We start from the raw sequence: 144,179 nt of genomic DNA on the forward strand, positions 1-144,179 counted from the left end.
TGCACTACATTAGGGGTAAGGTGTCCATTGGCCATATTTTGCCAGACTCCCACCAACCGCTCCCATGGTTTACAGAATTCTCATATGAAAGGACATATATGTAATATAAGGAACGTGCAGATGAAATGAAGATATAACGAGTTATATATCATGCAGCTTTCTCAATTGAATCGATTCACCGCGTTTAGGATAAGTTGCACTAGTCGAATGTCGAATTTCTTATTTGAAAATATTTAATATACAATAAGTTTGAAAAAAACATCCACTATTACAGATAAGGCATTTTCAAAGTGATCATACTAAATTAATTTTGATCAACGATGAATAGACACAATTAATGCTCTTTTCATTCTTTCATTTTCAGGACTATCTTGACTGCGTAATTAGAGAAAACTCCCTAGTGAGTATAAAATATTACAACTTAACTTGAGTTGATATATGTTTAAGGGTTACATAATTGATTGTATCTTTATCTTGGAATTGTCTTAAGAGTGAATTATTTTTTTTTCTAAAGCGTGAAATTCTTCCTACATTATACTTTAAAGTCTATTATGATCAGAAATACAATGCTTGCCTTTCTCCTATTATTTTCATTTCATCAGAATTTAATCCATAATACTATAAGCAGAATTTAATCCATAATACTATAAGCAATTACTATTTTTGAGAGATGTGTGAAGAATCTGAGTGAATAGTAAAGAAGATTTGAACCGTTTACTGCAGAAAGAAAACATGTTCAACATTTACACATTTCCATTTTTTGTGACGATATTGGTTTCTAATAGTTCAATCTGTCGTTTAGCACCGAAATGACACATCTACGCTTAATAACAATGGCCGTCGCGACGCCTTCAATTTTCCGTTTACTGCAGAAAAGAAACTCATCCCGGACGACTTCCATATCGGCAGTAAATGAGACTTTGTAGTTTTCGTGTTAGAGGTCAATCCTTCATGCCCAATGATAGGGATTTCGGGATAATACGGAAGAAGCTGAGTAACTAGGAAAGATAGTAGACAGTGGATGTCCTCGACCATCTTCAACAAGTTTTCGATTGTTCAAAGAAAAGTTAATGATTTCTTTCACTGCAGTTCACGATGGCCTGGATTTTACAAACAAAAAGCGTGTCTGAGCAGTGACTCTTATGGCAAAAATGTTCCTAAACACTTCAAAACGAATCTCAGCATTTCACAATATTATGATATGAACTCTTCATCTCTAACTTCTCATAGTGTTCATTGTAACAGAAACGTTACTGGCTTGATAGTGTATACATTTTATGCTGTGGAACTCTTCTAAATACTTTGGCCTGCCTTCCAGACAAGTGTACGACTCTGTCCTGCCCATAAAGAAGAAGAAAATTGACATAAAAAGCATTAGTCTACATACCTCAATAAAAGATGCTATTTTGGCGTTCAACAGCATCGTAGCCCATCACAACGGAAGCACATTCTGATGACAAAGATGACTGATTTTTTTGTAGTTCCACAACTGACTTATTATTCAGAAGTTTTAACAGTCAAGTTTTCTTCCAAAGAAGATTGTTTATCAATTTCATGGTCGTTTTGTTCAATCAATTCAATGCACAATTCGTTCAAGCAATGCAGTTACCGCAGAAAGGAAACATGTCGAAAACAGAAAACCATGTCCGCTTTATCCGTTTTCGTCATGCACAAATTTTGCATACGAATTTTAATTAAGTATATTTCTATCATTAAAGGGAAAATACATGTTATGGTGAAAATATCGTAAAGATAGCTTTATAGAGTGTTTTGATTCTCCTGCATAATTACGAAATGTGGATATGTTTGTTTATTGCAGTAAGTGGTTCACTTGAGGAGAAAGACGGGCAACGATTAAAAATTATCTTAAGATTTGAATGAGTGAAGAAAGGAAAAGTGAATAAAGTAGTGTCTGTAGGAAACGTAATAATAAAGATAAAAAAAAGAAAAATACATAAGTTTAGAACATAAGTTCAAGAAACACAGAAGCAAGAAAATTAGTGTATTCGGTAGAACAAGCTATTATGGACATAAAAGAAGAAGAAAAAAGACATAAGATAAGAAGAGAATCAATGGGAAAATATATACAATAAAGTGAAAAATTTTATAAAATAAGATAAAAACATATGATAAAAGATAAAAACTCATATGAGATGGTAAGGTTGAGAAAGATGAAAGAAAGTGAAAGATAATATAACAGAAAATGAGAATGAAAAATATTAAAGACATTATTGATCGATAAAGACAGACACGAATATGAAAGAATACCAAAATATACATTAAATGGAAGTGAAGGTGAGTCAGATAATGGGATTTACAAAACCATTTGAAGCTGCGGAAGAATAAATAAATCATAAATAAAAGAAGAGGAAGATAAAATACAGAAGAAATAAGAACTATTATAGAGAAAGCAGGTATAAAATCCTAGAAAGTTAATGACATTAAAGGTATGACTAAATATAGGAGTTTAAGGTTAGTACTATTAGAAGTTTCAGTGAACATATGAGAACAGAAAGGGAAAATGATTACAGATATGTGAAACATTCTTTAAGAATTTGGAAAGGAATGAAAAGCTAATTAAGAAGATAAAAAGAGAATAAGACAAGAGATATAATTCTAAAAAAAAATAAGAAATAAACGTATTAGACATGGCAATAAGAAAGGAAAAAGAGAAATGTAAAACTTTATTAGTAGATAAACTTATGCCCCACACGTGCATAGCATCAGAGCTGGAGGAATGCAAGTCAAGGGATTTAAAAGATTTTTATAAGAAATTGAAATGATAGAAAGTGATATCGAAAGATTGATAGAAATGAAAAAATGTGAAGATGATAGAAAGAAAACATAGAGACGTTCACTACTTCGTTATTGCGCAATGGATACATTAAAGTAAATTGAAGAAGGAAGAGAGAATAATTGGATAGAAAGTGAGAGAACAAGGATAAACAGTTTGGAACGGAATAAGTTTGGAAGAAAACATTATCCTTAAAGACGCTATGTATTTATAGAATAGTAAGAGCTTTCTTAAATGGAAAGAAAATGAAATCCTTGACTTTTACGTCTCACGGTTATGCCGGTTAGGCTAAAGGAGACGGTGATGATGAGTAATGAATGAAATGGTGGAATGAAGTAAGTGGTAGGAAACGGGAACCCCGAGAAAACCCACGCACACGGTGTTTGTCCACTACAAAGTTCACTTGGCGGGGACTGGGATCAAACCAGGGACTCTAAGCACCAGAGGTGAACGATCTACCACTGAGCCACCGCGGCCCGTTACATGAAATGGAGTAGGGGAGTATTATATTTAGTAAAAAGGAAGAAAAGAAGAGAAACAGAGATCCGACGAAATTGAGGGAGGTGTTGTATAGAATTAGTTGTAAATAATACAAAATGAATTACATAGGAGGAACAAAAAATAAGATAGAAGAAAGAATTAAAGAGCACAAGGACGACATTATATTTGAGAGAAATAACAAGGCAATATATAAATACTAAAGAGAAACAAAGCACGAAACAGGCTGAGAAGGTATGAATGGATCGGAATGAAAAAGAAGAAACTTTATAAGATAGTGGAAAAAGGTTTTCTTAATTCGGATAAACCGAAAGAAGAAGCTTGGCGCTTTCGTGCCACATGGTCTGACTGTCTCGAGCCATTTATTTACTATTGATGAAAAATGGATAAACCACAACAACAATATCAGAACAGAACGTAATCGAAGCAAAGCGGCACTTAACAATCTGTTTCAAAGCTCCAGGAAGATTATGACATGCGTATGCTGGGATTAGGACTTGGAGTGTTAGAACCTATTGGCAGAATGAAAGACTCACATCCATACTGCTCGAGTGCACACCAAGCAATCTAAGAGAAACGGACAGAACTGGTCAAGAGGAAGGTAGTCGTACATGACGCTGATAACGCCAAACACATACATCTTCAATGACCGGCCAGAACTGAACTCTAACTCTTCTTTATTGTGATCTGCATACCAACCACTTCTGAGTCAGTGTCTGGAGATTGTCCAAAATGATTTTAAGTGATTTTAAAAATAGACATATGAAAACAACGTGCCATAATTTTTGGACGAAACCAAAGGAGTTCTATGGCGACTGAGTTATGATGTTGGGAGAAAAATGGCATCACATCATAGGATGAAATAGTATGTATATGGTTTCAAATAGTAATTTTCAAATCACATTTAATGTATTCTGAATGTTGACATCCAAAAGGGCAATTCTTTCTGGACAACCGCGTATGTAAAATAATGTGTGTGGATTTCGTGTGTCGATGACATTTAAGCACTATTTTAGGAAATAAAGAACATGTCAAATGGCTCGGAAATTGCCAGGATGCAATGCCAATTACATTTCTAGTTGTCATTTATTTCACTAATGTCATTTATTTAACTTATTTCCGATAGGGAAGGTCGCGACTAAGATCTTCAAGAAATTAACAAAATCAATTCGAGGGGCATTGCTGTTAGTCACTTTCACTCGCTTCTTCGTTTTTCAACAAGCAATGCTTCTTAATTATGCTCTCACTTGGTATTGCTCGAGAGTTAACAGGGTCAATTTAAGAACAGAAAACGATTATTAAGGTAATAAAACACTTCAGGTATTTTTTAAAAATAAATTATTCTTTTATGATACAATTTGTCACACATCATATACTAATAACTCTCAATTACTCTCATTGCTTCTAATAGAATCATTGAATAATAAGGAAAACAAAAAAATGATAAACACCACCTTCGAATTCGGTATATATACAAGCATAATACAAAATTAACTGTGCCTCATAACTAATGAAGTAATACTAACCATTTCCTTGAGAATTTTCTTAACCAAAATTAATCTGTATTACAGCGAACGAGAAATAAAATTTCACTGTTTAGAATAACATTTTCCAGTAGTTTTAAACTTAAGAATTAACCTTTAGAAAATAATGTTTTCAAAAACGTACTCCACTGTAGTCATATCATACAGAAAGACACCATCTCTTTATAGTCGTGTTATTTACATGTAGATATTAAGGACAAACACTACATCTACTGCATTAAATTTGAATCATTCAAAATAGAATTAAATGACAAAGCATTGTTTCTTTGCATTTTAATATTCTAAAATTCGTAATCCAGTATGATAATTTACTCATAATATTATATGTTCATACTTAATATTCTTGGCAAACTCATCTAAATTAAAATTGCAGTTTACAGAAGCATAATCTTACACTCGTATGTTGATCGAAATTTGTCTTCCATAATTACAAAAGTAATTTATACTTTACATTAAGTACTCTAAAATATAAATATCTTTACGTTTTAAATTATATTTTAAGGCACCGCTCGGATATATTCAAAGGGAAAAAATACTTGAATGTAATGCTACTGAGGATCTACTATTGAGAACTGGTCAAAGTAGGACGCAAATCTTTCTTGTGACAAGGCCATGCACAAATATTTCAGGTAAGTGAAAATATTAAAATTTATGGTTTTGAAACCGCTCTGAAAAAAACTGAAGTAGATTGAAGAGAATACAGAAACTCTACATTCCTAATCGTATTGTTGTTTCTGTTAGCGAAACGTCTTTTGAAAAGTATCTCAAATTCATAATATGCTTTTATGCTAAGGAGGTTTTGATGGTCTTATGTAGAAATTCCTTGAATTTGAATTTAAGAAATGTAAAGTAGTGTTAAAAATATTAAAGAGAGACCTTAAGCTATTCGAAGCAATGCATTCCTTAAAAAAAACGACCTTCCACGTTTATGTTCATTTTAAAATAAGAGTTATTTTGATTGTTATAACGTTTATTCAAGACAATATTCAAATTTAAATGTTTATACTGTATTTTCATGCCATCTTTGATTCTACAAAATCTAGTATCAGAGTTTATACATTACATATATGTTGTGAATAGATTATCTTGATACGATAGACATTTGGTTATACCTTCGTGTCTTCATGAAGAGAAGCTACACTCTATATCGCTTGAATTTCGCCTATGGTACAGAAAAAGCACCTGTTATACATGTGGTTGGAACACTGGGGTAGCTACAGAAAAATAAATACAGAATTTTTCATCGTTTAGTTATACGAACGCAATTAGGGTAAAAACTTTAGTTGATGTATATTCCTAATTAGCTTGGTTCTAAACAAGGAAGTAAATTATTATATTAAATGAAAAAATACTTACAAAATGTTATTTAAAATGTAACAAAAAATAAGTTTAAATGATATATCCTCTAACGCACTGAAAACGTCATCGTATCTTAAATTTAGAATATATATATATATTATGAAGTTATTCTATTGGGCAGTCTTTAATGTGTGTGAAGTTTTATTTTATGTGTGTGTGTGTGACATGTAACTCGAAGCTTTCTTTGCAAGGGGAGTATTCTACAAGTACTTTGGAACATTTTCACCAATGCAAATCAATAGTTTCTCAGTAATTTGCTCATATGTGATTACTTTCAAATTGTCCGGCTAACGAGAGATGCACGAGAGAGTTTTACCCTTACCCACTTCCACATCATATAAAGTGAGGACGTTTTACATGTGTAATCCTTCATGCCTATTTCGGTCACATGGTAATGTACACCTTGTAAATCTGCATCGTTGATGCGTTATAGATCTGAGGGTGAGGTAAGGTGTACTTCTTCAAAAGACATTACTGCATCTCAGAAAGCAGCATCGCAACATCGTAAAATTACTTGTCTTTAGGACATGACTCCATGGTGTAACAAAATTCATCACCAGAGGAATTCTGATCTGGGCCAAATGAGCAAAGGATAACAAACATCCAAATGAACATTACACAATTGTTAATTCATACTCTCAGACGTAGTTTAACTAATTCCAAGAAAAGTAAAATGAGAAGGTGGGAGGAATCCTAGTACAATATTTTACTTCACATACGTTGTTTAAATTTTATATTAAATCAAAGAGTTCCATATAAGTAAGGAATATGAATTATTTCCTACAGTTAATATTTCTTAAACTATATAAGTAACCTGGGGTTATATACGGCAGGCATAAATAAAAATTTATGAATTTAAAAGGAATCCTCTTTATAATGAAGAATATCAGAAATGAATACAAATGATATACAATAATTCCCAATAATAACATTGAAAACAACATAAATAGGGAATTTATGGAAAACCAAACTGAATTTCGGCTATTCTTTTTGCGTTAAGTCTATTGATTTCAAAGTGAACTCACAGCGTACAATGATTTGCTTCCTATGTAGCATATGCTATATTTTGACAAAATAATAATTTAGAATTTATCTTATTGAGAAATTGATGTACAGTATTACAAAGGAAATCAAGAACTTACCTAATATAGGGTATAGATTAATTTATGAACAGCAACTCCTCGTTTATATATGACTTCACAATTCAGGCTAGGTGCTTATTAACCCTGGAACTCCAGACATATTTTTATACCTTTGTGTACCAGTCGGGTCCAATGGACCCACAGTAATATATTGAGACCTTCTAGCCATATAATTAAATTTTTGGGAGAAAATGAACAACGAAATACTAAACAATGTCATTTTTGCACTGTATTTATGAAGAAATAATAAAATACACTTCGTAGGTATCGTAGTTATACCGTATACTAGAAATATGGTAACTTGGCAGTATTACTATTTCTTTATATGAGTTCAAATAGAAGTTCTAATTTTTAGGCATAATGAAATAGTCGACCTTTTAAATGCACGTAATAACAACATTAGATTACAAGTAGCAAATATTTGCTTCCAGAAAACTGAAAATTATGATCCCTTTGGAAATTTTATCCTACCTTTGTTGTTAGTCCACTTGCAAATTGTTTCCAGAATGTTCCTACGAAAAAATGGACAAAAAGCAGATTTCTCATCATCAAGTTCCCCTTTAGTATACTGTGTAAGACCACGGCCCTTTCTAGTTACATTGGCAGCACCAGCACACCCGCAACTGGTAGTGAATGGTACTAAATTCCAATGTTTGCTTCATCTTGCACGTCGCTGTCACTAACATCAGAAAAATCACTCTCACTTGCAGATAACTCTAATAATTCACATTCCACTTCTCCATCACCAGAAAAATCCTCCTCTTCTCCCAACAGACATTGGCGTATGTCGTTTTCGGAAAGTCCACCACTTGCCATTATCCTCACACACTAAATCATTTGACTAAAGTGAAACATTCCCTGGCTAGTTTAGAATATATTATAAGTAGAAATTTATAATATGCCCCTGAGAAGAGGTTTCAGGGAGAACACCATAAACCAATAGACATTACATAAAAAAGGAATAATTAGTTAGGAAAACTTACTAAAACTGCATTAAACTCCTTTATAAGTAAAACATTTTAAAACGTAATACTGATAACAAAGAATAAAGAACACGCTGACGTTAATTCTGCCATCTGTGATGCACAATGTAAATCAAAACGAAAGTTGAACCAGGATTCCTATTTAAAATATACAATGGGTCCACTGGACCCACCTGGTACACAATGCTATAATTTTTATATGTACCACCTGACTTAAAGGAACAAAGTATTTCTCACATAACATGGGAGAGGAGGATCATAAAGAAAAAGTCACGGAATATTAGCGACCACTCACGAAAATTTTCTCTGTAATTAATAAACGAAAAGTCGTATGGGTCCAATGGACCCGCTTGGGACTCCCAGGGTTAAAATAGTATAGCAGTGGGAGATAACTTAGCTTGTAGATTGTTGAATATAGTCATGTTGAAGAAACAATTCCGAAAAATTTACTTAATTTATAAATTTCCACTCGATCACCCATACGAACAGTCAACTCGTGGAAAATTTCACGCTACCAACAGAAAGTCAAAATGGTCAAAGGGAAATCTTTATATTCATATGAGATTTTATAGCAACAACCGAGTTTGTTTGATGCACTATTTACTAATGTGAGGATTGAATTGGCAACACAGGATTGCTGAGAACAGCTATTTCTTGGTTGGAGTTTATTAGGATCCTGGTCCATTACAATTGCCGTTAAAGGTTTTAAACCTGAATGTTTAGCACCAGATGATGTATCATCAATGTTTTTGACAAAGTTGGCAACACTGGATAATCGTGAGCTTGAACTTAGTTGGACATGTTTGTCTGGAAAAATGAAGTTCGGGTTCAAGTTCAAAGATTGAAGGGAAACACCATTATTTTACTTAAAATTATTTTTTGAAAAAAAACACGAGGATTGGCAACACTGCTCCTACCCGTTGTGCAATACTTATTTTCTAGAGACTTAGGTCTGGTGTTGTTTGATAATGAATTGAAACCCTGGCTATATTCTTTTACTTTCCATTTATGAGATGCTTTTAATTTCTTAGGTGAAGTGGCAACACTCTTCTTCTCGGAGTTTGAATATACACCAAGTCCACACGAACTTTCATAAAGCATCGGAATGTTCGAAAAATCCGCGAAGTAACATATATATTTGCGATAAAGTCGTTTTTTCCATTACTTGAAACTTCATCAAAAGTGGCAACACTGTCATTAGGGGGTAGTACACTAGCACTCATCCGTAAAGGATGATTCACAGGATTACCTAAGTTTGCAGATTCCATTTGATTTCTATAATCGCTAAGTTCATTATCATCACTAGTATGTTTTATAGAAGCAGATATAGTGCCGACACTGTTCTATTCATGGAGTGTCTTACCCCTATCATCTGAAATGTAGGCAGAGTTAGTCTGTTCGGTAAAATTCTCTGAAATACCAAAATTTTTGTTCCTCCTCAGGTTGACCAGTATTCAAAATTCTTGGAGAGGTGGCAGCACTGGAAGCCTGATCACATGTCTGAGCAACAGCCTCTGATGTAAGCACCACCTCATCTCGACTATTATGGTATCTTCTTTGCCTTCTATATCTATGTTGTTTTCTTCCACTAACTTTATCGAAAGACCTGGCAACACTGGAAAACCCGCCATGTTGGATACCATATGATGTCATACCTAACTGCTTACTCTCGCCAATCCATATTTTAAAAGAAAATTCCAATTCTGTCAGTTTATTGGAAGATGAAATAAGAATGTCTGACTGAGGTCCATGAATCATCTTTCTGAGACGGGATGCTGGCTGTACCATTTCTTCAGTATGGTCATCTCAATGAATCGTAAAAACTGATGTTCTGTGATCAGATGAATTTTACATCTTCCATTCCCTCCGTCGATCCAACCTTTTGGGAAATTTCATCGAGCCATTGACAATATTCATGTTGACATTCCAGAGCATCCATCTCCTATGAGATACTCAGGATCAGCTGTTTCCTTGGACGTGGATTCATGAAAACCAATGATCAGGGAGGAGGGTGTAATACCGTGAATATTCTCCCCGTGAGAACAGACCAATTCAACATCAGCAACTGGTTGAAGAATTATCTCTTCATCGGAAATAACTCCATCACTCAAAAAGAGATTTGATATGGCAACAGAATCCTGAGAATAACCCGGTCTGATTGATGACCCTCTCCCCTTCTGCGACTTTGAATCCCGACAGGAATCTGTGGACGTGGGATTATTATAATACCACGGCACCCTTACCTTTTCCAGACCAAGACACAGTAAATTGTTCGTAATATCGATCTGAAAATGCAAATAATTTAAAATTATTTACACCAATAATGAAAATTGGTTTTAAATCAGGTACTAAAAAAATAAATGGTAAACTTGCTGTTTGAACCGTAACGGATTGACTGACTGAGAACACTGTATTTTAATATTTGCAGCTCCAACTACAGAAAAATTATTAGTTTTAACTGCTACTGGTTTCTTGAATGAATTGTTCCACAAATTAAAACACTTCAAATTAATTAATGAACAACTCGCACAGGAGTCAATAGCACTAATAATATATTGTCCCAAAATATACACTTTAACGAAAACTGCAAGTAAACATTTAAGTTCTTCAGATCCTGAAGATTGAGTCTTGTCACATTTAGAAGGCAACTGACTAACGTTATTTCGCATAATCGGAGATTAAACCCGAGACCCACTAAACTGGGACCCGATCCCCGTCCACCGACGATAAATGTATTATTTCCATATATTTCAAGTTTCTTTTTTGTAGACTTGGACCACTTTGACTCCGTGTGCCTTGTTGCAGGAAGTATTTGCAAAATGTTTAGATGCAGACACACGACCGAAATCAAACCATGGATCTTCCCCTGAAGATGGTCGAGAAACACTTGACACAAATTGAGTCTTTTGACGAGTATTTTTCGCAGTGTACATATCAACATTTATGCGGTGTGATGCATATACTTTGAGTTCACTCACTAATGTTGACTAATTATCCGGCACTGAGTGTCTAAAAATTTCAAAACGTACTTGTGGATTCAATCCTCTCAGGATAATGTCCTTCACTCTATGATCCTCTAATCTCCCATGTGTTAAACAATAACTGTTCACTTTATTTACTAAGACTATCAAAGATTCATTAGGTTCTTGAATACAATATACGTAATGATCAAATATTTTTTTTCCGCAGAGGGGATGACATTTTTAAACACCCAATATGATATATGTACCCAATCATGCAAGGCTGGGAACTTTTCCCAATTGAGACCATTAAGAAGGATTCACGGGGATAAACATTAGATTTAAAGATCCTATACACACATAACAAAAATGTAAACGTCACCAGATCATCACTTCCATCCGCAAATGGAATGATTATATTTAAAACAGTCAAGTTATTCGTAGCAATCCCTACTGTGAGTTTACTTAAGCCTACATTAAAGGGCATAGCAACGATTAATAACCTGTTCTCTCGTAAAATATATTGTAAAATCGGGTTATTCAAAGAGATGTTTGGCTGCTTGATAAGAGTCTCCGCATCTAAACAGGGCATAGAAGATTTAACATTTATTTTTAACATTTATCAAATTATCACTTAGTTCTGCTTGAATACCCATATCATGACAAAATGGATTTTTCGCACGCATGACATGGGGTTTTGGTTGTGCCGATTCGCGAGTTGGTGTAACATTGTCTCTTACTCCCATTTGTACAAATATATCATTAAGAAAAGGATTTGTATTATTTCTGCCTGGTGTACAGACTGGGCTTGTTCAAAGTGAAATCTTGATTATTATTCAACTTGTTCTCACTGAAGTCGACAGGCGGGCCTGAACCCAGCACCTCATTACCATGGTCTACTTACGAATGTAATGGATGAGCTAATTTAAAATTCACGTCCAGTTCATTATTGAAACCCAAGCTTGTCGAACCCGACGGGGATTTGAACCTGGGACCTCATCTCGACCGGAAATGCACAATTGGCTACCTACACCCAGGTTCGACAAGGACAATTCAGACAAGGAAAGCCTCGAAAAATCACTAATCTGTGTTTCACTAGGAGACCTTATAAATATACCATGGTCTCCGTTTCAAAAATCCCCTAAGCAAAGCTGACCAGGATGTACAAGTGATGTGGAAGAGTTGCTGTTTATGGTGATTATTACTAAACTATCAAGGAAATACCCTAAAAACACAACTAATATCGTTAGTTTTCATTTTTCCCTTATGTTAACATATAAACAAAAGAGAAAACTGTTCCTCATTATGTTCGTTCAACCACTTGATCAATGATAAGCAACTATATGAAAGGACGTAATAAACATTGATTATTGAGAAAATTACTGCTCTTAATATCTTTCGTACCATCCACCTTGCAAGATAATTCGATATAAGCGACCATATCTAAATTATATATATATATATATATATATATATATCAGAATACGTCCAAAAACATCAAAGCAAATAGAATGAGATATCGCAAGGCAGCTAATACATATTCCGAATAACTTAAAACTCATATAGCTAATAAACAGGCCTTCAACATTTCATGAACACAACAACACCACTCCTGTCTGCCTTCTGTTTATACGTATGAATTAACTCCATTCGAAACTACATGCACATCAGAAAGAAAACTGTATTTTCTAAAGTGTGTAATCTACAGTTTCCTATACATAATATGCCCAAAGACTATCTTATTTCTGCAAACAAAAGGTACATATTCATATGAATCTATTCCTTTTTCCATAAACAATATAATTAGTGAATAAAGGCTTTGACTTAGCAGAGAGGATAATAAATGTGAAATTCTGTGTAACAAAATTCATCACCAGACGAATTCTGATCCGCTCCAAATAAGCAAAGGATAACAAACACCCAAATGAACATTGCACAATTGTTAACTAATACTCTCAGACGTAGTTTAACTAATTCCAATATAAGTTAAATAAGAAGGTGGGAGGAATCTTAGCACAATATTTTACTTCACATACGTTGTTTAAATTTTGTGTTAAATAAAGACTTCCATATAAATAAGGAATACGAATTATTTCCTATACCTAATATTTCTCAAACTATATAAGTAACCGTGGGTTATATATGACAGGCATAAATGAAAATTTATGAATTTGAAAGGAATCCTCTTTATAATGAAGAGTCTTCTCAAATGAATACAAACAATATACAATAATTCCCAATAAAAATATCGAGAAAACAATATAAATAGGGGGTTTATGGAAAACCAAACTGTATTTCATCTATTCTTCTTGCGTTAGGTCTATTGATTTCAAAGTCAACTCAGAGCATACAAGGATTTGCTTCCTATGTGACATACGATATATTTTGACAAAATAATAATTTAGAATTTATCTTATTGAGAAAATGATATACAATATTACAACGGAAATCAAGAACTTACCTAATATAGGATATAGATTAATATATGAACAGCAACTTCTCGTTTATATATGACTTCACAATTTATCCTAGGTGCTTATTAAAATAGTATAGCAGGTACATAAAGTGAGAGATAACTATCTCTACTTAGCTTGTAGATTGTTGAATATAATCATGTTGAAGAAACAATTGAGAATAATTTACTTAATTTGTGAGTTTTCACTCGAACAGTCCATTCATGGAAAATTCCATACTACCAACAAAAATCAAAATGGTAATATGTATGATCGCTTAATTAAAGAAATAATTTCCACAGAATGGCTACCATAATGTAATTTTATACACACTCTTATGCATTGGATTGCACTGTTAAGCCTAGAATCACTGCCACTACTATACTCCTTTGATATTTAACAAAACTTTTTGGTACGCTGATGTATATATATAAATCGTATCAGGCCTCTTCTGAAAGGTGTTCCCACTTACCACTTACCTATTATGCCAGCGCCTACTCCAGCGCGCTTTCTCTTTACAGCCATACTTCAGTATTCCACCAACCAGAACAAGTGTCACTCTAACAAGCAACGTACAGAACAAGGCAGGATAAGATCCGACTGAAATTTCGCCCAGAGGACACATAATAGATAAGAAGAAAAATGTCAAATTTTAGCTGCCCCCGTGCAGAAACACCGGAGATGTGCTCCGCAACATAACGCACCACGCGACAATATGATATGAAATAAACTTCGCAAGGTACCTGTTTATGTCGAAAACGAAAAGGATGGACAGCACCAAAATGATATCAAGATATTTGATATGCTATAACACTGACTTGGCAGCCCTCTTGAAAACCGCGATCTTGGATATAGCGTAAGGTATTGAAATGAGAAGCGGGATGTGTGATATATCAATATAAGGTAAATGCAAAAGGAAAACCAATGATGTAACCGCGAAAAACATATGTGTAATGGTGTGGACGGGACGAAGTGTGGAAGACTCGGGCAAAACAAACATGTATTCGAAGGACAGAATAATAGGGCCAGACCCCACGACTTTGGTACGCGACAAGTAACTGCAACAGTGTCTGTGCATGGAAGTGCATCCACCTTGACAGATTATGCCTTTCGAGGATATTGGGATTCCGTTTGGAACAATGGACACCACAGTTGCAACCCGCAATACGAACGCTCCTTTGAAGACTACATTAACTACAAAGGATTATCTCTTATGGAACAGTAATTCGCCAGCTCGCTCCGGAGTGTAGGAGGTATCATCTTGGATTGGTTATCAAAACACGACCTACCTAGGATTGAAGCCCACTCCTGGACAAAGTTTTGTATGTCTCTTGTTCAGTTTTCTTGCTGTTTCTTGTAAACAAAAGACATTTCGTCCCACGTTTGTTTAAACAGCACTATCTTCAACAAAGTGTGTATGGATGAGAAAGCCTAGCCATGTTTTAGCTTACCTTTCTTTACGAATATTTTTTCCTTTGCGGGCTTTTTGCACTATTTCGCGACGGTCCAAAACAGTCACAATATCAGGGAAAGGCAGCGTTCTGCATTGACTCGTTTAGTTCCATGAGTTGTTGCAGTATCCCACTAGAAGCCTAGTTTACCACAAAATGAAACGACTTGAATTGTGTCCACTGATTTCGAGAGTCTCATAGACATTCACTTTTGTTAAATCGTGGTTGTTCAAAATCTCCAGCATGTGTTCAGTTCCTTGTAGTTCATCCACTGTCGGTTCTATAGATTGGACGTACACTTGTTTTGGAAGTACACTTTGCATCAGTAACACCAGATTGAGGGGGTTTGCCATTGCAGCTCTACACTGGTGTGTGATACTGTGGACACACTAACTACATAGAATATTGCGCGTTTTGGCTTGCGTATCCAACAAACACACTATCACTTCTCACTGGCCGGCCCCTAATATCACGTTCACTTGGTTCCATATGTGCAAGTGGAACCAGTAGACACAATTCGAGTTGTCTCATTGTGTGGTAAACTAGCCTTCTATTGAGAAACTGCAATAACACATGGAATTCATCGAGTCAATGCAGAACGCTGATTTCCCTAATATTGTAACTGTTTGGGACCGTCGAGAAACAGTGTAACAAATCGCGCAAAGGAAGAGAATTATCCGTAAAGAAATGTAAGCTAGAACATGGCTGGGCTTTCTCAGTCGTTTACACTTTGTTTCAGATAATGTTGTTTACACAAACGTGGGCCGAAATGTCCTTTGTTTACACGAAACAGCAACAAAATTGAACAAGTAACGTAAAAAACGTTGTCCAGGAGTGCGCTTCAACCTCAGGTAGGCCGTGTTTGATCACCAAGATGATATCTTCTACACTCTGGAGATAGCTGCCGAATTACTCCTCCATAAGATATAATCCTTTGTAATTTATGTAGTCTCCAAACGAGTGCTCGTACCACGGATTGTAACTGTGGTTTTCACTGTTCCAAACAGAATCCCAATATCCTCGAAAGACATAATCTGTCAAGGCGGGTGTACTTTCATGCACAGAAACTGTTGCAGTTACTTGGCGTAGGAGGCTTGGGTTCGATTCCCGGCGGGAGCTCATGTGATTCGGATTCCACGTTAATCAGTAGGTCCACGTCTCATATAGCCTCGTTGCTGTTAAACTCAAAATGTACTCAACTGTTGCAGTTACTTGTCGCGTATCATTATCGTGGGGTCTGGCCCTATTATTCTGTCCTTCGAATACACGTTTGTTTTGCCCGAGTCTTCCACACTTCGTCCCGTCCACACCATTACACATATGTTTTTCGCGGTTACATCATTGGTTTTCCTTTTGCATTTTACCTTATATTGATATATCACCCATCGCGCTTCTCATTTCAATACCTCACGCTATATCCAAGATCTCGGTTTTCAAGATGACGGCCAAGTCAATTTTTTGCATATCAAATATCTTGATATCATTTTGGTGCTGCCCATCCTTTCCGTTTTCGACATAAACGGATATCTACCGATGTTTACCTTATATCATATTGTCACGTGGTGCGTTATGTTGCGGAGCATATCTCCGTTGTTTCTGCACGGGGGCAGCTAAAATTTGGCATTTTCTTCTTTCCTATTATGTGTCCTCTAGGCGAAGTTTGAGTCGGATCTGATTCTGCCTTGTTCTGTACGTTGCTTGTAAGTAATATTATCACGTATAACGGGCTGCTCTTCCGATAAAAAGAAATACGTAAATACATATATTTATATGAAGAGGTCAGATATATCCCACTCTACATTAATGGTCTTTTTTTATAATATTTATTAAATTGCCATATACTCAATTAACGAGAAATCGTTACCGTGGTAAGAAAGAAGTAGAATAAAGATGGTGTGCGGTAAAGAAAAGAACGCGAACTATAACGGATTTCATATCCAGGGCAGTGTACTTTTCTGGCCAAAATTTCAATAGTGGACAAGTGTGTTGTTTTCCAGGAGGCGGGCACCTTTTGTCAGGATGCCATTCTCTGGGATTTCGCAGAATCCCGCAACGCACCTAACAGTGAAGCACAGTATATAATGGTAATTATGGTACCCTTTGCCTCAAAGGCAAGTCGTAATACCCCATGTTGATCCCAAATAAACGTAATCATCCTTTTTATCGCTCAGCTGAACACTTACTTCCTTTGGTGGTGGTAAGTCGGCACGCTCTATTGGTTTGACTAGTTTTTATTTATTTGTTTGTTTGTTTGCATGTATTTATCCAAGAGAATGACTCATGGAAGACTTCGGTCCTCCAACTTCGAAATCATCCCGGTCTTTTAGGTGGGTCTGAGCGTCGGAAAGGAAATGGCCCTGGTCTCTTAGAAGGTACCATTTTGGTCTTGGTCTATTCGGAGTGAAGACAGCCATGTGAAAGCTAGTCAAACCAATGACAGCGTCCCGACATACCACCACAAAAGGAAGACCTTGTTCAATTCTGAGGGACGAAAGAGATGTTCATTTTCTTTGGGATCAGAATGTGGTACTACAGGGTGCGGCACGTAAAACCGGCCCGTCGTAATATTCTGGTATATTGTGTTTTTGGCAACACTTAAATAATCTACTTTCCTACCAAGAGATGGCGTGTCGAGGTCGGGTCGACTTACGTGACCTGCAGCAGTCACGTGCAGCCGCAGCCAGTGAAACTTGTCGAAACCAGTTGAGAAAAAGGTCTCGTTGTGTTAAGCCGGGTGAGTGCCAGTGTGTGATAATGCCGTATTTGATACCCGAGCGTGTTGCCAGTGTTGAAGGGTTCATTCTCACTGATCTTTTGTGAAAACAAAGAATTTGTTTCGGGAGAAATTTCCAGGACGTTCTGTGCCAGCAAAAAGCACCATTCAGGAATTGATTGAAAAATGGCGGCGTACAGGATCGGTTCAAAATGCTCCCAGGAACAGACGACCATCTGTCTGCACACCTGAATTAAAGATGCAGGTAGAGGAGATAATGACAAGAAGTCCTCGAAAGTCAACCAGGAGATTGAGTCAACAGGTTCATGCGAGTGAGAGAAGTTGCAGACGTGTTTTAAGGGGACTGAAGTTAAAACCGTACCGGATAAGTGTTGTGCAAGAACTGAAGGAGCCTGACCTGCAGAAGAGGGTGCATTTCTGTTTATGGCTGTTAAGCAATGTTGCCAGTGGTTTCTTGGATCCACTAATGCTCATCATGAGTGACGAGGCGTGGTTCCACCTGTCTGGGTACGTAAATTCCCAAAACAACCGGTATTGGTCGACAGAAAATCCACACGCAATCCACCAGGTACCCTTGCATGATGAGAAGATTGGTGTTTGGTGTGCCATTTCCGCCACACGCGTTATTGGGCCCATATTCTTTGAGACGACAGTGAACAGTGACGTGTATATGGGAATCCTGGAGGAGTTTTATACACACTTGACCGAAGAGGAGCGTCAGTTATGTTACTTTCAGCAGGACGGTGCAACATGCCACACATCAGCTGCATCATTGTCCCTTGTGCATGAGATGCTTACACCAGAGAGGACAATCAGCAAAGGCTTGTGGCCTCCTCGATCACCAGACTTGTCCACGTGTGACTTTTACTTATGGGGACTGTTAAAGGGAAGAGTATACGAAACAAATCCACACACAATTGAAGAACTCAAGACCAGGATCCAGGATGTCACCAATAGCATTACAACACAAGAACTGACAAGGGTATATATGAATCTCCTCAATCGTGCTCACATGTGTGTTGAAGTGGGCGGAGGACACTTTCAGCACCTGCTGTGAAGGTGACTAGTCATATTCAATACATTACATTTCATTTATGTGTTGTAGTTAATCATATTCAATACATTACATTTCATTTTATGTGTTCACTTTACGGACCGGTTTTACGTGCCGCACCCTGTACTACTTGGCTTCTAGGAAAAGGGTATTACAATTACCAGGAAATACTATGTGTCACTGCTGTGTGCATCGAGGGTTTCTACGAAATCCTAGAAAGTGGCATGCTGACAGAAGGTGTCCACCTTCCGGAAAACAATGCACCCGTTCACTGACCGAATCTTGACCAAACAGATGCACTACCCTGAGTATGAAATCTGTTATCGTTCGCGTTTTCTCTTGACCGCACACAATTTTCATTCCACCTCTTCTCAACCATGCAGTCATTTCCTAAGGTCAAGTGCTTTTGTGGTGTTGCCACGCTGCTTTCTGAGAAACTTTTACTAATACGAGTTTCCTTACTGCTTACAAGAAGAATGAGACGTAATAGATATATAACCAGAAATTAGAATATTGTAAAAATTGTATCGTTTTTTGTAGCATTTTCTGAATAAAGTAAGGACATTTGGATGCTATGCGCATGATCTACTTTCTACCATCAAGGAAGGATTTCTTATAAACATTGAAACGCATATTTTCTTTTTGTAGTTAAGAGTTTATTTGACAATTCCAAATCTCCATCTTAAACAAATCCTTACACTTCTTACATTGAAAATAAAGAACAGAAAGTGTAACCTCATACCTTTAGAAAAGGACTTTTTTTTGAAACTGTTGAATATACTTCCTTAATTTTAATTAGGAGTGTATACGCTACATATCCAAATCCCACACCTTCAACGTAAGTGAATCTGTATATTCGATATTTTCGAATATACAAATAAACAAAGTTTCGAAAGCGGTAATCAATCCATGATTTTAATGAAAAGACTTTTTATATCGAATTTTAACTTTCAAACTCAGGGACTCGAAAGATTTTCAATTCTTTGTAGTAAATCTACTCCGTCTTTAAGGCACAATAGTATAATTATTTCAGTAATAATTATATGATAACTCTCAATTTTATGATAACTCTTAATTTTCTGACAAAAAAAAGATTAATATTTCTAAATTTCAGCTCACGCAGCACGAAATTTAATTTCAGTCAGCCGGAAAATGATTTCATATCGTACGTTGTCTCCCGTCGGAGGTATTGAATAGCAACATCACATAATTTTTTACCCTGCGATTTTTTCCGATGTGCCTCTTAAATACTGAGATCTACGCCGACCTCACCCTATGTGTGTGTTTTGTGAATATTTTAATCATTGGCAACAATTTCCCGTAAAATTTACTCCGCAGGTTCAAATCACAAAAAAGTTCTAGTTGCTCTATTTTAATTGGAAAAGGACGGAACTTTAAATCATCTTATAAGTTTCGTGAAACAGTATTAACGGTTATACAGTATGTAAAGTTGTAGAATGGTTACTTGCATCATATTAGGAGTATCCTGGAAACCTTCTGCTACTCTACATATAGGACGAACTGAAATTTTTATTATGCTATTTTAATTAGACTGTTTAAATTAAGGGGGAAGGAGAGGTTAAAGATGAATATCAAATTATAATATCTCAGGAACTCTCATGTTAGAGGTTCACACTTGAAACATTAACATCTTATTGAAAGTAAATGTACGTTCTATAATGAGCATTCATTTAATACGTAGTCAACACGGAAAATATATGGAAGCTGTGCGAAACATGTAATGACGCTTATACCGGCTAGTAGCGGGTTCTTTAAAGGTTTGATAGATGGCGGCACGCTGGTTATCGCGTGAAGGGGAAAAGGAAGGTGGAGCTGCAAAAAGGGACAGTTGTGAGTCAGCGTCGTCCAAATACATGGTAGTGTGTTCTCAGTCGAAAAACAAACAAGCTGGTTCGCGGAAAATGGAGGCTGATAAATTGGAGCAGCGTGCCGTTACACGGTTTCTTACCGCGGAAGGTGTCGGCGCGCGGGCAATGCACAAACGAATGGTTTGTGTTTACGGACAGTACGCATTGTCACTGCAAACAGTCATCAAATGGCGCGAGCAAGATCGTCCAAAGACATCGATCGTCTGGCGCAGCTCGTAGAGACGACGCCACAGATTACTGCGCAAGTGGACGAGATCATCCGGGAGAACCGGAGAACTACGGTGAAGGAGGTGACGACGGAAGTGGGCATCACGTCGGATTGACCTACTCCATAATAATCAGGACGCTTCATTTTTGCAAGGTTTGTGCCCAATGAGTGCCCCACAGCCTTACTGACGGTCTAGAAAGGAAAGAATGAAGGAAGGCGTGCCAGTTACATCTGTACAGATTCAAAGCTGAGGGTTAGACATTCCTGGAGAAAATGATCACAGGAGACGAAGCATCGTGTCATCACTACGGACCGGAGCGAAAACGCGAAAGTTCGCAGTGGCGTCAATCCACCTGTCTCCCTCCAAAGGGGTCCAAATCGATTCGAACCTCAGCGGAGGAGTTCATGGCCTCTGTGTTCTTCGACATTCGAGGACTGTCCCACGAAGTGGTGAGGTGCAGAAAACAGGCATCCTAGTAAATAAATTTATAAAATGAAACACTCAGAGACCTGCCGTCGTAGAAAGTGGTAACAATAAAGGATCTCTCTAAGATTAGGTGTCTCAGAGAATGAAGGGAATGATCAATCGATGACGATTCATGTCTCCTGCAGTGTTCCGGGCCCTATTATCGAGAAATGTTGACTTGATTAATCATCCATACTTCATGCTCGTTAACGATGGTTGATAACGCTTTCTTCGTGGTTGTTGCTTGAAGTGTTTGCAGCTAATATGGTTTTGGAGTATGTGTATAGCCTTGCAATATTTATTATGTCTAAAACAGTAGCTTCCAACTTCTAAAATGATGTTTTAAATTCAATGTTTTTCTTCTTCTTCTTTTAAAAATCAATATCAACATGTATACAATGTTTTCGTAATATCTAATTTAAAGCGCACTAATATAAGTCATTCTACCTTCATGAAGTTTGCAAGTTGTGGGAAACATTTGAAACTCATATACAAGTTTCATATACAAGTTCTTCCATACTTAGCAAGGTTAATAATTTCTGATCTAAAATGTGATAATAAAATAAATAAACACCAAAATATTACTTTTAATATTTATGTTCTTTTAAAACTTTTAACATGTTTAGCACCGATTTTTGATCTTTCCATTTGTTATGAAGAGCTTCATCTAGGTCGTTATATATCTCTTTCGGAATAACTTTTTTGTAAATCTTCTGGATGATAGAATTGTAATTTTACACTTTTTCTACTAACACACGATGGTTTTCTTGTCCCATGAGTTCTTACTGGATAACAATTCCGACAACAACTTTCTCAACTTCTTGAATTAAAAAGATTTCGTTTCTGATATTCAATCGGGTATCTTAAAGCCATTTGTCTCTTAAATCAACCACTTTATATTGAATGTTTTATCCTTTAAATCTATATGTGAACATTAATACGATACGTATCATAGCTACGCAAACTTTTCTGAATCATTTTCATGTTCCTCGAAATATTTAACGATTTTATTGTGTATTTCTTACATGTTTGAAAGCAGAAATGTTTATAAATAATTATCATACAAGTTCTTATTCCTACAAGTATATTTTATTATCTAAATTTATACATCAAACATATAATTAATTTTCTCGTTGTTCTGTTGTGCTTGTTATGAAAGTTCAATCATTCATTACTTTCAGAAAAGTATATTTCCCTGATTTTCTAATTGAGCAAAGAACTTCATAAACTCAATTTCTGAATTGGGTTTTTTAGATTTTAGAAGGAATTAAGGTATATCAGGTTCATTTATAAATTACATATGAATATGCATGTTTGTAGAGAGAAACAAATGGTTATTCATGTATCTCTAGATTAAATTTGTTTTTTCTATATAGCTGAACTAATAATATATATTTTCTTATTTATACTCAAATATCTCTGCGTATCTTCTCCTTTAAACTGAATATTTGAATGACTATCAGCAATTACAAGAAAATATTGCTCTTGTAATTTAAATCAATTCATCTTTCTATTTCTTGCATTCTTTAAAAAGGAACTATCATATATAAAAATTATCATGAAGTTAAACCTGAATTACTTTCAATTTTTATTCTTTCATAACATCGCAAAAAGAATAACCACTACTCAATAATTTGAAATTTTAACACAAAGATATCCACATATGATTGAACTTAAGCCTTGTAAGAGACTATCATTTCAAAACAGGTTTCTGATTAAAATATGTTATTTTACCCTTTTCCACTCTTGAACTCACGAAAGGAATAATTAATACTCCTGACCAGAGTATATACACTTATAATAAAAGTATAATACCGTGTAATGGTTTCAACTACTTAACTTTATCTTCAGCAGACACTAACGCATCAGACATTAACCCTGTTCCGATTTTAATACAATTCTAATCTAATTTTGGTTCTCACCTCTAAAATAGCTTTTAAATCAGGTAATTGCTCAGTAATTAATGACCTCAGCAAAACTTTTCTCCCCTGTTTTATTTTCTAATTCTTTGTCAGGAATATTTCTTGAGATAGTATCTGTATTATATGTCATATGCTTTATTAGCCTCATCTAATGCAGTAACATTTTTATCTCCTGTTTCTTATCATTCTTGTAGTTTAGTAGTTAGTTTTTAGTTTAAAAAACCTGGAATATCTAATTCAAACGGAAGTTCGTTAATGAAATATTTACTAAGTTTTTCGTATTTTTTGTTGTTTCTAAATCTTGGCAACAATTAGTTCAATATCTCTATCAGATAATCTGTACCTTAAGAATCATTCGGAATAAATTGTGAGTGTTTAGAATTCATCATGTCTATTGTGCCTACTTTTCTTTTTTGAAAACATTTTTTACCCGATTTTCCTCTCGGAACGGATGGGGATGTAACAGTTATATTTTAAAGGTAAAACCTTAAACAATCTTGAAAATTTTCGGTGAAAATACTAGGATTGTTACTATGGAACATCAAAAGAAATGTATTCGTAGAGATAGTTTCATCGTTATTTTTAATGATGTTGAAGATTCACACAATTGGTACTTGAAATTAAAACAATATTTATTCGCGGTAAACTACAATCAATGAATTGAGTATTAAAAATCGTTATTTCCAATTGAGAACAAATTTAATAGAAGATTAAACTATCAATATACTCATATCTGATTTTCATGTAATTTGTTATGTAAACTTTAGTTATTTTATAGTTATAAAAAATTTAAAAACTGAAAAATGTATCTTGCATTTATCCTTAGATTTATGCACCTATCAACAGAATCAAAAAGTTTCCATTTTAATTTTCTCTTGGTTCTAATTTGAATTTCTTTAAAATATTTATAAGTAACAGTGATATAAAGATATTTCTAATATGAGATGTTATCCTTATTTGTTGGAAAGAGGAAATTATCAATAAAGTAGCAAATGTATTATTTTATGACCTATTAATTGTCGCTTATTTCGTATTTTTTTAAATGACGCAGAAATAAACGTTTTTTTCCTAATTTGATATTTGAATTTTCAGATTTTTAGATTTTATACCTGATTATTTTTAAGCTTTCAAAAAATGTTACACTTTTAAAAGTATCACTATTTTTCTTTTTTTTTTTAGCATTAGGGAGTCCTTTTTGTTGTTTTCAAAGTTTCCTTACATATATCGAAAATACTTTTTTTTTTGGATTTTCCCATTGTCTTGAGCATCTATTAACGCTCAGAAAATCACAAATTTAATAGGTTTCCAAATTAGTTCGCTTTCTTGAAATTGGTCCATAAAATAACGATAGCAACGTATAGTTGGGCTAGTTGAAAGCAATTGGATGTTATATAATGTCATGTAAGCTATGATAATTTCTACCCGAAAAGATACTACGTCACTTTTAGATTCTGTGTACAATGAAGCATAATGAAATCAACTGGATGAGGCTTCTTGACGCAAACCTTCGTATTTAAAAAAAAAGTCACACGTTTTCTCCAGAGATGGCACTATCCATCATTTAGTTGATGATTTTCCAGATAGATGAAATTAATGGCAGAAATACTTTTGCGTATATAATAACCGGTTTTCACCATATTAATTGATTTTGCTACTTATCTCAGTCGGCTTTAAAGGAGCATTAAAAACCCTGGGATCTATCTAGAAAGTAAAATAAGAACAAACACCAGCACTAGCCTCTTAGATAAATCTCAGAAATTTACAAGATGTTGGACTAAGAATAACAGTAGTGGAACTTTTATATCTGTACCGATATGTAGATAGTTTTTACATAATTACATGTGCTATGTGTAGTTGTATAAATACTTTTAAAATATCATTATATGTTATAATATCCATTATGGTATTTTGTATTTCTCTTAAGATATTTATCCAAATGTTATATATAAATTAACTTAAAAATGGGTATTTTGCTGAAACCAGATTCATTAATATATTGATATAAGCAACAGAAAAGGACGTATGCAATATCACATGCTTTGCACTTGTCTTTTCAAAGGGCATGTTTTTCCTTATTCTTAATATTCTAGTAACTTTGATATTCTTAAGTGGGTAAAGTTTGAAAATTCGGTTGATATAACGACATTTCTTTGGAATGAAAATAACTCTCTTTACTTTATAATGAATGGTCCACAATATGTTATAGCGATATAACGGAAGCCTAAACTTTCAGGATACCAACAAAGTAATGAGATATGCAAATCTGTATTCAGAAATGGAAGCTATGTGATTGTATGTGACATTATCCAAAAATTTGAGGGGATTTCAAATTTATCTACTTCTACGAAGGACGGCTTACTTAAACACTAGAGAAGAGCAAATCCTGAGGCTTTCTCATTTATATTTTTTTTGTAACCAATCATTTATTTATGTTAATCATTAATCACCAATGTTTCGTTGTTATTTCATCGAGCCTTAAAGTAGCTCGCCTTCCTGCTCAAGCTGGTACAATTGTGCTGTGCGCTTCGCTCAGGAAAACCATAAACTTATACAGAAATATAGCTACAAACCGAATATATTAATATTTCAAGTATTACTCTATAATAAGCTAAGGCATAGCTAGCGCATAAGCTGTGATTACCGAAACCACACCTTATGACAATGTTAAGGGATTATAAAAGGTACGTAGTAAATACACATTACAAGAGTTACGTAGAACATTAAAAGTAAAGTTCAGCTTTGGCTTCAATTACATCCTTCAAATATTAGCATATATTCCAATTCCAGAATGAACACAATATAGGGAAGTTGCAAATATGTAAAATATATAATATTGATACCAAAAACATATTTTGGTAAATCCCTAGAGACCTGCATTTGAGAATAATCTCAAACAAATTACTTTTTTTCTTTAATTTCAGTGACCCTATACCCTTCCCGTGCTTATGATTGCTTTTGGAAGAAGACATTTGTAAGTAAAAAAAAATAGTATTAAATAAATAAATGTTGTATGACTAAAGCAAAAAATAAAATCTGATCATAGTAATAATTTATAATTATTAATTTTGTTACAGTTTCGGCAATATATTATTGCTTTCATCAAACAAATTATCTTAATACATTATCAGAAAACTAATATAATATAAATTCTATTAACTTTCACAGTATTTAAAGAGAAATACAAAATGTGACTATATATTCAAAGTGTTCCAATAAATTTTTGTAACATTTCGCGTACAATAAATTTCTTTGATAGGAACTGGTTCCATTCGTTTGTTAAATTACTGAAAAACGTTTCTGTTAAAAAACATGTTATTGTAATCAAGATAAAAACGTTCTTCAGCAATCAAAATAAAGATGCTAGTAAATATGGTTATTGTAAATTAAGAATGTATATTTGAAAACTGCAGTGTTTCTCGAAGAAAATAAAAATTTAGACATTTCTTATAATGATTATTTTAAATGTGTGTAAATGATTTCCATTTAGGAGGATAATATGTAGATAAACGGAAATGAATTGCGAAGCAGAAAACGTCTATAAAACTAGAACAATTTTTGATATTAATTTTATTGAAAGAAATAATTACTCATCAGATTACTCATTTATTCAGAATATTTCTAGCATTTCCACATCTACAGGTGGAGTAACCTAATTTTTTTTATTGATTGACTAATTTTCATGATTCAATCGACATTGAAAAGACATAAGCATATTCTTGGTCTTTAACCACATTGTAAAAGCATAATTACCTACGCGATTTGCAGTATAATCATAAATAATTTTATTGTGTATATTACGTAAATTATATGCTCAAAATAACTAAATTAATAGTTTTCTTTCAGAATACATTTAAAGAATTTTACAAATAGTAAATATTTTATGAAATAATCTTATAATCATTCACTACATAATCAATCACATTTAATGACAGAAGATTTGGAAAGTATTTTGTTAAGTTTTTTGTGTGTTTTAAATATAAAGATTAAAAGTGGGGGTTGCATAGAAGTAAGGTACATATGGTAGTTACGTTCTAAAAGGTATCAATGAATCTTTTAATAACAGTTCATATCTTTTGTTTCTAGGGTCGGCATGAGTCAGAGTAAGTATTTTAATGTAGATGAATATCTAATTTCAGTGTTTTCATATATATATATATATATATATATATATATATATATATATATATATATATATATATATATATATATATATATATATATATATATATATATATATATACCGTATTTACGAGACTCTAAGAGGGTCTCAAATGTAAAACGCACCCTTGGCGATAACTGAAAAGAAAGCCTACACTGCGTTGATTTTATAGAATGAAAAATAAAAGATTAATAAACACGAAAATGGAAAAATTAAGCAATATTGAACTTACTGCTGGAATTTACGGTATATTTATGTGCATCTGCAGGTACTTCGTTTTAATAATATAATTACGTTACAACACTTGCTTGCGTCAGTCTCATAGCAATGCATTATCAGTATCATATTATCATATTATACCAGTATGTATTTGGGTGGTCCTTAAATAAATGAAAAAATGTTGTTTTCCCAATATTCTTTCTGGCACACTGCCGTTTTGATGTACCATATAAAAAATGTTACTGTATTTTTGGGGGAATTTGAAACTAATTTTTAGGTGTCGATACCATCTTGTAAAGTTTTCATTAAAAACTAGGAATGAATTAATAATAAAATTTAGTTACAAGAGAAGTCATATTAATAACCATGTAAATACATTGCTCCTACATCAAAGTAAATATAAAGAAAACTCTTAATATAATACACTACCAATTTTTACTTCATCTTAAGACATCGAAATTGATTTCTTCGAATCAGGATACTTCCTTCTAAATTGCTTAACTAACAAGAGTAAATACTGTTTTTGTTCGTCATCTTCTGTATAAAGTTTGCTGTACTCTTCAATCAACATCATTAACAACATTAAGTGAACTAGCTATTGCCTTTCTATTCTTGTAGGATTCATTGTCTTTCCAGGCAGTTACATCTGTTTAGAAGAATTCTGATGGTAGATCCAGGATTTTGAAAACCCTCATGGTGTTACTAGATACAAAATCCTTCAAGTCCTTTGTAACAATAACATCAGGATCAATTTGGGCACGTTTCAATGGGCACATTTGGGTAGCCTACCCAAAATGTCAGAGAAACTTTTTCATTACACTCTTTGAAGTTTCCTCATTGGCACCTTAAAATTCTTTTAAATTTGTCAAAAGTTGTAAGTTATTTGTATGGACAGTACAAGCAGATGGTGTTTAAAGCCAGCTATTAACGTAAACTTTCAAAAGAAATGAGCAAATTATACGAATTCCTGTTTCTTCTTGTTTGGAAAGTTTGAATTGGAAAGTTTCTTGTTTGGAACTGATCTCTAAATAAGTATATCTTTAGCGAGTAAATTGCCTTTGCTGTCCATCGGGCTCTATGCATTCCCAATGGGCCTTTAATATGTTTACCTATTTCTGAAACTTCTCCAAACAACATCATTGTGAGGTCTAAAAGTCTATTGGAAATCTTTTCGTGGTTGAAACTACTGATTTTTTTTTTCAAACTCAATGATATTTGATGTACTGTTAGTAACATTTTTATGAAATAAACTGTCAGATGTGGCGAGTTTGAAATTACTGTGGTCAGTCGAGTTCTACAATCCCTTAAATTTCTTAAACAGCAAGGTGTCAGGCCATGTTGAAGCTCCAATTGACTTACTAACAACTTCGCCAAGCATAATTTCGAAGATGTGATGTCGGCAAACCAAATATAGCTCTTCTTTTTTTTCATATTTAGCTCTAGAAGAACACATGCATCAAAACTCATACATTTCACTTTTTCTGTAACTCTCCAGGATTCCATCGTTTCGTTAACAACACAAGCTATTGCTTCCCCTGTTCCTGATTGAAGTTTTGGAACAGGTAGTAACTGTTCAATTCTGTTTTCAGAAACAATAATTGCTAATCTATGAACTGTTTCACTACCTTAAATATCTTCTAAGAGTTTTCCGTCCAAGTGAACTGCGAAACGCACACTGACTGAAAATTCACTCTTTAAGCTTTGAGCTCTTTTTTCTGCTTTTGATTCTAAGACTGTAAATAGAAGATTTGTTCATATTGTACTCCAAAGGGTCGCATCCCACACTTTTTAGTATGTAGTCAAAACAACAGCTGCTTTCTGTCACTTAACTTTGCTCCATCAAGTTTTGCAGCTACGTTACTGTCCAAAATATTCTTTGTACCTCTTTCCTTTGGAGGTGGATAACAAGATAAAACCACTCCTTCATGTATAGAACTACTTTCAATTGTTTACTTGCAGTTGAACTGTTTTGTTCACACGCATCTGGAGGAATTGATGTTCGTTCAAAAAATATTTTATTTTCTTGCTCACGCACTCTTAATTTTTCCAAACGTGCTTTTCTGTCTCCCTTGAATTTGCTTCTTTCCTTACAAATTTCATATCAACATTTCCCATTTTATCTGTCGTTCTTTTTGTACCTGAGCGATCAGAAAATCTTTATCTTCTTCTATTTTCATCATATTAATAGCATTAGCGTGGACAAAATCAAAAAGATTTTCCAGATCCATCTTTCAATCATCTTGTTTCTTCTTCGAACTTTCTGAGCGCTTGGCTTTGATTTCTTTGTTTTTCTTTAGCTTTTGCCACTCCTTGAAACGATTTTCAATTTTATCAACAACATGTTTTTTTTTTTTTTTTATCTTGTAGGAATATTAGCCTTTTGCCAAATTTGAATCACATCACTAGCAGCACAGTGAGCTGAGACCCTTATATTTAAGTTTAATTCCTTTTTGTAATGAAAGAAAACACTAAGAACTTCTTTTGTAGATCGTAACTCAGTATCATTCACTGATGGAGATTTGACCAAGAAGCCAAATCTTTGTAGATGTTGTCGTTACAATGGTCTTCTTACTACTTATCATTCTTAAATATCTCAAAGTCCAAACACCAAACAGCATAAAATAATTCCAAACTCACTTATTTAACAAAACAATCAATAAACTTTTGTTCTAAACCATACAACTTTCTTGGGCTGATAACTTATCTTTTGATAAATTTAAGTGCACTAAACTAGGCTTAAGTAATGAGATAAAGTAAACTTTAACACGTTACTGTAAACTGGAATAATACACTTTTGCAAACAATTTAACATATTGTCTATAGAAATAACGTAGAAGAGAACATTTTTCTGAAATAAAGCACACACAACTGCACAAACACTGTTCAAAGTTCAGTGGGTAATAGAGAACTGAGCTCTCAAGTCTGGCCTATATAGCATTGCGAAGAGGGGCAAGTCTGGACATGAAACACTTCTGTCTTAACATGAACGTTGGTGTGACTATCCAATCATTCTTGACGTTAATAACTACTTGTTTGTAAGTCGGTGTGTTTATTGTTATTAACCTTTTTTGACAATATTGAAAATTTCCTATTGTATAAAACAAGAATGCCATTGTTCAACTTCTGAAGGAGAATTTACATGAGTCACAAGAAGCACAATACTGCGGATACGTCTTCATTGGTCTATGCCTCCCTGTCTCAGTGTTCTTGTTTGGCTTTAATTTAAGCAGAATTACAGAGCAAAAGTATACTGAAACAACAGAATTAAAGGTCACGTTCGAATTATTGCAGGCTCTAAAGTATTACAAAAAACTTAACTGATCCACATATATTCTGCACCCGTTTACGTTTCTGCGCCCTGGACTTATTTCAATCCCACCCCTGTAGGCACGCGACATGTGTGTTTCATGGGTGACTCCTGATTGGTCAAGATGAAAGTAGAGGGCAATGTACTGTCCTATTTCAGTAATTTCATTGATAGTCATTTTCGTGTTTACCAGTGTGATTAATTTTAATAGAAATTTCAACTTTTGAAACTTCGATGTTGTTGAAATTACAAAGTTGATAGCGATCCATAAAACTTCTTTTAAAAAATAAAAAAAAATAGGAGATCAAACCAATAGGGTGGCCCAAGTAAATTTTAAACGTTAGTTTCCAACGACCACAGTAGTATGTATATTATGGTGGTATATTATACGAGTATGTACACACACACACAAAGAAATAATTATTCAGCAATTATTTAAACTTGTTTCTTCTCTTCTGTTTTGCACTCACACTCGCGAAAACAAACACTGACAGGTTAGTGCTCATCATCTGTTTCCTAATCGGTATCACTATCTTTTCCAATTTTTCCACTTTTGAAGGCCGAACAAACACAAAATAAATATTATTTTATAGAATGGTGACTAACGGGATTAGCACTTTTTTTCAAATTTCCATCTAATCTGGCCTAAATTTTCATAACTCAAATCTAAAACGCATTTTGAGTTTGGCAGCAAAACATCGACAAAAAGTGCGTCTTAGAATAACGTAAACACGGTATATATATATATATATATATATATATATATATATATATATATATATATATATATATATATATATATATATATATATATATATATATATGTGTGTGTGTGTGTGTGTAAGTGTTTGTGTTTGTAATGTGCTTGAGGAGGAGTGCACTTTGTCACTTAATTGGCATTATTACAATTTTATAAAGCTGTGAGTCTTGGTAAATAACAAGATATATTGTATTTATTGATCCAGGTTACTTAATATATGTAACTAAAGAGAGGGAAAACAACAGAATTTCCCATGGCAACAATTCCACAATAAATGTGTAAAAATTACTGCTATACTGAAACTTTGTGGCATGGGTGCATTACAACGAAATTTGGACTAATGGTGATTGTCCTCACTTCCTAATCCATCCTTATGGGTTCGAGTCTTCACTAAGGTTATATAATATTTTTCAGAAGGAATAACCATAAGAAAGTTGTATCACTGCTTTATATTATAGTGTAAGCTATTAAGATAGGGAAAGAAGTATAATACATTCAAAAGAAAACTTATTCAAAATATATAAGAAGTGTCCTTATAACAGAAAGTATATACGGTTCAACGAGCTTCTTCTATTTGACTCAAACAGACATTTGTGTATCTCTGATGGTTTGTCTGCCTATTTTAATGAAAATATTATATTTATTTCAATCTTTTTCATATCTTCTTCCAATCTTTCAAAGTAACTCTACTGTTTGAGGTTGCATGACATTCATCTAGAATAAACTGAGCAATCGGACATAAAATCCACTCCATGTTGTAGGTTCTCACATTTACATTCAAAACAAGTTTGCATCGGAAACTATATAAATTTATTTTTTTCTTCCAAGAAAATATATATAGGGTGTTTAATAAGTAATGGTCATAAATTAAACCGTCGATAGTACACGCCAAAACTAACAAAAAAGTCATAGTAAACATGTGTCCGCAAACGCTTCGTAACGGAGATAGGGGCTGTCGAATGTGTGGGAAAATGAAGTTTAGAGACGAATATCTCAAAAAGTATGAATCGGACAGAGAGCGGTCCAATGAGTGACTATCGAAGTCAGACCTGCTCTATACAGAAATGCATGGTTGATAACTCTGCAATGCACGCGCAAGGGATTCCCCAAAGAAACGGAGGAATTCCCGGAAAATTGTCCAAGGAAAGGGGGATCGAGATGAACATCGAGGGCGAGTCTATCCACCAGTAATTCATAAGTCGTGGTACCAGGTCGAAAGCTTGAAAAGATACAAAATGGCGGACAATGTTTACGTGTCGTGTGTGGTTGCATAACCAGCAGGAAATGAGAGAGGCAATCGAAGTGTGGTTGCTGATCTGGTTGGTGTCTTGTAGGGAAAGTCTCGCGATATAACATAGTGGCCTCTACCGCATTCCCGCATGGTTTCCCGTACATATAGTGCATGCCAGCATACTCACTATTACTGTACATTGTATCAGTGGCAAGGTAAGCAATAATTTAGCAACACACAATAGCACTAATTAACACTGCACAATAGTATCCCCGTGGCTTTGCAACACTACTTAAACTATTGAACTGTTCCCCGCAATACGGTGAAGTAAGTAAAGGCACGCGCATCCACAACACTGTAAAGGCACGCGCATTTGACACCTCTTAAACATACAGAACTACTACATTGACTGTAGGCGAGACAGACAAGTGAGGACAACGAACCTCTACCCTCTGAATCATTCTCCCAAGCGACTACTCCGGTACGACGAAAGCATATAGACCTGTAGCAGAACCCTTCAGGCAACATAATAAACAAACGTCGAAAGGCAAGCGTGTTTCCAATTCACGTCTGTAATCGAACCAATGTAGTGTTCTTCTTCCATTCCATATTTTCTGGCTTACCAAGAACTGCGTGCACAGTTTTTTTTTCTTTACGTATGCGTACAGGGGATGAACCAAATAATGAGCAACCTACAGGCGCTCGATTGATTGAGTTATTGTTGTTTTAAACGAGGTTACGAGCTTTGAAGGACGGGACCTACGATTTGGAAAACCTGGGATCAGAACCACTGCATTCAATGGGCACCTCAACGGATTTGAACCCGCAACACCATGCACCCAAGGTGAGCTCAATGTCTGTTGCAACCCTGATTCAGTATTTCCAGCTGGCTTCCATGTTCTACCAGTGTTCCTTTCGGCCATTCCATTCATTTTCGCGCATCGTTTGTTTTACCTTGGTATTGGTACAGTAAAGGACTACTCTGTACATGTGCATTCGTCTTAGGAATGTGCTCTGAAGTAGTTCACAGCATGTACGACCACCTTCTGCCTCTCTCGTTTCCTGCTGGCTATGCAACCACACACGACACGTAAACATTGTCCGCCATTTTGTATCTTTTCAAGCTTTCGACCTGGTACCACGACTTATGAATTACTGGTGGATAGACTCGCCCTCGATGTTCATCTCGATCCCCCTTTCCTTGGACAATTTTCCGGGAATCCCTCCGTTTCTTTGGGGAATCCCTTGAGCGTGCATTGCAGAGTTATCAACCATGCATTTCTGTATAGCGCAGGTCTGACTTCGATAGTCATTCATTGGACCGCTCTCTGTCCGATTCATACTTTTTGAGATATTTGTCTCTAAACTTCATTTTCCCACACTTTCGACAGCCCCTATCTCCGTTACGAACCGTTTGCGGACACATATTTACTAAGACTTTTTTGTTAGTTTTGGCTTGTACTATCTACGATTGAATTTATGACCATTACTTATTAAACACCCTGTATTGTTTGAGGTTCCGAGGTAGGGTATTTAGGCTAAAACGAGGTGGATAATCAATGAAAGACAAAGATTGTGGATTTTTTTTATTTTCTTACCAAAAGGAACGCGCTAGTCATTAGACTTGCCTGAAGAGCTGATTTCAATTAATAATAATGTAACTATACAGTTTTTAGCATATCCCAATCCTCCCTTAATTATGGTTCAAATTGGTCAGAAATAAACTTTTAAAAGGAAGTAAGTTCACCTAAATTTCGAATTGTCCTTAATGAATTATATTAAATAATTTTTTGGTTAACGCTCTTAAAATACGATTCGAATTTGACGCAATGACATACTTTCGATCTCAGTGAACCCTCTGACGATGGAAGAATGTGGTATTTGCACCAAATTGCACCCAATTTGGAGTAGGAGTAGCTAATGGGAATAGAAAATAGCGTGTGGAAGCATTCGTTTCGCAGGAATTCGGAATCAGAAATAATGGGCTCCACACTTCTGGAGAAATGTGGCATGTCAACCAGATATTACTTAGACGGAGCCTTTGCTCCCTGTTACGGTCAATACAGAAATTAAATGATGTAGAATGAAAACAGAAAAGATGAGTTGAACAGAAAATGTACCAATGTCCGCCCTCAGTCCCACCAGTGGAATGCCGGGATAGTAAATCTATTAACGATCTAACATAACCACGAAATTGTAGTGCTCCTAATTGACGATGTCAGTTCCTGTTGATGTCGATCAGTGAATTGGATTTGCAATATATTTCCCTCTATATTAAAAAGTGTGTAATAACGAGCCACTCTACCTAAAATAGTAAAACCCGATACGGCCATGGTAAAAGATATTAGTATCATTATAATGTAGCAAGGCAAAAGGGAATAATAATAAAATGTGAAAGGAAAGATGAAACTAAATTTAGTATTGTTGATTTTTTGACAAAGGCAAAAAGGTACATTCCCAAGTTATTAAGATGTATTATTATTTTACTTCAGTTATAAATACTTATTATTAGTAACTTGAAGAAAAAAATAAAATTTTCTCACTTTCAAATTTTAACCTACACCAATAAAATTATTATAAACAGACTATTAAATGTACTCAATATCATGTCAATATTTATTTCTGATATTTACAAAGTTTAAGGTAGGTCAATAAACGTACAAATGTAAAATTTTAAAGAGGTTCATTCATGTCCAAAATTATTGTCGCATGCCTATAAATAGGTTTTTGTATGAATATAATTTGATAACGAATTCGCCCGGTATTTCTTATAATGTTAGATGTGTATAATCGGCAAAGACATGTACGTGGAAAATTTCATGTCAAAAGGGAAGTAAATAAGAACAATAAAACGAAACTAAAACTTACTTGTCCATTTAGCAACATCTTGTTTTACTCATTCTAATTTTCTTATTTATGATTTTATTCCTATGAAATTTACCACAAACATACATTTCCCGATTATACACATAGTATACGTATTAAAAGTATCCTGCAAAATCATCATCAAATTATATTCTTACAAGAAGACAGTTATAGATATGCGACAATACTTTTGGACATGAGTGTACATAAAAGTATTTACTTTTAAAACAAAAAAGAGTTATAACTTGGAATTATCTTATTTTTAACAAGAGCGTATCAATCTAGCATGAGCCATTTATCTGGCCCTAATAAATTAAAAGCATAAGTATAAAACTACTCATGTTATATGGAGTAGAATTTGCCCGCAATATGTACCTAAAGTTTATTTTGAGCATTCCTGAATTTGGGGTGTTTCACGTAAGTACCTCTGTTAAATTTAAGATAGAAACATCACGGTACCGGTGTTCTGTGAAAGAAAGTGCGACCCAGAATTTATCTTTCGCTATTTTTGACAATTCCCAAATTTAGTTGTCGATCATGTATGCACCCCAGTCTAATTAAAAAGTAAGCACCATGTTAATGAAATCTTGTGAAACAATGAATCCTTAAAAATGTACTACTTATTACAATTCCCAAATTTAAACGACCATGCACACGCCCAAGCAAAATTTTAGAAAGGTACATCAATGTACCATGTGCTGTGAAAGTAAATGTGTTTGAACCAATTAATAAGATATAGGGCAGATACACAGAAAGATCGGGAGAGGAAGATATCTCGAGAAATACACGTCCGAGCATGAAAAACCAAATTCCTGTCAAATATTTGTTCGATTTCTATTTAACTGTGTGTCAATCAATGCTGTTTTGTGCCCTCTAAGGGGAGCAAAGGGGGCAACTTGAAAAATTTAAATGGGACCCCCGTTGTCAGTGCAGATTCAAATGCTACATACAGAAATACGCAACTTTTAATAGAAACATTTTTGTGTATTCTTGACAGATGGTACTGTAATCGCGAAAAATCTGTTTTACTGACGAGGAAGGTCCATAAACCGTGAGAGTTGAATTTTGATGAAAATTTGTGGCAAGATTCAGTTCAAGTTGCTAAGTAACGTAGTAATAGTCACTCGATGCGCAAATGCTTCGTTGAGCTGCTACACCGACGCCATCTTGAAATCCAGTGGGCAATGTCCAAAAATACCCTTTTGGCGCAAAAATGTAAAAGCTTTTGATAGATCTGACTTCAGTATTGTAATCCAAGGTAGACTATCTATATGTGGGAGTACTTCCAGTGCATGATCGCCATCTTGAAAGGCGCCATATTGAATCGCCGTCAAATATGATAAATAGCAAGGGGTCATAAGGGGTATCAATTAGCACTGGAATTTACTCCTGAATCCATTTCCGTAACCAAAGTTTACATATATGTTTTCACTTCAGAGTTAAGAGGTCTTTTACCCACAGAAATATATAAAAACTGTGCGAGTTAACTTGTGTTATGAAACACATTCGTGCGAGCACTTGCAGGATTTTAACTAATGCAGTAGTTAATGCAGTACAATAGCTACTATAGGAATCAAATCTTTAGACAAGTAAGATAAATCGTTAATTAAATTGAAATGTATGTAGTGAAGAATGGAATAGCATGCTACAAGTTATACCTATTTCAAAGTGCGATGAAATAGACTGCTGGTCGATGAAACACATGCCTAATAGTGCTGACGAGCAGAGAATACCAAAGGGATTGTTCGGAAATATATTAGAAAAATGATATGAACTGGTGTATATTATTTGAACGACCAAAATGGTTCGGATTCCACTATAATCAGTAGGTTCACGTCTCCTTTAGCGTAGCAGGCATACGTGTGGGACGTTGAACTTTATCAAACCAAAAATCTATTTTAGGCAATTTTACCTGGTCCATTATAGTGTGTTAAGTTTTCTTCTCTAATCTTGACATCTTACGCAAAGACCATAATTGTTGCAGAATATTGCATTCTTTTCCAATACTCATACTTGACAACCTATAATTTACCGTGTAATTACGAAGGTAAAAAACTTTAATGTATTAATTGCCAGTTTGTCTGAATACAATCGATTTATTGCTGCCGCATTGAACAATGAAGTGGATTTAAATTATCAGTTCACAGCCAATTTTTAGAAGATTCATCTGGAAACTCAGAATTCACTTTTCTTGTATCTGTTCTGCTATTAGTGATAAGAGAATACATAGATACCTCTTAAAAATAGATGGCAATAAATATTACAAGATTCAATACCAAGTTGCAATCCATAAAACAAGCCTCTTTCTTGCTTTTCCTAGAATATTAAATAATTAAATATCTGCATGTTCCCACCTTTAACGATAAAATACTTGCTTATCATAAGGGTAGGACTAGATTTCATATCAAAACTGTGATAAATAACTAATTGTAGCAGGTGTTCACTTGTTCGGTGTACAAGGTATATGTAAGTATCTCCATAAAGAAAATGCATTCTGTAGTGTATAGTCAATTTTGTGCGCCAGTCCTAAAGGACATGCTTGCATATGCATGGCAGAAATGTGGGTACGTAACAGGAGCAATAGTTCATTCATTTACAAATGTTCTGGAGACTAGTAAAAAATAGTGTCTGTGGTCATGAAGATTGTGACGAAAGTGCATTTGTTGAGTGTTTGCACTGCTCCATGATGCTGTGTGCTAATCACTTCGTTTTGGATATCCATCATCACAACTGAAGAGCAAAAGGTTAGTAGGTTAATATTTGCTTATGTGCACCAGTTTATATTATTTTTCTAATAATTTTTCTATTATTTTTCTATTAATTTTCTAATGACTTCAAGACATATTCTTGTAAAGTCATATGTGCCGTCGCAACTAACTTATATTACAGCATTTAAATGCTATGCATAATCGCAACACACACATACTCATATATATATAGCGCACTTTGAAATAGGTATAACTTGTAGCATGCCGCTATTCCATTCTTCACTACAGACATTAAAATTTAATTAACGATTTATCTTACTAGTCTCAAGATTTGATTGCTATAGTAGCTATTATACTGCATTAAATACTGCATTAGTTAAAATCCTGCAAGTGCTCGCACGAACGTGTTTCATAACACAAGTTAACTCGCACAGTTTTTATATATTCCAGTGGGTAAGAGACCTCTTAACTCTGAAGTGAAAACATATATGTAAACTTTGGTTACGGAAATGGATTCAGGAGTAAATTCCAGTGCTAATTGATACCCCTCATGACCCCCTTGCTATTTATCATATTTGATGCCGATTCAATATGGCGCCTTTCAAGATGGCGATCATGCACTGGAAGTACTCCCACATATAGATTGTCTATCTTGGATTACAATACTGAAGTCAGGTCTATCAAAAGCTTTTTCGTTTTTGTGCCAAAAGGGTATTTTTGGACATTGCCCACTGGATTTCAAGATGGCGTCGGTGTAGCAGCGCAACAAAGCACTTGCGTATCGAGTGACTATTACTACGTTACTTAGCAACTTAAACTGAATCTTGTTACAAATTTTCATCAAAATTCAACTCTCACGGTTTATGGACCTTCCTCGTGAGTAACGCAGCAGAATAATCTGGACAGGAAAATATCTCGAGGAATACACTTCCGAGCATGAAAAACAAAATACGTGTCAAATATTTGTTCGATTTCTATTTAATTGTGTGCAAATCAATTCTCCTTGGATCCTCCTAGGGGGGGCAACTCTAAAAGTTTAAATGGGACCTCCCAGGTTTTACCGCAGATTCAAATGCTACACTCAAAAATACGTAACTTTTATCTGCAACATATTTCTTTGTTTGCTCGATAGATGGCACTGTAATCGCAAAATCTGTTTTATTTAGCAACGGAGCAGAAATGTCGGTACAGTGGAATATCTCGAGAAATACGCATCTGGACATGAAATAAAACACAAATATATTGGTCTAATATTTTTGATCCCTAAAATGTGTGTGTACAAATGAATGAACTTAGTCAACCCCTAGAAGGGTGGATGGAGGGTGAACTTTGGATATGTGACATGGAAACCTCGAATTATTACTGTAGATTTAGATGCTGTACACAAAATCGACGTAACTTTTATCAGAAAAGTTGTTTTGTGTTCTTGACAGATGACAATGTAATATCAAAAAGCTGTTTTATCGAGTAACGCATGAAATGTGCTTTCGAGCAAGAAATACAAATACTGTATACCTGCCGAACGTTTATTTGAATTGTTTTAAAGCAGTTACCGTTACTGCAAGCTGTAATCATGTAATCATGAGCGTTGACAAATAGGGAATTATGGGGCATTTGCTCCCTCTGGAATTTAAATTGACATTGAATTTGTTAAATTATCAGTACATGTGATGACTCATTGTGCACAATTACCTTTTTAATGCTAGTTTGGCGAGCCTGCCCCCGTCTTCTGAAACATCGTGTTTCCCTATCCTCAGAAAAAGCCTGCGGGCGCGCATGACTGTAGTCGCAACAACTAAATATTTCTTTCAAACTGCACAGAAATGTTAGAGTTTAAAACGCACGCAATAATTCAAATTGAACTTTGTGCCCCCACGAATGAGGACAACAATACACTAAAATAATTCTTCGGGAAACTGAGTCATTAAACTCAAATAAAAAAGGATGAAACTACCCTAATTGAAAAAAGAGTTGTTTTTATATCGAAGCAACGTTGGTCATCGACGTGTATGTCAAATAAGTCATCGAAATAGAGCTGGTATTTGTGTTTGTAGTTGCTGTATAGTTCCTTGCGGAGTAGCCTCAGCATGCCTGCTTCGAGTTAGTTTTGCATGCAAGACACTGCGCAACAGTTTTCATCAGTGCAAAATTAGTGATTTACTCCGTAGTGGCCTGTTACGGCTGAGAGACAGTAGCGAGTAGAGTGGAATGAGTGAGAATCAAAATCCTGCCAGAGACTTGCTTATCACGAAGTCTTGTTGTGAATCTAATTCGAGGTGTTCATTGTGAGTGAATATCTTGTAAATTAAGTGCACTCTAGTGGCGAAGGTAAAGTCAAATTGTGGTGATCTCGAAGTGCTGGACAGATATTAACTACTTGATGACATGGCCACTCTTTCTGAGCACGACAGAATAATTAATTTGGTGATTAGCGGATGGGGTGATCACCAAAGATCGTATACTGAAGTTAGAGCGCTATTTAACCAAACATTTCGCGGTGCAAACGATCTCATCTCAAAGTTGACTGTCGAGCTCACTGTGCGGCGCTTCGAGAAAATTGGAAGTGTAAAGAATCGTCGAATTTCTGGGCGACCAAAGTCATCTACTACGGCCGAAAAATTGCTTGACGTTCCGTTGTCCTTCGTTAAAAATAATCACCTGAGCACCCGTAAAGGTGCTCTACAACATGATACCAGTCGCTTGGCTGACCACAGAACTTTGAAGGCAATCAAGTTAAACCCATACAAAATTCATCTGATACATGAGTCAAATGAAGATGACTTCGACCGTCGTATTATTTAAGTGAACAGATGATGAGGTGCATTGATGACGATCCTAATATTCCCACTAGAATTGATTTTTTCAGACGAAGTCACTTTCGAATTAACCCGTCACTTTAACAGCCATAACTGTAGATTTTGGGCTGAGAGCGATCCTCATTGGTCGGTTGAAGCAATACCCAATGTCCTCAAAACTTCAACGTCTGCTCGGCAGTGATGAACAAATCCATAGTTGAACCATTTTTCCTTGACGGGAATTAGAATGCTGGGAAGTATGAAGATATGCTACGGAACGACGTACTTCCAGCAATTAGAGACATTGTAGCCGAAACGTGGTTCCAGCAAGATGGTGTTGTCCCGCACTATGGTGTAAATGTTAGGCAATTTCTGAATGAGCAATTGCCTCAAAGGTGGATTGGCAGAAGAATTGAAATTGTGTGGCCACCGCGTTCTCCTGACATGTCGCCATTGGACTATTTTCTCCGGGGACATTTCAAGAATCGTGTGTATGAAACGAAGCCTGCCAACTTAGATGAGATTCGGCAAAGTATTATTGACGAAATTGCACTCATTGAACCCAATATCATTAGGGCAAATGTAGATGGATTCTATCATCGAATAGGGACTTGTCATATTGAAGAAGGTACGCAATTCGAGCACTTGCTGTAACACACTGGTTACTGGCGAATATCGTATGCACCAACAAGCACCCCGACGGCTAGAGGCGAGGTGATGCACCGACAGAATAGACCCAGGAGGGAATATACAACTACTTAGGTACGTTCACGTAGCTGTACCTGGGTAGCACTACAAGTAGTTAATTTATCGCCTGTTACTATACCTGATGTAGACATTAGGCTTTTCCACTTCAATATGAATGATTAATTTTAAACTTTACTTATTTCTCTGATTATTTCCTGCTAAGGTGACTAGAATAAAATATTTCCGATAACAATTCGGCATGTCTTTTTCTATCTTTTGATCGGAAGCGCATTTCGTGCATTACAGCGATAAAACATAGTTTTGCCACTACAGTGTCATCTCTCAAGAACACAAAAGAACTTTTCAGATAAAAGTTGTATATTTATGTGCTTTCCATCTTAATCTGCAATCACAACAGCGGGGTTCTATATCAAATTACCAAATTGCCCTCTCTGTCTCACTAAGGTGTATCCAGGTGTTTTAAATTGCACACACAGACTTTAGAGATCAAAATGTTAGACCCATATATTTGTGTTTAATTTCATGCCCAGATGCGTATTTCTCGAGATATTCCACTGTCCGGACATTTCTGTTGCGTTGCTCGTTAAAACAAAGATTTTGCGATTACTGTGCCATCTATTGAGCAAAAAAACAAATATGTTCCAGACAAAAGTTACGTATTTTTGTATGTAGCAGTAGAATCTGCGGCAAAACCGGTGCTCCCATTTAAACTTTTAAAGTTTCCCCCCTTAGGGGGCTCCAAGGAGCATTGATTTGCACACAGTTAAATAGAAATTGAACAAATATTTGACAGGTATTTTGTTTCTTTATGCTCGGACGTGTGTTTCTCGAGATATTTTCCTTGTCCGGATCATCCTGCTGCATTAGGCCTACCGCTCACTGGCGACAAATCAGTTGCGCAACTATCTCGTCGCTGTCGCCTGCAGTCAGCAACTTTACGGAGACAAAACAGTTTTGTTGCCATACCCTCGCTCACTGGCGACGGCAACAGAAAAGTTGCCGAGCATTTGATATCACAATTTAGATAATCGGCAACCGGAACAGTTCACATAATCGCTGGTTTCGGACATTAAAAGAAAAAAAAAAAAACTACCGCCCATTCCAATGGTTAAATAAATAAATTTAAATAAACTTTCGAAGGTAGCGTCAACAGGGGCGTTATTTCAAACTTCACTTGAGGGGGGCAAGAGCACCACCGACATAAGACTTTCACGTTTTGTACTAGTATATTAGTAGACAATTGATTAAAGTATATGTATTCCTCAAACTCTTGTGGAGCAATTGCACCTCCTGCCCCCCCTAAATGACGTCCCTGAACGTCAATGAGTGACAAAAGTAACAGCATTGTGTATGCTAATATAAACGGGAACAATTATTCGAATCAAAGGATAACAAGAATAACGAAAATATAAAACGACAGGAAATAACTAACAGAACGAAACTAACAAAAGCGGCAATCCGACAACACTGTACAGTAACTGTACTCTCAATGTTCTACGTATAGCCATAAATAAAAATTGGCTTTCTTCGCTCTTCCCGCGTATTCTTCACGTTTTAAAATCGGCCATTTTTATACAGTACAGTTTTTTTCTTTTTTATATTTGAAATGGAAAGAAACTTGAAAATGATAATTTTATCTGTATTTTTTTCTAGCTGTGGGAAATTAATGAAAGTAGTAGTGTGTAGTATGACAGCGATATGTCATTATCGAAAAATGTACCTACCTGTGTTGTTTTTTCTTGGCTGGAAAGCTCATTCTAGTTTCTTATAACAGCGAAACACTCTTCCTTCCATAATTTCTTCTTTATATATTTCTTCTTTAACACTGAGCGTTTCTCTATATCCTCAATTAATTTTTCATAGTCTTTATCACTAAAGACATGCTAGTCAGTAATCAAAGAATGTATTAGTTTCCATTGCGAACACTTCTTTTCACGCGCTACACACGGAACGAACTGTTACGTGAAAAAAATTGTAGAAAGCATTTATTTTTTACCTTTCTATTTGGAGGTACCTCGGCAACTTTTCTGTCGCCGTCGCCTCAGTGAGCGGACTCCCATAAGACTCAATGCATTTTTAGATGTTGCGCAACTGTTCCGTCGCCGAGCTGTTGCCCTGCTGTCGCCCTGCTTGGCGACACCTCGGCAACTTTTCTGTCGCTGTCGCCTCAGTGAGCGGACTCCCATAAGACTCAATGCATTTAGCCAGAGCAACAAGATAGTTGCCCGACAAAATGTTGCCAGTGAGCGGTAGGCCTTACTCAATAAAACAGATTTTTCGCGATTACAGTGTTACTTGTCAAGAATATACCAAAATATTTCTAGTAAAAGTTACGTATTTTTGTGTGTAGCATTTGAATCTGCACTAAAAACTGAAGGTCTCATTTAAACTTTTCAAGTTGCCCTTAGGGGCACCCGGGTGAATTCATTGTTCCACCCTGAAATGGGATCTAAAATAATATTTGCCACTTTTTTTGTATTTCATGATACGACGTGTATTTCTCGAGATATTCCACCGTGCCGATCTTTTTTTTTTTTTTTTTTTTTGGCACTGTATATTTCTTTGACAATCTCCATATTTAGGTGAGAGTCATTTGTGATCTTTCTGAAATTTAAGAAGGGCACATGAAAATATTATCCCATGTTAAAGACAAACAACACTCTAAACCATTAATCAAGTTTTTACATTTCCAAAAATTAAGAAGGCGATATACACGCATTTGCGAAAATTTCAGAGAATTGAGTCATGACATCCTACATGACTCAGTACGAACCGAAACATTTACCAATTTTATCGTTTGACTATTCCCAAGTTTGAACAAGCCATACATACTATTCCTGAAATTTTACAGATAATAAGCAAGGTATCCATTTTCTATGAAATAAATAACTTTTCTCGTCATAGTTCTAAAAAAATATTAAACCTGGCATTATCATATTCAATTATCCATGATACATCCTTTACATCTATCTATCCTATATAGACCCTAATGAAACCTTGTAAACACATTTACTTCCGTAATTGGGATTCAATTTCAATGACACTTTGCTGATATATTAAGTGACTTAATACCGCGGTCCAATTATACGATGGGTGTCGTGTGTGCAAGGGGAACTAACCCCTTTCGCATATAGTCGTGGCAATGATCATGGAGCTAGAAAGACAAAACAAACGCCCCTCGCAAGCTTTTGTACAACTGAACGCAAACGATAGAGGGCCTAATTGCTGATCAGTGCTTACATTTTGAGATCTAGCATTAAATATATCCAAACATTTAAATTTGGGCTATAATCATCGTCACTCACGTGCTTTCTTCGCGTTTTTAGCGTGTTCTCATTTTTCTCTGTGTAATATCAGTCCTGATTTTTTTTTTTTTTTTTTTTTTTTTTTTTGCAATAGTTTATTCACATACACAATTACTTTGTGACCTAAGCAGCAATTTTTAGCATTTTGAACTTCTGAGATATTACGCCCCAAAAATAGCATTAAAATCACAAACTTCAACTTTCGGATCCCCATAAATCTACAGTACCATTAGTATCATAGCTGTAGATATTTCTGTAGACTCTTTACATGCAATAGTATTCAGCACAAAACTTATGAAACTCCCATTTTATGCCACTCTATCATACAGCCCCTTTAAAAGTATAATTTTCTGTACTTTTTCTGGTCATTTCATGTACTGGTTTGCAACCCTATACATTCGTTTTTGTGTGTGTTTGTTTCGTATGTCCTGAGCAACTATAGTTTTCGTTAAAAAAATGCAAATGCAAATGCAAAAATTCGCATTCCGCTGATAACAAAGATGGTCACCATTCAAGAACACCTACACATGCGACAATATGAAACTCAATTTTTTTTATAATTTTCGGAGATGGCCGCGCTACCACTTTCACTACTTCAGATCACTTCAGATGGATTGCCCCTATACCTGCTAGTACCTTGTAAGAGAATATCCTCCAATGCCACATGTTTCCTAATAGTATCTCGGAAGCCATTTAAGATGCGTTGTGACGCATTGTAAATAAAACAAACGATTTAGAGAAAGTTGAAACACATAATCGGGAAGAATCTTAATTGCTGTAAATTTTGCAGTGAATCTGCTCTCGTCTGCAATGAACGCACAAGCATCATAATTTTCAGTTTCCAAATATTGCGTATATTAGACAAAAATAGAGTATCCTGTTAGCACTGTCAGATCTTAAAGGAATTTCTGGATACACGCGTGGTTTTCGTGTGGAAGAACTAATTCTGGTAAAGTGATAAGCACTGATAAAATAGCACAAATATGTAAGCGAAATGGAAGCTTTGGCCGTATATTCGTCTGTGGTGATACTTTATTAAGCTCGATCGTGTCATAAGCGCACAGTCAGAGGACGTTCTGCAAATCGGTCGTTAACGAGGCCACCGTAGGACGGAATTCAGAAGTTGAGACATAAAGGTTTAAAAAAATTATACTCCTTATCACTATATTAAAAACTATTCTAAAAATTTAGCTTCACTGCAATTAGGATAAGATGAATTTAATGAAGTATTAAAAATATTATATTTTAACTACGAAACTCTTTTATTTTTTTTTACTGGATACTAGATTTTAAATGAGTTGGAGTAGGTGAAGCTGGAATATGTACATATAAGAAATAATATTAGCTTATTTTTAGTTGTTAAAATAATAGTTATCACATACTTTGTAATACTAAAGTCTACGTTTTAATTTATATTCCATCTTTTACAGTAATTCGTATAATTACCAGAATGTATTGCATAATATAAATGGATGAGTATTCAGAAGATTTCCTGTTTACACTGACGCACGATTGTTTATTTATCACAATTGCATAGATGTAATTAGGGCAGAACACTGAATAAGTTATATATGTATACAGCATTTAATGTGTTACTAATTTCTTTGTATTAAACAATTGCACTTGTACCTAGATAAATTTTAAAATTTGCACCAATGTAAAATATAGCGAATGGGATAAAATTGTGAGTTATTGTGTTGTTGTAAATTACCATATAATAATAGAGAAAAGCAACATCAGTAACTGAATAAAATCAACAGCAATTGTTATTCAGCAATCAACTTTCTCAATAAAATATATCAACCACGTATATTTTTATGTTTATTTGCTCCTATATATATTCAAATTAAACAATATATACTTCTGGCCGTGGATGTGAAATGTACACTCCTGTCCAAAATGATTGTCGCATATTTATAACTGTCTTCTTGTAAGAATATAATTTTATAATGATTTTGCAGGCTACTTTTAATACCTACACTATGTGTATAATCGATAATTATATACTTGTGGTAAACTTCAGACGAAAAGAAATTATAAATACGAAAATTAGAATGAGTAAAACAAAATGTTACTAAATAAACAAGGAAGTTTTAGTTTCGTTTTATTGTTCTTATTTACTGCTCTTTTGACATGAAATTTCCCACATACATATCTTTGCCGATTATACACATCTAACATTATAAGAAATACCTCGCGAATTCGTTATCAAATTATATTCCTACAACAACACATTTGTAGACATGCGACAATAATTTTTGACATGAGTATACAAGCCCACAAACAACACAATCTAGTAAAGAATACAGGACTTTAATGTCCGCTTTGACTAATAAATATTTATCTATACATACTATTCTAATAAAAGAATATTAAACTTTAGTAGGTGACGGTTGTACCTATGGTTGTACGTATTCAGTAATTTAACTCATTATATTGTGGAACGTTTACAGTAATTATTGTTATATCCTACACATACCTCATATTTGTCATAAATGTACATGTTCTTCTACTATGAAGCAAACAGACAACGTATATCATCCTCATCAACATTGGTCCAGAAAATGACGAACGTTATTACCACTCCGAGGTTCTAAGATAATCTAGAAGGATGGGATATATAACAATTCGCAACACCTTCAAAGGTATGTCTGTTCTAGGACTAGTCACTTTACCTTCTGCAGGTGGAACAGGCAGGAGAAAATCCTTACGTCTCCCCAGGTGTTACGCAGGAGAGAATTCTAACTTCTCAGTCACCGAATTCAGTGTCACTGTCCAATCTGCTACGGATCTGGACACTTTACTCCTTCCCCAGGTGCTACAGGCAGAAGAAAATCCTGACCTCTCTCTATGTGTTATGAGTTAAAGAAACCCCTAATCCCCAACAACCAAATTAAGGGACTCTATTTTGGTTTTATTCAGACCACCTTGGAACTATACTGCCACTGAGTGAAGTTAAAAAAAAAAAAGATTATGGAAGTATAATCACGTGTGTATTGTTGATCTACCAAATGTGCCTCAGCAAAGTATTTTCACATGTCAGTAGCGTCGGACTCAAGACAAACTTGGAGTTTCTTCTGGCGGACGTTCTTTTAGTTAACCAGAAAGAGGACTTAAAACTTTTTTTAGATAAGTGTTATATACTATTATTTTTAATGGTCTTTTAATGGAAGAAATTAAATTTGATATTCTGGAAGGAATTTATGCCGCAAACCAGATCTGGCAAGAACAATTACATCGAAAACATTGAGAACATGAACGATAGATTCCTAAATTACCATCTAATATTCCGCACCCATCCAAGCCAAATATCAGAAAACTCCGATAATTTTAGCTGTTCCATTATTTGGCACTACTTCAGTCGAGGATGGCTGAGAGAAAGAAAAGATTACTCTATATGTATTGCATTGGACCTAATTCTTCAATTAAAATAACAGAATCAATTGAATAGTCTAAAGGTCTTACGTAGAGTATAGGTAGACACAGTGGAACCTTTTCTCACACTAGAAAGTGGTAGAGGAATAGAAGTTTGCATATTGTTTTAGTATATTCGCTTTTCAGCATTTCTTATCAACCATTTCGGAAATGGGTTGTATTTTTAGCCTTCAAGTAGAAGTTGGCAGATTGTAATTTTATCGAAGAAATATTTTGAATCAGATTATGTGGCAACCAATAATCACGTTTCTCTTTAGTCCAGCATTCTCCATATGGTTTAGGAGTACCTTCTTATGCACATTTAGGTCATTGGCGATGTTATGAGTACTTACATGCTGGCCTTGCTAGCCTTTTTGCCACAATATCATATACTCTTCTGTGATTGGTCTAAAACTGCAAAAACATACTTCAAAATTTCCAAAACGAAAGCAACTGAATTACATTTTGGTTATTGCTTTTGATAATGCTACTTTCCAATAAACACTATACATTTCTTCAAGGATCTTACAACTTTATCGAAATAAAATTGAAACTACAACGCAGTTTAGAGGAAAATTCACTCACTTTACATCTTATTATAAGAATTAAAACACTTTTTGCACACCTACTCGTTTCAGCTGGTAGCTGTCGAATGACCTTAATCATGACCCGCTCCGTCTCATATACTATGAGCATTGATAACAATAACAACTTCTTGCGCACAAAAGGCTAACTACTTTTCAGACTATTTCATATCACTATCTTCATGAAGGTTTAAATTCTTGTTCCGGAAAATGAAGGAATAGTATCCATCTGATAGTGCAATATTCTGAAAATAGGAGGGATGAAACATCTCTTCTCAAATTATCGATAATTGTGTTATGGTTGAATTCAGCATCATATAAGCTCATTTTTGTCTTTAAATAGAATATCGCCTCTGTAATTTCCAAGCACTAGATCGATTGTTTTAATTCTTTCATGCAAACATTTCAACTACTGAATTAGACTTAAACTGATTGGCTGATCCAGGTAGCAGCATGCGTGATACCCAGATTAGTCCACAAAACAGATAATATAATCCTTAGCTGATACAATGGTGGTCTTCCTCTTTTAGGGCTGTTGTAAAGTGTTGCCAACCAATAACTACTGGACTGTGCTTTTATCAGGGAGAACCACTTTCTTTATGACACATTCAACGCTCTATTCAGAAACGGATTATTCTCTGAGTGAAAAACAAATAAATACGTGGTTTAGGCATATCATATTGAGATGTATATAAATATTGCACAACCCATAGTCTCACTATATATCGCTCCTAAGTTGATGCAAGTTTTGATTACTTATTTCGGTACGTAAGCATATCTAGATGTGCTTAAGTATGTCAGCCTTAATAACCTCCATCAGAGTGTCACAATGACTTACAGCTTCCGATAACTTCACATTGAGTGTCACATTAATAGCATCATACGTGAGATACCCTGCCATGATACGTCCCGATTCTTAAATTTGCTAAACAATTTTTGCATTGTTCGATCATATTTATTTACCAGACACTAGGTGTCGTTTGCATTTCTTTCATATGTAAACTTTTAAAACTCTATATACATATGTAACCTATATGGTATTCCAATACTTGAAACTCCTCTCACATTCATTTTGTAATATCGAAACGAAAGTGGCACCACGTAGAAATCTAACAAGTGGTTTTGCACTATTATTATCACAAATAATGCCCAATGTACGAATAAATTCGTACAGCAGTATGCACATATTTTATTGCTAGACTTAACATATAGAACGTAATATCAGTGATTTGGTTTTTACCCAGTTTCCAGATAAGCAATTGCTAAAGCACTAATAAGGTAGATTATTTCCTCAGGCCTCAAAAAAAAAAAAAAGAAAGAAAAAGATAACAAGGACTGATATGTTTAATTTAGAGAGCATGGAATGTCGTTGTGTTACTTCAGGAGCTTTCCAAACAATACTCGAAAACCAATTGTGGGGCAGTTTGTGTCATAACCATATTCTATTGAATGCACACGATTTCGACAGATCCAGAATTGCATCATGTCGATCAGGTTGATGAAATTTCGTAGTATACTACATTTGTGTTCCAGAAAAGAAAGAGCCTTACATATTATGCGATCCTTAGTATGTACTTCCTACTGTGTAATGGACTACTCGACGATCACAAGGATTTTGGAAAGTCCAGTAATTAAAATTAATTATATATATTAACATCATGTGGTCATTATATTTTAATTCTAGAACAATCTACAGTTTACATGAGCAGAATTTAAGTAGTATGATCTTTGTAACATCGTACATCAATTGTAACGATGTTACTTGATTTCAAACGTAATTCTAATGCTTTTTGCTGTAACTAATCATACATAAAACATATTGATTGGTGAGTGTGTCATGTAAGCAATATCTGAAGAATTATTTAAGGTTGAGTCTGTTTCTTCGAAATTATAAACCAACATTTTAGTAACATTCCTCGTCAGAACACAAACATGCCGTCGTAAGTGCAAGTGAACTGAAATTACCTTTTGGCAATAGTCATATTATCGTCATCTTAAGTTGTTCTTTATGTAAGAAAACATTCAGTTGTTATCTCTAGAATAGCAACGACGTGCACAATATTATCAATTGCACGAGAAACAAAAATATTTCTGTTATATCTCGAGTATGCTTTTTTATTTTTTAACCACATGAGTACCCTGATGTTCAATTATTTTCGTGTTAACTCTATTTTTTTTTAATTTAGTAAATTAACAAATAAAGACAACAATTGTCAGCCGAAAAACGATGCTTTTTCTTTCTTTTCTGTTCTGCTATTATGTTGATGGTTGTTTTGGACTTCAGCGTCCCTTCTGAGCACAGAAGCTATATAATACGTGGCCTCAACTCAAGAGCGCCCATGTTGTGGTTTTCAAGGGGGGGGGGAAATATAAGCGACTTTTCAAATATAGTTTCATTTTTTGCTACAACTAATGTAAAAATTCTATTGGGTTTTCGATATTCCCAAGTACAATTTCCTCTTGGCGGGGGGGCGAACGCCCCACCTTGTCCCCCCTGATGGGCGCCCTTGCCTCGACCTACAGTATAATGCAACGTACGTTATAAACAACCGGTTCATTCCGGAGTGAGTGACAAGAAATCTCATCAAAGAAATTGCATTTACAATAAAGGCTTTTTCTCCAAACGTACTTGTTGTCTATTGTTACCACAAAAAAGTATTCGTAGCCTCTCTGCTGGAAAGGGACGCTAAACGAAAATCAAATGTAAACACTACATAAATATTAGATTTTTACATTGAAAAGTAATAAAAATACATAACAATGCTGTTTTTTTCTTCTGTTTTTTCATTAAATTTATCACATAAGGTTTCATACACTTTATTCCATGCATTCCGTTTTTTATTTCTATCTCTATACCTTTCGCACTTTAAATTCCATATCTCGTGATATTTTTGTATTTCGTTAATGAATAGTTCTTCATTCAATTCTTCGCTTTCCATCAGAGCCCTGCAAACCCAGGCCCGAAGACGGCCCGGCCCGACCCGAATGGATCTGAATTCTGTGCCCGGCTCGACCCGGCCCGGCCCGGCCCGAATCTCGAGCCGGGCTCTAACCGGGCCGGGCACATTTCGGGCCGAAACGGGCCGAGCACAAATCGGGCCGAGCCGGGCCGGCCCGACTCGGCCCGAACACTGTGAAAGACGGATCGGAAACTAATGTTGGCAGCATGTGTTAATCGTAATGTGTTTGGCATGGGCGGCTGATTAGGGGGGACAAAGGGGAGCAGTTGCCCCCGCACTTTTTTTAAGTAACCAATTAACGTATATAGTTTCATTTGGAAATGTAACGATTTTGTATGTGTTACTGATTAATAGGAAAAAATGCTGCCATATAATATTTGCTGTTGCGTGAATACGTATTGGTTGTCTTCCCGTGGAGTAAAGAAAGCTACAGTAATTGCGTTTTAATCGCCACAGAAAATAACCCAAAAAAATAACCTATTGGATCACAATTTAAGCATACTTTCATTTCTTCTTACAAGGGCTCGATATGTTAGTGAGCCGCTTTGAAGCTAATCGAAAGAACATTATGCAAAAAAGTAGGGCCTATTTATTTCACAAGTTATTCTTTAATTGCACAAAAATTGACAGTTCCTAAAATGTCTTTTCTTCTTTCTAAAGTAAGGAATATCGATTAAAAAGAGCGTGATAAGAAACAACTTCTACTTTTTCCATTGTTTTGTAGTGTAATATACGAGTGAAGTGTTGTGTTTAAGGATGTACGAGTGTGTATACAATAAAATTTAGTAAATTGAACATAATTCTAGGTTTTAAGTTTATTTTGTATAACTGAAGTGTGGATTGTAAGTATTGTTGTGTTTTGATGTGTTCCAAGAAATTGAAATCTGCACCTAATGGCAACGAACATATTTCAAGAAGTTGCAAAAGCAAATATTTCTTTAAATGTCGTAGCATATGCTTGTATTATTTACTGTATTTCATTTTCTAAGAGTAATAACATACATTTAACAGCATGTGTGGAATTAATTATTAAGTTTTTCATTAATCCTCAGTTTCAATATAACTTTTGCAAAACAAGCATCATTATTCATTACTATGATTAATATTATCCTTTCTATTTATTTGTTTTGCAAATTTATTAAATAATCTGATCACACAATTTTCCAGACAGAATTTTAAGATGTTCATGAGCAAGGAATCAAATCTCTTCTTACACTTTCGTTGTTTAAGAGTACAAAGGGCTAGTATCTACTTGCGTTATTCTTCTCAATTTACTTAATAAACTATTATATATGATATACGGTATTTTAACTGAAAATATAGTATCCTATTAGTTATACAACCTTTCGTCAAACAAAATGTTAGAAACAACCAGGAAAACTAACATTTATATACAAATATTCAGATCATGTCTTGCCCCTTCACTTTTAACGTCCAACCGCCGCCACTGGTGTTTGGGAAATTAACTCTTTATTCAAGACTGTAAAGTACTGCACTTCTACTACTCTTATTACTACTACTACTGCTACTGCTATTATTATTATTATTATTATTATTATTATTAGTAGTAGTAGTAGTAGTAGTAGTAGTAGTAGTAGTAGTAGTAGTAGTAGTAGTAGTATTACTTCTACTACTACAACTGCTACGAGCGTCAGAGTTGACATGTCTGGTGGTACATACTTTACAATCTAAGTACAGAAAAAATCGAAGAAATACTAGTTATTATGGCCAGTCTGCGTAGTCTGGCCAGTAGAATGCATTCATATCTGGTGCTAGAGGTCGTCGGATCGATCCCTCCTCGTGTTATGTGAGCTTTGTTGTGGACAAAAATCGTGAGCGTGGGAGTTTTTGGATTAGACCGTTTTCGTCCACTGTCTTCATTCCACCAATTCATCCATCATCATTCATACGTCTTGAGCCGTAATTGCCTAAAGAACATATGAGAAAGTCAAGTCCTTGACCTACTAATTAGAATTTGTTCCGCTACATCAGACCACGGAGGCCGAAACCATGAACAGGCGTGTTCATAAGATTAGCGCAATTTGTAGTAATGTTCAATTAGCACGGCAGATTCCAAATCATATTACATTTTCCTGTATTCTTTATAATTCGATGCTACAATAATAATAACAAAAAACAATTATCAAATAAATCACCCAGACCCCAGGATCGATGAAGTGTTCCTGGAACGGTGCGTAACAAGTAAATAACAGAGCTATATGACGGAATGCGAGGCAGTAAATCAAAACAAAATCCACACATATCATTGTTGATCAAAACTACCTCAAAAGTCCCCTGAATGAAAAATGTATAGATATCAGCTATCAAAAATGCCTCTTAACATCACATATAATAGAAGGGATAGTTGATATTAAGAAAATGAAAATATAAGGTTTCCTAAGAAACCAATAGTGCAAAATGAACATCGCTTTACTGTATGTCCTTGTACGCATCGAATAGCACGGAAACAGATTCAACAGTTTCAGGCTTTAGAGCATTTCTCCGTTCCTGAGTACTAAAATCCCTTTCAGTAGACGCACTAGAAGCAGGGATGACGAGATACTGACGCGTTAATTTACACAATTTTGGTAATGTTTGTTCTTGTTGCTTCCACCACTGCAGTATATCTAGTTCTCTTACACATGATGACATGTTGAGGTAGATGTCTACTTCATCATCAAATTCACCAGAGACTGAATGTCTATCTTCCCAATCCATTAGTTTATTCTTCTTGGTAGGTGGTTCCAAGTTATACCAACTAGCCTAAAGTTGACGATCGTGAGAAATAAATGAAATAGTGGAGTAAATAAAGTGGAAGGAAACAGGAGAATGCCGCGAACTCCCCACACGGTGTTTGTCCACCACAAAGTTCACTTGGCGAGAGCTCTGATCAAACCAGGGACCCCATACACCAGAGGTGAACGCTCAACCGCTGAGCCACCGTTCCAGGAACACCTAATCGACCCTGGCGATTTGGTGATTTATTTGATCATTATATTTTGTTATATTTGTAGCATCATACTATAAACAACACATGAACATGTAACACCATTCGATTTTTGCCTTGCTAATTGAACATTACTACAAATTGCACTAATCTTATAAGCACGCCAGTTTATAGTTTTGCCCTCCGTGGTCCAATGATAGCGTACCAAATTCTACTTACTAGGTCAAGTACTTGACTTTACCATACGTTATTTAGGTAACTACGGCTCAGGCTGAATGGATGATGATAGGATGAATTGGTGGAAAGAAAACAGTGGGAGGAAGCGGGACCACCCCAGAAACTCCCATGCAGACGATGTTTGTCCATAACAAAGCTCACATAGCATGAGCAGGGATTGATCAGACGACCTCTAGCACCAGATTGGAGTGTTTTTTTCTATTGAGCCACTATTCTCCCTCGTAGATCAAGCATCGGTTCACATTCTACGCAGACCGGCCATAATAACTAGCATTTCTCAATTTTATTCTGTACTTAGAAGGTAAATTCGGTACCATCAGTCATGTCAACTCTGACGCGAAGTCGTAGCACTTGTAGTAGTATTAGCAGTCGTCGTAGTAGTAATAGTAGAAGTAGTAATAGTAGTAGTAGAAGTTGTAATAGTAATAGTATTACCAGTACATCACAGTCTTGAATAAAGAGTCAGTTTCCCAAACACATTACGATTAACATAGTCTGACAGTAAGACCGTACAAACACGGCAAAAATAGAGGTAGTGGAGGACATTATAAAAACAAATAGGCTGACAACATTAGTTTCCGAACCGTCTTTCAGAGTATCAGGCCGAGCCGGGCCGGCCCGGCCCGGCCCGGTTCGGCCCGAAATGTGCCCGGCCCGGTTCGGCCCGATTCGGCCCGAAATGTGCCCGGCCCGGTTAGGGGCCGGTCCAGTTTGATATTACTTGAAACGGGTCGGGCCGGGCACCGGGCCGAATCGGACGCGCCCGGCCCGTGCAGGGCTCTGCTTTCCATTTCTGCGGGCGCGGGAAAGTCTGCACGTCTGGCTTGCCTCATTGCCAGCAATGGTTTTCCGACCCGCAACACCTGTGCGGACTCGTTGCGAGCGAGCAGTCCCCGCAACTCAATTTTTGCTCGCTGCGGGTCTGCAGCAGAGTCGTGCGGGAAAGTCTGCACGTGTGGCATGAATGATAAGAACCAATGTATTTCCGGCTCGCGCGGGTCCGCAAAAGAGTTTTCTGCACGTCTGAACCGAGACTAAAAAGGAAAGAAAAAATGAAACTTAAGCAAATATTAATACAAAATCAAAGTAACAATTACCAAGGCTCAAGCACTCAAGGCATTCACTCTGCTCGAAAAATCCCTAGTATTCTCCCTTGGAATCAACTCGGAAAAAAATATACGGCTCGCAAATTAACGTTTCACCAAATAACTTTACTGTTACTACGCTTAAACAAATTAAATAACTTAAATCATTCCGACGAAATATCCTTCTATTATTCGTAACTAATATACTTTTGAAACTCATGTGGACCATTCAACTTCCTTTCTCTTCGTTGATATTCACTGATAGAGACATTTAACCAGAATGGCGGAAGCAGTGTTCTCCCTCAGTCACCAGTGCACTGTCAGGGTTGGAAACTCTTCTGTGGAAAAATATCATATAAAAATGTTATTATCGTGTTACCTAATTTTAGAAATTATCTTCAAATATTTCTCTTTTTGTAACCTACGTTACACCGTCTGCTACCTAATATTGTTACTACTTTTTTTTTTAAAAAAGGGTAACTAACAGAGTAACATGTTACAAATGTTCATATGCTGTTAAATTAGAATTATATTAAAAACCTAGTTTCAGTGGAATGTCACCATCTGTAGCTTAGATTTTCATAAGTTGAAAGTGCAAAAATACTTATGTGAGAACTAGCTTGTAGAGTAAAGTAAATTCCCTGTCACTCCCACACTGACAGTTATTAAATGCACCACTTTATTACTGGGTAAACCTAGCCAACATTCTTCAAGACTGAGTTCATTAAAAGTAAATTAGAACACACATATACCCACATCCAATACAACCAACTAGTCCGAGGGGATGTGTACAAGCAAGCAATATGTGCACTTTCTTGGTAATCAGATTTACCCTACTTTCTTTTCGGTTGTCTTTCTTCAGAAATTTAAAATGTTTCTTCTTAGATCCAGCTGTCAAATCGTGGAAAAGTATATTTTTATGTAGTGTTGATGTTTCAAACATTTTATTAAACTATGAATGAAGTTATAAAAGAATAGACTCTGTGGTGAAAGTCAATAATAAAATATGGGACACATCCTCATTAAAATTAATCTTTAATGAAAATTTTGTGAGAACTTATAAGCAACTATCATTTTTTGACTATATGCTATAGTGAAAATATGAGATTTGTTTACATTCAACCACCATTGAATCACTTGGAGACTTAATCTTTGATGAACACTTCGAAATGAGATTTTGATTTATATTCATTGATCGAATTAAGTTGAGTGAACTGGAGTGAGTCCCTCACTTAGAAACTTGTCTATCCACATTTGAATACCATGCTTAAAAGTTTCCCATGTTACAGTTTTAAGTAGTGCTTCAGGATCGCAAAAGTACTGTTTGTAAAAGGCAATAGGTCCTGAAAAATTCGAAAAATGACGCATAAAATGAAGAAAAGTACACAAATACTTATTCATAAATGATAATAAAATTTGCAGATCGAAACTTGATGCTCGACCTACACATAAGATTTCTGCTTTAACGTTAACAATGATAGTAACCAACAATAGATTGACAATGGATGTTAGGTAATTATAGCAAGAGCTCCCACAAAGCAAAGAAAAATGCATCACTAACAATTGGGCTTTAATGACGTATATATTATATATAGCACAAAACAGATTTAATTAACGATGTCAAGAACAACATTAAGATACGATTAATAACTTTAGGCAGAATACCAAATGTTTTAAAAATAATTTTTATGTTCATATGAAGTACAAACCTTTATAATTAATTATGTGCTCTATGAAGTATTCTAGTAGTCAAATTGAAAATGAATTAATACCTTATGATTATTTCAGATTATCTAAACTCCAGTGGCGAAGGGTGGTAAGAGGTCCTGAGGCCCGGCCTATCCATTTACATTCAGAAATTATAATTTATAATTAATTCATTTTTGTTGCACAAAATATATTTTCTAAGCTGAAAAAAATATTTCATTGTTCGATAAAGAAATCGTGGTTAGCACCACTGCTGGGAGGCTCACCGAGCAGTGTCTCAGGCGGTAGTAGAACTACTGCCAAGCTACTCAGATAATCCCGCGAGAGAACGTGCTGGTAATAACTGCGAAAGAGACCGGCCTCAGCGCTTATCGACTTTCGTTTCTACATAAAGCGTTTCTCTCGAGACCTTGGATTTCGATTCGATATGTGAAACAAATAAGGAGCAAGAGAACGTAGGGCCCCGTTCGCTACCAACTTTGCTTGATTTTGCTGACTCTAGCGCAACGCAAAAGCTGGAACAAATAATTCTAAAGGTGCTATGCTTATTGCAAACTAATTCCCCTGTATCCCATTACGTTGAAATCAGACACACTGTGTTCATTAGAATTGAATAGAGAACGTGTGGTTTTGAGATATTATAAGCGACATTTTTTGTCTTACATTTGCAAAAGTGAATGACAGAATTAGAGAAAATGCCAGTAAGTGGAAAATGTGAAAATAAAATAATTCATATTAAATAATCATCTATGTAGGTGGTCTTTTGAAAATTAATGTGTTATTAAGGACCAAGACCAACACCTGTGTTGAAAATAGAACAAACAGACGGCAAGAGAGCTTTGCATGCATTGGTAGAAAAATATTTGGAGTTGTTGCAGTATATATAAAAAGTAGTATGAAAAAAATCTGATTCCGTTTATAAAAGGGAATTAAGTGACATACAAAATGAATTGTTTGAATTCTTGTCAAGTGTTTTGAACAATATAATTAAAGACGAAATTTTACAAGCACAGTTTGTTTCAGTACAAGTAGACGAAACATCACATATTTCTTGTAAAGCGCAGATAAAGTTCCCCACCCGATCACGTAAAGTTGAAACAATTAAATTGCATTACGGCGAATTAGGATCAGCTGTGAGTCACATACGTGAATTTCATTACGCAAATTGAGATCCTAATTGAATACGTGTTGTTGATGGTCTTCAATTACGTTAGATCCATGTGAATTTGTCTTCTTGTGTTTCTGTAGTATGTGTATTTATTTATGTGTATCGATAATCTGTTTCATATCTTGCAAAAGAAAATATACTTATGTAACGCTTAGCTACAGAGGAGTCATGCAAACATTAACTACGTTCAGAAGAAACTGTGCATGATTTGTTAAAATATTAGTTCGTTGCAGTTCGGTGATAAGGAAAAGCAAAATTTTAAAGCCACTCTCCTACGAAATTTTGGATACACTTCATGTTCAGATAGAAACGAGTTTTCGTGATTTATTCTCTTTGGAATGTGTAGAACTATTAATCTGAACAGTTTCAGGATTGCAATAGTGATTTTCTTGGGAAGAAACTAGAAAATCTTAAAATGTATCTCACTTTCGAAGCAATCAGCTACGGATGAACTATAACCATCTTTTACGACGAAAATCAGTATCTTAGACCTATTAATTTACTTTACTACATTTCATCAAACAGCCTGCAAGAAATGTACCTAAACAGTAAAAAATGGTTGTGTCAATTCAACTCAAATTTAACACAGGGCACTTTTTCCAGCGTGACTACCACTATACGGTGTTAATTCAACACAGAACCTGCATCGTTAGCGTTCATCACAGGGGATGTGTTACGTTTTTAACACACAACTGGTGTTTAGCGGAGTTAAATTCGGATCTGTGTTAGTATTTTCGGTGTTGATTCGACACCATGTCAGGATCAGTAGTGTGGGGAAAAGTGTTGAGTGTTACTTGTGGCGGTGTTCTACCAACACAAAGAAAGTAACACAGTGTGTAGTGTGTTAATTATTTTGTGTTAATATTACACCATCTCAAGTTTCAATGTAACACAGTTCCTGTGTTATTTCAACACCATTTTCTTGTTATTTTAACACACAATCTCTGTCATAATTCAAGGTCAAAGCCGTATAAGTGTCACCTTTTTCGTATTAATTCAACACTCCCTGCGTTACACCACCAGATGAACACCGTTTTTGGTGTTAGTTCGACTAAAGTTCTATGTTACTACGACACCTATTTCGGTGTTGAAATAACTTCGTGTGCAGTGTTGATGGAACCATTTTTCTGTGTTGAAAATGGTTATGGTGTGCATGCTTACGATTACCGAAGATTCTAATTTCAAAATAAGAATAGTAAGCTACAGAACATTCCATTTTAAAAATCTTCATAAACTTTTTTGCCGTCCTCCCCAACACTTATTGTGAAGTATTTCTTGACGGTTCGTAACACAACCTTCACCAACCACTTGTTCAAGAATGATAGGAAACTCTTACCTATATCCTTATAGTATGTTTGCCTCTTAATCGTGTAATTCTGATTTTCCGCCATTTTTAAAACAGTCCCTGCTGTTGACTGGTGAACTCTAGTGCAGTATAGAAGTGACACAGTAATACGGTGTTGTTTCTCGCTGTTGGCATATTTCTTCAGAAACTTTATGTAAAACAATTGAGAACACATCGCGAGGTTTGCATGTTGAAATTTTATGAATACCTGGATTTGTTTAAGTATTTCTTTCTACTGTGTTTGTGTGCAGCTTCAGTACATAAGCCTTTATAATTAGATGCCCAACATATTTAGCAATCAGAAAACAACACCGAAGATTCTTCTAATTTAACACACAGGCTATGTGTCATTTCAACTACCGGCATTTAACACACAACTCCAAATGGACAGTGAGTTCTTCTAACCACCTGTTTGTGTTATATTTTAACACAATCGTGTTAACACATAGGCATGTCGTTGAAATAACACAACTATTTTTTACAGTGTAGAATGTCTTTGCTTGTTACATGTGTGCTTAAGTATTGCAGTTACTACAAAACCATGTGAGACAGGTGCATGGGTGCCCTGAAGAAAATTGAAATATTCCGGAGAATTATAGTGGGTAACGACAGGCTTAGTGCGTTAGCTTCAATCGCTACACAAGTGAACTGTGAAGGATATTAACCAAAGACACAGCTTTCAAGAAGAAAGTAATAGACATATTTGATGAAAAGAAAAACTGACATTTGGAATTCATGTACAAGATGATATAAGTAATACTGGTATTATTATTATTATTATTATTATTATTATTATTATTATTATTTATTATTATTATTATTATTATTATTATTATTATTATTATTATTATTATTATTATTATTATTATTATTATTATTATTATTATTATTATTATAACATTGGGCCCATCCTCTTGAAACTATCACCCCTCGCCACTGCTAAACTCTTAAGAAATGTTTTGTTTATTCTTACTAATATATGAAGTATGCGTATGTGTATGTGTGTGAGTCTCTTCTCTGTCTCTGTATGTGTTTATTTCTTGTAAGTTTCTTACTTAGATAAAAGTCATCTAGAGCCGCCAAATTTTGTACAAGTACAATTTTGTACGACAGGCACTTCTACTGGTGCTAAATAAAGCCTTCAGAAATTTAGTTTGAATGATACGACTAGGGATATATTTCACATTAAAATAATTTCATTTCGTGACTCGTAGGGCAATAGTGAAACTTTCCTCCCATGTTAGGAAATAATTTTATATCAAATACTTCCATTTAGTGAGGAAACACTAATTTCAAGGATGAAATTAATATTTCAACAGCTTGTAACTCTTATATGAATTGATTATTTACTATAGGTGTTAAAATTATATATACATAATCCAGTTAATGATAACCACTGTGTGTTTCCGACACTTAATGATGGATTAACATAGTTAAGTATTTCAGTACATGCCTAATGAGATAACAATTAGAATATATACCGTAATACGGAAAGTACGGTGGTTCAGTGATTGAGCGCTGAGTTCAGATGCAAGGTGCCCTTGATTCAATATCACAAAACAGAAGTTGTGGTGAAGAACATCGTATCATCGGTTTCTTTCTGTGCTCTCGTTTCCTCGAACTCTTTCACGACCATCACATTAATTAATCACCCATTTCTGTCAGACAAAAGAACATAGTTCTGGTACATAGAACCAAAAAAATCACGGTTAATTGAAGTATATAGTATATCAAATGATTAATAAAACATTTTAAATTTATACGCACTCAATAGTTGATTTTTTTGCAGAGCATGATTATATCGTTGACAAACAGCAAAAGAATACATTACTAACATAGATGCCATAGTTATTATCACGTGTTTCAAAAGTTGTCTCCGAATGTTGGAAAGGGCAATACATGTCGAATACAATTATGGAACATCTAGGGACAATTATTTTTAGGAAGTGCAACGGTACTGTTTAATACTTATTTGGTTTCTTGTAGTTGGTATAAGCTTTGTCTAAAGGGGAGAATGTGTAATGCTAATTGAATTCAAGGAGTCTTGTGATGGGACAAACGGATATGTTTCGATTGCCAAAGAAAGTTAGAACGGAATTGGAACATTGAAGTCTCAATCGTACGATTTCCTTAACTGCATCGACTATTCACTATGATTCAGAAAACTGGTAGTGTGTAGACTATACAAATTAATATGTCAAAAAGCATTGCCTGAAACTCTTCGGATCTTCGCATCAAATAATTTGTAATGTTTGTAAAATCGTTAACAGAAAAAAAGTATATTTCAATAATCAAATAAATGAAAGTTATGGAAATATCTAAGCTATTAAAATTTATGTAACAAATTATCTTACCCTTTTTATTAGGGAAACAAGAAAATAATTACACAAAATGAGATAATGCATTGTAATAATTTTATTAAAGTGTTCAATTTTGTCTTGAAAGATAAGGGATAAGCTATATCATATATTTCTGAATCATATATGATGAATAATGTGTAATCTTACCTTTAATTCATCGCAAGAAGAGGGATTTGTTGACATAATACTCCTTTCTTCTGCATAAAATAAGAAGTAAATTATTCTATTTATGTTTTTTTTACAGTTTTAGCAAAGTGAAAATATCATGACACACACATGTCACAATAATTCGAAAGTAATTGGTTTGTTATGTTACAATTGGTCAGTCTATGCAATTTGAGTGATACTAAAGATGAGTTAAAATGATTTTACTACCTGATCTTGATTCTATTTCTGATTTGAAAACTATCCCAAAAGCAATCGAAATAAAGCCAATATAAAACAACAATTTCTGGTATATGCTATCTTTCAGTAGTTTATGGTTATAATTTCACATAGAAAGAAATAGTTTATATTAGTGAAGCTCAAAACGATATATGTGTATTGAATGAAACATTTTTTACATATTCATTAGGTAATTGAGCTGTTATGAAGAAGATAACGGTAAGCGCCATCCCCGGCAAGATTTTGCTATTGAATCGAAATGATTTAGGATTGGACCACACAACATAAATGTAGACAGTTTATGTTTTGGAATGTACTTGCAAATGACAACGGAAGTTCTTGTTATGTGTCATTCCTTTCGATTACATAGGAATGTTGAACTTTTTCTCAGTTTATTCGAACGTTAAGAAATATTGTTTATCATTACTTCCCCCGAGCTGCTTAATTGTATAGAAATGATTACAATTATTCAATTGAACTACAGATCTAACCTTTAAAAAATCATAATGACATGAAGCCCCCACTACTTGAACGACAATGCTTTCTCCTTAGAACCTCTGCACGTTGCAGTGTCGAATCAAACATGCACCAGATCTGCTTCTGGAGAAATGTCTGTCATTATGTTTAAGCAAATCAAGAAAATATCAATAATGTATGCTGATGAACAAGAATATCTCAATGATGCATATCAGCCGACCCTGCAAAGCAGGAAAGCAGCGGAGCCGTTGCTCCTCAAGAAGTTCTGCAAGTTCGGTTGAGCACTTTTGTGCTAAGTGGCGCATCAGTAGTTGTCTAACAGTGACAGGTATGAACACTACTTCTAGGAATTCCCGGATATACTTGTCACTATTGAACTTACTCTCGAAGCATAGCAGCTAGATCGCATGATGTGTCCAATAGTACGCTACATCACGCTTACAATTCGCACACTATAACGTTCCACAGTGCAGGTTGACAGATTGTTCTCATTATGATAGTTTAGGGAATGTGTAATTAAGTGTAGAACGGTCACTACTACTAGTGGTGATGTTTATGAGGCTATTGTAGATTGATTCATCTACTATTTTGAGTTAATGGAAAACAATGTAAAAAATGAGCACTAAAATGAGCTACAAGAATTACTATATACTCTCGGTAGAGAGGTAATATTTTATAGATAATTTCAGTAAAGACTTAGATAATCTCATTATACTGAAAACTAATGTACACTAAAACATTATTTATAGATACCCGCCATCAACGGTATGTGATATTTAGTAATGAAACTATCTTGAGAGTGATCAAATTAAGAGAGAACTACTGAACCGTTTCAAATAAATTTTGGAATATAGGCCTAGCTACCAACTACTTCCAACTGGGTTTAAATAATATCAATTGGAATGAAATGCGTGTTCCGATGCAAAATTGAGAATCACAATTTATCAAAAAAAGATAAATAAAAAGACGTATCCTTAGTACCAGTGAAGATACAACTACGAAACACGGTAAATACATTCTACGCTGAAAGCAAACACATGTCCTAGAATTTTTAAAATTTCTAATTTTAAGAGTGGGAGGAGAGCATTTTCTGTTATTTTTGTTACGTTTAACTTTACGTCATATGACAATTTGATGTCCCGTTTGAAATAAATATTGGATAATTTCTCTTGGATTATAGTAGTTTCAAACAAATTATGCAAAAATATATTATCTTACTGGCTTTCAACACTACATTTCCTTTGAATTACGCTTTCTAAGAGAGGAAGGTGTTCAAGCAATTTCCATAAATGTATATCCGTCATGCATAGATCATGTATTTCTTTTGGTTATATTTAAAACAGTATATTAACATGTATGATACATTTAATGAAAGGTCATTTCCTAGAAGGGTCATTTCCGTAACTCAGGTAATCCATATTCCATTTATCAATTTTAATTGGAACATGAAAACGATTACAGCTTGCTCTAACAGATGTGATTATGAAATAAAAATATACTAATATCTACTTAACACAGTGTGTAATGAGGACAATACAGATATCAATTTACTTACAAAATTTTCTTGCTCGACCTGGCGAATGACAATTGGTACTTTACTATGACAACTTAATATGTAACTTTCCTTAGAATAGGTACAACAGGCACTCGCTATTGCAGCTGAGTTTCCATTATTGACCCTGTTTGTAACACGACTTACACTGTTGCAATTTAGGTCTGCACCGGTAAAGTGCTTTTTGGGCTATTAGTTGCCTGTGCCTATTAACACTCGATACTCTGTCGTGTGTAATCACATAATGTTACAAGTTTGTCAATTAAAACTGGTAGATATAGTATTTGTTACCATTCATAATAATTCGTATTAAGAATAGATGGAGTATTAAATTTGTATTTTGATATTTTTTAACTCGCCATAATCGTTTCTCCTATAAGTAACTTACCAAATATTGCACCTGTCTTGTCCATACATATATCACGGTGTTCTATTAATACTTCTTTATCAACCCGCCTTCTACTTATTGCTCTTTAAGAAAGTGCCAATATTCTCTGAAATTCCATTCTGATATTCTCTAAAATGAAATTGTATCCAATTATCTGAAATTCCATCCTTATGTCTAGCTTTCATAGACTCGAAACTGTTTATCTCGGAATTCCGAATTAACGTTAATATTTCGTTTTCCAGTTGTTTTTCCCTGTATGTCATCTAAGTTTTTCACCTATTGATTTTCATAAACATCCCCTCAAAATTATTCTTTTGAAAGGAATTTCTTGTTGTTTTTTAAGTTTATAGAAAATTTCTGATTGATCTATTCTGACTAACATCAGATAAAAATAGCATGTACTGCACTTTTTTACAAGTCTTCGTTGATTGTAGCCTCTCCTCAATGTAATATCTATCAACAGTAGAATAATTTCAAACTGGACTTTCAAATTGTTTTTACTTCTTCTTGTTCGTCTTCTTCTTCTCCTTTCTCATCTGCCCACTCAATTCTTTCTTCAAACCATGCTTCAGTGTTGACTTAACATCATTCTCAACTTTCAGTTGATTATCTTAATCTCCTTCATAATATCTCCTTAAATTGTACTTATTCTCCAACAAATAGAGTACTTTGCTCTCCGACTAATGCAAGCTGTCTAATATTTAAATTTCTTATCGGGTGCGTTGATTCACGAGGATATGTTGATTCCCCAATTCATACTGACCAATTACTTAACCATTCACCGAAAAAAAAAACATAGGAACTTTGCTCACACTTTGATGATAGAGCATAGGACCCATTCTCAATTCAGGATATATATTACCATACTACAACTTACTGAATTCAGTTTTTAACCGCATCATCTGTACTTAAGTTGAAGCATGATTTTCTCATAAACTCACTTCCTGTTCCCAAGCTCTAATTCACACTGGACAGAAAATTGTTGATAAAATTTCAGCTCTTTTTTAATAAAATGAGTTTTGAATTCGTCCTTATCTGTACGCTAACATCATCCTTCACTGGAGTACGTTTTTCACGACCTTACACGTTATCCTGACCACAATACTCGCTCAAATTAGTGCCCGATACACTATTATCCTCATTTTATATTAATCGTTTAGAGTTCAGTCTAATTTGTTTCACTACAGAATTGGTTGTTCCAGAAAAGAAGTCCCCAAAAGGCACTGACATAACAAAGAATGCCTTTCATTTCACCTGTTCTAAATGTCCAGACATTCAAAATGAACTTATTGGTGGAATTTTTTGACCCGATGGGGCAATTATAGTTTGATTACAAACAGATGATAGATATGTACAGATACTATATATATATATATATATATATATATATATATATATATATATATATATATATATATATATATATATATATATATATATTATTTTATATTATCTAATTTTATTTTATATATATACTGCTCAGCACCACAATTAGCCCCAATGATATTAAAACTACTTCTTCCGTCTATACAAAGAGCAGTTATAGGATTATTTACTCTTCCAATAATGAAACAAGCGATAGTGTTATCCATTTCGGAAATAATTTATTTATTTTTCTTATTATTACAAGAGATATTCAGTCTATATCGAATTATTCCTCATTCAAAAGTCTGTTGACTATGTTTCTTCTGAGTCGCGTTACAATAATCATGATTTTTAAAAATTACTCTGTAGACTATTCTTGGAATTCAAAACCGATCCTGCCTTCGACCAATTTCATTAACACCGGACATAACCACATTATTTTTGCCTTTATATGTCCCTTCTACCTTTTATAAACAATCAAATTTCTTGAAGACAGGAAATATCTATCGGAGATATCAAAAAGCTCTACCCTTGTTTTACGAGTCTACATCATTCATTCTTTATGAATTTGATTCAATCCACTTAAAATATATCCACTGAGTCTTGTTGTGGACCAACAAAACTCAAAACATTCAAAACAATATTCAATGATTTAACATAGTTCGTCGTAAGCTGAGACAAACTTTAACGCCTATAAATTCAATCAGGGATCAGCTTGTTTACTCACAGGTGTTATATATTTTTCCAATAAATTAGACAGTAAAAATTCCCAACTTACATGTTTATTTAGAGCTAATAATATCTCGAACTAAATTACCTTCACATCAACCAATCAAAACGGGTAACACCATGCTAATATAATCACTAGTTTCAGAAAGCATGTCTTCTATCTTACAAACATTTGACAAAGTAGCAAACTATTACTTCTATCTACTGTATTCAGATCTTTGAATTTCGCTCGTTCGTTTGAACTCATACTATAATCACACATCATATTCTACACTTGAGCCAGTGAAGGCGACATAGGATTCATGACCGATATTTAAATCTTTTCTACCTGGCTTTGCATTACACCGATGCCCTAATTTATTTGCCCTAAGAAACCCAAAATTCATCTTCATTTTTAGAATAGAGTTTCGGAAATTAGAGTTTATCCTAAAATAATCTCGCAAATTGAAATATTGATTTGAAACCCCAATTCGATAACACTTCAGAATTTCCAAATTATTATGATCACTATACATATTGGAAACGAGAATGCGTTGTTGGTTTAGAAGGAGGTGGCGGAAGAAAATAAAATCGCTTATTGAATGGAGAATCTTCTTCGACAGACACGCAACTCAACGAATATTGTGGTGGTACACCAAACATCACCAATGTCGTACTAATAAGCATCCTCCAAGTTCGAATAATTAATCAAAGTTATTTTAGTTTGGCGCGACCTCAGCAAAACAAAATGGACATGAGATTTGGAACATGGAATATTAGGAGTCTTTATACGGCAGGCGCGTTAAAATCTGTAACGAGTGAATTAGAGAAATACAGGATGGACCTAGTAGGAGTTCAGGAAGTTAGGTGGGAAGGAAATGGATCTGAGAATTCCGGAAATTTTACGTTCTTTTACGGGGAAGGAAATAAAAATCACCAGTTAGGGACAGGGTTTTTCGTTCATAAACGTATATTACCAGCAATTAAACGGGTTGAATTTGTCACTGACAGACTTTCTTTTATTACTCTTAAGGGACGGTGGTGTGATATTATTGTTTTAAATGTACATGCCCTAACTAAAGATAAGGATGACGATATAAAAGACAGTTTTTACGAAGAAGTGCAACGGATATTTGACAAACTCCCGCGATACCATATGAAAATTCTATTAGCGGATTTCAATGCGAAGGTAGGACGAGAGGATATTTTTAAACCGATTATAGGGAACAAACGTCTGCATAAGGAAAGTAATGACAACGGTGTTAGACTCGCAAATTTTGCAACATCCAAAAACATACAAAATTCAGCGTACAAAATTCCCATATCGCGACATTCATAAATACACTTGGACATCACCAGACGGGAAAACACATAATCAAATTGATCACGTTTTAGTAGATAGAAGAAGGCAATCTAGCATAATTGATGTCCGGTCATTTAGAGGGGCTGATTGAGACACTGACCACTACCTGGTAGCAGCGATAATACGAGAGAGGTTATCCGAGAGAGGTTCATTGTCCGAAAACGGAGATATTCAATTTAAAGAATTAGAAGAGAGCCAGGTAAGAGAGAAATACCAGATTGAAGTTTCGAATAGATTCTCGGCTTTAGAAGATTCGGAATACACTAGTGTTGAGGATACCTGGATTTAAATTAGAAATAGCATTAAAATTTCAGCAAAAGAAAAATTGGGACACGCGGAAATACCATGGTTCGACCAGGAATGCATAAAACTAGCAGAAAAGAGAAAACAGGAAAAATTACGCTGACTACAAAATCCGAATGAAATAACTACACAAAATTTCGCAGATATCAGGCGTGAAACTTGCAAAACTTTTAGAACAAAGAAACGCGATTTTCTGAAAGCTAAAATTAAGAAACTTGAAGATAATAGTAAAAATAAAAACATCAGGGACATGTATTAGAGGATCAACAAATTTAGGAAAGGCTATCAACCTCGTGCTTATATGTAAAAGAAATCTTACTTAACAGTTCTCCCTGACACGGATAGCCTCTTAAATAGATGGAAAGATTTCTTTGACGATTTGCTTAACACGGAACCAAAAATTAGTGTGCGTGGAGGAAAGGAGATTCACACTGCAAAACCGTATGTTGCAGAACCCAACAGAATAGACGTAGAAACCGCTATAAAGAAATTAAAGAAACACGAATCTCCGGGTGTAGATGAAATTCCGGCTGAGCTAATTTTAGGTGGAGACGAAAAATTGTGAAACTAGATACACAAACTCATTCTCCTTATCTGGAACAAGGAAGAATTGCTACAAGAGTGGAAAGAATCAATCATTGTTCCAATTCACAAGAGAGGTGACAAAACTGAGTGTAATAATTATCGAGGCATCTCTCTTCTGTCAACATCCTATAAAATTCTTTCAAATATTCTATTAGCAAGACTGACCCCATACGCAGATGAAATTATTGGAGATTATCAATGCGGATTTAGACGGAATCGATCAGCTATCGACCAAATATTTACTATTCGCCAAATACTCGAAAAAAAGTGGGAATACAATACCCCGGTACATCAAGTATTTATTGATTTTAGAAAGGCGTACGACTCGGTTGGGGGAGAAATATTATACAATGTCCTTACAGAACTTGGAATACCGAGAAAGCGAATTAGATTAATTAAGATATGTTTAAATGAATCCCAAAGTAAAGTCCGGGTAGGAAAATTTTTGTACACGAGCTTTCACGTCCAAAATGGCCTGAAACAAGGAGATGCGTTGTCGCCATTATTATTTAACTTCGTCCTGAAATACGCTATAAGGAAAATCAAAGATAGCAACCAGGGCCTAGAGTTGAACGGTATTCACCAGGTTATGGCATATGCTGATGACGTAACTTTAATAGGGTATGATAGGAGAACAATAGAAAGAAATGCAGATATCTTATTAAACGCTTGCAGGGACATGGGTTTAGAAGTAAATGCAGAGAAAACTAAATACATGGAAGTGCGTCGGGACCGGAATACAGCAAACTATGGATGCGTTAAAATATTAAATAATACTTTTGAAAAAGTGGATAGTTTCAAATATCTAGGATCAATATTAACAGAGGGAAATTATATTCACGGAGAATTTAAATGTCAACTAAAAGCAGGGAATTCGTGTTTCTATTCGGTTCAAAATCTCTTGTCGTCGCGAATTCTGTCGAGAAATTTGAAGCTTAAAATATACAAAACGGTAATCATGCCTGTTATTTTGTATGGCTGCGAAAACATGGTCGCTTACTCTGAGGGAAGAACATAGCCTGAAAGTATTTGAGAACAAGATCCTGAGACGAATATTCGGACCCAAGAGGAACGGGAATGGGGAATGGTGGAAACTTCACAACGAGGAATTACATAATTTATACGGTTAACCCAACATTGTTAGGGTCGTGAAGTCTAGGAGACTTAGGTGGGCGGGTCATGTAGCTTGAATGGAAGAAAGTAGAAACGCTTTCAAAGTCTTGACCTGAAGACCAATCGGAAAACTACCATTAGGAAGACCTAGGCGCAGATGGGAGGACAATATTAAGATGGATCTCGCAGAGATTGGAATACAAAGTAGAAACTGGATGCAGTTAGCTAAGGATAGAAGTCAGTGGAGAGTTTTTGTGAACGCGGCATTGAACCTCCGGGTTCCATAGGCCATAGAGTTAGTTAGTTAGTTATTTTAGCAAACACAAAAAGGATTACTTTTTATACTTCCATTCTCATTATCTCCTACCGACATTGCATAATTGTATAACATATTCACAACTTAGAAGTAATGTCAAGGACATGTTTATCCGATCAATGTCTGAAAGCTGAGCACAGGCCAGGTGCAATATAATTTATAAATTTGGAATAATCCTGTAGCATATTCGAAGAGAATTATCTATCATAAATCTAATAATATAAATATAATACAGGAAACACAAATTTAGCACACAATAATAATAATAATAATAATAATAATAATAATAATAATAATAATAATAATAATAATAATAATAATAATAATAATAATAATAATAAAAGAAATATTATACTAACTACTAGAGATCAATTACAAAAGCAAGGTTCTCCTCAAAATATCTCTCGAAAAAGAAATCAGAGGTTGATCAGTGGGTTGTTAATATATCAATTAACTCGTCATAATTGTAATGTTGAAATGAAAAGAATGTTTATTATGGATTATATTCCAGAAGTATTGTTTTCATTTCTATCACTATTTGTTTCAGGACGTATAGTTAACACAATTTAAGTGGACCCTAAGTATCTCCCCCAACCCATTCTTGGTTCGTATCGATGGACATATATCGGTAACGAAAGGGGTAAAGAATTGTTTTTTATATGTAGGTAGTTCTGGCGTGTTTATGGGTTCTTAATACAATAAAAAGAACCACATTGCACATTTCTGTTCCCTTGGCATGAAGATAGGGATTTTAAAAGAAATTAGTTGTATTTTGTAAATAAAAGTGACTGGAGAATAGGTTTCTCAGTTTTAAACACTTCATGAATTTTAATGTGACGGAACTAGTGCTGCGCAAGAGACAGCACTGAATTTACGTGACAAAACAGAAGATGATATAGTGCTGTTCCAATAAAAAAATACATACCTTTCTCTAATTTCAGTAAGACATTTTGATTCAAAAAGACCTGAACCTCATCTCCTGCCAACACTAGTCGGGACACTTGATCCAGTTCACATGGGTTTGAAACCTACGTTATGATCAAATTTTTTGTTAGTTATTATTTGATTGATACGGAATTCTTCCTTTCAGTCATGTGAAGATAGAGCACACAAAGCTAGTTGCGTCAGGAACCTCCAATGTCACCATCATTTAGTTTTTACCTTCGTTTTGTTAATTTGGTAGAATAACTCAAAAATGTATACATCCTGTATGAGATGAATATTAAAGTATGATAAATGGCACAACTAGCCTACTTCAGATACGTTTGGAGGTGGATAAAAGTATTTAACCACGCTCTTTTTTTGGTATGTTTTGTAAAAGCATAGCTTGAAATTGTATTGCATTATAGAGTTACACATGCCTAACATGTAGGTGTATTTCGCGCCAAACTCAGTTATTCGAATGTGAATGCGAGTATATGGAACGTAACTTTACAAAAATTGAAGTGAGAAAACTGTCAAGTTTGGAATGTTCGTAGTCGTAACTTTTGATTCGATTCAATTCACGGCACTTTCATCTCAGGCTTGAGAAAATTACTTTCAATTTACCTGCATTCCAATAAAAGAGTATATCGGGATGTAACTCTGTAATGCAATTCAATTTCAAGACTGGCATTACAAAAGCCAATACTAGCAGATCTGCTACAGCCTTAGCACAGTCTTAAACTTTAAGGCTAGATTTGTATTTCCCATTCGTACTCAGCGTACTGTAATTCTACAATTTAATGCAGTTGAAAGGCTAGCTATACACCACCCTATAAAGGTAGCCGAACAGCAGATTAGTCATAGGGCGAAGTTTAAAATATAGCATAGAATTCTTCTTACGCAGTAGGGTTAATGCAACTCTCCAATGCACGTATATGGCTAGGAGTCACTGCAGCCTTGTACTTTACGCCACTCTTGAGTTAGATTTGCTGTAGACCAGAATTCTCTATCCGCCGCGTTAGGGAAATACATAAGTAGTTTTTCAACCTTGTCACAAACTTAAGATTTAATTCCACTAACGTATTAGTCGGCTCTGAGTTTAGATGTTGACTAATAAGTTTGGTATAAACTCAATGTAGACCTACCGCCTTGATTAGCAAGAGTGGGTCAATTTTTTCAGCTCTATATTTTAGACCTACATTAAGCCTTCTTCAGGCTTAGCACGCAGTATGAACAGGGACGAAAATATTACAAAGGTAACCAGGAAAGTTCTTATGGTGTTAATGGAGGTCTGTGTTCTTTTAGCCCTCACACATTGAGTTGAATACTAATGGAGATAAGGCGAAGATCAATCTCTGGTGTGGGTATATCCAACATACTACCTGGTTGTGGCAATTCAGCTACACCCTGAACTTGCGTAAGGACAGAGTTAACTATGACCTCCACAGAGTATCAAAAGGGCGTGTATACTATACGAGATCAAACTGGTCGAATGCCTCTGAAGCCGCAAAGTTATTCCAGGCGTTTGGTGTGGGCGTCCTGACTGCGCAAACAATGCAGCGGTAGTTTAACAAGTTTAAGGATTGTGACGAAACGCTAGAAGACACACCACGTCCAGAAGACCAACACACGTACAAAATGAAGATCTTCAGGCAGCAATTGAGACAAACAGTCGCCAAACATAAGAGGAATTAAGAGTACAATACAGTACTCTTGAGTACAATACATTAGAGGAAATCATTCAGCAGCACCTACATCAACTTGGAAGCACTACAAGTTGTGTCGATGGGTCCCACATGATTTTACACCGGACCGAGGGACCTGATCATACATTTGTGTTTCTTTGCTGTCTCGTCTGAGGTAGGAGACATTTCTGTACAGAGTGTTCACATGTGATGAAATGTGAGTCCTGTACGAAGCTCCAAGGCATCGTTATCATTGGTTAGCCTCCCATGAACCGGTTCCAAACCAGCCGTAACCACTACTGCATCAGAATAAGGTGTGTTTGTGTTTGGTAAACTCCTCGTGGCACCGTGCATCGGTAATTGCTATCAGCTGGTCAGAGCATCAACGCAAATGTGTACTGTCAGCAGGTGAGCCGTGTTTAAGTAAAACTCAAAACTCTGGAGCCAGCACTTCTGAATCGCAAAGGGATCACACCCTTCTACGCCTTGGATGGTAAACACTATTGCATCCGCCATACTCCACAGACATTTCACCTTACAATTGTCATCTGTTCCATTCCTTGAGCAATCTCCATAGAGGACGCCAATTCAAATAACTAGTAGAGGTGCAAAATGCATTTGATACCTTTTTCGCATCACGGCTCACCAAGTTCTACCGGGATGGAATCCGTGGCCTTCCAGAACTTTGGCAAAAGGGTCTTCAATGCTGATGGGGACTTCTTTTAATCTTCCAGGTGCGTCTAAAGTGACTTATCGGTGTTCAAACGTATTAGGTGAATATTGTAATTGTTTCAAATTCTAATATTGCAACATGTCTTTCTTCATTTGTGTATTTTATATCTGAATACTACCTTTAGAATATTAAATCTATTTTAAATGTTAGAGAGCGTAATATTGAGATTTACGATGGCATTCGTATCAATAAATTTTAATTTGGTTTTGTTATTTTGCTGTAAATATATATCCCTGAAATACTGCCTCAAATGTAAAAATTCAGTATATTTACTTTGTCTAAAAATTGGGAACAAAAAATCAAGAAAGTTAAATGATTTCAAGCCTTTTCTATTCTGGAAACAAAACCATTTAGTCCTTTACTATGTTGCATTAAGACGTTGTTTAATGAGTACTTTTTTTTTACATATCGAGGTGTTACTATTATTATCTTCCGATATTGTTTTATAAATACTTTCAGTATGTCTTCCAGTATGTCTTTCTTTGACATTAACTCCTACATGATTTTTTTTTGTATAAAATTATTATTGTATTAACTGATTATCATGGCGCATATTGATAAACATAATTCAAAATTACTTTCCTCTCAAATATCCGCAGGTTTGGTTTTAATAGCAAGTATACATATATTCTATTTTTTTTGTTTTTGTTTTTCATATTCTACTCAGTTAATTCCCGTTTTCTTTGATTTGATTTAATTTGATATTGAGTTTAGCAACCTTTTTACCAGACAACCTATGCTTCACGTGTACCTACAGCATTAAGAGAGACCCTTCCCACTAGGAATCGAATCAGGATCTCTCACACTAAAGGTGCGGAAGCAAATCACTTAGCCGCGATGGGCCTTTCTGTCAGTTTTGTTCAACTTATGGTTTACAAAACGATTTCACTTGCAATATGTGATCTATATACCGCTACAACTTTTCTGAATAACGAATTACTAGTTACCAAAGTTAGCAAAGTCCAAAGTTCAATGTCGATGATTCAAAATTAACAAAAGCAGGTAGGAAGTAAAGATTCTCCATGTGGCCAGCAGAAACACAGAATTTATAACGTTATTCCAGCACTGTGAAATAATTGGAAAGGATTTAGTTGTTGTATTTAGAAGTGCAGGCGATGGACAAAAAAATCTAAGAACACATAAGTTTGTCCACTGTACAACAGGTGTTGCGGTAGCCGATCGTTTCTTGTTTTCAACGTGCCATGTGGACCTCCTCTTACGTCAGCAGTAACCAGTTCACTTGTAAGTGTCGTGATGAGAAAGTGGTGGGGCAAAATGGGCGACCTGACAGAGTTCAAAAGAGCCATGATTGTTGGTGCCCGTCTGGTTGGAGCTTCAGTGGCAACAGTGGCAAACATTGTGCGGGTATCGAAAGGCACTGTGTCCAATGTCACAAGAGCATACACAATTCATGGACAATCGACGTCTGCAAAGCACAACAGTGGTCGAAAGACAGTCCTGTCAGGTAGGGACCGGATTGCATTAAAACGTTTGTAGCAGCTAAAAAGAAGACCAGTGTTATGAAATTTACGTCTAAACTCAATTCCGACCTACTGAGCCCGGTTTCATCGAAAACAATGCGACGGGAACTTCATAAAATGAAAATTCATGGCAGGGCCTCTATCGTCAATCCCCTGGTCACAGCAGTAAATGCGAAGAGGCGTATCCACTGGTGCAAGGACCACAAGGCGTGGACTCATGAGCCGTGGAAACACGTAATGTGGTCCGACCTTCACCTTGCTTCCAACAACCAGTTGTGTTTACATATGGAGAACACCATCGCAGGCCTGTGACACGGACCTTCTGCTCCCAACTGTAAAGCATGGGGGTGGTTCTGTTACAGTATGGGCAGTGATATAAAGGTTTTCTGCATGTAACATCATAGCCCTGCACGGAATGATAAATGCTAATGCGTATGAGGCCTTTTTGGAGGACCAGTTTCTACCCATGGAAGAAATATTGTTCCCTGATGGTGATGGCATCTACCGAAATAATTTGACACGCTGTCACGCTGTAAAAACGGTGAAATCATGCTTAGAGGAGCATGACCCGGAGCTATCACACCTCCCCGTGTCCCACAATCACGAGATCTGAACATCATTGAGCCATTGTGGTCTGAGTTAGAAGGGAGTGTTCGGTCTCATTACCCTCCAGTAGCATCTCTTAAGGATCTGGAGAATTTTTTTGGAGTAGCAATGGTACAAAATTCCACACACCACGATTCAGGAGCTGTATATCCATTCCACATAGGATCCAAGCTGTTTTGGACGCAAAAGAAGGCTCCACACCATACTAGATATGATTTTCACACTTTTGCAAGTGTTATAGACTTTTTTGTCCAACGCCTGTAATTATCAACACGTCAAAGAGTTAAAGATCAATATGTCATTATCAGACCATGAATCATTCATTCTGTTATCGTGAAAGTAGCAAGTACCTTCCAATATATACTTCTATTAGTGATTTGGAGTTGAATTAATTCTTGCATTGAAAAAAAGAATTTCACGTATATAGCACTTTGCATTGATTATCGTTTTCACGATAGAATGGATCGAATTAACTTAATGCCTTCAAATATTTAATCTTTTTTTCACCGAGAATTGAACCCGGACCCCCAAGGATCTTGGTCCTTCGTAATTGTATGGTACATGTATAAACAAGATGAAACATGATTTCCTCTTCGTCATCCCCTTCCTCCATCGTGCATGCGTGCACAGATATCTGTATGCGTAGTGTCATTAGTCTCTGTTGATCAGCTACTGAAATAACATGGCTGTGTAAATCATAAGTTACAATATAATGTTGACAAACTCTTATTAAGTGGAAATATTTGTTTTCATAGATTTCGAACATAATTGAAACCAGAAACGTAAGCAAGATTTCATTTAAGCAGACTATTAGAAAAATACGAATTGTGGGGAATTAAGAATGGAACTGCGACCAAATTCTGTATCTGAAAAGATACCGTTCCAACAAATGCCATAATTATCATATATTAGTGCATATAAATGTCTTGCTCCTCAATATAATCAGTATTGTACAAAGGAATTACGTTTAAGAACATTCGAACAATGGCCTGTTTCATCAAAACAAAGCCCGGATCATTCAAGTAATGCTGGATTTCTTTACACGAACAAAGAGACCAAACTATATGCTTCTATTGTGCTGGGGGATTAAAACATTGGACTGATAACGATGTTCCATGGATAGAACATGCGTAATGGTTTCCTAATTGTCAATTTCTTCACCTTAAGAATAGGTATGCGTTTATTAAACGAATACAGAAAAAAATCTCTGATATGCAAGTATTTCGTAGTGCTCCGAATTACGATATACATAAAAATGTTAGTAAGAGTTGCAATAAGGAACTTACCTTTTAATATAATACAATTTGAAGTGAAATTTCAATAAAGTTCCATTACATACTTTTTTCTTTGTATTTAACTGTAAAAAAAGTACATATACCTATTCTAAAGTTATCAAAACAATACGCATTTATAAAAACAATTTACGTATGTGCTATTATGTATATCCTTCAGGGCTTTTATTGAAATATGATAGGATTTTTAAATTAGTATACTAATGTTGGTATTATTCCGATACTTCTCTTTTAGGAATTAAGAAACTTCATTTAGAATGGTTGATCTGAAAAGAAATCGTAGGGACTCTTTTTTTTACTAAGAAAACGTTGTACACTTATCTTTATTACGACAGTCTTTAGTTTGATCGAACGTACGTTTACGGTGAACAACATTGTGTTTGTAGATTTTTTGAATTTATTAGAAAGTCCACACGGCGTGAGCTGTGATCGAATCAGTGACACAAAAGTACTGGATGTAAATCCTCTACCACTGAACCATCATACTGGTTAAACCTAAAATGTAATAGGTTTTTACATCATGTAAAACCCCCGGGAAATTAAAGATCGGATAGTATTTATGATAATCAGTGTTAAAACCAGAAATAATTTCTATGATTTCAATTTGAAAAGAATTAAAGAGATGACAGAATTTATTTTGTAACGGTGAACTATTTTCAAAGAATCCAGTTTCAGATCTTAACATTTTGAGTGTTGATTCTCGAAGTATCTTCAAAAATCTTTTGTCGTCTTGTCTCGTTTTGAAAATGTAAGTACAAAATGTATGCCCTGCTTTATCCAGAAGTTATCACCATCCTTTCGCTTTATTAGTATGACACCCGCACTAATTACTAAAGCATCAAAATTTCAGTCAGTCAATTAGACGGATAGATATAGCCCTTTCATGTGGCTTCCCGTTGCATTGCATAATTTCGAATTCAATCTTCACATTGCGTTGTAGTCTGAAAAAAAGACAAGCATACAATGGAAGATTACGAAGGGGTTTGTATGTTAATTCCTTCTTTTATCACATTGCATAAAGAAAGAGAGAGAGAACGTGTGTGTGTGTGTGTGTGTGTGTGTGTGTGTGTGTGTGTGTGTGAAAGGAGAAGAAGAATGCAATGGCATATCATTTGCGGTTGCGATATCTCCTTTCTGATAAATGTGATTATAATAATCTGTATTCGTTCACAGAGGAGGACGATGTTACGCAGACCAGAGGGAAAGGATAAAAGAAGTTTTTTATTACTAGTTGTCGTGCACTGTGGCAGAGTGCATGCAGTCCCTAGTTCGACTTCCGATCAAGTAAACTTATAATGAACAACATCGTATCCGTGAGTTTTCACAGGCTACTCACACATTCTCATTCTACTAATTATTCAATCTTTCATTTGTCTTAATCATCAGTCTCCCTTAGCATAATAGGCTTAATAGTGGTACGTTAAACTTAAATATTTTCTTACGCTTCGAGCGTAAGAAATATGTGAACGTGTATGTTGGTCAGTGGTAAAGCAACGACTTATTCTTTCAGATGCCTGCTTAGTGTAGTAGAGAAATGCTCTGCAACCCAGCGAATGCGGTCCCTAATTCAACCTCTTAACAAGTAAGCTTATTATGAACAACATCGTACACAATATGTAGTTCTCCAGACATAAGGCGTACAAGATAATTTTTGAATGAAATATAATTATTGAATCTTGAATCAGGGATCACAAAATTTTTCGAACGGTTCCCTCCTAAATGGACTTTTCGTTTTTCTAAGGCAATAAGATGATCATAGTGAGTTAAGTGATAATCTGGATCTGGCTACACTTTATGTAGTTGTCCAGATATAAGACGTACAAGAAAATTTTTGATTCAAAATATATTGGATCTTGGATCAAGGTATCACAAGCTTTTTGAACGTACCTCTAAATTGAGTTTGCTTATTTGCTACGACATACTCTGTTTAGTGGTAGTTTTCGCAATCATTGAGACATCATGCTCTTCGTAAGAGAGAGAGAGAAAGAGAGAGATGAAATATTTAAGTTTAACGTCCCACCTAACAGAATTTCTTCGTATTTCCACTCTTTAGTGCAGATCAATGTTGCCATTTCCTAATAACGTTGCCATTTCCTTTTAGCATAGCATGTTTGCAGGCATATTAGTTGACAATACTACGAGTATCGGATGTTTCTGTTTCATTTTGAATTTGAAAAATGTACTTGTCGATTTTCGACTTATCTCTTTTCGTACCGAAAATTTTCTCGATTCGTTGGCAAATGAATCTAAAAGGAATAAATTTTTCTTCACGAACTATGAGAATGGTCAGAAACAAAGAGAGATGCGTCGACGCCCTTATTATTATACTTAGCAACTAACATCAGCATCATCATCATCAGCCCTGGAGAAACGTGAATCTAGCAAACTCGTTAAAACTGATTTTCTTTCTTTTCTTTTTTGAGAGTAATTAACTGCAGGTGTGATGATTGACAAGTATGAGGCATGGAACGCCAACATTTTCACAGGAAATCAGCAAATAGGTTTATTGAAAATCAGAGTTTTTTTGTTTTCGTTTCCCTTTTTCTTTCAGGAGAAAGAGCTGCAAATCTTTATTCCTTCTTGAAGCCAGTTAATAATATCCAGGGATTTACAAGGCACTTGCTTTGTACAGTGTGCACACCAAGAAGCTTCAACATTTGAAAAATGAAGTACTGGTTGTAAATCCTCTACCACTGAGCCACAACATTCCGCAAACCGAAAATGTAATACGTTTATACATCATGCAAAGACCCCCGGAGAAATAAAGATACGTCCCTAAATATGCCCTTTCTCGGTAAAAGGACACATGATTAAGACAAATGAATGACAAAAAAATAATAGGTGATAGAATGACAATGTGAATAAACGTTATATCAATGAGTCATCATGCATCCGGAAATCCATTGAATTTGCGAGTAGAACAATACACGTGATAAAAAAGATACATGTTCTTCTAACCTGACATATTTGCTTTAAAAAATAACAAACATAAAAATAAAAAATACAGCATCACATTATTATTATTTGTGTGTGTGCGTAAATGTTTCCCATTTATCTTAAAGTGGTCTCATATAAGTTATGCTCTAACAAATAAATGTAAAATGATGACTGTATCTCTGTTCTCGAATTTAAAAATGTACTTGTCGATTCGAGACTTGTCTCTCATTGGCAAAACTAGTTTACCAGACTAATAGTATTTTGAGGTTTCAGCTCTAGATCTTCCTAGGAAGTCTTTCAACAACCTGCATTTGTACATTTTGTTTCTACTTTTATATCTCGGTAGTTATTAGATAAGACATGTGATCTTCCATGGAACGAGATATCTATGTAACTGCTGAGTAATATTGAACTCTCTACACTAATTTTGCAACGGGTTCTTTCCTGCGGAAGAATCTTGATGGGACAATGGACAATTTTGTATACTTATTTGGTTGAATTTTGGTAAATAATAATATTGACGTATTTGCAAATATTGATTATTGTACTTTTTCACAATTAATAAAGAAGCTAAAACATTATGAGGTAACGAGAATAGAAAAGAGGTTGGAGTCAATGTTTCTTTCAGAATGGAAGTTTGCTCTCTGAAGTACCCTTTTCCTCTCCGGAACAAAGATTGGTTTAGTTTAATGTCTTGTGGGATCGCTGATAATAATAAAAGAAATGGTGGAATGAACAAAGTAGAAGTAAAGAGGAGAACCCATGCTCAGTTTCTTTTGTTTACCACAATTCCCTATTAACATGAACTCGGATTGAGGCAGAAACCCCAAGCACCAGAAGTGATCACTCTACCCAGGCCCGTATCCACAGAGATGCCGAGCGCCCTTTAAATTTTCACGATAGGCTTGCAAATGAACTAAAATATGGTTAAGAACTGTAATATGGTTGAATTGGGTCTCTCCTAAATTCTACTTCCCCTCTCCCTACATTTTGCGGCTGGCTATTGCCAATTAACCATTGGGACTCAACCATTGGCCCATCATGATCGTTAAAAAATTAAATTGTGATTACTCATCACTCTTTTACAAAATGTTACGAATACTGTCAGCAAGCTTTCCATTGTGGTAATACCAAGACGACAGTAGACAGTATGGATAATGAGGTAAGGTTGTCCAAAATTATCATTATTTCAATCTCTAATGAGGTAATGCTTAAAATTACTAACAGTTGGCGAGCATGGGCCCATAATTAGGAATCAAAATTGGCATGTCCAGGCTCTCTTCTAGAAAATTTTGTCCCAACTCGACCTGATTCAAAATGTTCGTGGGTTACATTGGATACTATTTGCAAAGATGTGATCTGCACAAGAGTAACATGTAATCGTTTCTTAGCGCGGAAGAGGTTGCCAAGGGCGCACCCACGGAGATTCACTGGGTTCGGGCCCAAACAGAACTTCCTAACTCAACATGCTTGTACACTTTATCAACAAAATTATACTTATTTAACAGGGAAATGATTGATGCAACATGAAATTTTGATCTTACACTTCATCTGTACTCTTTCTCTTATAAAAAATCTATTTCTTCCTTTTTTCTGAAAAAAAAGGTAGAAGTATTTTACAAATACTTATGTCTTTTCGGGTGCAGAATAATGCCCGTTCAATACCACATAGATATATTGGATTGTAGTACTGAACAGCACCCTTTCCAAACAAGAATTTCTGATTGCGTACCTGAAAAGATTGCTAACCAGCTCCAGGAAGAGGTCGCAGCCTCCGGAAATATGTCAGGAAGAAACATTGGACATGTCTGCTGCAGAATTCAGTAAATAACCACAGTTGAACGAGGAAATTACTGTTTTGAAATCCGCACTTTTAATTCATTTTATAACCAACTTTTGTTGTTGGTTTTATAGTTCTCATAAACTGTGAACGTGATTTAAAAACAATAATAGAGTATGAAAGCCGAAAGAAGCATTTAAATAAGAAATAACCTATCTTGTGGATCTTTGAATAAGAAGAAAAAGCTTAATGGAATAGAAACACAAACGTTAATCATGCACACACGATGTTTGTACACCACAAAGTTCACATCACGGGAACTGGGGTTGAACCCGAACCTGTACACAACATTTGAGGTACAATTCATGTCCATTCCTGTTGTTCGTTTGCTGTGATGATGAGGTTTCAGCACCTTGATAAATGTTATTCGTCGTGTTCGTACAATTATTTTTATCAATTTATAGTTTTTATACATGACTCATGATGTTTCTGTTACATTTCGAATTTGAAAAATGTACATATCGATTTGCGACTTATGTCTTTTCGTACTGAAAAGTTTTTCGATTCGTTGGCAATATTAGTTTATTCTAGTAATAGTATTTTGAGTTTTCAGCACCTTGATAAATGTTATTCATCGCGTTTGTACAATTATTTTTATCAATTTATAGTTTCTATACATGACTCATGTATCATTAAAACAGTATTTGAGATCTAAAACCTGGGTGAACTAGTGTTTGAAAATGTACTTGTCGATTCGAGACTTGTCCTTTCTCGTGTCGAGAAGTTTCTCGTTTCGTTCACAATACTAGTTCATCCAAGTAATAGTATTTTGAGGATTCAACTTGAGTGAACTAGTGTTGCCAACGAGTCTCGGGTGTTTCTGTATCATCTCGAATTTGAAAATGTACTTGTCGATTTGAGACTTGTCTCTTCTCGTCCCGAGACGTTTCACCAGTCATTGGCAATACGTGCTAGTTCACCCGAGTAATAGTATTTTGATATTTCAGCTTTAGATCTTCCTAGCAAGTTTTTTAATTCCTGCATTTGTGCATTTTGTTATTACTTTTATATCTTGGAAGCTGCTAGATAAGACACAATATCTGAATGTGTTTTTAAAACAACGAAAGAGTAGGAATGCCGAAAGAAACATTTAAATAAGAAATAACTTATTTTGTTGACCTTTGAATAAGAAGTTAAGAGAAAACTCTATGAAATAGAAACATAAAGGTTACCCACACTCACATGATGTTTGTACATCGCAAAGTTCACTTGACGGGAGCTGGGATTGAACCCGACTCCGTACACAACAGTTGAGGTACAATTCATATTCATTCCTGTTGTTCGTTTGCTGTGATGAAAAGACCTACAGCTTATTGTGAAATTCATGCTTTCATTCCAGCGTGATCAAATAAGAATATTTTAATTCTATACGCTGCTAATATTAGTATACATATTATTTGTAAATAACTAGACACTTGAACAAAATAATTTTCAGTACAGGAAACAAAACATTGGTGGGTGAAGGCTTTTGTGAATTATAGTGATAACTTTAACATCTTTTCGAGAACAAAACTCTTGGATATTATTGTTTTGTACATAGGAAAGGTCAGTGTTTCTTTTGCTTATCGTTACGTGAACTTGAGAATGACACGTTTCGCTCCCCTTTTCATTGTTTGTCTTCAACACAGTATAGCAATAAATTCGAAACTAGGCACTGCTGAGTATCGCAGTGAGAACATCCATAATAAATAACAATTTCGTGTAACAACTTTAAGCTCGATGTGCCTCCAGTGCGAATGGTACCGGGTTCGATTCCCTGTGGTGGCACTCCGTCGAAAAATGTAACACTCATTTTAGGCCAGTCACCTTGAACGAGGTTTTTCTGGGTCTTCCTCATACACACCATGCAAATGCCTGAGGTGGTACCTAACTTTCACAAAATTAAGATTTCCTGCTCGAAGTGATTCTACTTAAGGAACGTCTAAGACGATTTTTCGTTTCTATTACTTTTATTAAAATGTAAAAATTCGAAACAAATGTACAAGATTAAATCCAAACCTAATAGCTCTCTCTCTCTCTTTTCAATTAGATTCTTATTGGTGAAATCATTTTTATTTGATATCATGACGTAGCAATAGAAGTGTACAAAGTGATTTACCACTGAGTCTCCTTATATAAAACTTAAAGGAGATCTCCTTTGTGAATAAGCGGTTAGCGTAAGTTCCTTTAGCGTGGGAGGTCCAGGGTTCGATTTCGTCTGAGAACTCCTGTGATTTGAATTCAACGTTAAATAGCAATAGTAGACCTACGTCTCATATAGCATCTCTGTTGTATAGGACGTTAAAACACCAATCAACACAATCGAATCATAAGTTATGGGATGTATTTTTTCAATGATGAACATGAATAGTAAAGTATAAGGATGTTGTAAACGTAATAAGCATTTCAATAATTAATTAATTTAAATCTTTTAGTTTTCAAATTCAAGAAAAGCGTACACTTAAATTAGATACTGCTAATAATGAATTCAAATACGATTTTTCATACCACGTAAAATATTACTGAACTAATGAATGATACATTTTTCAGAAATGTATAAAATATATGACTTTTAATAAAATCACTACACTGAAATATGTGTTTTCTTTCTTTGCGTGTTCCATTTCACTAATGGTATAGTAAACTTGATAATGCATATTATTTTCAAGCAGTGAGACATCCTTTACATGCTATTGTCATTCAATTTGCGTCATATATCACTTTCACTAAAATCACTACACTGAAAAATATTTTTCATCTTTTTTTATCAATACATATCCATCTCATCGATATCCTCCAAAGGTTGAGTATCAATTTCCCCCACCATGACTGTGTTTGAATCCTGTCAAATAATTCACCCCTGATTGCTTCTATAATTTTTTTGTTTACATAATACTTTCATTTCCAATTTTAATCTTTCGACATCGATATTTACATCACCGTCCTTCTTCAACGCAAGATATACATTCGGAAAACTAATGTTCATTTCACTAATAATATTTTGTTCATCGACACATGTATGAATTCCGTCAAGTCCAATACATGCAAGACATTGCGATTCTATATGGTTGCGAATAGTCACTGCACACAAATGAAAATATTCACGTACCGCCCCAATGCAAAGTTTACTTTTTTTTACAGCATGCTCAATGCACGGTAATATTTCCAAGAAATGAAACCATTCCCTTGAATTTAAGTACACACTGTTTCGAGGAGCATGAAGTGTACTCTTTTCTCTATCACCACTATTTTCTCACCCATTAAGTTTCGCATCAGCAGTTCATTAATTCTTCCGAGAGAATTTATAGATGTAATTTTCACTTGCGAATTTAAATAGTCAAACACAAATGGGATCAAATGTACAAGTTTTTCCCACTACGACAAATTTAACTCCACTCAAAAAATAATTCCTTTACCAATACGAATCACTGGCCCAAATGTATTAGTATCCAGACCAATACAAATTAATTTTGTTTTCATTGAACTAAGTCCATATTGAACATTTAACAGCAAATACTCTTTCTTAGTTACTTTAGTCGATGAACAAATACTCATAGACATGTTACTCCAATAGCTGAACATTACAGAATAATGTCATTATACACACACATGTTTGTCTGAGCACACGTGAAAGGGGGGAAAGGAAGAGAATGAAGAAGAAATCGATAATCATGTACATGTCCATACACTCACGATGCGGCCAACTCAGTGAATTCAATATCGTGGATGCTATGTCCCCTTAAATTAATCTTTTTTCCCTTTGTATATTAAACATACGTTTCCACTTTGCAAACATGTTAATAACGCATCATTAACATCTTCTACTTTTTCAGTAAATCGTCCTGGTAGAATCACTTTTTGTCCTACTTCAAAAGTCACACAAACCTTCTTTCCATATATGGTTGAAATTAATTTGCAATCTACAATACGATAGGTTTTATTAATTTCTAAGTCTTGTAATTTTGTGAAAGATACTAACGACGCTGCATTAAGTTTGGTTAATAAATTCATTGACGATGGCATCTTTAACTAATAGATAATATGTTTACTCTCGAAGACGTATTCTATATGTATGACCACTAAATCAGCTTGTCCTCATTATCTTTCTTCTAATCAGAATTCTAAGGATACCTTTCTTATCTCTCTGAGGAAATAATAACGGATTCTCCTGCGTGAGACACAAAACTAAACACATTCACACAGATTTGAAAATTTCAAGCTCATCCATTTTCCTGAACATATTGTGAGAACAAATCACACGAACAAGGATAATTTCTTTGATCACATAGGAAGTAAATCCTAAGCTGAATTGCATAAATAATGAAATTTGCAACTAAGTAAGTTAACGAAGTTTGTAATGAGAGAATTTGCTTCATGGGTACAAAAGTTTATTACACTAATTTTACAGCTAAAAAAGTGCTACCCATGCATATTAATTATTTATTAACTTGAAAAAGGCCTACGATTCGATTATATCAGAAACAGTGTATAACATTCTTACAAAATTTGAAATACCGAGAAAAGATATTTAAACTAATTACCATATATTTAAATGAATCTAAAAGTAATAAATTTTTCTTCACAAACTATGAGATTGGTCTGAAACAGTGAGATGCCTTGACGCCCTTATTATTATACTGATCATCTAAACGAGTAATACATGAATCTAGAACTTAGTAGCGATTCATCGAGGCTACCAACTTCATGTTTTGTTATTTAGAATGTATATGTAACCATACGGAGAGAACTATGGAAATGTACAATGTAAGGAAAAAATTGTATGTGATGTCTTATACTTCCAAGTCGGGTTGCCATATTACATGATTTAACGGGTATCTTCTGATTAAAGCCTTAATTTACAACACTGCAAAGAGAATGAATCCTTTTTTCTCTGACTTTTGTAAGGAGTTCTGTCCGACATTGGATCTCCTCATAAATTTTTGTAAAATTATTGTCTGATCTTGCTTCTCGAAATATTCTATCTCGTCTCGAGAATGAACTATATCATGAGGGACGTGCCCTCACCACAGCATTAAGAATACTTGTTCGAAGTAATTCTACTTAAGGAACGTCTAAGACGACTTTTCGTTTCTTTTATTTTTTTATTAAAATGTAAATTTCCAAAGCTAGCCATAAGAACCGTGCAACGTGGGTTCCTGTCACCACGGCATGACGCGTCCTCAGGTTGCGGATCGAGGAGATGGCCTCTAGATATAGAGGTTAGCTGCGAATATACTGAATAAGCAGCCGCGGACAGACGACTAGAAGTGGTCCTCCAGCCTCGGGGTTTGGGTAAGGCTAACACCCTCATCCTGTAAAAAAAGGTACTTGTTCAGAAACATTCACAAACGCCTCGGGCAAGGACTGATAACTCGGCACGACCTCGGCAAAAGTAAATGGACATGAGATTTGGAACATGGAATATTAGAAGTCTTTATAGGGCAGGCGCGTTAAAATCTGTAACGAGTGAGTTAGAGAAATACAGGATGGACCTAGTAGGAGTTCAGGAAGTTAGGTGGGAAGGAAATGGATCTGAGAATTCCGGAAATTTTACGTTCTTTTACGGGGAAGGAAATAAAAATCACCAGTTAGGAACAGGGTTTTTGGTTCACAAACGAATATTACCAGCAATTAAGCGGGTTGAATTTGTTACTGACAGACTTTCTTTTATTACTCTCAAGAGACGGTGATGAGGTATTATTGTTTTAAATGTTCATGCTCCAACTGAAGATAAGGGTGACGATATAAAAGATAGTTTTTACGAAGAAGTGGAACGGATATTTGACCAACTCACGCGATACCATATGAAGATTCTATTAGGGGATTTCAATGCGAAGGTAGGACGAGAGGATATTTTCAAACCGATTATAGGGAACGGAAGTCTGGATAAGGAAAGTAATGACAACGGTGTTAGACTCGTGAACTTTGCAACATCCAAAAACCTAATCGTGAAGAGTACAAAATTCCCACATCGCGACGTTCATAAACACAATTGGACATCACCAGACGGAAAAACACATAATCAAATTGATCACGTTTTAGTAGATAGAAGAAGGCAATCTAGCATAATTGACGTCCGGTCATTTAGAGGGGCTGATTCTAACACTGATCACTACCTGGTAGTAGCGATAGTACGGGAGAGATTATCGTTCAATAAATGTAATATTCAACGTCCGAAAACGGGGAGATTTAATTTAAAGAAATTAGAAGAGAGCCATGTAAGAAAGGAATACCAGATTGAAGTTTCGAAATAGATTCTCGGTTTTAGAAGACTCGGAGTGCACTAGTGTAGAGGATACTTGGATTGAAATTAGAGATAGCATTAAAAGTTCAGCAATAGAAAAATTGGGACACGCGGAAATACGTAGGAACAAACCATGGTTCGACCAAGAATGCATTAAACTAGCAGAGAAGAGAAAACAGGCAAAATTACGCTTGATACAAAATCCAAATGAAATAACTACACAAAATTTCGCAGATATCAGGCGGGAAACTTCCAAAACTTTTAGAACAAAGAAACGCGATTTTTTGAAAGCTAAAATTAAGGAACTTGAAGATAATAGTAAAAATAAAAATATTCGGGACATGTATAAGGGGATAAGCGAATTTAAGAAAGGCTATCAACCTCGTGCTTATATATTAAAGAAAGCTGACCGAACAGTTCTCACTGATACGGATAGCCTCTTAAATAAATGGAAAGATTTCTTTGACGATTTGCTTAACACGCAGCCAAAAACTAATGCGCGTGGAGAGAAGGAGATACACACCGCAGAACCGTATATTCCAAAACCCAATCGTATAGAAGAAGAAGCCTCTATAAAGAAATTAAAGAAACACAAATCTCCGGGTGTGGATGAAATTCCTGCTGAGTTAATTTTAGCTGGAAACGAAAAATTGTGGAACAAGATACACAAACTCATTCTCCTTATTTGGAACAAGGAAGAATTGCCACAAGAGTGGACAGAATCAATCTTTGTTCTAATTCACAAGAAAAGCGACAAAACTGACTGTAATAATTATCGAGGCATTTCTCTTCTGTCAACATCCTATAAAATCCTTTCAAATATTCTTTAGCAAGACTGAACCCATACGCAGATGAAATTATTGGAGATTATCAGTGCGCATTTAGACGAAATCGATCAACTATCGACCAAATATTTACCATTCGCCAAATACTCGAAAAAAAGTGGGAATACAATATCCCGGTACATCAAGTATTTAATGATTTTAGAAATGCTTACGACTCGGTTAGAAGAGAAACATTATACAACGTTCTTACAGAACTTGTAATACCGAGAAAGCTAATTGGATTAATTAAGATATGCTTAAGTGAATCCCAAAGTGAAGTCCGGGTAGGAAAATTTTTGGCCACGAGCTTTCACGTCCAAAATGGCCTGAAACAAGGAGATGCGTTGTCGCCATTATTATTTAACTTTGTGCTGGAATACGCTATAAGGGAAATCAAAGATAGCAACCAGGGCCTACAGTTGAACGGTATTCACCAGGTGATGGCATATGCTGATGATGTAAATTTAATAGGGGATGATAGGAGAACAGTAGAAATAAATGCAGATATCTTACTAAATGCTTGCAGGGACATGGGTTTAGAAGTAAATGCAGAGAAAACTAAATACATGGAAGTGCGTCGGGACCGTAATACGGCAAATTGTAGAGGCGTTAAAATATTAAATAATACTTTTAATAAAGTGTATACTTTCAAATATTTAGTATCAATATTAACAGACGAAAATCATATTCACGAAGAAATTAAATGTCGACTAAAAGCAGGGAATTCGTTTTACTATTCGGTTCAAAATCTCTTGTCGTCGCGAATTCTGTCGAAGAATTTGAAGCTTAAAATATATAAAACGATAATCATGCCTGTTGTTCTGTATGGTTGCGAAACATGGTCACTTACTCTGAGGGGAGAACATAGACTGAAAGTATTTGAGAAGAAGATCCTGAGAAGAATATTCGGACTCAAGAGGAACGAGAATGGGGAATGGCGGAAACTTCATAACGAGGAACTACATAGTTTATACGGTTTACCCTACATTGTTAGGGTCGTCAAGTCTAGGAGGCTTAGGAGGGCAGGTCATGTAGTTAGAATGGAAGAAAGTAGAAACGCTTTCAGAGTCTTGACTGGAAGACCCATAGGAAAACGACCATTAGAAAGACCTAGGCGCAGATGGGAGGATAATATTAAGATGGATCTCGCAGAGATAGGAATACAAAGTAGAAACTGGATGCAATTAGCTAAGGATAGAAGTCAGTGGAGAGCTCTTGTGAACGCAGCACTGAACCTCCGGGTGCCATAGGCCACAGAGTTAGTTAGTTAGTTAGTTAGCCATAAGAACAGAAACATGACTAAATTGTAGAATGTTACTAACGTTGAGCGGGAAAACAATTGTGTGCAACGATATAGATGAAATCTTTCGGTTTAACGGTCCACGAATATCTCTTTTAGGCTAAGATGAAAGGATGATTAAGGTAAATGAAATTATATAATGAGATGAAGCTGAAGTACCCCATGAGAATCAACGTACACGATGTTGTCTGCCACAAACTTATTTAATGTCCTACGAATATGCCCATTGTGCTAAGGGCACCATGAGCTAATATATTCGGTTGTCAAACTAGGGACCCCATACACTAAATGTAAGCGCTCTGCCGCTGTACCATCTGGCCATATTTCCGTTACTAAGTTCGTTTACCATCCCCAGCTGGTGTAATAGCTAACACGGACATGTAGTGAACGTGGTTCTGAGTTCGATTTCCGGAGGGAGAGCATTGAAGTTTAAGTTATGTGACCTGTTAGTGAAAAAGGACATTTTTCTGGGGCGATAAACTGAAAGATTTCATCTTAATGTCATTATTAATAATGTCGTTGTAATGTCGTAATTAATAAGCTATGTTCAGTTTAATTGCACGAAAAGTGCACACCAAACTGAAGTAGATGATCATTATTAGTTAGTATACTTTATGAACCACATAAGGATATCGACTGGAGTATACAAAAAGGTGTTCAGCAAAATACAATATCTCGCAAACCCACGAACAAAAAAATTCATAAATCCCATATATACATTAAAGGCAAACGCAATCGCACAGCAATACGATAACTTATATCTGAAGTCAAAGATAAAGCGAACTTATTATGATGAAGGTTCTCAAGAAACATATAAGCTTTTCCAAGTGAAAACAACCTCACCACTTCTCCCCTCCTCCATTTCATATCCTTATCAGTTCCACATCTGAAACGAAGTTTCATTTCCTTTTTCACACACATTATTCCGTAGGTGTATCAAAATAGCATCTTTAGTAAATCTTATCTATTAACAAACTTCTTTTACATTACACATAACCCAGCGTTTTCGCATTCAGATTACACTATCTTCAGTCGCACGTGAGTATGTTCGTATGTGAAGACGACAACAAACATACATGTAATCTCAAATGCTGTATACGTTTGAAAAAAATCATGGAATGCGATATTCACCTTGGCAACTAAGGGCTATTCGATCGAAGAACAGTCTGCAAACCAATCCTAATCCCATGAACACTTACAAGTAAATTCCTGAGAATCCCAAGACCAAATTAGATAAAGCTAATAGCCTCAATGAAACACTATATTCTCGTCAGCAACTAATCAGAAAAAAATCTTTAAGATTCCCAGCCTATGTCTTGAAAACATTATGAATACCTATGGGAAGCATGTACCCAAGTGGTGATTATGATGAGCAAACATGTGACCCTTCATATATCCCTTTCACATATAACACAAGTGCTCCTGTCGACTTGAGTATACAAAGTTTCATCTTACATTGTCAAAACATTATGAAATACTATGAGAAACTTCCGTTATTAGACCATGTTCAATCAATGAAATCCAACACGATTTAAACAATCATGAACCATGATATTCGTCTTAGCAATCCATGGAACGTTTCCAAGACTAAAAGTTTCCTTCAGACGTTACCTAACACTTAGGAACACAAGGGGGCTGTGGGCAGAAGATTCAATATAGATACCCAGTGCAATGAGAAGCCTGCGTTCTTAGCTTCAATAGCTACCCAATGCTATTTCTGTCAAAGTACAGTAGGAAAGTTAAGGGAATATGTTTCGTATTTTTTGTCATATTTTATTTTATAGTAATGATTATATCTTCATGATATTTTTAAATAGCCAGCTGAGGTTTTGATCTGAGCGGAGACCTGGGAAAATCGGTTCCGATGATGTGCAAGTCAGTCGTAAATGTTTATACATGTCCCATACACTTACGAAGAACCGCGACTCTTTTGGGACCGGGTTCGATTCTCGGTGAGAAAGCATTAAATATTTTAAGGCATTAAGTTAATTCGATCCTTTGTGCCGTGAAAACGAAAATCAATGCAAAGTGAATATCAAAATCAATATACGTGACATTCTTTTTTCTGATGGAAGGACTAGTTCAACAATAAAATCATGAAGTACCAAATTCGATCCCAGCTCCCTACCAAAGTGGATTTTTGTGTACAGAACCTTTATATCGTAAGTTAGCGAAGCTACAATCAAGGTTAGTGGTCTGTTTCACTGAGAAAGCATTAAGTATTTTAAGGCATTAAGTTAATTCGATCCTTTCTGTTGTGAAAACGAAAATCAATGCGAAGTGATTTCACGAGAAATCAATACGTGAAATTCTTTTTTCTTTCATACAAGGGTTAATTCAAGTCTAAATCCTGAAGTACAGGTCTTGCTTTCGATTCCGATGAGAGACCTTTCAAAATGAAAACATATTTAGGGTTCGGGTTCTATTCTCGATGAGAAAGCATTAAATATTTTAGGGCATTAAGTTAATTGGACCCTTCTGTCGTGAAAATGAAACTCAATGTGAAGTGCTATATACGTGAAATTATTTTTTTTCATGCAAGGACTGGTTCAACAATAAAATAATGAAGTATCAAATTCTATCCCAGCTCCATACCAAAGTGGATTTTTGTGTAGAGAACCTTTATATCGTAAGTTAGCGAAGCTACAATCAAGGTTAGTGGTCTGTTTCAATCCCCCAAATTAATAATAACAATAATAATAATAATAATAATAATAATAAAATAATAATAATAATAATGTGATGCTGTGTTTTTTAAATTTAGTTTTGTTTGTATTACGTTTTAATACCACTTTGGTCCGGATTCGATTCTCGATGAAAGAGAGAGAGACAGAGCATTGAACACTTGAAAGCATTATAGTGCTTCGAAATGAAGAGCTTCGAACGATATATATCATATGCTACGCTACAGGGGGCCTAACGTCAATTAATATATATATATATATATATATATATATATATATATATATATATATATATATATATATATAAGTATACTCTTTGCCAAAGGGCTAAGGGGGTCCAAAATAGCTATTTGATACAATACAAGACGAAAACACGGAGACCAATCCATTGGGATGCTAAGATCTGAATATCAAAGGATTGGGGGGTAAGGGTCTAAATAGCTATATAGCTATTCAATACAAAACGAAAAGGCAAAGAACAATCAGTTGGGAAGCTTCGATCGTGATAACTGAAAGGACTATGGTGAAGATCCGCTTGTCGTCCAAGAGTATGAGCATAGCAACAACGGGTTCATAGGACAAAAATTTTCCCACGTGCTCTTCGCGGAAGGGCGGGCCGTGGGGGATCCAGGTTAGCTATCCAATACAAGACGACTAGAAAAAGATGACGAAAAGGCATGTTTTTCATGAACCTATAGCTGATGGTAGCTCTAAAAGGCTATGAGCATAACAACTAAAGGATTGTTGAAACTTGCCTTCGAATTCTGGAAAAAAATAACAGCCGGTAGGCGCCCAAGAGTATACTTCCCCATTCTGGCATAGCAACATACTGGTTTAGGTCGGTTTAGTGCCTTTGATAGCGGTTTTTGGGCCAAAATTTTCCCACGGGGATGAAGTATATTATTCACTACTTCTGCTTACCTTCGATTCAAATCAAGTATATTGGGCTGGAGTTTTACGGACATGAACCAAAACATTCTTGCTCTTTGTAAGATAACGTAGTATTTATTATTTCTTCTGGACGAGTTTATCATACTACATTTCATTATTTTGTCAAAAGAAATCACGTGTGCAGTTTCCGTGTATGGGATGTGTATACAAAAGAGGGAGACAAATCATAATCTTACGCCAAAGGCAATTTTGGAGTTTTATCCTGGCATCAATCATACATAGTAAATTACCAAAACTCTTTCTGTTATTCCACATGAATGTATAAAATTTTCACTCAAATCTGTTGGTGATAGATCTCCAAAATTAAAAAAAAAATCACTGTTTTAATTTTCAAGACTAAATTTGTCTTGCGGATCGAAACACAAGGTATACATACTACTCGTGTCTTAATAAAGCACTAGAAATATTCTCTAAGAATAAACAACTTGAGACAGTGGTAGGTGATAATTCAAAAGTTAGCAATGGCGCATAAAGGAAATCCTCACACCAAAGATCACACCAGGAATAACGAAAAGCAGACAAAAAAATCAATGAGACATTTTGATAATCTCAGTAAATAAATTGACTAATTAATTTACTAACAAGATTTGTAAATTTGACATTTTCACTTTCAATGAAAACTTATAAAACATTTGAAAAGCATAAAAATATATATCCTTCCTCAAAATATTTCCTAATTCTCTACATCAACAGTTTTACAGTGCTCCTTAGAATAAGATAGTAAACGAGTTGAAAAATTAGAATGTAATCATTCTTTCAACATACGTAAGTTGGTTAATATAAGGAATTGTAACATCTATCTAATCCGAACTATTAAATAAGTATTTCAAATAATGTTAAATTGATTACCAGGAAATTTCGAAAGCTGCTTCTTCATCACATAAGAATATTGCTGAGGCTCTCTCACTCACATAATCTTTTCGGTTTCCTGAAATAGGTATCTGTACTTTTCTTAAAATATATAAATACCTAGTACATTTCACACGTTTGCTAATGAAATATAGTTTTACTTAATTTAAACTAGCGAAGGCGGTAATTGATTTAAACTAGCGAAGCCGGCAGACGAGAAGTCAACACGGAAGACACGAAACCAAGACGACGAAACCCGACGAGGAATGAACCACCAAGAGGCCTTTTATAAAAGCCCCAGCCTGAGGAGGACCTGGTATCACTCGAACAACTGATCTTGCTCCGAGGTCACATTGGACTAGGGATCCTAACCACAACCAAAACCTCGCGAAGCAGCCTTGGGCTGAAGGGTTTTCCTTCAAGACTCACCACAAACCTTGTAGGTACCTTGGAGACTGCTTTGAGAGAAGGGGCACCGTGCAAAACACCGATCTCCTTCATTTAGTCAATAAGAAGAGAAGACAATATTGATCTTTGTAAATCAAAGACATTGTATTTAGGAATATTTTCAAATAAATTGCTGAAGCAGAAAAGACTCATCCGGGCCGTTATTTTGTCTATACCTATAAAATCATTTCAATATATTTTATTTACATAACTTCATTAATATTATTGTATTCTAGCAGCATGTGTATCGTACCATTCTCTCGCAGGTACACATGAAATCAAAAATTGCATTGCATTCTCCGAAAACATCTTCAAAACATATTACCACATCACCGCGAAAATGGCCAATATCAAAAAATAGTTTACATCTTAAAACTAGATGTTATATATACATATACACGAATCAATATGCAACGAAAAACACGATACATATATTTAGTTTAATTTTCCAAAATCACTACACTAGTTGACGCACTTGTCGCACCTTGTCACGAGTTTCTCTATTCCCTCTGTTCCCCCTGTGTAGAAAGCAGATGACGAAACCAACGGTGAAGCTTCTGTGTGACTCGTGAACCCTTTCCTGCCAGAACACTTTCAATGAGTCAAAAAATAAAGTCTAGAGTTCTAGTGGAGTAAGAGGGATACTACATAATAGCCTATCTCCAAGACAATTGTTTTGTTCCCATGTTCGGTTTTACGTTGTCGAGGAGGGAAATCTTTGTCAACATCCCGCATATGCTAACGCTTTTGCCTAATGCCTACTGTCATATGGGATAATGTGCGACAGTAGCATTTTTGATTAATCGTTTCATCTCCGGTATCGGTTCAGTGGCACGACCTTACGCTTCGCCTTGTGACATTATTAAGAAGCTTAAGAACACATCGACACGATATCTTGCGGTACCACAGAACAGCGTGAACATTGTGATAATCAGCTCTATAATAAATGCTAAAATTGTTTTCAATGTCCTCAAGATGAACACGTCTATTCGTTTTTCACGATTTTGGGACACACTCGTAATGTTGAACTGTGTTAGTTGGGAAGGAGAACAGCAAGATCGCTCATTCACCTAGATATTTTCTCATCTATTTCCAAACTCTTTTAACACCTTTGGATACTTCGTACTGTTAAACTCATATCTTAGGCCGGCTCTATTTTCTGTGCAACGTGGGTTCCTGTCTCCACGGCATGGCGCGTCCTAGGGTACGGATCGAAGGGAAGGCCTCTAGATATAGAGGTTAGCTGCGAATATACTGAATAAGCTGTCGCGGACAGCCGACTAGGAGTGGTTCTCCAGCTTGGGGGTTTGGGTATGGCTAACACCCTCATCGTGTAAAAAAAGCACTTGTTCAGAAATATTCACCAAAGCCTCGGACAAGGACTGATAACTTGGCACGACCTCAGCAAAAGAAAATTGACATGAGATTTGGAACATGGAATATTAGGAGTCTTTATAAGGCAGGCGCGTTAAAATCCGTAACGAGTGAGTTAGGAAATAAAGGATGGACGTAGTAGGAGTTAGGTGGGAAGAAAATGGAACTGTGAATTCCGGAAATTTTACGTTCTTTTACGAGGAAAGAAATAAAAATCACCAGTTAGGAACAGGGTTTTTCGTTCATAAACGTATATTACCAGCAATTAAATGGGTTGAATTTGTTATTCTTAAGGGACGGTGGCGTGATATTATTGTTTTAAATGTACATGCCGCAACTGAAGATGAGGATGACGATATAAAAGAGGGATATTTGACCAACTCCCGCGATACCATATGAGAATTCTATTAGGGGATTTCAATTCGAAGGTAGGAGGAGAGGATATTTTCAAACCGATTATAGGGAACAAAAGTCTGCATAAGGAAAGTAATGACAACGGTGTTAGACTTGTGAACTTTGTAACATCCAAAAACCTAATCGAGAAAAATACAAAAGTCACAAATCGCGACGTTCATAAATACACTTGGACATCACCAGACGGAAAAACACACAATGAAATTGATCACGTTTTAGTAGATAGAAGAAGGCAATCTAGCATAATTGATATCCGGTCTTTTAGAGAGGCTGATTGTGACACTGACCACTACCTGGTAACAGCGATAACACGAGAGAGGTTATCGTTGAATAAAGGCAATATTCATTGTCCGAAAACGGAGAGATTCAATTTAAAGAAATTAGAAGAGAGCCAGGTAGGAGAGAAAAACCAGATTGAAGTTTCGAATAGATTCTCTTCTTTAGAACTTTCGGAGTGCACTAGTGTTGAGGATACCTGGATTGAAATTAGAGATAACATTAAAATTTCAGCAAAAGAAAAATTGGGACACGCGGAAATACCATGGTTCGACCAGGAATGCATAAAACTAGCAGAAAAGAGGAAACAGGAAAAATTACGCTGGCTACAAAATCCGAATGAAATAGCTACACAAAATTTCACAGATATCATTTGGGAAACTTCCAAAACTTTTAGAACCAAGAAACGCAATTTTCTGAAAGCTAAAATTAAGGAACTTGAAGATAATAGTAAAAATAAATACATTCGGGACATGCAGGAGGGAATCAACGAATTTAAGAAAGGTTATGAACTTCGTGCCTATATGTTAAAGAAATCTGACGGTACAGTTCTCATTGATACGGATAGCGTCTTGAATAGATGAAAAGATTTCTTTGACGATTTGCTTAACACGCAACCGAAAACTAGTGTGCGTGGAGAAAAGGAGATACACATCGCAGATCCGCATATTCCAGAAACCAACCGAATAGAAGTTGAAACAGCTATAAAGAAATTAAAGAATTACCAATCTCGGGTGTAGATGAAATTGCGGCTGAGTTAATTTTAGCTGGAGGTGAAAAATTGAGGAATAAGATACAGAAAGTCATTCTCCTTATCTGGAACAAGGAAGAGTTGCCACGAGAGTGGAAGGAATCAACCATTGTTCCAATTCACAAGAAAAGCGATAAAACTGACTGTAATAATTATCGAGGCATTTCTCTTCTGTCTATAACTTATAAAATCCTTTCAAATATTCTATTAGCAAGACTGACCCCATACACAGATGAAATTATTGGAGATTATCAGTGCTGATTTAGACGAAATCGATCAACTCTCGACCAAATATTTACCATTCGCTCGCAAACTGGTTTGAAACATATAGCGAAGCACTCCAAATTACCAGCAAACAAGCCAAAAGAAAGAGGAAGATCCACACCTTATAATGAATAAAGAACAAGTTAGGTGTCACAGCGTGATACGCTGACTCGAAGACAGCACGAGCGAACTAGCCACGCCACCTTTTTGCGAGATTGCATTCCACTCTCTTTTCTCTCTCTCTCTCTCTAAACCGAGCCACCAAATATTTAACATACTTTTTCTTTTTTATAACAGAAGGACAAAACCATATAATGAAGTCTAATCTTTTTTAACAGCAATAGAGTTACATACAACTTTCGAAGGCTAAATTTAATGGCAACCAAAGCAATTATAACCAAACCCTTTTACAGTTCATACTTATTTTACATTTCTTTTAATTCTATAATAATTGGAAATATTTGGACGAGTCCATATTTCATTGGTAAGAGGCAACTCGAAACGATGATTCGTTACAACCATCGCTCCATTAAAAAAAATTCTGAAACCCGGTATTTCTTAACATTATGAACATGGAAATTTGTACAAAAACAGAAAAAACAAGTATTAATACATGACAACATATACACAAAATGAAATAAACAATAACAAGAGTTAAAATTATTTAATCGATACTGAATAATTAAATTTACAAAATAACAAAAATGAACTATTAAAAATATTAAGTAACTTATTTAAAAATATAAAAAATCCAAATTATGGCCATAATTCCTGTTTACAATTATATACAAATTCCAGTTACTAAATTACCCAATAACAATCATTCTTGCCAAATCGATACAAAATATTCTAAACAAATTCCTTCTATTTTCTTCCAGAAAATGATTGTGAGCCAATCTAATATCTATACTCGCGATAAACCTTGATTTCAGAGACATGACTCCGCTTGCGTGATTGCATACTATCATCCTCATCTGAGACTAAAACGGTATTTGAAGTAAGAAATTTCTTGAGAACATACGGACCATGTCAGTTGTCACTAAGAGACTTAGCAATACGATCTTTCAAAGGAGACTTAATATATGTTCGGAGTAAAATTTTAGCGCCAATTCCAAACGTAACTTCTCTTCTACGTTCCATAATGTGCTTCTTTCTTCTATTCTAGCTTTTTTCCATGCTCGACATAGCCTCAAGCCAGATATGAAGAGAAGATTTACCTGCGAAATCGGACTCTGAGATGTTCCATAGGTATTCCAGTGGAATGTAAGTAGGATGTCAAAAAATCCCTCGATTGGACACGTCGTCAGTCCTTATTGCTCGCTAATATTAAGCGTATATTGTAAATATGGAATTAGGGGTTGCCCACAGATGTTTCCTATTAGCAACATATCATCTAATAGCGAATTTTAGGGTCTTAAAGAAACGTTCAGCGGCATTTCCACCTAGATGATAAGGTCTCAAATTAATACGTTTTATACCTAACCCAAATACGAATTTCTTAAAATACTCAGAAACGAAAACTGAGGGATTATCAGCCAAAATGCTTCTGGAAAATCTCAGTCATCTAATTCGCAATACATGACGAAGTTAAATATCTTAATTTCTCCAGCACGATAAAACGGCTGGCATTATCTATTCCTATAAAGAAGTACTTATAACATTTCGAATTGGGCGGAATTCCTATTCTGTCAAACACCCAGTGCGCTCAAATACGCTTACTATTCTCCGATACTATAGGTTTCTACCATATATCTTTGAGTCTCAATACTCGTAAATACTTTGGTGTACGTTGTGATGGACGTAATTATCGATTCACACGATTACCTATGGGGTGGGCCTTGAGCCCCCTCATCATGCAGCGTTTCGTGTTACAGGAACAACAGTTCCACGTCTCTCACTTGGTGAAATACATGGTGTACTATGATGACATTCTGCTCATTGGTTCTCCCACTAATCTACGCCAAGCTTTAGAAGTGTTGGGACAAACCACATGGGCAATCAATGTGGAAAAATCAGTTTTGGTGCCTTCTCGTCAACTGCTCTACCTCGGAATACAAGTCGACCTAGATGCCAATACTTCGCAAGTCGACACCCGATATCTCAACATTATACGTAATTGTCCCTGGCAATTAATATTGCATTCGCACCGCGCTCGCCAAATTCTCGCTGGGTATATTGTCTGGGTGGCTCCCGTCTCCACATTAACATACCCTATGGCATATGCGGTCCTCCACCACAAATTCTTCAAATTTGTCGTGCAAGTTATACACAATGTGCAATCTCGTCCATTACCCATTTGGCAAGAATTTGTACCTCACATGCATTGGTACACGGATGCTACTCCCACCAGTCTAGAAGACCCATTTTCTGGCGATTCTCGTCCTTTCTCAATTGACACCTATGACAACTTCTAACAAATTTTATTACTTCCTCTTTTAAATTCTCCCAAATAAACCTTTTCACTAATTTTGCGAGTCTTAAAAATTCCAGAATGATCACCAATCAAGTTATAATTTTCGTAAAATTGTGAAGATTCGTCTTAAAGCTTTCGGTATTACAATCTTATACGAATTAAGGTCAAAATTTGTTCTTTTCATTAATATCTTCTAATTTATAACATTTTCAGGAGAAGAATTACCAATATTCAATTTATCAATCAAATATTTCAACTCTGTATCTTCCCTTTGTACCTCGCCTATGGGTCCCTTGATTATATTAAGTCTCCACATATGAGCTAGACTCAAATTGTTGTCAAAGCTGCTAGCCGCATCGGACCATCAATAATACTAGATTCGTACGGATCGTAAATGTTTTCCTATGTTCTTCCACAGAATCGAATGAGATGAGGATATCATCAAAATATGATTTAATACCATCCTCTTCCAAATCCCCAAGCATTTTATGCATAACACGAGATAAAATGTTACTTCCCGTTCCTACAGGAACTCTCGTATATTGATATAAACCTTTCGGAGTGACAATTGCCGTTATGTCACGTGAGTTATCGTCTAATAAGATTTGGTTATACGCTTTCCGTAAATCAAATTTGATGCGAAACTTCTTATCAGCTAACCCTGCTAATAACTAATCAGTACTCAATATTAGCAGATGGAAAAGGACCGTTTACTATTAATTACTTTCCCTTAACATACTTTCCGACGATCCTTAAAGTGTTCTTTTCATTCTTCACTAAGAAACAACTGCCCGCATAGTTTAAATGATCAACCTCAACTACTATGCTTTGTCGTATCAAATCTTGTATCTGATCTTTAAAACTTTTTCCTTATTTTTGGGAACAGGAAGAGGATTCTGTTTAAAAGATATGTTTTACATAAATAAATATTTCCTGAAAAACCTTTAATACATCCTACTCTTTCAGTTATAACGTCAGAATATTCTTCCCTTATTGAGTCAATGAAAAAATTAATGTCAGCATCCTGATAACCCAAGGTATCATTATTTTGTGGTTTTTCACCCTGTATGATCGATTGGCTTTTCACCTGTTGAGATCGATATTTCGTTGATTTCCAGCGTGGAATATTCTAAGAAACATATTTTCTTTTTCGATTTAGGACAGCATAAATTATCGAACCGCGAAGCTTGTAGTTATCGAAAAACGACTTTATCCACTCTGGTACGGAGAACTTTGTACTCATGCACATACGTTTCCTTTAGCTACGTTGAAAGCTAACTTAATGGAATATTCCAAAAGGTGACTAGATGAATGCGCCGTTCTGATAGGATACACCCTCTTGTAACTTAGTTACAATGTGCATAATGAACTTCTCCTCGTTCGGAACATTTTAGGGTAGTAAAATATGTTATTATTGTGTAAATTAGGTTACATTTGATAGAACCATGTGATAAAGTAGTGCCGAACCATGTGTGCCATCGTCTGTTAGGTGAATGGTTAATGTAAGTTACTCCTACTTGTATGGTCCGAGCTTCGAATCAAGACCATTCTTATTGATTATTTTCTTTGAGCTACGCCCACACTGTGAATTCCACAAATTCAATTTTGAAGTACTGTAGTCATAGTTAGTTTAATTCGAAATTATTTTCAAATATGACATTTGTTATTAGATGCGGTTTTTTAACTTGCGATGCTTCAAACTTGATATTAAATATTACAACCTTAATGTAACTCATTTCCCTACGGCATATCATCATGAATGTTTGCACAACGACGACAGCCAGGCGTTAATACAAACTTCAGTTCTGACTGGAATGTATGCATATATATTTACGTAGTTTGACTCTGAAAAAAACGTAAAGTGCAACATTGACTCTTGGAGGAATTTCAAACGAACTTACTATGCGTATAAATAACCATCTCAACAATCTACTGTAGGAGTTAAGAAACTGAAACCATTCCAGGGAGGGTTAGGGGTTATAAGTAAAAAAAAGTAATAGAATACAAAAAGTATTGGTGTCAAATTCAAAGTTTTCTGGTTCGAAGAGATGAATAGTGGTTATCAGATGGCACTCCTCACTTGTTTGTAGCCTTGCATAAATGGAAAATTGTTTTAAAAGTATATTTTACATTCACGTATGATTGTTTTAAAAAAGCTTGTCCTTCAACATTATGTTTTATATATATTTTTTACTGTTTTTCTTATTTATAATAACATATTTTCTATATATATTGTATTCTATGTTATACGTTTCTTAATTACATTTTACGTCTTACATTTGAAGAGGAGCTTGTGACAATTCAGAGCAACAGGGACATACACAGAATGCAGGCCTTGGCAATCCAGAGTTCCTGCCCTTCGAAATCATTTCTTTTCTGTAAATTATATCTAATTTTAGAGTTGACATACATTTTAGTAAAACATGACCTCAAAAAGCCTTGTCAATGCCCCTGCAAAGCAGTGAAATTTTTAGAAAGTGAGCAGTTATTGATGTTTCCACAGAAGTTATATCTCCGATTTTTCCGAGTGTGATATCAGTATCTGTGCATTATCACATTTCACCCGCAGTGTATTGAAACGTACTAAAAAGAAACACTTCTAATTTCTCCACTGGTTCCCCATATGACCTCATGCCACTAGGGTCAACCTTGGACATATCTATATCTAAAAAAAGCCTTTTATATCAGAGATCACGAAAACTATCCATTCGACCCAAATATAGGATATTTTCGATCCTTTTGGCTGTCACTCTCAAAATTGTCAACCCCATGCCAATCAAGGTTTAATTTGGACTTACGCAGCACCCACCATAGATGGCCATTTTCCACTGGGCTCGCTCGGGCTCGCACTCATCTGTCTCAACTGGGCTCGCGCTCACTTCTTTCAACTGAGCTCGCACTCACTCGAGCTCGCGCTCATCTCTCTGGACGGGGCTTGCACTCACTTGGGCTCGCGATCACTTCTCCCAACTGGGCTTGCGCTCACTCGCGCTCGCACTCACTAATCTTATCTGGGCTCGCACTCACTTGGGCTCGCGCTCACTTCTGTCCACTGGGCTCACACTCACTCGGGCTCGCGCTCACTTGTCTCAACTAGACTCGCGATCACCAGTGCTCACGATCACTTCTCCGAACTGGGCTCGCACTCGGGCTCATTTCTCTCAATAGGGCTAACGTCCATTCGTACTCGGGCTCAGTTCCCTCAATTGGGCTCGGGCTCACATATTTCATTGGGGCTCGAGCTCAATTGGACTCGGGCTCACTTCTCTGACTTGGGCTCGCACTGACTTTTTTCATTGAGGTTCGGGCTCAATTATTGAGCCCGAGCCCAGTTGAGCGTAAGAGCGATGCTCGTTTGCTTGTACACCTCAATTGGCTTATTAATGGCGTATGCTCCATCCAATTTCAACCCCTGATGGAGTTGTTACAATTAATCGAAGTTTTCTAACTTCCTATTTTTGCGGTAGCTCAAACTATTATCTAAATCGATTTTGGTTAAAATAATGTGAGTCACTTTTATATCGATTTTCATTGTTTCTGTTTCCAGAATCTATGTGGATAGAGCTATCATTTAGTTACAAAATAATATAGTTCCTTATCTCATAGAAATACCTGACACGTTAATATTAAACTTCGTTAAAACAGCTGCTTTAACAAAATGATTTAGTCCTATAGGTCATAGGTTGTTTATGCAGCTGAAATTTGAAATACTGTTGATTGATTAATTGATTATCTTTCACCGTCCGCTTTCATCAGCGAGGCTATATGAGACATGGACCCCTGTAGTGTTGTAAATAGAAAAAAACGGTTCGTATTTTTTCAGAAATGTACGTTTTTCAGAAAAAAACATTGCCTCTCCTTTTTTTCTAAATTTCGTTTTTTTCAAATAGTCATTTGTAATGCATCTTACGTCTATTTAAGTATGAAATATTTTTATGTAGGTGTAATCAGCGTAAAATGCCACATAAATTAAACGCTAGGTACTGATACGCTACAAATATTTTACAATTTGCATGAATACCATACCTAATAACAATTCGGGTTTCAGCAGGTTTCATCGATATCAACTAAGAAATAAAAGTAGAAATGAAATTTTGTTTTTCCGTGAAAACAGGCCTTTAATAAGCACGAAAATAATGTCACGAACAGTATAAAATTCCAATAACTTGCCTAAAGGTAAAACCTAATACTAATTTGCCTAGTAGTATTTTTCTAAATGTCATATATAAATAATTTGTCGACTAGTTATATATGATATGCAGAGCCGGCTCTACCATACATGCAGTGGCGTATTTACGATTTTGTTTCGGGAGGGGCTTTGCTAACTTTCGGGGGGGGGGTTGCCTGAAAATGTGAAAATTCTGCAAGATATTTCATATACTTTACTATAGTAAGTAAGATTTCAGGGGGGGCTTAAGCCCGGAAGCCTTTAAATACGCCACTGTATATATGCAACACGTGCATTTGCGTGGAACGGCAAGCTTGGATGGTCCGGAAAAATCTGTCATAAGTATATTATTTAAATTAAATATTTCTTGTTGGAAACAGACTTCATGATGATGGTAGTTACGTTTACTAAACTGACCTTCTATTTGAATACTACATTCATAAATTATGTTTAGGTTGCATTAGTTTGAGGCCATATGGACAATGCTAAAGCAAATGGTCGAATAAATCCGAACACAAACTGCTTGATTGTTGTCAAATGCAAGAATTCAATTCTCGAATAGTAGTGAATATCTGTTCCATTTAGCAAGTTATCACAGTTTTGATATGAAAGTAGTCTTGTTTTTGTCAGGAGCAAGTTCGTTATCATTGAAGATAGAAACAAATTTTTTTATAAAAATGTTAGAAGTGGTAGAAGAAAAATTTAGAAATAAAGATAAAAGAGCTAGTTGCACTGGAATTGCAAACTGATACATTGAGATTGAAGCTCGATAGTGAATTCTATAAAAAGGATTACCATCTTTCCTCTGCAGGTGGTTTGCTTTATCTTTCACTATCATAATAGATTAACATTTAAAGAAAAAAAACAGACACATCGGAATTGCATTTTTAGTAAGTATTTAAGCCTTTCTGAGTGCAACTGCACTTACCCTCACATTTGTTGTTCATGCTGGAGTAGCATACTTAAAATCATGACTTCTAAGATTTGATCTTTCTGGAGAAAGTGTTAGGCGGCAAATTATGACATTGCACGAGGCGACAAATTGACTAGGACCTGAATATAGGATGACTCAATTTGAAGTAATCCAGGATGTTTCAAAATTAATATTAGGGTTTTGAAACTTTTATATAATTATAAATATTATATCAAATGAAAGAGCAACTCAAACAGTTTTGTACGCACGCATGTACATGCATTGTTTCTTCTGTCTGCCGTTAGAAAGAGAAAGTAGCAAAGGTGGAGACTAGAGAGCAGAAAGTTTTTTGTGTTTTAAGAAAGACTGAACCTGTACAGTGCAACCGTCTGTGTGAAGAATACTAGGGAGACGCTTTAAGCTACGTCTTTATTGTTTGCAGTTGCTACAGGTCTAAAGCCTACAGACTACAGTTTACGTGCCAATTTTGCAAGTAAAATATTCCTGCATAACAATGAAGATTTTCTGGATCGTGTCGTCTTCAGTGATAAATCGACTTTTCACCTAAGAGCTAATGTGAACACTCATAATGTTTGCATCTGGCCGTCAGCAAGTCCTCAGGAGATGGTACAGCTGAAACGATACTCCCCTAAATTGAATGTGTTTTGTGCCGTATGGCGGAAAGTTTATGGGCCTTTCTTGCCTATCGACTAGATGTGTGCCGTGTGACGAATGAATCTCACATTGAACACTTGTAGCAAAGACTGTTTGAGATGCTCTTTTACTTGATGCATTGCTTATAATTGTAAGTAAAATGTAATAAGTACTACGAAGAGCTAAGATGTAAAAAGGAGAGAAAATTTTCCTTATAAAGTTATTGTTTACAACGATATTATTATTAGTCGAGACTATAACTACAACAACAACACGAGTTAGTAGTGAAAAAAATGTAATCAAATGTATACTCGGTGGCCTAGGTGGCCAAAGTGGCACACAGAGGTGTGTCACTTGATTAATCCGCTCCAGTGTGGACACTAATTAAGATATTGGGGTATTATTCTTGCAAAATGTGGTTGGACTATAGTTTATCATATTAATTTCTTTTTCTTCTGGTGTCGAATTTCCTTCTTAAATTTCACCCGTCAAAAATTCGAGAATTTTCTAATTTCGAATTTCCTTTACTTTTTTCCCCTGTAGCTTCCTTCGTTGTAGAAAGACATCCTTAAGACTTGCCAGGTAGATACCTCGATACCTAACTGTTGACATCAATGGGACGGGCCTGCGCGCAGTGTTGCCAATTAGAGAAATTAAAATTCTCCTATATTTGGGCAAAAAATTAGAAATTTTTGTTTATAAATCCGTACGTATATGTCCGAGTGCAAGTCAACTTACGCCAATCGAACATTTGTCCTTACTTAACAAACGGAAGTACATACCGTTACAATGAGGTAATTAGGGGGCGCACGTAAAATTCGTATTTAGGTTCTAGCCCTTGATTTTTCTTGTTTTTCCTTACTTTTCTGTTTAACGTAATATGTTTTTGGTAATTAGAAGCTTTGTTCCATAAATATCGCCATAATACTTGTAGGATTTATTAGTGGTGTACCAATGTTTAATTTAAGATAGTCTGCGTTTGTCTGGTAGCAGTGTTGCCAGCTACAGAATATTTTAATTGCAGATTTTATGGGGAAATTTTGGAAAAATTATATGTTTTGTCTCTATTATTTCCCTCTTGTTGGCTATATCGGAACAAACGTACCAGTATCTGGAAGTCTCGTCTTTGCTCTACACAACGCACTATAGAAAGTTTCAATAGGATAATTAGGGGAAGTACAGTTGAGGTTCATAGTGGACCTTGTTCTCTAATTGGAAAGATAACTGTGATTTTTTAAAAGGTAGAATGAGATATTTTTTATTGACATGCTTACTTTATTCGATATCATCACAATACTTCTAGGGTATATTAAAGGGATACCAAAGCTTATTTTAGGATAGTTTGTGTGTGTCTGATAGTAGTTTTGCTAGCTACAAAAAATTTTAATTCCAGATTTTAGGGGCAAATTTTGGGAAAAATTAACATTTTTATTTCTATTATTTCCTTCTTGTTGGCTACATTCGAACAAATGTACAGTGTCTAACAGCGTCATCCTTAGCCTACACAGCGCACCATAAAAAGTTTCACTAGAATAATTAGGGGAAGTATAGTTGAGGTTTATAATAAACCATGTTCTGGAAATTCTAAGAAAATGGTTTATTTCTGAGATAGAATGATATATTATTTTTAGTTTCATTATTACTTTGTTAGATATCACCATGATACTTGTAGGATATATTCTTTGGATACCAAGGTTCATTTTCAGATAGTTTTCGCCTGTATGGTGGCAGCGTTTCCAGCCAAAACAATTAATTCCCGCTATTAGGTGAAAAATTCGGAAAATTTCCCTTTTCCCTCTCTTATTACCCTCTTACTGGCTACATTGAAACAAACGTACCACTACCTGAAAGCTTCTTCTTCGCCCTACAGAACGCAGCATAAAAAGTTTCAATAGGATAGTTAGAGAAGCTGTACCCCGGCATATTTAATTTTTGCTTCAGAGGCGTAAAATGTGTGAAAATTTCATGTGTATGTCAGAATTTTTTCTTTCCCTCTTTGAAAGGAAGCCAGCGACTTCGGGGTTTCACTGTACCTTGTCAACACACGAAAGACTTTTTTAGGTGACTTGAACCCATATAGCAGCAGTGGTGCTAGATACAAAAAATTTTGAATTTCGGTTAGGGAATTTTTTGTAAATTTTCACCTCTACATTTCCCTCAATAATTTCCCACCTATTGGCAACACTGCAATGCAACATACACCAAAACATAGCCACATCCATTTTCTTAAAAACAAGGTTTTAACCATATCAATCGAATGAATAGTTTTTGAGCAATAAGTCACTAACTGGAAGTGTAGGAAAACGCCAAAAATGACCGGGGGTCGAAAGGAATAATCACACAATTTTGCTTGTATAGGTTCAAAGAAACAAACGATTTGTAAGTTACGAGGGCTTCGACTCAAGTTCTGTTGATTATTTCAATAATCTGCAACATAAATCAATAAATAATAGTTGGCAGAAAAAAAACATTTTGAAAAAAACATGAAAAAGAACGATGTTTTTTTATTGAAAAAAAACTTCACAGAAAAAAAACGTTTTTTACAACACTAGACCCCTGTCACCAAGGAATTCAAAGTGAAAGTGTTAGTGCTCTGAAGAATGTTAACCCTCCCCCTGTCCCATCCCCATTGTTAAGAAACCAACTATCCAACCCCGAGTCAGTGAAGCGGAAATCGACCTTGACCGATGATAATTTTGTGCTCAGGAACTGCATGAATTAGTAAGTACAACACAATTAGTAAATCCCAGATGTGTTAAAAGCAGACTTTCACTTTCAAGTTTTATTGTATTGCCAAGGCTCGAGGCTCATTCATTGTCGTGCTCTGTAGATAATAGCTATGTATCTGAGACCATGCTTCAAAACCATACACTGAGAAAAAAGTGTACGTAGCGTATGTAAAATCGGATGTTACACTTGTAAATCCTGTAGTTTTTGGACTGGAAACGTATAGCTGAAAACGCATGTTTTATTATACTTTCTGTAAGTATTCCATGCGTACGTACTTTCCGTATAAAACAATATGGGCGGTCAGGATTTCATATACAAATGGACAAACAAGGGAACGTATAGCCTGTTGGCATCTATCTAGAATTTGAGGGAGTGAATAGTTTGTATTAACAAACAAGCAATATTTTCTAAAGTTAATTCTGCAGCAGTTTTATTATTTCTTTACGTTTCCAGCTTCTGATGAAAAAATATGCCTATTAAGTGATATGACACCTCCATGGATACCGGGATGATATAGTCTTAATGTGATTTCTTTACAAGCCCCACAATAATGTTCCCATTCGGGCCTGCATCTTCTAAGTCTATTAGATTGCTTTATGCCCTTACTTTGAAGAAAGAAAACTTTATTTTTTATTTTTGTGACTTCCCTCAGGAGCAACCTCTACTTTTAATTCTGTATTTGAAAGCATATTGTCCTGATAAAATACATTAAATATGAATATTTCTTAATTTAGGCTAAGTTTAAGACTATTAAAACTGGAAATTTGGAAAAATGCGTTGATTATAGCCTGTATTTTGTTAAAACACACCAAAGAAAATTAGAAGTTAATGAAAGCTCATTAAAGATGTTTATAAATGAAATTTACGTCATAACATCAGTTTGAGTCGAGAAGTTATATGTAATACTTTCGAAAATGGTAAGCATATTGTGGTTTTAGTTTTCAATTCATCTTTACATTTCCTTATGTATATTAAAAGCGGGTTCTTTAATGGCGTAACAGAACGGGAAAATAGTACCTATATAAAATGAGGTAATATTAAGGACTGCGTTAAAAGAAAAATGTATTATGTAAATTTACAAAGCTATCGTGAAATTTAGAATGTTTTGTGCTTGTTTGTTTGGAGCTTAATATTCTTTTTCATCAGTGAGGTTATATGAGATCTCGCTCGTCTGGAAGATGAGAATAGTTACTTACAACTTATTCACAGTGAATCAATATGAATAAGTGCCTGGCAACACTTAGCTATTTCGTCAGGTATGTGCTAATCTTCACGGTAATAAGATTTGATAAATCCGCAATGAAAATGTGTCAAGCGAAATCAAAATCGAATTGTAACCAAGGGTAAAAATGGATCTGAAAAGATTGGGGAACGCATGACATTATGCCGTCCCCTGTGCCTATCTTTGCAAACTATATTTTTTAGGAAGTGGAGGGACGCCATAGATATTTTTGGAAGTGGGGGATGACGTCCTTCGTGTTTTCCCTCACTTTTAACACTGGTTGTAACAAACGACTCGCCATCGTTTCAGGGTAGCTTTCGAAAAAAGACTTTAATGAAAGGAGGTGTGTGTGTGTGTGTGTGTGTTTTGGATGTTGAATTGCTATCTTTCTTTTATTAATAGCCCATTGATTTAAATGAGGAAGTAGTTTTCTCTAAATAGACGAGATTTTAATCATTCAATTTTACTAATTTCTTTTTCTGGCCTATTTAACCCTCGAGAAGTCGCGCTAAAAAGTAACTCGAGTAGTCGAGCGCGGTCAAAAGGACCGCATGAACATAATGTGTTGCAAATATCGTTTTAAACATTTTTCTTGTATTAGAAACGTAATTTTGTATATTTTCCGATTAAGAGGGAATAACATTTTTATTATGATGATAAGTTTTACAGTAATAACTATTAGAGGAACCTACAATTAGACATGTACTGTTTTTTCATTTCTTATTTGGAATAAAATGTTTTTTTCGTTACATATTTCTTTAGATAGATAACTACGCAGTGGTTTTATTGAAAATTCTAAATCTGATGACGATCTTTTGTTTTTCCCACCCCTGGTTCGTCTAAAATTAGAAATGCAATAGTAAATTAGTAAAAAATATACTACATAAACATAACACTAAAACAAAGCTTCACTGCGCATTTTATATTCAATTAGAGCTCACTCGTAGCTAAGCGCTTAGCATACACGCCTTTGCCGTGGGACTTCCGGGTTCGATTCCCGGTGGGAACTCATGTGGTTCGGATCCCACGTTAAGCAGTAGGTCCACGTCTTACATAGCCTTGATGCTGAAAAAGCGCTAATTTCAAATCAAATCAAATTTACATTGAATTATTTTACGGCCCTCTTATTTTGAAACTTCACATATACAGCACTACATTTAATTATTTTAGGTTATCTTCAAATTTACACTGTTCTACATTTCGTCATAGCTTATTTCGTCCTCTCCTGCTCTGACTACATTCGGAAGTAGTATTCATAAAACCAGTTTGGGGCCACTTCCCCAAACCAGGCTTTTTTTATATATGAAATCCTCCATCATAGAATCTAATTATACACATCGAAAATTCCCCACATTGACTCCATACAGGATACATCTTCAATCTACTTTTTTGATATATAACCATAAAAGAATTTTACACCTAAACTTACATCTAAAATATTACAATGGAATCCTGCACAAAATATATTTATTGCATCTTAATCTTCAGTTTCTAAGCTTTCATTTGACACTTGAATCATGAAAATCCGTTAATAACACTAGTTAACAAAGGTTTTGTTACATAAAAGGAAATACCTGTTCTTAAAGGAACTTTTTGCCCTGAATTCGAATATGCACTCGGTTTTTCTCCATCACGTACGATTTGTCCATCACGTAACAGAGGAATTTTCGGGAAAATCCCTCAAAAATTTCCCTTTTCGTTTATTTTACACCCCAAGATCTTGTCCCCTTGCATATACTAACATAGAAATTATACCTAAGTATACTTTGATTCATATTTAACAAACCCTCCAAGTTTCGTAATAATCGCTTCATTCTTTCTAGAGAAATAAATATGTTTGTATGTATACTGTGTGTACTGTTTATTGCACCTTATAGTAATGCTTTCAGATCTCTTAAGTTGAGGTAAAACGTTTTGCTTTATTACCACAAACACATATATAAAATATAATACAATATAATTTACAAGTGTGATAATTTACAATAAATAATAATACAAATGTACCAAAAGGTCATGAAAAGACAATCAAAACTATCACAATATATGAAACTTCCATTGGGTTACAAAAACGTACACTACTTCCTTCTATATTGCCATTATATCTTGGTGGAATCTTTCCCCCTGTTCGTCGCTGAGAGCACCTAGTTTAGCAGGAAAGAAGCTGAGGTGGGAGTGCAAAAAGTGGATTTTTAAAGACATCCTACAACCCAACTCTGTATTTCTGTATCATGTCCTGTACGATTTCTGTGTAACTCTCAGCTTTGTTATTGCCCAGAAAGTTGCGCACAACACACTTAAATGCTGTCCAGGCAGCTAGCTCAGCACTGTTTAACTTGCTGTCAAAGCTATCATCAAGCATTAATTTCCTAATTTGGGGACCAATAAACACTCCCGCTGAAATCTTAGCATCACTCAGGTTAGGGAACTTATCTCGCAAATACTTGAAACCTTCACCAGATGTGCCCATGGCTTTGACAAAGTTTTTCATAAGTCCTAACTTGATATGAAGTGGCGGTAGTAATATCTTATTAGGATCTACCAAAGGAGCGTATTTGACGTTGCATTCTCCAGGTACGTAATTCACTCTAGGTTCCCATTCCTTCACTTCATAATGTTTGTCATCAGCTCTGCTATCCCATAAACATAAAAAACATTGGTACTTCGTCTAACCGCACTGCAGTCCTAATAAAATACCAACTACCTTGAGATCACAACATATTTGCCAACAATGGTCCTTGTAATTTATAAGATTTAGCAAAGTTGGCATGGTGTCATAGGATTCCTTAATCTTCACTGAGTGCGCAAGTGGTATAGAAGGTTTTTTTATTTCCATTATGTAAAAGGACAGCTTTAAGGCTGACCTTTGACGCGTCGATAAATAACCTCCATTCTTCTGGAACGTAAGGAATTCCTAGCTCCACCAACAACCCATTTATATCCGCACATACGCACACATTATCTTGCATTGAGAAATAGCTTGAAAATTGAACATGCCTTTTCCTGTACACTGATATGTTCGTTTCTGCATCCAATAAGTTCCACTGCTGGAGCCTTGATCCCAGAAGTTCCGCCTCTTGTTTTGTCAGGTGCAAATCACGGACTAGGTCGTTAAGTTCACATTGCCTGATGAAATGTGGCTCGCGAACACAGTCAGGGATGAACGTTGGGTCCTTGGATGTACATGTTGATGTCGATGGTTCATCAAGGTCATGATCATCATCAGTGTCTTTTGGCCATATCTCTTCCCAGTTGGTAGGGGGCTCGGGAAGTGGAAGTTCATCCCCGTGCGGAATAGGTCTAATTGCGGATTTAACGTTGGGATAACTTATTGTGTATTTGTTTTTTTTAGAATGTCCCTTAACTACTGTGAGACAAAAACAACAATCATCCAGATGGTTGGTGGGTTCTCTCCACACCATTGGTACAGCAAATTTCATGAATCTCCGTTTCCCTTTGGCCCATGCAAGTAAAGTGACGTAGCACGACGCACAAATTATGTTGGGTGCCCAAGTTTTGTCCTGATCTCCCACACGACATCCGAAATATATATAATATGCTAGTTTCACAGATGGCGTAATGGATCTACACTGTCCTTTAACTACAAACTGGCCACACACATAACAAAAACTATTTGGTGAGTTAACACACGAACGCCGTCCTCTTGACGCCATTGTACTGATCACAAATTAAACTTCTTGTCTTAGTTGGGTATAATGCCGTTAAGATCAAACATGAAAGCACTCTTAGCAGCAAAGACAACTTTGAAAGTGAAGTAGTGTTAAACCACACGTCAATATAAAAATGTACAAAACTCCCTCACCAGGTGTCAAGAACACAAGAAAAAAAGAAATGCGCGGGGGAGGGGGGAAACGATACCGTAGTGGAAAATTCAGACTGCATTAGTTCATTGTTGTCAACAATGAGTCTGTATTCCATTCTTTGTTTCTTTTGCATTCTGTTACATTTGATAACAAATATTGATAACCATTTCATGAACAAAACGAAAAAACTTGGAGAATTGTATATATATGTATTAAGATATACATATACTGTATGTTTAAAAAAATATACGTTGGAAGTACATTCTATTTTTATACACGTTTCTAATTTACAGAGAGCAATACAAGTGTGTTGTTGACTATTGTAAATATTCATTTTTATGTATGTGTTTGTAGTAATAAAGCTAATCGTTTTTACCCCAACTCAGGAGATCTGAAAGCATTACTATCAGGTGCAATAAACAGTGCACACAGTATACATACAAATATATTTATTTCTCTAGAAAGAACAAAGCGATTTTTACGAAACTTTTAGGGTTTATTAAATATAAATCAAGGTATACTTAGGTATAATTTCTATGTTACTATATGTAAGGGGACACGAGCTAGGGGAATAAAATATCTGAAAAAGGGAATTTTTGAGGGAATTTCCCGAAAATCCCTCTGTTACGGGAAAACTACGTGATGGAGAGAAACCGAGTGCATATTCGAATTCAGCGCAAAATGTTCCTTTAAGATCAGGTGATTTTTCTCATGTAACAAACAAAAAGTTTAAATTTGTTAACTAGTGTAATTAGTTTTAAAAACTCAATGAGAAGGATTACATACAACTCCAGAGCAGGTGATCTGTCACTGATTCATTTTGAACGATTTCAATACCAGCACAGGACCGTCCAATCCGATTTTCTTTCCTTCTCCTCATGCCAACATGCATATATACACATTAGCAACTCTCTTCCTTCAACACAGCTTCTAGCTAGCAGTGGACAGAGGGCGCTGTATATCAATGACGTAGTCTCCTTCGGGGAGAATACATCATACATGACGTCATTTAATCCGTGACGTAGTGTCCTTCGTGGAGAAAACGTAATACATTGAATCTGTTATTTCTCTTACCATCATACAATCCTTTAGAGAGAGCATGAGTATAGAAGCGGTAAATTCAAAATATATAACAATAAGATTATCTATATCTTGGTTCCTATTGAATATTTTGGCAATCTGGTTGCATTTTTGGATAGCCCATATATGTATTGCTGGTTGCGTACATACAGGGGCAAGTGTTGCTGGCAAGTGTGAAACTTCTGAAATTTCAGGGGCAAAAACGAAAAATGCTTATACCATCCTTATTTATTAACCGATTTTCAAAATTCAAACGGCAACCAATAGAGACGTAAAAGTACTATTTTATTCATGTATAACTAGTTGCCTAACTGTAAGGATATGATTTTAATTTTTAATAACTTCACTAACTGTTGTTAGTTTTGAAAAATAAAAAAATACTACGATAATCACAATAAAATTCTAAGACTTTTTTAAAGAATAACATTTTCCGGATAACTCAAAAATAAACCCGTAAAAATTCCCGAAATTTCGAATTTGCTATAACATCATCAAATATTACCCGATTTTCAAAATTCAAACGACATTATGTTCTGTATATCCAAAGGTCTTAGTTTTTATAGTCTTGATACTATAAAAACACTTATACACTTAAAACATACTTAAAATTACAAGTTCGGATACTGATAATGAAATCTTCTGCTAACCTCGTTCTCAATAGGAAACAATGACTTCTTAAACTCCGTCCACTGATCATAATTCAAGCTGAATAGACAGCCGTTAATATCAAAAACAACTTGAACTTCGGCCTGCACATTTTTCACAATTACATTGAAATTATTAGTAAGTATAAATTTCTTTTGAGGATCCATTCTATCCACTCCATTTTTTACTTGTGACGACATATTTTTGTTCATTTTTATTCTTCTTTGGATTCACAAAACCGATCATCACAAAAAAGAATTCAAGGATCTAAGGTCCACCAGCACTGGACCCCTTTCAAACATACAACCTCATACAATTTTCAAATTCACATACAGAACTCAACAGTTGGATAATTATCTTTTAAGCCAGTGTATTTGATTTTTATTCCATCTTCAACGATCTCATCAATCATTTTATCTGTTAAGTGTTTTGTAAATCTAGGTGGAAGAAAAATCTTAAACTCCTCACACTCAACTAAAATGCTATTTCCATACTTAGTTTTAATCTTTTCCATTTTCACAATCTTATATTCTGTATTTAATTCTAATTCTCTTAATCCAATAACTTGTTTTTGTTTGAGACTTCCAAGCTTATTTAAAAGTTCAATATGACTCGCCATCGTATTTATTATATGAAAATTAATCTTCAATTTTTATCTTCACCAAAAATATTTTAATCATTTTTATCAATTTCGATTTATGGAAAAACTTCCATAAAACAATACAAACATGCATTTAACTATCTAAAACTCTTCTACTACTTTCTTATTCTTAGGATCATATGTGAAGTTCTTTCGTCCAATTAAAATCGCATAACATATAGTATTAGCAGCCACAGCTTCTGCAAAGTCTACCACAATCTTTATGTTTGTTCTCTCATTTGCCGATACATTCTTCATCTTACTACAATTAATCACATACATTGGTCTGTTATCTATAAACTCTTTAGGGCCATAGTACATTTCGGTATTGCCACATGTTATTTTCTTAAATGCAGTATAATCTTCATACATCTTAAAATAATCCTTGTTAGCAATATCTAAGTTTCTTGATTCTTTTGGAAATACCTCATTCCACCCATTCTTAAGATAGATATTCTTTACCTTACAATGATCGAACTTACTTGCATCTGCTGTTTGTTTGCCACTTCTATCAGTTTGGAACATTACAACTACGAAATTAGGCATATCAAATTGTCTAGAATTAAATTGAGTAGTAACATCAAACTCCAAGAAAGAACCTACAACAGTCTTCTGAATACATTGATAAGTATGGAATGAAAACATGATTTTAGGTTCCTTAAGAATATTCTCATTTGCCGATACATTCTTCATCTTACTACAATTAATCACATACATTGGTCTGTTATCTATAAACTCTTTAGGGCCATAGTACATTTCGGTATTGCCACATGTTATTTTCTTAAATGCAGTATAATCTTCATACATCTTAAAATAATCCTTGTTAGCAATATCTAAGTTTCTTAATTCTTTTGGAAATACCTCATTCCTCCCATTCTTAAGATAGATATTCTTTACCTTACAATGATCGAACTTACTTGCATCTGCTGTTTGTTTGCCACTTCTATCAGTTTGGAACATTACAACTACGAAATTAGGCATATCAAATTGTCTAGAATTAAATTGAGTAGTAACATCAAACTCCAAGAAAGAACCTACAACAGTCTTCTGAATGCATTGATAAGTATGGAATGAAAACATGATTTTAGGTTCCTTAAGAATATTCAACTTTAACTTGTTTTCATAATTAATGGCATTCTTATCTCCATAATTTTTATTGTTATTTTTCCATCATGAGGAGCTGCTCCTGATCCAGTCCATTTGTACAAGACATCGTTATTGTTGTTAGCTTTTGTAAATGTTATTCTCAATCCGCCTTTCCACATGACCTCTTTATAATCACTTAAGAAGCCTGGAATTAATATTAATGGGTACAAAACACTAAAGTCCTTTCTTAGACCAAGTTTATCATCTGTTTCAAATCCTGCTTGTTTTAGATATTCAACTTCTGGTTTGGAAATCTTTAATGTTCCAATAGCTGTAGATGTTATTCCTGGTAGTTCAATCTTATCTATAACAACTCCATGCTTTCTAACCTCAATTTGAGAAAAGAAGAATGGTAAGAATTTATCTACAAGTTTTATAGTATCATTTGCACCAAATGTTCCTCCAACTGATGCACCAACAACTTCAAAATTCATATAACAATCTGCTTTGTGTGGATGTATAAAGCCATCGCCCACATCGAAGCCATCGCCCATATCTTTGTTAGCTTCATTCAAATTATTAAATGTTCTTGTGTTAGCTTTAAAACTCTGTAACTCGTAACTCTCAACGCTATCCATTTATTATAAAGAAAATCTTGAAACATCGTTGATAAAAACTGAGGATGAGCGTTCTGTAAGGGGGATTAAAACTCCCCCTTGGCGCTTTTATAGGACATACCCATAAAAGAATCATACATAATAACATTTAGAAACTTATAACCCCCACCCTAACTTAACCTTAGCATTCATAGCAGTACCAACCCCAAAAGCAGCTAATCGTTCACCAATTGACGCATCACTACTAAATGCTCTTTTCCATGCTTTAGTTTCTAGTTCCTTATCTGCAATATGTCTTGACTCTGTATCTTTATTGTCTCTGTAGTATATATCGTGTTCTTTACAAGCCTCATCTAATGGGTTAATACCTTCATCACCTCTTTCTAACCTTTCTTGAAGCTTTGTCCCAGGCCCGCAAAATCTAAAACCTGGTATATGTAATTCAACTGGAAGTTTATTAATCAAATCATTTACTAACCCTTTTCCAAGCTTCTCATCATTCCAGAATCGTGGTGGTAATGTATTTAAGATCTTAATCAAATAACCTATACCTTTTGGATCATTAGGAATAAATTGTGAAAGCTTGTTATTAATCATATTCACTATACCTACTTTCTCATTATAAAAGTTATCATTTCCAGCCTTTTCTTCTCCATCTATAACTATTAACCTATCTATAAGCTTTCTCACGTCATCCATCCATACATACTCTTTAGGTATCTCGGTATATTGTTTAATTCCTTAACCAGACTTTGGTGTTTTCTTTCTTGGTGGTGTTGGAGGTAAAGATGGTAAATTATAATTATCCCAAATAGGCTTGATAATATTAATGTACTTAGAACCTCTACTAGATGCTACCTTTTTATCTCGATTATATTTTTGGAAGGCAGCATCTGATTCTATTATTATTTCCTTGTACTGTTCAAAATCATCATCATCATAATATTCAATGGTTTTATTAGTATTCGTCGTTAACAATTCCCATAGACCTTCTGTTCCTTTATAAGTTTTACCATTAATTATCAAATCATCCTCATTCACTTTAACTTCAGAATTTCCTACCTTATTTATTAATTTTCCATCTTCTAATACAGTTCTTATTCCAAATACACTATCATTTCTTTTACTATAATATTTCGTTGCAATCTTACCAAATGACTGTGCTGTTGTTAAATGTTCTACTCCTTCCACTTTGTCTTTATTTTCTCATTTGTTTTATTTCTCCCGTTATAGGTGTATCACTACTACTTGGGGAACTATCATAAGTTATCTTTTTAGGTGTTTCTAGTAGACTAGGATCTATTGAAGCCGTCTTATGTGTAACTGGAACAAGTTCAGTTATTAGATTTTTATTTTGTTCTGCTACTTCTTTGATCTCACTTCCCAAGTTTTGAATAGCATCACTTACAGGTTGTTCTTGTGTTTTAAATTTATCGTATATACCTGCTCTTTCTTTCTTCCAAGATTTGAAGCCCTTTATCAAGAACTCCTTCAACTTAATATTCTTATCAATTTCTTTCTCATCCATTTATTGTATAGAAAAAGAACAAACCTCAATAAACGTGAAAAAACGTCAATAAACGTGAAAAACGTCAAACGTTAAAACGTTAAACATCAAAAAACATCAAACGTTTATAAAGTGTTTTATCTTGTTTCTATACTTACCATTGTTTACCTTCCTTGTCATATCAATTACTATAAAACCATAATCTTCTTGCCAACATTTTGAACATATCTCTTTAAATTTATCATAAGACATATCTCCTCCAACAAACTCATTATACACATGTTTAAGATTAGTATCATCTTGTCTGAATATGCATAGGAAGTTAACGTTATCTCTTATAAGCTGTTTAGGTACTTTTGAATATGTTTGTGCAAGATAGAAACAGTCTAAATATCTATGCCTACCTCTCGTAAAGTAATTTCTAACAGTATCTTGATTTTCTAAAATGTAATCGTCAAACACGACAGAGTATTTTCCACATTCATCAATAGGTACAATAGAATCATTACCGCTTAAAAACGTCGCTATTTGATTATTGAATTTTAGTTCTGCTTTTTCAAATCGATCTTTTAACTGCTCATACTTTGGCTGATTCATGCTTTTAGAATATATGTAGAAGTAATTAATGTTTAACCAACCTGGCTGTAATAAGAAGTTAAATAACAAAAAAGTTTCACCACACCCAGACGGACCCACGATAAGGCATCGAACATCATCAGATATGAGCTCTCCATTTCTTTTCTTAACTGTTGTTTCTTTTATCATCTCTTTTACATCCCAATTAATTGTTTTCTTACTCATTTATTATAGAGAAAATCTGAAGGTGAGCAAAACGCTCACCTATGATCTTATATCTTTAAGTTGTTCTCTGATCTTAAGCAACGTATCTTTTATATATTCGTTATCCATTTCACCATTTAATGTTATTATCATCTCTAACTGTTCTTTAAATGAGTTAATACAATTGACAATGGTTTTATATTCGTCTTTCCTTTTGCTTATGTTTAACTTAGAAGACAAATCTGTTATTACAGCACTTCCAGTTGCAAGAGACGTTGTTAATATCAGATAAATTGTTACAGGTATAAAAATATTAATAAACCCAGTTGTTGCAGAAAGTATAACTGACAACGTGATCAAAGTGTATTATGCATATTTAACAATTCGTAGTTTTCTCTTTTTCTTCTTTAAACTGTATTCTAACTTTTGAATGACATCTTCTATTAACTTGATTACTTTCTCTCTTGGAATATCTCTAGGTAAATCAAACTCATTCATTTATGATACAATAAATGGCTAAGGTTTTTAAGTTAACGAGTGATACTTCTGTTTTAAAGAAGAAACTCCATTATGAATTAGACAACAGTAGCAACTATTTAAGTATAGGACTAGTTGGGTTTTACAGTACGTATCTAACTCCAAACATAACGGCAGGAAAAAGCAGTTTCACGTATGGTAATAAACAAGTCTTTATATCAGAAGGGGAATACAATTTGAAATCACTTAATGAGTATTTAAAATCTCAATCCATCAACATAACATTATCAGAAGATCATTTAAGAAACAGAGTGAAAATAGAAACTGATAGTTATGATGTTACAATTGGTTGTATAGGTACTGTCCTCGGGTTTAATGTTCTTGAAGTTTTAGAAAAAAACAAAACACATATTGGAAGTAAGTTGACAAAGTTTCACCCATTCGATACTATAAATGTTCACTGTAATATAGCAGAGGGTATGTTTGTTAAAGATACAGAATACACACATAGAGAAACAGGAATTATTCCATCATTTAAAACAGATGCTGAGTTCAAACATAGTATTATTTACGAGCCTACTTATCCATTATTTTTCCCTATATAGAAAGAGAAGGTTGACAATTTTGAGATAAGGATAACAGATGAGAATGATTCCTTAATTGATTTTGGTAGAGCAACAACAACTGTACTTTTACAATCCAAGATTTTCTCTTAAATAAATAGGAAGATGTGTTCTATTAAAGGCTGTATGTTTAGTGTTCCTTACAGTGAACTAAAGGATTTAAATATTGATCATGTATTAACAAAGAAACAACTTAACGATAAATCTAAGAAAATTAAAGAAGGTAAAGGAATGGATTTAACTTTAACTACAGCACAAATGAAAAAGATTAAGAAAGAGCATATGGGCGGTTTTATTTTTACAATTCCATCCATTCTAGCAGCTTTAGGAGCAGTTGGCTCATTAGCAGGTGGTGCAGCAGCGATTACTAAAACTGTACTGGATGCTAAGAAGAATAAACAAAAACTTGAACAACAAAAAAGACACAATATGGCTATGGAAGAAAAGCAGGGGGCAGGTAAACCAAAGGAGTCAAAAAACTAAAACCATTGACCAACTTCGATATAGAGAGGTTGGTTAAAGAATTAAAGATAAAACGATTTAGAGGTGTATTTATGAGTGATGAACTTCAACAAAAACCCTATGTACATGAGTGTGGTATAGTTAACCTTGATAAATCAGAAAACATTGGTACTCATTCGATATGCTATTGGAAAGATAACAACATAAAGTACGTGTTCGATTCTTATGGTGGTGTTCCTCCTAAACAACTGGTACAATATGTTGGTACTGAGAACTTATTTACAACGACGAACGAATACAAGACTTTAATTCAGTTATATGGGGTCATCTTTGTGTTAAGGTTTTAAATCTTCTAAATCAAGGGTATTTTTTAGTGATGTTATTTATATGATTAAAAATGATTAGGTTTAAGTGCTTTTATGGCTTATATCCATAAAAGTTTTAAGATAAATATGCAAGCTATACACAATAGATTTTTAGATTATTTTGAGAAGCATGAGGATGAACTAGATGCACTAGATAGATATAATTTTTAACAGTATTTTCAGGATGTTAGCGAGATAGACTTAAAAGATAAAAACAACGTATATAATGTTATTGATTTATGGAAAATGTTAATACCAAAATTTTTGTACACGGAAGAAGAGTTAGAAAAGTTACGTCCAATAATTACCTTAAAGGACTTGCTGTCAAATTATAGCGCCGCACCATTACAATGCAGATATTGTGGTAGTAAGTCATTAACAAAAGGTATGAGTAGATACATTTGTGACGATTGTTCTGTAGAGAGTGGTTGGGTTTAAAGTACTTGTGAAGAAGTGAAAGCTGCTTGCGTAAGAAAACCATGGTATGATACTATAAAAAGATTTAAGTTACAGTTGTCTGGTTTGCAAGCTTTACAGGATAGAATTATTCCCAAAGATGTGTTCAAAGTGATAAATGATGAATTTAGAGATATACCAAAAGATTTAATATCAACAAAAGATGTTCTAGAACTACTAAAGAAAAACAAATACAGAAAATATTATGATGATGTCTATTTAATACACTATCACCTTACCGATCAAAAACCATTAAAATTACAACATATGGAGGAAACACTTATAAATGAGTTCGAAAACTTACACGAGGTCTTTAGGGAGCTGTATTCGGAAAGAGCATTGTTTATTAACTTAAAATGTGTATTGTACTATCTGTTGAAAAAGCATGATGTTCATGTTGATATTGATTTTAAACGGTCACCTAGACAAATAGAGATGTTAAAGAAATGTTTTGAAAAATTAGGATGGGCATTTTCTGTATAATAAATGAGTATGGATATATTTGGTAATGTTAAAGATAGAAAAGATAATGTTGATATTAGTGAAGAAAAATTAAAATTGTTGGAGAATTTAAATGATGTTAGCGTAAGTCAACTTAGGTCAATAGAAGCTCAATTAGAGAACGATAGAAAACGATTTGAAGATGCATTAGAAACGTTACAAGACACATACGTCAAGAAAGAAGATATTGAAAAGATTAGGATGGATACTACTAAATTGGTTATGCAGAAAGAAACCGTGCCTCTATTATATCGCTTAAGAGCTAAAAACGTTAAAGACCCAATCTTTAGAATATTTAATCTCTCTAATGATTACAAATTTCTCTATAATGGGAAAATAATGCACATGGAATTAAGTTTGGATAAATACTTTCTAGATATATATTTGGGTGATACTTTGATTAAAGAGATACCTTTTGACTTTAAGAAGAACGATATAATTACGATTAAACCAAATAAAAATTCAGCTATGGAAGAAGGTCAATTATTGTTTGTTGTAATGTACATAGAAAGAGAGCTTTCATAAACATTTGCTATACAATAAATATGGATATCTTTGGTAATGTTAAAATGATATCAGAGTTAGATAATACAGTTGTGAGAAAAGATATTGCCATGTTAAAAGAAGAGCTTAACTTCATCAAACGGAGTTATGTTATAGAGCTTCCAGGTCGATTGATATCAGAAAATGTTGAAAATCCATTCTTTTTAATACATAATCTATCTACCGCATACAAATTTCTTTATAAAGGTAGGATAATGCATATAGAATCATCTTATAATACGTATTTTATAGATATATATTTAAATGGTTCTCTAGTTGAAACTTTTCCATTACACTTTAATATAAATGATCTATTAGCAGTTAGACCATCTAAAGATTCTGATCTGAAACATGGTAAATTATTATTGCTTATTATGCATGTAGAAAGAGAAGATGAAGATAGTGATGATGATGATGAGAATGTTGATAGCCTAATATTAAACAGCGATAGATATTGATTTTCTATATAATAAACAGGATGTATTGTGTTAAGTGTAAGAAGTTAACAGATACGGAGAGAGGTACCATTAGAATTGAACAAACAAAGAATGGAAGATATCTAAAGAAAGGTATTTGTTCTGTATGTGGTGTTACTAAAACTCAATTCGTTAAAAAGCCTGATTGACTAGAAGAAGGTAAAGGTGTTAGAGAAGACATTATAGAAGAAATTTACAAACTATCTAGAAAAAACTTTGACGGATTAAGTGTAGTTATAAAAGGTATCGATGATCTTTGGCAAGCTGATCTTGTAGAAATGGATAGTGGAGTATTAAAAGGTGTTTCCAAATTAAATAAGGGTTATAAGTATTTGCTAACGATTATAGATGTGTTCTCGAAATATGCGTTTGCTGTTCCTGTTAAAGATAAGAGTGGGGAGAATGTTACAGAAGCATTCGAATCCATATTAAGAATGAGAAAACCTAGTAACTTACAAACTGATCAAGGTAAAGAGTTTTACAATAAAGAGTTTAAGAAGTTAATGGATGAAAATAAGATTAATCATTACTCAACCTATAGTGGTAAGAAAGCTTCTGTTGTTGAAAGATTTAATAGAACACTTAAACAGAACATGTGGAAAAGGTTCACAACACAAGGGAATTATAAATGGATAGAGATATTACCTACATTGGTTAGTGAGTATAATAATAAAGTGCATAGAACAATTGGTTTAAAGCCTATAGAAGTTAATAAGAAGAATGAGTGAATAATATTGGAGAAAGTGTATAAGAAAGAATATAAGCGTGTTAAGCCCAAATACAAGTTAGGTGATCATGTTCGTATAAGTAAGTCGAAGGGGTTATTTGAGAAAGGATATACACCTAATTGGTCAACAGAAGTATTTGTTATTAGTGAAGTTATTCCATCTAATCTGCCTACATATAGATTTAACGATTTAGAAGAAGAGGATGTACAAGGTAGATTTTACGAACCAGAACTATTAAAGACGAAGCATAAAGATGAATTCTTAGTGGAAAAGGTGTTGAGAATGAAAGGTGATAAAGTGTATGTTAAATGGCTAGGTTTTGATGATTCACATAATAGTTGGATAGATAAAAGTAATGTTGTAGTGTAAATATAAATGTTTGTCTTTTATGGCTATTATTCCATAAAAGACGCTTGATAGTTGGGATTATGGTGGAAAAAAGGTTTGATCACCGGTTAAAAAATAAAGGATCAAAAAAGTTACTAGATTACTATAACAAAATTCGAAGTTCCCGGGATTCCGGGAACTTCAGAAACTCATCTTACACAGTAAAGTATGGTTCAAAGGTAAAGACGTTGCTGACATACTTGGTTATGAGAAGACCGCAAAAGTCATTGAAAGACATGTAGATGAAGAAGACAAAGTTACATACAAACAAATACGGGTCCCGGAAAACGGGACGCACGTTAATCCGCAACAACATACAATTTTCATCAACGAGTCTGGTCTGTATTCCTTAGTGTTATCATCAAAGAAGTCCAAAGCTAAAGAGTATTATAAGAGAAACCTAGCTTCCCAGTTTTCCGGGGAGCTGCAAAACCCATTTTACTACGTAGAACCATGTGGAAGATCGGATATGACAAATTTAATTTCTGGCACGTATGTATACAAAAGAATTTTTCTATCTATTGCTTTTTGGTTATCACACGACTTTTGTCTTTTATGGATTAATAACCATAAAAGGCTAGCTTGAATGAGATAAGCGGTTTACGAAACGTTACTCCTCAAACAACAAAGGGGGAACAAAACGTTACTCCTATAGCATATATTTCCAGAGCTCACATGTGAGCCGATCAAATCTTTCAAAATATAACAGGTGGTAACAAATAAAGTTAAAAATCGTGATTTTCTATATAATAAATATGAGTACTATGGATAAATCGTACAGTCTAAATGATATTTGCTATGAACAGATTAAAGACAATTATTGGTATGGTATTTTTGGTGATTTCAAATTGATTATAGATAAGAGTACAGGATACTTTAACGCTACTAAGTTGTGTCAAGACGGAGGAAAGAAATTTTATAAATGGTTACAAAATAAACAATCTAAAGAGTTAATTTCTTATATAAAGTCATCGCAACGAATTCGTTGGGATGACTTTAAGATTGTTAAAGGTGGACAATTAGGTATTATACGAGGAACGTATGTTCCGAAAGAGTTAATACTTGATATAGCAAGATGCGTTTCACCAGATTTTTATATTAAATGTAATGAAATTATTATTAATTACTTCACTCAGGAATTTAGACAGTATCAACAAGACAATGAAGAGTTGCAAAAAAGAGTAGAAGAAATAGATCAAACAATGGAGAGATTTAGAATTCAAAACGAGAGCTTAAAAGAAATTGCACCACCATATACAGATGATGTTTCAAAAGATAATTGTCTAATCATATATAAGAAGAACAAACCTAATGATCCTTTCCCTTATTATGCTATCAGATGTCAAAAGAGAAGTTTATATAAGCCTCTTAATGATGCAGAAGAAAAATATCCGAATCATGTAATAATATACGAAAAGTTTAGAGATCTTAACAGTATTAAGCTATTCAACCTAATGCAGCAAGAACTAGATATTCGTAAAGGTAAGGGTAATGAGTTTTGGACATCACTATCAGAAAAAGAATTGGTTAAAGAAATTGATTGTTTATATGATAGGTTATTGGCCCCCTTTCCCTGGCCCCCTTTCAAACATACAACTTTTATGGTATAATAGCCATAAAAGATAATTAGTTAAGCATTAAAAACCATCTGCTGCAACATCGAATGCTAAATTCAATATATCACCTAAATCGGGATTATTATGATATTTTCTTATTATAGCTCTCCAATCTACGTAATGTTTATATGCATATATAAACTGTATAGATAGGTTTTGACAAATTGAAATGTTAACCCAATGAACTCTGCTTTCGAACTCTGCAATAAATTCTTCTGTTAAATTTTGAGACATTGAAATCATTTCCCAATCTACTTTGTCATCGTAATCTCTTATAAGGTTTTCTGATAATTGATGACTTCCAGATAAGTACCACCAATTAACTCTATCTGCATGTTCTCGTATAAAGGATTCAGAGAGTTCGTTTTTATAAGATATAGCATCAAAATCAACTTTATCTATAAACTCATTAATAAATTCTTCAAATAGCTTTTGATTATACGATACTTCTTTCCAATCAACTCTATCTGCAAATTCTCTTATAAAGTCTTCTGATAAGTCTTGGCTTCATGAAATAATATCCCAATCAACTTTATCAGCTAATTCTCTTATAAACTCTTCCGATAACTTTTACCATAAACATATTTCACTCAAATTAACTTTCTGCAGATATTTACGTATGAAATCTTCTGTAATGTGATCATAGTTATATTCCTCCTCATAATTATCATAACCTATAGATAACCATTGTTCATCAGTCAGTGAATCTAATATTTCATCAGACAAGTTCATAACGTTTGCATAGAGAATGTTTTGTATAAGAAATGAGTTGTTTTCTTTAGTGGCTTTCTTGAACAAATGATCTAACATACCTATGGACACGCTAAAATTTATTTTGTCTTCATCATTATAACCACCAATATCTAAATATTTGCATACACAATCAAATATAGGTTTGTAAGATAATATTTCCTTAGCACTAGTCATGTTCGTTTTTATTCTTAGCTTTTTTAAATTTATCTCATTTTTGTTGGTTTCTATATAATAAATATGGAAGCACATTTTGATTTATTACATGATAGACTTGAACTAATTCATCATGATCTTAAACCCTTAGCAACACTACTAGAGAAGCAAATACTGTTAAAGGAAAAAGAATTATTAATAATCCAACAAAAAACATCTGATTTGAGTAGTGATGATGAATATAAATATGGTAGTGATGATTATGATGATGATGATGATGAGTAAGTTTACAAAAATGATTTAATTTTAAATGTGTATATGTGACTTTGATGGGGTATTATCATCAAAGCCGTGTTCTAATACAACGCGTAATATGTAGACAATGGCAGGAGTGTACAATGTTAAGCGATGTATCTATATATATAATTAGGATATATGGGAGTAAAAATAGTACGAAAATGAACTGAAATAATCCAGCGAAGATAAAAATTGAGTTATAATAAGATTTTCTATAGAATAAATGTTGAGTAATTATAATAGATTTACCGTAATAGAGTTAAGACGCCAATGTAAGGAGAAGGGGATCAGAAGATATTCCCGATTAAGAAAAGCAGAACTGATAGACCTTCTTAAACAATATGATGATGAACAAAGCAGAAGGCAGAGTAGAGATATATTCCCATTTAAAGAAGAAGTAATTGAAAGACCGAAACCGAAAAGACCTAAGCTAAAAGTTGAATTGAAAGAAACATCATTGAAATATAGATTACAGACATTTAGAATAGAAAACATTGATGGATATAAAGATCCTTTGAAATTCTTAAATGCAAGTAGTAGGATTGTTAAAAATAAAATCAAGGACAGTTTTAAACTTTTCAATGCGCTTAAAGTTAATATGTCATTTATTTGTGAATTTAAAAAAGAAAATACGATACAAGAACATAATTTTAAAACTTCAAATGAAATAATACTCGAATTTACAGATTTAGATGACTTTTGTAAAAAAGCTTCATACAAACTCATAAGAGAAATGGAAGAGTTTCAAAGTAAAGGATCTGGATGGATGTTACATTCTATAGACTTTTTAGAATTAAGAATTAATAAGTATGTATCAATGAGAGGTTCCTCTTACATAGAACATCCATACATGATTAAGAAGAAAAGAGCATGTGTTAATATAAAGAATAATGATCAAAAGTGTTTCCTATACTCAGTCATATCTGCATTATATCAAGTTAAACATGGGCAACATGGAGACAGGGTCTCTACATATAAAAAACATGAAGATAAGTTTAAAGATGTTTTTAAAGATATCCCATTTCCTGTACAAATTACTGATATAGCCAAGTTTGAAAAGAGAACTGATATTTCTATTAGTGTATTTAGTTTTGATGATAACTATTCAATTTTTCCACTTCGAATCGCACAAGAAAAGAAAGAAAAACATATTCATCTGTTATATCTTAAAAGTGAAAAGAAAACTCATTATTGTTGGATTAAAGACTTGTGGAAGCTTGTAGGCAGTCAAATAACTAAAGATGGTCATAAAAGATTCCTATGTGAAAGATGTTTAGCTAAGCATTTTAAATCAGAAGAGTTATTAAAAGAGCATGAAAAATACTGTGGATTATATTCAGCTGCAAAAATCGTTTTACCAAAAGAATAGAAAAAGGTACTTGAATTTATTAATCATAAACGATCTTTGAGAATTCCATTTACAATTATTGCTGACTTTGAATCACTATTAAAGGAAATTATTACATGCCAACCTGATCCAGAAAGATCTTATTCAAACGCATATCAAGAACATAAACCAAATAGTTTTACATACTATGTCAAAAGCACTTTAGATTCTTATAAAAGCAAACCAGTAGAATATATAGGAGATAATGTATCAAATGTATTTGTAGAAAAATTAAAAGAAGAAGCTATTAAAATTGCAAAGATTTATGATACTTATAAACCTATAAATCATCTGAAAAATGTCATATTTGTGAAAGAACTTTTGAAGAACTTCCACGCTTATTAGAAAAGAAAATAGAGAGGTTAAATATTTTAAGTAGTTATTTAAAAAAGAAAATCAAAGAAGGTTATAAACATCTAGAAGAGGAATTGTATATGAAAAAAGATGATGATAATATTGATGATATAGATGACATATTAATGGATATAAAAGAGCAAAAGGAGGATATAGAAGTTATACTTGATGAATGTACTAAAGAATTGAAAAAGACTATAAACAATATAAAATCATGTATAACCAAAGTTGCTGATCATGATCATTTAACTGGAAAATTTAGAGGAGCTGCTCATTCTTATTGTAACATAAAATATACAAACCCGAGATTTATTCCTGTGTTCATTCATAACTTATCTGGATACGATACACATCTATTTATAAAAAGTTTAGGAGGCGGAGAATTAGAAGAAAAGATAACTATAATACCTAACACAGAAGAAAAGTATATTACATTCTCAAAAACGATAAGATACAAGAATAAAGAAAATAAAGAACGATCAATCCAATTAAGATCTGTAGATTCGATTAGATTTTTATCAAGAAGTCTAGCTGAATTAGCAAAAAATTTAAAACCAGAACAATTTAGAGAAACATTAAAATTCTTTTTTAAAAATGTAATTGATTTAGTAAAAAGAAAAGGTATCTATCCATATGATTATGCTGATTCACCTGAAAAACTAGATGAACCTGTTCAACTATCTAGAGACAAGTTTAAGAATAGATTAACAGGAGAAGATATAAGTGACGAGGATTATAACCATCATCTATTAATCTGTAAGATATTTAATTTAAAAACCTTAAGAGAATATACTCAATTCTACAACAAAACAGATGTACTTCAATTAACAGACATTATTGAAAACTTCAGAGATACAGCTCTTAATACATATAAATTAGATCCTGCATGGTATTTCACAAGTCCAGGCTTCTTCTGGGATGCAATGTTAAAGATGACACAACTAAAATTAGAATTGTTAACTGATTATGATAAACTGCTCTTTATAGAAAAAGGTATAAGAGGTGGAATTTCCCAATGTTCAAATAGATATGCAGTAGCTAATAATAAGTATCTAGAAAATTATAATCCTAAAGAGAAAAGTTCTTACATAATGTACATGGATGCAAATAACGAATATGGATGGGCTATGAATCATCATATGCCTTATGGAGGATTCGAATGGAAAAAGGTTATTAATGGTGTAAAAGATAAATACTGGATAAATAAAATATTAGAGACAGACGATGAGTCTAATACTGGATATATACTAGAAGTCGATTTAGAGTATCCAAAAGAGCTTCATAATAAACATTCAGATTTGCCATTAGCTCCTGAAAATTATATAAACAACAAGAAACTTCCAAAATTATTAACAACACTTTACGATAAAGAAAACTATATATTGCATTATCAAAATTTAAAATTCTATGTGTCACAAGGTCTCAAAATTAAAAAGATACATAAAATATTAGAATTTAAACAATCAGGCTGGTAAAAGAAATATATAGAATTAAATACAGAACTTAGATCGCATGCAAGGAATGATTTTGAAAAAGACTTCTATAAACTAGCGAATAATGCAGTATTTGGAAAGACTATGGAAAACATAAGAAAGAGAGTAGATATAAGACTAGCACATAATGTAGAATTAGCAGAGAAACTAATAGCTAAACCTACTTTTAAAGATAGAACTATATTTTCCGAAGATCTAGCTGCTATTCATATGTATAAGACAAAAATTACTTTTAACAAGCCTATCTATGTTGGGATGTCTGTTCTGGATATATCTAAAATTTGTCTATATGATTTCTATTACAATGTGTTGAAGAATAAATATGGAGATAAAGTCAAACTATTAATGAGTGACACAGACTCGGTTATAGCACATATAGAAACAGAAGATATATATGAGGATATGAAAGCTATGTATGAGCATCTAGATACATCTGATTACAAAGATAATAACAAATATGGGATAAAACAAGTCAACAAGAAAGTATTAGGAAAATTCAAAGATGAACTGAAAGGTGAAATCATAGGAAAAGTCGTAGGTCTCAAATCAAAGATGTATTCAATACAAGCACCTCAAATAGACCTCGAAGATAAAGACTTTAAAAGTAAATTTGATTAAGACAAATGTTGTAAAAAAGCAAAAGGAATAAAATCGAATATTGTTAAATCAGAAATAACTTTCAAAGATTACGAAGATTGTGTCTTAAAAGATTATGAATTATATAAAATGCAAAATACTATTAGGAGTAAAAGACATAATGTATATTCAGTAGAAGAAAACAAGCTAGCATTAAGCTCTTACGATGATAAAAGATACATATTAGAAGATGGGATACATACTTTAGCTTGGGGCCATTATTCGATAGATTTAAGGAAAGAAGATTTACTAACTAAGCTAAAAGAACTAATGGATAGCTATATCAAAGGGAGACAAGAAAAAGAAAAGCGAAGAATAGAAAGTTTAAGAAATGTTTAGATATAAGTTTTAGATGTAAGTTTAGTTGTAAAATTCTTTTATGGTTATATATCATAAAAGTAGATTAAAGATGTATCCTGTATGGAGTCAATGTGGGGAAGATGTAATTTTCGATGTGTATAATTAGATTCTATGCTGGAGGATTTCATATATAAAAAAGCCTGGTTTGAGGAAGTGGCCCCAAACTGGTTTTATGAATACTACTTTCGGGGAATCGCTGGTCATTTCTGGTTTAAGATCTTCAGATTCGCTTGCAGACTCCTCATTTCACCTTTCGTGTTCACTCACTTACATATATATATATTTCTTATGATCTTCATCAGACAAAGCTTCCACGAGATCATCTCGGCTGATTTATCCAAATAGCCCATTCCTAACATTTCCCTCCGTTGTTTTAAGCTGTTCATTTCTAATTTTCTCTTTTTTCACACTTGGTATCACTTTTTAACTCTCTTCCGTCCATTAAAATAATATTTATGTTTATAAAGCTTAAAACATCGCCAAAGCAAAGGTCACGTGCAGAGCGAAACACTGAGAACAAACATTACACGGTTAGTCGCGCGCGGTGGAGAGCACCGCAGAATCACTAAACAATCACTAGTAGTTAAACTAAACAACGGATAACGGAGTGATTGAGAAGGAATGTTCGGGAAGGTGAGGGGGAAGATTAGCTAGACGGAGAAGTGTATCGGACAAACAGAATGGACCCACGATCAAAAATAATTTCCCTGTGGTGCTTTTGACCGCGGCGCGACTACTCGAAGGTTAAGAATTCTTTGCTTTAAAAATATTCAATGTAATATTGTTTTAGTTTTATTTATATATATTAAAATTACATAATGCCGTAGGTAAATTTCACTTACATTTAAAGATCTCAAGAAGAAGTAGTCAGTAAAATTAATAGGCTAAAATTCTTTTATTTCAAAAAATTAAAACAATGTTTCCTCATATAAATTAATGGGCTGAATAACCATTATGGTGCAAGTTATCAACATTCTTAAGAGCTACTCTTGTTTATTGGGATTTAAAGAAGCTACAATTAAATAATACATAATTATTTCGCTTGACTTTTCTATGAACGCACAGCTTCATTAGCTGCGAGTAAATAAATTTCCTACTTCGCAAGGTCAAGTAGTTTCCTTACTCTATGATCTCACAAAAAAGCTTGGATCATGGAAGTCGTTACTAAAACAACAAAAACAAATACCTGCCTCAAACAAATGCCACCCTCTCATAATAACCATAAAAAGTCGGTTCTCTATCGAAAGGTGTTTGAAATCCTCTGGACAATAAAACGACAGCTCGGACCTCAAGAGTGTGCTTTTCCTTTTTGTAAAGTTGTTTCATTCTTCCTTTACAATTCTGCACATGGAATGATTTTCCTATTTTTTTTTTACTCTAAAGCAAATGAGTCCACGTGAGTGTTAAGTGAGCGCGGGCTCGCACTCAATTTATCTCCTGCTCGCTCGGGCTCACGCTCACTTCTCTCAACTGAGCTTGCACTCGCTCGCGCTCACTTCCCTCAACTGGGCTAGCGCTCACTCGGGCTAGCGATCATTTCTCTGAACTGGGCTCGCGAACACTCGAACTCGCGATCACTTTTGTTAACTGGGCTCGCGCTCACTGGGGCTCGCCCTCACTAATCTCAAGTGGGCTCGCGCTCGCTCAATAATTTCCTTGGGGCTCGGGCTCACTCGGGCTCGCGCTCAATTATTTCATTGAGGCTCGGGCTCACTCGGGCACGCGCTCAATTATTGAGCCCGAGCCCGGTTGATCGTGAGTGCCGAGCTCATGAGCGTCGGGCTTGCGAATTTGGACACCTATGGCACCCACAGTGTCACTATTCATCTTTGCACATGAATTCGACACTAATATCGTTCGTATTTCACGTCTTTTCCATCTCATCTTCAAATCTTGGTACAGGTGGTTTCAGTGTCTGCCCACATAACTATGGTGAAATGCCAACCAACGTAAGTATAATTATAATCTACCATTTGAAAAATAAGTGTACAGGAGATCTTTTTCGGAGAGGAATTCGTTATCTACTTTTTCGATATCAATGTATTGCCTTTTTTAAAGTAAGATCCTATACTCAAACGCAAATCATGTCTTTCAAAGCTCTGATGGAAAACGAAACGAATCGTCTTACACATGTTACGTTTTTGAGGAGAAAAAGAGCAAACAATTGATTGCACAAACGTACAAATGGTATCATTTGCATGCAAATTCATAACTTATAAAACGTGTTGGCTTGATAGATGAGGCGTTAGTGAACGGATTTTCTGCTAGCGGTCCTACGTTCGAATCTCGTCCATTATTGTTGCGTTTTTCTTTTAGCTACACTGAGTTTGCGCATTCCAGATCTTCAAGCTTGAACCAAATCTAATACCAGTTAGCGAATTAAAAGTAGCTGATATTATTTTCAAATACGAGACATTATTACATGCTTTCCATTAGCTTACAGTACTCAACTTTGATATCAACTCTTCCATTATTCATTTAAATCATTTCTTGACGAGTTTTGTTACAAAATGCATTAATTGTGATGGAAAAAATACTTAATGGTGACTGCTTTGAATGCAAGTGCAAAGTATGAGATTTAAATTTGTCATATCTGTAGTTTCGTGTGTAGAAGAAACAAACTTGTGACCCAGAGGTTTAAGAAACCCTCAAGTTATTAATATAAACTTTGCAGGAGATTATCCACTAATATCATCATAAACGTAATACGAAAGACGTTCTGAAACGAATAAATATAACACAACTTTGCAAGCGGAGGCAAAGAAATTTAACGTAGCAAGACTAAAGACAATTTATTTACTTCGTAGTGATCGTGGTAGAGTGGTGAAGGCACTCGATTAGTAATCTTGAAGTTCGTGGTTCAAATCCGTATCGGGCACTTTTTTACTTTAGGATTTTTTCTGGCGATTGATCGACAATGACACACGTTTTATTATATTCAGATATTTGAATATTCGGATGTTTCAATACTTGAACTATCAAATCTTCAGGGATAATAATAGTAATATTAATACTTATTATTATCTCGTAGAAGATTAAAAGCTAGGAGCTATTTAACGCTCCGGTCATACCGTTACAAGCTGAAACGTGGTATTTGGGAAAAATATTTCTGTTTTGTTTAAAGTTGCCCACGAAAAGAGACATTTCTCATCTTGTTTCTAAAACAAACAAAATAACATGAGAATTAACATTTTACATTCGAGACGGGATAAGGGTAACTCAAATTATCATGTCGCTTTAGAGATGAAAGTCGAGACGAGATGAAAAGCATCGTAAATATTTCTCGTTTTGTTACGATTCCCGAAACAGTGCATGTCCATTGCTTAAGTAACAATTGCTCTGTAGACGGGATCTTAATAGCTTTTTGTTACTTTGTATTTTACAGCTCATTGAATTTTGGCTGTGTAGGTATTTTTAGCAAAGCTTTTATACTTAACTCTGCATATTCTAAATTATAGTATATTATATGCATTACTGTTGAATGATATTCAATTATTTCTATTACAGTCATTTTTCTTAAAACATACAGTAGAAGACTTTCTACATGAAACGTTAGTGGAAAGCTTATGTTTAAAATGTGGGTAGTTGCAGAGATGTATCTTGAAGGTACGGAAATACTTCTCCGAAATCCCTACGTTTAAGTAAGTTTTTCCAAATTTTATACCTTCTTTAATACTTTTAAAACTATTAAATTATTATTATTATTATTATTATTATTATTATTATTATTATCATTATTATTATTATTACTGAAGTGTTGTTAATTTAGTGGTTCACCCTCTTCCACCTAGCTCCCGCCTAGTGAGTATTGTGCTTAACAAACACCTTCTTCGGATTTCGCTTCCTCCCAGTTTCTTTATTTCAATATTTCTTTCATTCTCATCATGGGCTTTTTCTGTAGCTTACCCGGCATAACCATTACTTAAAATCAAATTTTTGTATGGCTCTTCTGACTTCAGTATCCCTACTTTCTACATGAAATTGGCCTGGAAAATTTCGGTTTAACGTTTAGCTAGTTGTTGGGACGTATGCAGAGGATATGTCCTGATGGTCCTTACAATTGTACCCAATCGCGACTACTTTCTAACTCTTGCCTAAAGCTAGGGGCGATTTTACAGATTTTAATATAATCTGTCCTCATACGGAATTTGTCTTCTATATTATTATTATTATTATTATTATTATTATTATTATTATTATTATTATTATTATTATTATAACTGAATATTTGAGACCTAAATATTACGTCCTATTCCAATGCAAATAAACATACTTAAGTTAAGAAAAATCAAAATAAGTTTTTTGGACCCTCTATAAGGATGAGTTGCCTCATAAGAGATACTTTGCATGGAAAAGAGGGGAAAAAGAAGGTATCAGATACTGGATAATATGAAAATCGAACCTTCAATTGCCTTAACAGAAGCTAAGTAGGATTTGTCTTCATCACGATATATAGTAACGCCCTTTCTTGGGTAAAAGACATTGGATTATGTTCGCGTTTTATTGATATTTTAACAAAATATATATACAAAAAATAGTTCATATTTACCAATTTTGGTTGAAAGAAATATATGGAACGTGTTGAAAATGAAGAACGGCTATATTATTATTACTTTCAGTAAGAGTGGAAGAACGTAGGATGAATTCTACAAAGTCGTTTCAGACAAATTTATGATTTACGAGGGAACCTATCCAAGTGCAACTCTGACTTCGAGTCGAGACTATGACCGTTGGATACGTTGACCCAAAAGAACTTAACACGTAAAGGGATACATCCTCGATCGCAAATGCTGCGGAGATATAAGCGTGAAAAGTTAGAAATTGAGCTTCATACTATACATTACAAAGTCGGATTCCGGGTCAGATTTTTCGGGAACGGACGGGTAAGGAAACTCAGCGAATACATATCAAATTAGTGTGGGAAGCCCAGCACCTTTTGAATGAAAAATTTGTGTGCCCGGGTCACTCGCATCGTCCCAGGCGGGGTCCAACTCAAAATTTCCAAATGGAACCTGGGGTCAAGTAGCATATTGTATGAAAGCTATTGTTAAATAAAAAAGATAGAACAAATCTCAACTCTCTTACATAACTCTGTGCAAACGGGCAACTGGTCAAAATGTCAATACAACCTACATCAGAAAATCTATGATCAAGCTTTTAAATCCGTTAAGTTGTGACAATAACAAAACAGAAAAACACGTTTAAAAGTGCAAGGTATTGAAGTAAAGCAAATTGCTGCAGAGTCTCTCTCTCTCTCAAAAGCATCTTCCGATATATTTTATTTCTGCACCATTATTCCAGTTTTCTCCAACCCTCCGATAGAAATTTCACTATGCAATCTGTGAATCTGGGGTCCCGATGCGGGAATCATATACCGTTGCCTTCTGACCTTCTCACCCTCCACGACGGTTGCGATTGGCAATGTATCCTTTCTCTACTAGAACACCAAATCCAATGGTCATGGTCATCGTATGGTCCATTGGGCATTCGTAATCACACTTATACTTGGATAAAGTCCGTTGTACAACTGTGTGAGAGGCTGCAGCAATTTGCTTTACTTCAGTACCTTGAACTTTAAAACGTGTTTTTCTGTTTTGTTATTGTCGCAACTTAACGGATTTAGAAGCTTGATCATAGATTTTCTGATGTAGGTTGTATTGACATTTTGACCAGTTGCCCGTTTGCACAGGGTTATCGTAGAGAGTTGAGATTTGTTCTATCTTCTTTTTTATTTAACAATTGCTTTCATACAATATGCTACTTGACCGCAGGTTCCATTTGGAAATTTTGAGTTGGACCCCGCCTGGGACCATGCGAGTGACCCGGGCACACAAATTTTTCATTCAAAAGGTGCTGGGCTTCCCACACTAATTTGATATGTATTCGCTGAGTTTCCTTACGCGACCGTTCCCGAAAAATCTGACCCGGAATCCGACTTTGTAATGTATAGTATGAAGTTCAATTTCTTACTTTTCACGCTTATATCTCCGTAGCATTTGCGATCGAGGATGTATCCCTTTACGTGTTAAGTTCTTTTGGGTCAAGGTATCCAACGGCCATAGTCTCGACTCGAAGTCAGAGTTGCACTTGGATAGGTTCCCTCGTTAGACTAGACCTTAGGGATGACCGTTTTGTATTCGTGAATTGTTTGCGAAACACTCCAAGTTTTAAGACAGTAGGAGTCGAGACTGTAGACTGGGACGTCATGTTAGTTTTCCCCTTGTTAAGGTAGTTGTTTCCATTCTAACGTGGTAGAACGAGAGAAATCGACTATGTTTTATGTCATTATGTATCAGAAATATCAGCTTTGTAAATTATAAAATATTTCTGAATTTCGTCGGAGGGACTCGAACCGCGCACCGCGGACTCACGAAACGACTGTTCAAGCCACTATCCTAAGACTGCTCTTTTAAGTGAGGGTCAAGAAAAACTCGTGTATATAACACATTGCAAAATTTTACGATTGTAATATTTTATTAACAATGAAACATTTAAATTTATTCTTCCGTTTATTGAAGTGGTACAAAATGTACATAAATTCAGAATCCTTTTTCGCTTTTTCTGGTTAGTACAAATATATTCCTTTCTTTATTTAAATATTACAAAATGGTATAAAATACTGAGTTAATTAAACTGCCATTTCTCGTTTCTAAAAACTAGGACACCCAAATTTATTTTTTCGTTTCTTTGAACAGTACAATTTATACATAAATCTGAGTTGTTTTCGCTTTTACTGGTTAGTAAAAATTTGTCCATTTGTTTATTTAAATAGTACAAAATGGTTTAAAATACGTAGTTAGTTAAAATGGCATTTCTCGTTAGTACAAAATTGAATAGGTCACTCAAATTTATCCCTTTGTTTGCTCAAATAGTACAAAATGGTCTAAAAATTCTGAGCTAGTTAAAATTGTCATTTCTCGTTGGTATAAAACTAAAGAGACCACTCCAATATATTCCTTTGTTTATTTAAACAGTACAAGAAGATATAAAATTCTCAGCTAGTTAAAATCGACCTTCTTTGACTCTCTTAGGTTAGTACAAAAAGGTCCATAAATTCTGAGATAGTTAAAATGGGGCTTCTCGTTGGTACAAAATTGAATTGGTCACTCAAATGTATCCCTTCATTTGTTTAAATAGTACAAAATGATAGAAAATTCTCAGCTAGTTAAAGTGGCATATCTTTGCTTTCTTTCTCGTTACTACAAAAATAAATACTCAATCCAAATTAGTTTTCGTTTATTTAAATAGCCCTAAAAGGTACAGAAATTCTGAGCTAGTTAAAATGGCGCTTCTTTGATTTTTTATCGTTAATACAAAAGTAAATAAACCACTCCAATTTATTCCTTCTTCGCTTTTTCCTGCTGGTACAAAATTGAATAGGTCACACAAATTTATCCATTGCTCCGTTAACGAATTATTCGGGTTTAATTATTCCATGTTTAACATCAATGGTCAGTACATTTGAGACATAGTAGTTGAGGGTCTGTTACTAAATGTGGAAACAGCATCTCAATATGTGGCTTCGTTTACGAGTTATTCGGGCTTAAATATTCGACCTTTGACCTCAATGGTCAATCCTTTTGCGGCAGGTGACAGTTGATGACCTATTACTAAATGTGGAGACAGCACCTCAATATGTGACTCCGTTTACGAGTTATTCGGGTTTAAATATTTGACTTTTGACCTTTGACCTCGATGGTCAATACTTTTGGTACATTTGGTAGTTGATGACCTATTACTAAATGTGGAAACAGCATGTCAGTATGTGACTCCGTTTACGAGTTATTCGGGTTTAAATACTTGACCTTTGACATTGATGGTCAGTACTTTTGGGACATGTAGTACTTGATAAATAATACTACTATGTTACATAATAATTCTACCATGTTACATAGGGGTTGATAAAAGGGAACGAGTATACTCCTGCTATTGGTTCATTTTCTCTTCTGTATTAAATAGGGGTTGTAATCTCTGCTGTTCAATGGTGGTTAAAAATAGGCCATACTCTTTTATACGTAGAGGTTGCGAAAATAGGTGTCCGTAGACTCTGCGTAGTTTCTGATTGGATTATGTGTTTCGTTTTTTTATGTAATTTCTCTTATTTTAAAATAGGTGTAGAAAAAAATGATCATAAATGAGAACAAATACACTCCCCATTATTGTTTGTTATGTTAGTAGTCTATGCTATGTTACATAGGAGTGCTGCTGAAATATGCTTTCGTAGTACCTGTGGCCATAGTCTTATGTAATCTCTTGCTATGTTAAAATAGGGGAGGAAAAATAAGTAAAACTCTTTTATTAGGTTTGCTACGTGTTCTTAGTCGTATGTAATTTCTGCTATGTTTAATACGCGGTTGGAAAATGTGTTCATTGTATTTTATGAAATCTGCTATGTTCGTAGTCTCTATATAATTTCTGCTATGTTAAAAATATTAGGAGCCTTTTTGCTATGTGTTCGTAGTCTTGTGCAATTTCAGCTATGTTAAAATAAGGGTGGAAAAAAAGCCAAACTCTTTTATTAGCACTGCTACTTGTTGCTAGTCTGCTATGTTAAAAGAGAGGTTGAGAAAGAGGTCATGAAAGGGAAAGGATACACCCCTAAAAAGTGATCATAAAAGAGAGGAATTTTAGGGGTGTTCGATTTTCCATGGTTGGATGGTAAGTGGTTCATGGCGTATCGTGCGACACTGATAAATCGAATACATACTTTCCGGGATCACTGCGAAAAAACGCAGAAACGCCAGATACTGTGCCAGAACGTACATTTTTGTACTACTTGAGAGCATTTATTGTAAGTGTAGAGAAACATTAATAGGATTCTAATTTGAAAGTGTATTAATGAAACTTTATACGGATTGTTTTTATTCATGTGAAGAAAAGTTTACAAAGAAGCTACTGGAAGATATGATCTATTTTGTAAAACCTATATATACCTGAAGGTTTTCCTCGTGCATATTGAAAAAGAATTGAATTCATCGTGTGAAAGTTTATAAATAATGAATCAGTGTCCTTGCAAATACGTTGAAATAGGATCCTTGGATGCAATGGCGAAAACGACTGGTTTTGTTCCTACCCAACGCAAAATCTAGTAACCAAGCTCCATACCATTTTGAGATGACTTCAAATTTCGGTTCCCGAGGTATCCTGTAATCTGTAGAACCATTATCGTTGTCTCTGCTTGTATGATCAGCATTTTTTCAAAAACAAAGAAATGGCACTTCTTCAGAGTTACTTAAATTGTTATTAAGATGATTTTCTCTGACGTAAAGGAAGTTGAATGTAATATCAAACATAATATTCAGAACTGACAATGGGTAGAAGGACGGAATTCAATATCTGGATTCATTAATAGGACATTCTGTACTATCAGCAAAAAGATCAGTTGGATTACCACCTGGTCGTGCAATGACTCATATAAGTATTTTTTCTTATTATCCTTATTCCCAGCAATGCCCAAATTCATTCTGAGTTTCGAATTAAGTAGATTATTGTATAAAGTTCTAAGGCCTGATATTGTGTTATAATACTGAATTTCTGAACTGATTTAATTCGCATATTTTACTATATAGCGAAAAGTACTGAACATCGTAAATTTAATTATTTTAATAATCAGACATTTTACTGATACGTAATTTTTAAGCTTGTCAATCTATTTTTTCAAATTTGAAATCTCTTTTCCTTATACCTTGAAAATATTTTGAACAAAAATATATTTTGTACTTTATTACACGAAAATAACAAAGAACTAACCATAATGTTTATTTGCTTTTAAAGTAATAAATATTGTCATATGTTCATGCAAATTGCTCATAAAAGTTTAGAAATTGTTGAAGATCACGTTTTCCGTGATATTTGATAATACGGTAAATAAATTTTATGACACACGTGCATTGTTGTAAGTTAAAACAGCTGGTAATAAATAGCTATTGATATAAGACGTCCAGTTTCTACCAGATACTTAGAACAACATATTAAGAGTTAGACAATTCAATGTTCCGTTTAGGAAACATTGCTCATTGTAATATGAAGTCCCATATTAATTTTATTTTCGTAGCTTTAATCTTGAGTGTAGCATATACACAGCACTATGGCTCTTACTTCCAGGG

Source organism: Thermobia domestica, chromosome 9, assembly GCF_964235325.1.
Source record: "Thermobia domestica chromosome 9, izTheDome1.hap1.1, whole genome shotgun sequence".
Classification (NCBI taxonomy): domain Eukaryota; kingdom Metazoa; phylum Arthropoda; class Insecta; order Zygentoma; family Lepismatidae; genus Thermobia; species Thermobia domestica.